Source organism: Erythranthe guttata, chromosome 11 (assembly GCF_056151865.1).
Source record: "Erythranthe guttata isolate IM_541 chromosome 11, IM_541, whole genome shotgun sequence".
Taxonomy (NCBI): Eukaryota; Viridiplantae; Streptophyta; class Magnoliopsida; order Lamiales; family Phrymaceae; genus Erythranthe; species Erythranthe guttata.
The window spans coordinates 19,261,538-19,365,609 of NC_142543.1; the positions used below are offsets into that span (position 1 = coordinate 19,261,538).

General features: G+C 34.2%; 14 protein-coding genes, 1 non-coding gene and 1 pseudogene across 32 annotated transcripts; 7 read left to right on the top strand and 9 right to left on the bottom strand.

The window, feature by feature from the left end:
- Nucleotides 1–14,489: 14,489 nt before the first annotated feature.
- On the bottom strand, nt 14,490–15,530 carry LOC105960869 (uncharacterized). Its single transcript, XM_012985080.2, has one exon. The coding sequence runs from the start codon at nt 15,375–15,377 to the stop codon at nt 14,640–14,642; it is 738 nt and encodes a 245-aa protein (XP_012840534.2). The 5' UTR covers nt 15,378–15,530; the 3' UTR covers nt 14,490–14,639.
- A 2,005-nt stretch (nt 15,531–17,535) lies between these two features.
- Nucleotides 17,536–26,458, top strand: LOC105960989 (serine/threonine-protein kinase BLUS1). 13 transcript variants are annotated; one of them, XM_012985214.2, is made up of 22 exons: nt 18,070–18,421; nt 19,425–19,558; nt 19,662–19,887; nt 20,612–20,866; nt 21,223–21,347; nt 21,462–21,506; nt 21,600–21,681; nt 21,773–21,841; nt 21,912–22,082; nt 22,195–22,260; nt 22,810–22,878; nt 22,964–23,083; nt 23,191–23,264; nt 23,719–23,955; nt 24,257–24,348; nt 24,469–24,545; nt 25,191–25,313; nt 25,394–25,436; nt 25,545–25,591; nt 25,755–25,819; nt 25,915–25,966; nt 26,175–26,458. In XM_012985214.2, exons 3-22 carry the CDS (start codon nt 19,720–19,722, stop codon nt 26,205–26,207), a joined length of 2,013 nt encoding a protein of 670 aa, XP_012840668.1. In that variant the 5' UTR covers nt 18,070–18,421; nt 19,425–19,558; nt 19,662–19,719; the 3' UTR covers nt 26,208–26,458. The 13 variants fall into 13 exon arrangements, with proteins under 13 accessions (XP_012840669.1, XP_012840666.1, XP_012840668.1 ...); XM_088825190.1 differs by having other exon boundaries at nt 18,113–18,421; nt 25,755–25,799; XM_088825187.1 differs by having other exon boundaries at nt 18,119–18,421; nt 19,408–19,558.
- Nucleotides 26,459–27,731: 1,273 nt separating this feature from the next.
- LOC105960870 (uncharacterized) lies at nt 27,732–33,017 on the top strand. Its single transcript, XM_012985081.2, has 2 exons — nt 27,732–28,004; nt 32,149–33,017. The coding sequence occupies exon 2, from the start codon at nt 32,306–32,308 to the stop codon at nt 32,825–32,827; it is 522 nt and encodes a 173-aa protein (XP_012840535.2). The 5' UTR covers nt 27,732–28,004; nt 32,149–32,305; the 3' UTR covers nt 32,828–33,017.
- A 2,979-nt stretch (nt 33,018–35,996) lies between these two features.
- Nucleotides 35,997–38,115, top strand: LOC105960992 (Adenine nucleotide alpha hydrolases-like superfamily protein). Its single transcript, XM_012985219.2, has 4 exons — nt 35,997–36,287; nt 37,226–37,347; nt 37,511–37,629; nt 37,759–38,115. The coding sequence occupies exons 1-4, from the start codon at nt 36,098–36,100 to the stop codon at nt 37,865–37,867; spliced, it is 540 nt and encodes a 179-aa protein (XP_012840673.1). The 5' UTR covers nt 35,997–36,097; the 3' UTR covers nt 37,868–38,115.
- Nucleotides 38,116–38,386: 271 nt separating this feature from the next.
- LOC105960991 (PWWP domain-containing protein 3) lies at nt 38,387–41,012 on the bottom strand. The gene is made up of 2 exons (XM_088825121.1): nt 40,881–41,012; nt 38,387–40,577 (listed from the first exon to the last, which is right to left on the bottom strand). The coding sequence occupies exon 2, from the start codon at nt 40,555–40,557 to the stop codon at nt 38,590–38,592; it is 1,968 nt and encodes a 655-aa protein (XP_088681247.1). The 5' UTR covers nt 40,558–40,577; nt 40,881–41,012; the 3' UTR covers nt 38,387–38,589.
- A 1,781-nt stretch (nt 41,013–42,793) lies between these two features.
- LOC105960993 (large ribosomal subunit protein bL12c) lies at nt 42,794–43,637 on the bottom strand. Its single transcript, XM_012985221.2, has one exon. It carries the CDS (start codon nt 43,547–43,549, stop codon nt 42,995–42,997), a length of 555 nt encoding a protein of 184 aa, XP_012840675.2. The 5' UTR covers nt 43,550–43,637; the 3' UTR covers nt 42,794–42,994.
- A 189-nt stretch (nt 43,638–43,826) lies between these two features.
- Nucleotides 43,827–43,898, bottom strand: TRNAP-UGG (transfer RNA proline (anticodon UGG)). The gene has a single exon. It is a non-coding gene; the product is annotated as a tRNA-Pro (tRNA).
- Nucleotides 43,899–44,103: 205 nt separating this feature from the next.
- LOC105960994 (monodehydroascorbate reductase 4, peroxisomal) lies at nt 44,104–49,029 on the bottom strand. Its single transcript, XM_012985222.2, has 7 exons — nt 48,792–49,029; nt 47,661–47,712; nt 47,285–47,365; nt 46,054–46,172; nt 45,534–45,753; nt 45,265–45,383; nt 44,104–45,089 (listed from the first exon to the last, which is right to left on the bottom strand). The coding sequence occupies exons 1-7, from the start codon at nt 48,909–48,911 to the stop codon at nt 44,325–44,327; spliced, it is 1,476 nt and encodes a 491-aa protein (XP_012840676.1). The 5' UTR covers nt 48,912–49,029; the 3' UTR covers nt 44,104–44,324.
- Nucleotides 49,030–54,350: 5,321 nt separating this feature from the next.
- Nucleotides 54,351–57,009, top strand: PDF1B (peptide deformylase 1B). Its single transcript, XM_012985223.2, has 6 exons — nt 54,351–54,618; nt 54,773–54,911; nt 55,121–55,313; nt 55,535–55,645; nt 56,486–56,548; nt 56,697–57,009. Exons 1-6 carry the CDS (start codon nt 54,408–54,410, stop codon nt 56,796–56,798), a joined length of 819 nt encoding a protein of 272 aa, XP_012840677.2. The 5' UTR covers nt 54,351–54,407; the 3' UTR covers nt 56,799–57,009.
- A 1,767-nt stretch (nt 57,010–58,776) lies between these two features.
- Nucleotides 58,777–63,046, top strand: SK13 (shaggy-like kinase 13). 2 transcript variants are annotated; one of them, XM_012985224.2, is made up of 13 exons: nt 58,777–59,186; nt 59,350–59,543; nt 59,656–59,748; nt 60,162–60,221; nt 60,366–60,638; nt 60,973–61,044; nt 61,117–61,173; nt 61,558–61,698; nt 61,809–61,859; nt 61,954–62,049; nt 62,207–62,290; nt 62,606–62,708; nt 62,803–63,046. In XM_012985224.2, the coding sequence occupies exons 2-13, from the start codon at nt 59,424–59,426 to the stop codon at nt 62,883–62,885; spliced, it is 1,233 nt and encodes a 410-aa protein (XP_012840678.1). In that variant the 5' UTR covers nt 58,777–59,186; nt 59,350–59,423; the 3' UTR covers nt 62,886–63,046. The 2 variants fall into 2 exon arrangements, with proteins under 2 accessions (XP_012840678.1, XP_012840679.1); XM_012985225.2 differs by having other exon boundaries at nt 58,790–59,186; nt 59,350–59,534.
- Nucleotides 63,047–65,988: 2,942 nt separating this feature from the next.
- DRM2 (domains rearranged methyltransferase 2) lies at nt 65,989–74,012 on the top strand. Of its 5 annotated transcripts, none has more exons than XM_088825800.1 (13): nt 65,989–66,135; nt 66,290–66,360; nt 67,541–67,657; nt 67,972–68,045; nt 69,471–69,516; nt 69,628–69,759; nt 70,229–70,328; nt 70,412–70,458; nt 70,774–70,926; nt 71,599–71,722; nt 71,957–72,042; nt 72,165–72,869; nt 73,454–74,012. In XM_088825800.1, exons 5-13 carry the CDS (start codon nt 69,514–69,516, stop codon nt 73,886–73,888), a joined length of 1,785 nt encoding a protein of 594 aa, XP_088681926.1. In that variant the 5' UTR covers nt 65,989–66,135; nt 66,290–66,360; nt 67,541–67,657; nt 67,972–68,045; nt 69,471–69,513; the 3' UTR covers nt 73,889–74,012. The 5 variants fall into 5 exon arrangements, with proteins under 5 accessions (XP_088681926.1, XP_012840681.2, XP_088681927.1 ...); XM_088825801.1 differs by having other exon boundaries at nt 66,010–66,135; nt 66,290–66,355; XM_012985227.2 differs by lacking the exon at nt 67,972–68,045 and having other exon boundaries at nt 66,004–66,135.
- A 395-nt stretch (nt 74,013–74,407) lies between these two features.
- LOC105961000 (ATP-dependent RNA helicase-like protein DB10) lies at nt 74,408–79,513 on the top strand. Its single transcript, XM_012985229.2, has 9 exons — nt 74,408–75,127; nt 75,775–76,132; nt 76,460–76,600; nt 76,919–76,987; nt 77,277–77,546; nt 77,764–78,114; nt 78,188–78,465; nt 78,559–78,933; nt 79,021–79,513. Exons 2-9 carry the CDS (start codon nt 75,785–75,787, stop codon nt 79,142–79,144), a joined length of 1,956 nt encoding a protein of 651 aa, XP_012840683.2. The 5' UTR covers nt 74,408–75,127; nt 75,775–75,784; the 3' UTR covers nt 79,145–79,513.
- A 503-nt stretch (nt 79,514–80,016) lies between these two features.
- On the bottom strand, nt 80,017–82,348 carry LOC105961001 (pentatricopeptide repeat-containing protein At2g13600). The gene has a single exon (XM_012985230.2). It carries the CDS (start codon nt 82,297–82,299, stop codon nt 80,107–80,109), a length of 2,193 nt encoding a protein of 730 aa, XP_012840684.2. The 5' UTR covers nt 82,300–82,348; the 3' UTR covers nt 80,017–80,106.
- A 1,154-nt stretch (nt 82,349–83,502) lies between these two features.
- LOC105961003 (phosphoenolpyruvate/phosphate translocator 2, chloroplastic) lies at nt 83,503–87,826 on the bottom strand. The gene is made up of 8 exons (XM_088825049.1): nt 86,782–87,826; nt 86,539–86,661; nt 86,295–86,447; nt 85,699–85,784; nt 85,406–85,607; nt 85,235–85,312; nt 83,854–83,983; nt 83,503–83,766 (listed from the first exon to the last, which is right to left on the bottom strand). The coding sequence occupies exons 1-8, from the start codon at nt 87,136–87,138 to the stop codon at nt 83,696–83,698; spliced, it is 1,200 nt and encodes a 399-aa protein (XP_088681175.1). The 5' UTR covers nt 87,139–87,826; the 3' UTR covers nt 83,503–83,695.
- Nucleotides 87,827–87,837: 11 nt separating this feature from the next.
- LOC105961002 (Isocitrate/isopropylmalate dehydrogenase family protein) lies at nt 87,838–91,587 on the bottom strand. Its single transcript, XM_012985231.2, has 15 exons — nt 91,220–91,587; nt 91,081–91,124; nt 90,884–90,993; nt 90,318–90,355; nt 90,154–90,231; nt 89,997–90,050; nt 89,819–89,920; nt 89,629–89,717; nt 89,411–89,514; nt 89,194–89,262; nt 88,984–89,099; nt 88,717–88,751; nt 88,480–88,622; nt 88,236–88,358; nt 87,838–88,148 (listed from the first exon to the last, which is right to left on the bottom strand). Exons 1-15 carry the CDS (start codon nt 91,479–91,481, stop codon nt 88,055–88,057), a joined length of 1,461 nt encoding a protein of 486 aa, XP_012840685.2. The 5' UTR covers nt 91,482–91,587; the 3' UTR covers nt 87,838–88,054.
- A 6,357-nt stretch (nt 91,588–97,944) lies between these two features.
- LOC105954058 (uncharacterized) lies at nt 97,945–102,230 on the bottom strand (annotated as a pseudogene).
- Nucleotides 102,231–104,072: the final 1,842 nt, after the last annotated feature.

Sequence of the window (104,072 nt, forward strand, 5' to 3'; positions counted from 1 at the left end):
CCAATATACGCTTTAGGATCCATCTAACGGAGAAGGCACGTGAAGACATGAAGTCACTCCCGTAGAACCATGAATAAGAAACCTTTTTATTTTAATTAACGAAAAATTTGTTATGAATTCTATAAGTTAGTAGATGTTCACCACTACTTACACTATTAAGGGCCATTATTTACAATCATTACAGAGTTGTAATTATGACTTTTGAGTGATCATTCGTGTACTAAATATATGACACCACTGTGTTGAGTTTGGTACACTTGAAGATATGGAATAACATTTACATATTCTCCTTACTTTGTTCTCTACTTTTTGTATATTCTTTATTAGTTTCTCAACACATTATCAGCACGGTTGTTCTATTTCATTTTTCGAATATTTTATTGTTGTTTTGAGTTGATAAAATATTAACCATCTATGGGGATCTTCTCTTCTCTTCTATAGGGATCTTCTGTTCTTCAATCTCACATAAATTCTTATGATAATTTGCCTAGCCGAATATTGGCAAAGTTTAGCAAATGACATTTCATATTTCAACTGCATGTGTGTGTCAACTTTGTTTATTTTGTCCGTAGAAATGGGTGAGATTGATATGGTATTTGTGTGATTGGATGATTATTTTTTACATTTGTTTGTGATATTAAGTGGTTAATATATCTGGTTTATACACACTTCCTATTCACTATGTTACACGTGAGAAGCACGTGAGTTTTAATGTTTTTTGCTTAGTCATCTATCCTAGTCAGCAGTTGAGGTGTTACACTTTTACACTTGAGCTGATTTGATTGGTAGATGAAATGGACGGCTCAAATGAGTTGCTTGGAGAGTAAGTTCTATATAAATAGAACAGAGGCAGCAGAAGCTGGAGTGAGAGACACAATACAGGGGTATACACATTGAGAGTGAGAGAAACACTTGTGAGAGGGTTTTAGGGTTTCTGGCAGATCTCATGCTTGTTCATAGCTGAGATTATCATCACTTGGTGTTGTATCTGTATTGATCGTATTCTATAGTGAATTGGAGCTTGTATTGCTCCCGGGGATGTAGATCTCACATTGAGATTGAACCTCGTAAATTCTCTTGTTCTTCTTTACTGTTTTGCAAGCTGCATGAGTGTGTGTTTGATGTGTGTGTGTGTTTAATCCTAAACAACCGAAATCAAAGCTTCATAAATCATAACAAGTGGTGCGGTGAGCGTGGATCTGAGTGAAGCTGGTTAATTCAATCAACACAAAGTCGGATCAGCAGCTGAAAACTGGAAGAGGTACAATCCTGACTTAGATCTACTGAAGATGAGTAATTCTAAGTTTGAATTTGAAAAATTCAATGGTGATAATGATTTTACTCTCTGGAGAATTAAGATGAAAGCATTATTAGTTCATCAAGGACTTTCTGCTGCCCTAGATACAAAATTATTATCTGAATTAGATGATAAGAAATCAGTGCCAGAGATACAGTCAAAAGCACATAGTGCACTGATCTTAAGTCTAGGTGATGAAGTACTTCGTGAAGTATCTGAAGAAACAACTGCTCTAGCTATATGGGAAAAACTTGAGTCTATATACATGAAGAAATCATTAGCTAACAGGTTGTATCTGAAGAAGAAACTCTACACTCTTCAAATGGAGACAGGGCAGGAAGTCAGAAAGCATCTAGATGAGTATAATAGAATTATACTTGACCTGCATGCTGTTGGAGTCAAAATTGAAGAAGAGGATCAAGCTATTATCCTATTAAGCTCACTTCCAAAGGATTATGAGCACATTGTAGACACTATGCTTTATGGAAAAGATACCCTCACAATGACAGAGGTAAAATATGTGCTAAATTCTAAAGAGCTACAGAAGAAGAATGAATCAAGCTCAAATGGAAGTGGTGAAGGGCTTAATGTAAGGGGAAGGCCTGACAAGAAGGAGTTTAAGAAGAATAGAGGAAAGTCCAGATCTAAGTCAAGACCACCTGGAAAGGACACCAGAAGATGTCACAAGTGCAAGAAGGAAGGACATATTAGGAGATTCTGCCCTGAAAGAACTCAAAAGTATAAGAGTGACTCAAACCAAGGTGATAAGGGAGATGCATCCATTGTATCAGATGGATATGACTCTGCTGAGGTGTTATTTGCCTCATACTCTGATTCACCTGAAGCACTGGTAGCATCACACCTCAATTCTGCTGGAGAATGGGTGTTGGACTCTGGATGTTCATTTCATATGACCCCCAACAAGGAGTGGTTTCAGGAGCTCAAGGAATCTGAGAAAGGTATGGTGCTTTTGGGAGATGATAAAGCATGCAAAATTCTTGGGATTGGGGCTGTTAACCTGAAACTAGCCTCTGGACAGAAGAAACAAGTAAATGGAATGAGATATGTTCCTGCTCTTAAAAGGAACCTCATCTCAATTGGTATGCTTGATCAAGCAGGATATGAGATGAGAGCAAAAAATGGAATCATGAGGATATTGAAGGGGGCTCTAGTGGTCATGAAAGGCTTGCTGAGAAATGGTATTTACATTTTAGATGGAACCACAGCTGTTGAAACAGCAAATGTGGTTGTACAAGACAAAACCTCACTATGGCACAGAAGGCTGGCACACATGAGTGAAAGAGGACTCCAAGAACTGGTGAAACAGAAACTACTTGAAGCAAATGATATTGAAGAACTAAAGTTCTGTGAGAACTGTATTCTTGGAAAAGCAAAGAGAGTAAAATTTGGGAAATCTCAACACTCAACTCATGAAAATCTGAGCTATATACACTCAGATATGTGGGGTCCTGCAAGAACTGAGACCATGGGAGGTTGCAGATACTTCTTGACTTTAATTGATGATAGGTCAAGGAAGCTGTGGGTTCACATCTTAAAGACAAAGGATGAAGCATTTCCAGTGTTTAAGACTTGGAAGCAAAAGGTGGAGACTCAATCAGGGATGAAGATAAAACACTTAAGGACTGATAATGGACTGGAGTTTGTGTCATCAGTATTTAACAAATTCTGTGATGATAATGGAATCACAAGGCACAGAACTGTTAGAGGAACTCCTCAACAGAATGGTTTAGCTGAAAGAATGAATAGAACCATTCTTGAGAAAGTGAGGTGTATGCTTCTTAGCTCTGGTTGCTCTAAGAAATTCTGGGGAGAGGCTGTCAAAACTGCATGTCACATTATTAACAGAAGTCCATCTTCAGCTCTGAACTTCAAGACACCTCAAGAGATATGGACTGGAAAACCACCTTCATATGACCATTTAAAGGTGTTTGGTTGTGCTGCATATGCACACTTGAGACAAGACAAGCTTGAAGCTAGAGCACTGAAGTGCATTTTCTTAGGATATCCTGAAGGAGTAAAGGGCTACAAACTGTGGTGTATTGAAGCTGGTAAACAAAAGTGCATAGTAAGCAGGGATGTCACATTCAATGAAGAAATGATGCCACTAAAAACTATGGAGTTGTCTTCTGGTGAAACCAGTCAGAATAAGACACAGTTTGAGGTGGAGCTTCAAGATGATGTGATAGACTCTGTGGAAGATGATACTATAAACTCAGAAGAACCTTCTGAAGAGATTTCTGAGGAGAGACAAGCAGATGAATCCTCAAATCTGCAAGACTATCAACTAGCCAGAGATAGAACCAGAAGAGAAATGAGAGCTCCAAATAGGCTTGGTTATGCTGATATTATTGCCTATGCTCTGACTGTTGAAAATGAAAACTGTGGAAGAGAACCAGCATCTTTCAAAGAAGCTATTGCATGTGAACAAAGAGACATGTGGATTACAGCTATGGAAGATGAGATGCAATCTTTAAAGAAGAACTCTACCTGGAGTATTGTTTGTAAACCAAAAGATCAAAAACTAGTTGGTTGCAAATGGATTTACAAGTTAAAGACTGGTATACCAGGTGTTGAAAAGCCAAGATTTAAAGCAAGGCTTGTTGCAAAAGGCTTTACTCAGAGGGAGGGGATAGATTTTAATGAAATATTCTCACCAGTTGTTAAACAGACTTCTATAAGGATTGCATTCTCTCTTGCTGCTCAATTTGATCTTGAGCTTGAGCAAATGGATGTGACAACAGCTTTTCTACATGGAGAGCTGGAAGAGACTATATATATGAGACAGCCTGAAGGTTTTCACATTGGAGGTGAAGACATGGTGTGCTTATTAAACAAGTCACTATATGGTCTAAAACAGTCACCAAGACAGTGGTATAAGAGGTTTGACATGTTCATGCACTCCATTAAGTTTGAGAAAAGCAGTTATGACTACTGTGTGTATCAAAATGGAAAGATGGGTGAAGATCAGATTCTGTTGCTTCTTTATGTAGATGATATGCTGATCATTGGTAAGAAGCAAAGTGAAATTACCAGTCTAAAAGCCAAGCTGAAGGGAGAATTTGAAATGAAAGATATGGGAAAGGCTAGTAGAATTCTTGGTATTGATATTCTGAGAAATAGAAAGCTGAATCAGATATTTTTATCTCAGAAAGATTACTTGGAGAAGGTTTTGACCAAGTATGGAATGGCTGAAGCAAAACCTGTATTAACACCTTTAGCTCCTCATTACAAACTGAGCATGAATCAAAAGCCAAACTCTACTGAAGAGAAGGAATACATGAAGGAGATTCCATATGCAAATATTGTTGGAAGTATCATGTACTGTATGGTATCTACTAGGCCTGATTTGGCTTATGCTCTAAGCATCTTAAGTAGATTTATGGCAGAACCAGGCAAAGAACATTGGTTTGCCTTGAAAAGTCTACTGAAGTATCTAAGAGGATCAAAAGAAGTTGGTCTTCTGTATCAGAAGAGAGTAAGTGCTACTCATGTGGTGAATGGATATGTTGACTCTGATTATGCAGGGTGTTTAGACACAAGGAAGTCTTTATCAGGTTACATATATACTTCTTTTGGAGGAGCTATAAGTTGGAAGTCATCACTTCAGAAAGTGGTTGCTCTTTCTACTACAGAAGCAGAATATATTGCTGCAACTGAGGCAGTAAAAGAAGGACTATGGTTCAGAGGTTTTTTTGAAGAATTATCTGGAAAGGTGAAAGAAATCACATTGCACTGTGATAGCCAGAGTGCCTTGTTCCTCATGAGAAATCCCATGTTTCATGAGAGAACTAAGCATATAGAGATAAAGCTGCACTTCATCAGACAGGTGATAGAGGCTGGGAAGATTAAAGCTGTGAAAGTAGCTTCTGAGGAAAATCCAGCGGATTCATTGACTAAACCTTTACCATTCAACAAGTTCCAACATTGCTTGGAACTGGTACAAGTTCAGACTTGGCAGAATTAAGGATGAACAGGAGTGATCTCCTGGCTGCATGTTCACAGATGGAACATGGAGGAGCAGTACAAGTGGTGTGATGATATTTTAACCAAGGTGGAGATTTGATATTAAGTGGTTAATATATCTGGTTTATACACACTTCCTATTCACTATGTTACACGTGAGAAGCACGTGAGTTTTAATGTTTTTTGCTTAGTCATCTATCCTAGTCAGCAGTTGAGGTGTTACACTTTTACACTTGAGCTGATTTGATTGGTAGATGAAATGGACGGCTCAAATGAGTTGCTTGGAGAGTAAGTTCTATATAAATAGAACAGAGGCAGCAGAAGCTGGAGTGAGAGACACAATACAGGGGTATACACATTGAGAGTGAGAGAAACACTTGTGAGAGGGTTTTAGGGTTTCTGGCAGATCTCATGCTTGTTCATAGCTGAGATTATCATCACTTGGTGTTGTATCTGTATTGATCGTATTCTATAGTGAATTGGAGCTTGTATTGCTCCCGGGGATGTAGATCTCACATTGAGATTGAACCTCGTAAATTCTCTTGTTCTTCTTTACTGTTTTGCAAGCTGCATGAGTGTGTGTTTGATGTGTGTGTGTGTTTAATCCTAAACAACCGAAATCAAAGCTTCATAAATCATAACAGTTTGATTTTGTTTGACAAATCTTATGTTTTGATTTATTTTTCCCTGCAGTTTGGACTTGACCATACACTTACAATAGGTGTCATCAGGTATTGTTATATTTGATTCCGCGAGTTGAAACTGTCTGTACTGTTTCACTTTTTGTGGGCGACTACATTACTGAAGATCAGTGGTATATTCCAGTGAACAAGTTTCTCGATTTAGAAAACATGTAGCATGCCACTTACGTTTACAAATTTCATTACCTACAATAGCTTTGTCCGGCTATTACAATACGTCTAATCAATAGAAAGCAACCATCTCTTACTTACCTCATTTTTTTTTTGTTTTGTCGTGTTTTTTAAAATAACGTGAATCAGTGTTTCTCTAGTAGAAAAAATGAGTCAGCACCTTCATTAGGAGAGTTGGTATCTACTCTTGCTCATTAGAATCAAAATCCAGGGCTCGAATCCTGTCCATCCCCTAGTTCTCCATTCGTAACACGACTTGAATATAATTAAAGAAAAAGGATAGAGGAAAATGAGTACATGGTTCTATCAAAATGATGATTTATTAGTTTATTTTTCTTATTTTTGAGTGGGCTTCGGAGAGAAATAAGTTCGGCTGCAACTGGCCGACCAATTCAGGATGTAATCCAGACCGATGCTGCTATTAATCCAGGCAATAGTGGCGGAGCACTTCTTGATAGTTCAGGGAGCCTTATTGGTATAAACACTGCTATATATTCTCCTTCTGGTATGTAAATAGTCCCACTCATTTATTTACCTACCCGAGTTTCTAAGTTACATCATTTAGCATACCCACCCAAAGTCCCCGATTATTAGCCTGAGATACTTGTTTCGTTTATTTTCTTTCTGCTATTGCCCCGAATTCCCTAGAAAAAATTAATTATCCCACCCTATTACGAATTTTTGACTCCGCCACTGCTTCTGGAAAATATTCTCCCAAAGCTTCGGTTGTTTTGGCCGAAAGAGCATATATATACTACGTATGTGTCGATTTACACGTTTACGAAGAGAATCTAATAAACCACAAAGAAGTAAAACGTAAGGAACAACATCCTTAGAAATCTTGAAATTAAGGGAACAATTGATAGCAAAAATCCTTCCTTTGCACACCTAAAATTATGTTGTTGATGTTGGTTCAATTCAATCAAACAAGCGAAAAACCCACTTAATAAACAAAATCATTACATCAACGCTTTTAACAACACCGTGTTTGCCTTGTAATTTTTAAAGAGGAGCCACCACACAACATATTCATCACTCATTTAATGTTGAATGAATGAATAATCACTTTCTAGAAAACTTAAATTACGTGTTGTTATTGTCTGAATAATTAAATGTCACGGTACACGTAGCTAGCGTCCACTTAACTACACAAAATATCCACAACCATTACTCATCATCTATATTGAATATGTGGCAAGGTTACACGTTACCATTAATTAGTTTAAGGTATAACTTACAAGTATTATTTTTTGGGGTCTTAAGATATAGGTCCCTAGTGACAAAACTTATTAGAACTAAATGACAAGTCTAACTAAACTTTTGCTTCACATCCTTTATAAATTTTATTCCAAAAATGCCCTTCACAATAAAAAATGAAATCTACATCAAATAATATTTAAAATGTATTTATCATTATTAATTCCGCATTTAATATTTTCATTTTTGCATCTAGCATTTTTTATTATTTCTTTTTACGTTGAACACATTTTTTTCCCATGTCGTATTGTTTTCATTATTATAAAAATCTAATTATATCATTTTTACACTATTATAAAAAACATAAAAAAAATCTTTTTTTTTCGTACATAATATTAAAAATTATAAAAAAAAAATCGTGTTTTTGTTCAATTTACATATATTTTTTTAAATTTTATCTGCTGTGAATATTATAGTAGACTATGAAATACTATGGTATACTATGCAATACTATGGTGTACTATGGTTATGGTGTACTACAGTGTACTATGGTCTACTACGGTTTACTGTTCCAAACCCTAAAAGAAAAAATAACTTCCGCCGTCGCAAACCCTACATAGCAGCCGCGCGCCGCCACTCGCAGCCACGTAACCCTAGCCACCATATCCGCCTTTATTCACTATGAAACCCTAGATCTGCCACCACATAGCCGCCTTTATTCATTATGAAACCCTAGATCTGCACCACCGCCACCAACGCCATAGCCACCGCCTCCGATAACCATCCCCACATAACCGGCCACCACCATAGACTCATCTCTTCCCAAAAACGATGCCGACTCCGCTACCCACATCGTCGCCGCCTTCAGATCCACCGCCACAATAGATTCACCGTCACTCCGGTACCCACTCCATCATCTCCTCCGCCGCCTCCGGCAGATCCGCATCCACCCCCTGTTGCATCTCCGGCACAATATTCGTGCCTTCACAAAAAAAAAAAAAAAAAGAGAGAATAGCTATATAGAGATCGGCCGAGAGAGAGAGAGAGAGAGAGAGAGAGAGAGAGAGAGAGAGAGAGAGAGAGAGAGAGAGAGAGAGAGAGAGAGAGAGAGAGAGAGAGAGAGAGAGAGAGAGAGATCGACAGAGGAGGGGAGGGGCAGAGAAAACGGCAGAGAAAATGAAAGAGAGAAGAAGAAAAAGAAATAAATCTGCTATAAGAAAAGAAACGTAATATGTAGGTCAAAATATTTAAGGTATAAGGGCAATATAGGGATAAAAAAAAATTAGGGATGTATATCCTATGGGGCAATTTTTTTTTTGGGGTCGTTTTAATATCCAGTTTTTAAAATAGGGTTGTTTTTAGAGGAGTAATTAAATTGGTGTTGGCCGCCACCGGCAACGGCGGCACCGGCCGGAGACGCCACTGCCAATGGCGGCACCGGCTGGAGACGCCGCCACCGGTGGCGTCTTCTACTGGATTTTTAATATTTTAATAATTTAATATTTTAATATTATAATATTTTAATAATTTAATATTTTAATATTATAATATTATAATATTTTAATATTTTAATATTTTATTATTTAAATATTTTATTATTTTAATATTTTCTGACTTTTTAATATTTTCTGATTTTTAATTTTTTTTTTACAAATAAAATAATTCTAACTACATTTTATTAAATTTATTACATTTTATCAATTATATTTATTACATTTTATCAATTAGTGTTAAATTAATCATTGCATATATTTATCTAATTAACACAATAAAATATGTAGACAAAAACAAAAGGAGTTCTAGAAAATAGAAGTTATATAAAATAAATAGGTCCAATAAAAGAGTTATATAAAATAAATAGATCCAAAATGAGTAAAAAGACAAAATGAGTACAAGAAAATAAAATTGGCACTATGAAGTCAGTGCCTATGTGAACCAGTGCCACATGCAGGTGCTCGTCTAGTCCTACGTGGCCTACCATCTCGACGAATGTCAGGATCTGCCGGTACATCATCAACAAACTGGGTGTCATCCGGTGGATATGGAACAGGTGAAACATTATACTGTGGTCGGATCCGCTCTTGGGGACTTGAGTATCCCAAATTGAGCTCCAAATGTGGACCCCATGAAGAGAACCGAGTATCAATAGCAGGAGGATGTGGGGTAGCTAGAGCATCGGACCATGGGATATCTGGAACGTAATCATTCGTAGATGGACCAACTAAATCTGTAAATATGGGTACCTGAGATGTAGACGCACCGAACATATCCATAAATCCCTGTGTAGTAGATAAATCGTCCATACCTCCATGCATATGAACATCTGCATAGAAGGGTGTATGGGAAGCAAATGGACCGGCAACATCACCAGATGGAGGTACCCGAGATGTAGATGCGTAATAGTTCCCCTCTCTTGTCTGTCTCACGTCATCCTCAGTAGCTCTTTCGGTAGCGCTGGACCTTCTTCTGGTACGTCTATCTCGATGCGGAGAAGGTATAGGAGGTATGGCTGGTATCGGAGGTAAGCTGGACGAAGCACCATCTCTACGTAGAAGTTGAGTCCCAGCTGCATACATCCGTGTAGCGTTGTCCTGAAACAGATCATATATCTGATCGTCATCTCGAGAAACTGCCCTAGCAGCAAGACTCATGGATATAAGCTGATTACCCTGAAATAAAAGGCATTACAAGTTTAAGAACTTAAGAAACTGAAAAAACAAATTGAAAAACATCGAAAGTAATGGTTGTTTTGAGAAAAATACTAACCACAAGATCTAGTAAAATCGGGTCTCCAACCTGAAAACCAATATCATCAAGATTGTCAATCGGTGATATCAAACGACGTGTGTGCCTCTCATACCACTCGTAGTATCCTGGATCTGTCTGAGGCCCACTAAACTCAATAAATGAATAGTCAACGGGAGAATCAAGTCGGCCATGCCATCTATCAACATAGATACGGTGAAAACGAGCCCAATCTCTACCTCCTGCGCCTCGACGATCATAAGAATGCAACTTAATCTCAACATCGTGATCAGTAGGATGTGGTGGTATATGCTGTATCCTACCAAACTGACGTAGCACCCTATACGGACGATGCATCTCAACTCTCTCGTAAAATATAAGGGGACAACTCGACAACCAAAGCTGTGGATGCACTATCTCAGGATACTCAAGTAAAGCGCCAAACTCAGGATCTAGTTCACTATAAGGCATCCATGTAAACTAGAAAAAAAAATATTTTTTTAATATATTGTTAAGTAGACCAAAAACATTAACGTAATTGCTGTTAACTTATAAATAACCTGATCCCAGAGCATCCGATCGAGCGTCGTACGATAAACACGTATATTATTTCGCGAGGATCGAGTGTGACGAGTAGGTCTGATCCAACTGTAATATCATATGAAAATTTGTTAAGTCAATATATTAACCTTCATACAAATAAATTATTAGTACTAGTCTCACAATAATTAGGGATGCTTTGTGTCGCCGCCAGAAAATCCGGAGTCACCTCCGGTTGTGAGAAATATGGTTCATTCAAATCAAATGCCTCTACGCTCACTTGTGTTGGGGCACTATCAATGTACTTCGGTTCAATCTCAACAAATACTTCGATTGCCTCATTCCCTTCGTCCGGATCAATATACATTTGTAAATCTTCATCTGTTGTCATCTCGGTAATCATCTCCCTCATTCTTTCTCCATTATAAATGTAAGATTTGCAACACACTCTTAGCCCAAACTGATTAACATCGACATCTAGACGTTGATACAACTTTGACAGAAATTGTGCAAAGGACAAGTCACGTTTAATTCGAAATGCTGTTTTGTGGGCAATACTATATTGCACTACCCAATCATCGGGAATTATGTGACCTCCAAAGTACACGTACACCTTGACATTAGTTTTAGCCGCCATCAATTTTCAAAAGATTAAGGAGTTAATTAACTCATCAATCCAATCCAGATTAATTAATAATGAGGCATATTAGTTAAAAAAATAATAATTTAACTAAGCACACACACCAAAAAATTAATTAGTTAATTTAATTTAATTGCCCGATGTTTTACAAAACAACACCATTTTAGCTATGGTTTTACAAAACAACACTAGTTCAAAAAAATTTGCCCATGCTTATAAAATATATATAGTACTAATACATAATATAATATAAATAAACTACTAACTAACTAACTAACTACCCAAAAACATCCTTAAAAAACACTAATCACATGTATTTACAATAATTAATTAAAAAATTTGGACATAATATAAAATTATAATAATAATTTGTTTTTAATTATTTACAATAATAATAGAAAATTACCTTGTTGGGTGAATAACACCGGCGGCAAGTACCACGGAGCACCGGCGGCGGCGAGAGGAGCACCGCCGGCGAGGCAGGTGACGGTGGCGGAGGCAGCGGCGGGCAGGCGGCGTCGGCAGCGGCACCCAACGGAGAAGGTAAATAATAATTTTTTTTTTTTTTAAATTTAACCGAAGTAAAAAAAAAAAGTAAAAAGAAGAAGAAGAAGAGCTGGGGGAAGGGGAAGAAGAGCTGGGGAAAGAGCTGGGAAAAGAGGGGAGAGAGGTTAAAGACGCCGCTGACACGGGCGTCTTTAGGAGACGCCGTTGTCAGCGGCGTCTTCTGGTCAAAGGCGCGGCTCTCGAGGTCAATGATCCGGCTGTCTTCATCTGGACCGTCGGATCAACTTGAATCTGCACCGTTGAAAAATAATATATTAAAAAATATTAAAATATTAAAATATTAAAATATTAAATTATTAAATTATTAAAATATTAGAAGACGCCACCGGTGGCGGCGTCTCCAGCCGGTGCCGCCGTTGGGCGTGGCGTCTCCGGCCGGTGCCGCCGTTGCCGGTGGCGGCCAACTCCAATTTGAAAACTACCTTCAAAATCACACCATTTTAAAAACTTGATTTTAAAACAACACTAAAAAAAAATTGCCCCTATATCCTATATCCTTTCAAATTAAGGATTTAATTAAAAGATTGGATTTTGACTTGTTATTTAGTCCAAATTAGGTTTGCTTTGAGGGACTTATAGCATATTACCCCTATTTTTTTAGACTATTGTATTATCAATTACTTAAGCTTTATGTTGGGATATATTATTTAATATATTATTTAATTAATTGTTTAGTTAGTATTTAATTATTAATTAATTAGAATAGTATATTTAGGATATATATTTAGCCGTGTGTTTAGTGATTAGGGATTATTAAGTATTTAATTAGTATAGGTAATTATGTTTCTTAGTTAGATTAGGATTCTAGGGTTTTATTCTATTTAAATAGTCGTATTGTGCTAGGGTTTTATAATGAAGAGAAATAATAAAGAACGAGTTTTCTTACGTTTAGTAAAGAAATCTTATGATACACAAGAGATCGCATCACTTTAACTAACTGTGTTGTATATTTAAACTTCCAGTTGTGAATCTTTACTAATTAGATGAAGTGGTAATTTAATGTGATATTATTATTAAATTAATGAAAACGGCGATATATCCAAATTATTAGATATAACTACAGTGTTTAAATTACGAGATTAAATTCTGATATGATAACTTTTAATAAATCACGCTGATTATAATTAGGGTTAGAAGGGTTACGAGTTATGCTGGTTTTTTTTTTTTTCATTTATTAGGATCATAATTATATTTTTATTTAAACTATACACGTGTCAATCATCATATGACATCCGATTTTCCTATTAAAACAGGTCATCCGGTCTAAATTTGCACCCTTAAATTAAGTAGGACTGTAATCTAGCTCAAACTTCAAAAATCAACTACTGTTTGATTAAGCTCGAGCACATCTAGTTTTTTCTTTTTCTTTTTTTTTTTAAAAAAATTAATTTTCTAGTTCCAAAATATTGTTTATTATAATATTTATATGTATATTTCAACTCGAACTTTCGTCGAACCAATTCATCAAAAATCGATTCAATTTGTTTTCCTAAAATTGAGTGCTAATTCTGGATATATTATAACGTTTGAGATAGGTAGCAAATAAATATCCCCCAGCTAACTCAAAAATCAATATGAACAGTTACTTTCAATCATAACAACTGAGACAAACTACCTCATATTCCTCCAGAAAATACTGAGGTTTTAAATTACACTCCAAAAATGGTAGGTATACTTACATCTAACCTGCTTTGGCTTTGTCATTTTCTTTAAATGTTTATGATTTTAAAGGGGGGAAATTACGGTTATCCCTTAGGTAAGATTAAATTACGATTTACGAAAACATCTTCTATATATGTTTGGGTAATTACAACAATTACTCTCAATTATGAATCTTCCTAGTACTTTTGAGGTGTCAAATTTAATAGAATTTTATAGATTACGTGGAATATTATCCAGTTTGTACATGTTTTAACTTATTCCAGCTCCGAATTATGACACAAGATGATCATGAAATGTATATCTTATCTTGTAAGTCTCAAATCGTAGTGCATCATAAACTACCTTTTTGCATAAAACGAGTTTAAATTAGATAAAATTCCACGGAATGTAAAATATTATGTTGAATATGACATGATAAGGGTGGACGTGTAAGAAAATTCATAATCGAGGAATCGCTACAATTATCGAAACATGAGAAAAAAATTTTGTAATTTCATCTTACCTCGAAACTTAGTTTACCCCAATGTTATATGATTAAACAAGCTATACTCAGCTTCTCGCCACAAGAGAGACCAATTTATTTTTTAATTAATAATAAAAATTATAAAATAATAATGCCTCGAAACAATTGTAAATTGCTTGCATTTACAGGGCTTTTGAGATCCTACACCGGGTGAAATACACCGGGTAGATCTTTACCATTCATATACACACAAACACACACACCCACATTGGTATGTGTAGATCAACGGTAAAAAACTACCCGGTGTAACCTTCACCGGGTGTAAGATAGATAAAACCCATTTACAGTTCAATTTACACCGACCATTTTCAGAAGTGAGCCTTAATTGTTGTTTCTTCATCATTGCACATGATCCCGTTTTGTAATTTAATAATTAATAATTATTAATTGTTAATCACCATTAAAGTAAACTGATCTTCCTTAATTGCGGAAAGCACAAGGAAAGGGAGATGCTAATTTCGAAAGTAGCTTCAGTAATAAATATATATATTAGTAATAAATAAATAATCATTATTAATTTGTTACGTTATTTAGGGAAAAATAAATAATAACCAAAATCCAGCTGAGTACCACAATACAAGCTGGTGGTACAATGCTTCCGATGCAGGGGTTTTAGAAGTGCGGTAAAACGTTGACATTGGCGAAAAACCCTACGAGGCCTTGTCTGTACGGTAGATACGATTTCTTCTTCTCCCCTTCCTTCATCGCTCTGTTCCGTACGTAAAACGCCTCGTGCGCCGACGGAGATACCGGCGCGGCGGCGGCGGCGCCGCCGGCTGAGCTGGATCGTTTTGCGTTTGCTTTCTCCGAAGTTAGGTTGGTTGATTTGTACAATTTGTCCTCCTGTTGCTTCGGATGTAGAAAGACGAAACTGTCCTTGCCGTCGCTTTTGCTCCGGCGAAGCAAATCTCGGAATTTCCACCTCTTCGACGCCGATCCGGTGGATTTGCTCTTCCTGCACTGGCTGGGAAGCGGCGGTTCGGCCAATTTCGGCCGCCACACGCAGTACGTGCCCGCCGGAATATTCTCCAGCTCATCCGCTTCGGACGAGGAACACGACGGAGGAGAATCGCGCTCCCGGTCCTCTTCGATAAACAGTCTGCTCAACGGAACTACAACACTCGACTCCGCCGGCGCGTTTTCTCCGCCGCCGCCGCCGTCAAGCAGGAGATTGCGGTTAAATACTGGAAAAACCGTCCTGATCTGGCCGGCGCCGTGGAAAAACTCCTCCGCAAACTCAAAATCTTCATCGCCGCCGGCGACTCTCACAGCGGTTTCCGCCAATCTATCGGAGGAATAGCTGCTGAAGCTTGGGCAAACGTAAACATCGTCCTGGCTGTTATTCATCATATATAGTAGTACTAACTACAATATTCAATTTTATATATGTATATAAGCTCGAGTGGAAAAGTAGAGAGAGAAAATGAAAAGGAAAAAAGAAAAATTGGTTTTAGAGAGAGAAAGAGGCGGAGGAAGGCGAGTAGGTTTCGTTGGAGAGTGGGATACGAGATATATATATATACAGGGAGGGTTCTAGAAGAAAGGGGGGATACAGAGTGCAGCTTTATTTACTTGGTTCACACGACTAATGCGGTTAGCTCACACGTGTGCTTCCAGAATTGAAGCAAAGGCCCCGCGTTTATGCCACTCTGGCTATTCATCACTTCTATGAGTTCTACCTTATTTTTTGATTTCTACATACCTTGTTTTGAAATTTCATTGCAAAAATTGGGGTTCATAGTTAGGGATGACAATATCTCCTATTAAATATGTTACAAAATCTTTAGGTGGCGTTTGCAAAATCTTTTTCCTTATGTATTACGAGTTAAATCGGGCTCGTGATCAGTGTATCGGCTTCATAAATGACCATATTGACCGATCTAAAGCCTAAAGTTTATTTGTTATGTATAATAGTTTATAATTGTAGTTTCATTTAACTTTAAATACACTAATAAGAATCATCTCACCTAGGGGTGTAAATGAGTTGAACTCGAGTCGGGCTCACCAGTTTTTTCGAGCTCGAGCTAGAATCAAATTTGGTGAGCTCGAGCTCAAGCTCATCGAACTTTAATTTGATGAGCTCGAACTCGAGCTCGAGCCCAACTCATCTTATATTTTTTCTATTTTTTTTAATAATTTTTACATAATATTGATTTTAGTTTTTATAATAAATTATTTGTATGAAAAATAAAAAATTACAAAATAAAATATTAATCTGTAACTTTTTTAATATATATGTATATATGTTTATTATTATATATTAGTTATTTTATATCAATAAAAAAAATTAATATATATATATATATATATATATATATATATATATATATATATATATATATATATATATATATATAAGCTCGTGAGCTTATGAATAGCTAAAGATGAGCTCGAGCTCGTCAAAAAGCTCGAGCTCGTCAAAAAGCTCGAGCTCGAAAAGTTCGAGTTTTTGTCGAGCCCATGAGCAGGCTGAGCTCATTTATACCCCTAATCTCACCCTCGGCGTTTTGATGGTTGTTGAGAACCCAATTAATTAATTAATTAATTCTTAATTTACATTATATTTGATATAAGGCCCAATATAAAATAAAATGAAGGCCCAATATATATCTCTTAGAGTCCATCTCCCGGATAAAGCCCGTGAAGATATGAAGTAACTCCCCGAGACCCATGAGTTCTCCACATCATACCATTTTTTGTTTTTTCATAACTAAAAATTCAATTATTTTGTTGCCCAATTTGCTTTATTATTTTACTTTATTTACAAAGGAACCCATGGTGACATAGATGCAACTCGTTAAATTCCGTTTTCGTGCAATACCCACGCATTACGCTTATTCGGGATGTGATAATTGTGGTTCCAGTTTTTAATATTATTGTTTTGACTACAAACACTATCTTGTCCATTTTTTTGATGTTGAATGTAGCAAAACATAAAACACAGAATTTGTAATGTTTAAAGTTAGCTTTATAATTCAATTTAAATAACCAAGATTGAATGTTGAGAGATAAAATATGCATGAAATCAATAAATGTTGTCCGCAACTTTGATACTTTGAATTATATAAAACTACAAAATATAACTCACTAATACGTAACTTTATCGCCCGATATCCAATCGAGCTGATTAACTTTGAATTAGAAACCTATCTCAAAACACTAAAATTTCCTAGAATCGGACTAGAAAATAACTAGAATCGCATTAAAAACCAAATTGAAATTAATAAAATTGAAACGACACGTAACGCTAATTAGACCAACTTTGCATTCATATAAAGTAGATTCTTGAAAGTGCAAAAAGTGGTGATAATTATATGGTAGTAGTATTATTATCCGAATAGAAGTGATAGTTGACTAACATTGGTCCTTCCCTCACATGCAACTCAATCATCTCCCAACATATGTTCCCCCCTACCCCATTGTCGTTATTATCTATATAACTCAAATATTCAAACAAGCAACTTTTTTCGAGCTATTTAAACATGCTTTGTTTCGTACTTATCGAGTCGTTTCAAATCATTTCGAGAGTAACAAATCGTAGGTAGAGTTCTTTATCACCGAATTATTCACTTCATGTATGGTGGAGAAAAGTCAATAATCTAACCGAAATTCTGAACAATATGTCAAATTTTCAATTGAAGTTTAGATGATTCTTTTTATCGATGTCTCAACTATTACATGTTTCTTCTAATGTGTTCATCTAAAAAAACTCGAAATTAGCCGAATGAAATCGGACTATAATAAAACCGCTTATAGCCCTACCGGCTACCACCACTAAAGATAGATAAATTTAATGCGCTAGTATATTTATTTTTCTCTAAAAGACGAGGAAAAAAAATCAAATTCACAAATTTCGTTGGAGTTACAATAAATGTGTAATTAATAGGACCTTGTATCGTATCAAAATTCGTGTTCGATTCGATTAGAACTCGTTCCATTTATATGATGAACTAACCCAAGTCAAATTTTCTTCTTTCCTTTTATTTTTCCTTTATTTTACTTTTTTTTTTTTAAATAAATAAATATTGGGCTTAAATTACTTACATTATTTAAAAAAATATATATACTAACATTTTAATTTATCTGAAATTATTCCATTTCAATTCAACCGTAAAACTATATGGTAAAGATTCCTTCACAGACGGTAGAGCTTATTGTATCTATGATGATTCTCTCGACATCGCCAATGGCGATGTAATCGAAACTAGCTCAGACGACGTCGTTTGTAACTCCTTTCTTTCTTCTTCTCCCTCTTTAATAAGAGCAGATTCAGCTCTTCACCATTTTTTTTTTAAATTCGGAGTTGCTCGACGTGAAACCCTAGTTCCGTTTCTGATAATCCTATGTAAATGAGAATTTCGCCATGAATTGATGGCTGTCCATTGATTTTGCAGGTAATTTTGTTGAATTTCGTTTGATTAAATGGCAAATTATATGTAGTTTTATCTGGTGGTGGTGCTGGAAAGCTTGCATGCTCGTTTTTGTTAGAAATTTATCTGATTTCTTAGTTTAATTAGCAATTTTGCGAAGGAGTAGCTTTCACTCAGTAGTGATTTTTGGAGAGCAAGCTGTTTGTCTGCTGCTCATGGTTTACTACTCATGCCAGTTGTCATTTTTGGCAATTTGAGAAACTTTATTTATTTATTTATTTTTTATATTGGGTGTAATGTGTTTTAATCATGTTGCATGTGAATTATAGTGATTTCGTTGTCGAACTGACATTGCCCGACTTGTATTACCTGTAGTTATGAGTGACACTTGCTAAATACTTTCGACTTAAGCTTTTTGTGGCAATGTCATGGCGGAAAAGATGGAAATCGATGAGATGACGTAGATTAGCGGAATGAAATCTTACTAAACAAATATCTGAAATTGGATACCCCTTTTCGTGTTTAAACAAGTAACGAGAAGATTGAGTTTCAATCATGTTCCATGGTATAAATATTTCTGGTTACAGCACCGGTATCACCTGCTGTTAAAATTAAACAAATGATTTGCTGTTCGTCGTTTTGAATGTCCGATCTGATCTTGTGAGAGAATCAGAAATGGTATACTAATCAAGATTTAGGCGTAAAAACTTGTTTAGTAGGTTGCATTATTGATTTAAAATTTTTGGCAAGCAACCACATTCCTCCATTTACGCACTCGCGAAAAAAGAAACATATCTGGTGTCCTGTTTCACCAACTGCATACTGAGGATTTTGTTTTAACAGTTATTATTTATTTTCACAGATAAGTTGTTGCATCATCTTTTTGGATCATTTGTTCCTTCGATTTTTCTCGAACTTTTATAATTTATTAGTCGAAATGTTTCTGGAAGGTATGGAACATGGATCTGATTAACCTCACTTCATTTATACTACAGTCTAAACAGAAACAGGTTTTTCTTATCTACAGGTATCTGTGGAGGTTGGGTTTGCTGACATGGATAATTTCAGGGGTCGATTTATCTTTTCTATTTGTTCCATTTGAATGTCCATAATTGGAGATTGGTTTTAGATAAACTTTGGAGTTAAATATCTAGTTGTAAGGTTCGTACAGCTGCAGACGTTCTGTAGGAAAAGGGACAATGTTAAATTATTGGAGTGAGACATCACATTATTTTGACACCCACCCTCCTTTGTCTGTATCCAGTTGATGTTAACCGGGACATCATTGTATAGAGGAGTCGACATTGTAGTATAAGGAAAACATGGAATCTGTTTCAGAGAAAAAATATCCGCTTACTGCCGAAGATTATAAGTTGTTAGAGGAAGTCGGGGACGGTGTCAGTGCTACTGTTTATAAAGCTCTTTGTGTTCCACTTAACGAGACCGTTGCAATCAAGGTTCTGGATCTTGAGAAGTGTAATAATGACTTAGTATGTCTTCTTCTTCTTCCAATGTATTATAACGAGTGCTCTTTTGAATATATTCTCGTTTGGATTTGGATAGTTATCTAAATTTGCCGTTAGCCGTTGTATCATGTGAGCCATTTTGAATTCATCAACATTTTTATGCTCACCTCCCTTTAATGTTTTGAGTTTATCAATGCTTTGTTGCTTTCTTGCATCTGCTTGACTTTGAAATATGTGATTATTCATATTCGGATTGGTCTTGTTTTGGGTTTTCTATTTAGTCTCGGAAAATATATTTGGTGCATGCAGAACTAATTTATGAAAGAATGATTGTCAAGTTTTGAAGAAATGTGTTGTAGAATTAAATGTTTATCACAGAAGCTCGTATTCAAGATGTTCTAGACGTAGCAACGTTATGTTGTCTGCAGTAGACTGTTGCTTTTAGGAGATATGTCTTGGGAGTGAAGATATCAAACGAGAGCACTAGATTTGAAAAGAATCTACCTTGCAAACAACAATTAATTTTAGGAGATTTCGAATGATAAAAATTGGGAGGCATAACACTACATGACGATTTGATGAATTTCCTGTTTACTCTTGTATGTGTCCATGAGTTATCTGTAAGGCTACTGAATATTGTCTTAAATGTGACACTCTTGTTAGCGATATGGTACTCTGAATTGAGGTTTTATTCCTGTCTTCTCCGTCTCTCTTTAATTTTGTTTTTGTTGGGCCGTCAAATGAATAGGACAACATTAGGCGAGAGGTTCAAACAATGATCTTGATTGATCATCCAAATCTCTTGCGGGCACACTGCTCCTTCACCGCTGGTCAGAGTCTATGGGTTGTAATGCCTTACATGGCTGGTGGTTCTTGCCTACACATTATGAAATCGGCTTTTCCGGAAGGTTTTGAGGAGCCTGTTATTGCTACATTATTACGTGAGGTCCTCAAAGCTCTTGCGTATCTTCATGTACATGGACATATCCACAGAGACGTAAAGGTATGCCTATTTTACGTCGCTTGCTTACTTGATGTAACTGCTCTTTTAGATTCTTCATTCTGCGTTATTTCATCTTTAATTTACTAATTTGAGTTGAAACCATGATGGAGAATTATCTTGTAGTTTAGGTATTTTGTCGGGACCGCTGAATATGTAAATTTGCTTCTATATTTTTTTGTATTCATCATTGGGCTTTGGCTGTTATTTGGTTTATGGTGTATGTGGTGTCGGTAAATGTGTTTCGTGTGGTATATGGTTTATTTGCAGAACTTGCCCCAAACAATAATTTCTTCATGTTTTAGTTTTACCAACTCTTATCGTTTTATTTACTTCTCTCGATTCATTTAATCTCACAGGCCGGGAACATACTGGTTGATTCTAATGGAACCGTTGCATTAGCAGACTTTGGAGTAGCTGCATGCATGTACGATACTGGTGATCGGCAGCGGTCGAGAAATACTTTTGTCGGAACCCCATGCTGGTAAGATATCTGCATTTATGGCAATTTTATATTTTAAGATATTTTTGGAAGGGATTAATTAAATGTTTCTGAAAACCTCTTGTTTTGCTTGAATATACACGTATATTATTATAGGATGGCCCCTGAAGTCATGCAGCAGTTACATGGATATGATTTTAAGTGAGTATTTGATGAAGATGTTTTTTATTCTATCTATTTCTTAAATTGCCTTTATCTTTCTCAGTTGATTTCTAATTTGTTTTGCATCTACAGGGCAGATATCTGGTCGTTTGGAATCACGGCACTCGAACTTGCTCATGGTCATGCACCATTTTCCAAGTACCCTCCAATGAAGGTTGTTAACGACACTACGCGTATCGTTTATTTGCATCTTAAAACACGCAGAAATAAGTGGTCTAAACATGTTTTTCTTATACTAAATGCAGGTTCTACTAATGACGCTACAAAATGCACCGCCAGGGTTGGACTATGAAAGAGACAGAAGATTCTCCAAGGTTTATCCTATTTTACTGGAACTTCGATACTAAATATCATGTCTTGATTCTAACAAACTACTTTTCTCAGTCTTTCAAAGAAATGGTTGCTGCTTGCTTGGTGAAGGATCCTAAAAAACGACCGACCGCAGAAAAGCTTTTGAAGCACGCTTTCTTTAAACATGCACGGACAAATGAATACCTGGGCCGTGCTATCCTTCATGGATTGTCCCCTCTGGAAGAACGCTATAGGGTTCTTAAGGTCCCATCCTTGTCCAATTCTCTTATTTGTTTGCGATTTCTTTGACAAAGTTATTGTTTTGTTTGATTACTCTTTTAACATTGTGAATTTTTCTAAAACCAAATCATTTCAGGCAAAAGAAGCTGACATGCTTGTACAAAATAAGGCATCGTATGAGGACAAGGAACAGCTATCACAGGTTGGAAGTCAACCTTCAAAAATATAATTATGCATATAGAGAATATTTTTTTTTGCTTACAACCCCACTTGTTGAAGTGTTGTGCCTGTAATTAAGTTATTCCAGCTGCTACTTCACTAATGATGGACTAAATTTTTGTTTCTATTAAGTTAACTCTTTAAGGAAGTTTAGTAATTATTCAAAAACACGACTAGGACTTAACTATCTGAACTTTTAAATTAAGGAAATTAATCATGGAGAGTAGGTCAATGCAATTGTCACGCGGGAATTGGATGATTCGGCAACAATCCTGAGACGAATCAGCTAAAACTTGACAAATGTATAGAAACAGGATCGTGAAGATCGATATATTAATTTCTTTATGCATATATTAATGTAGTTTCAGTTGTGGTTGATTTTATTATTGTTTCATGCTTTCTTATTCATTGCGTCTTTGTGTGACAACGTAATGTCAGTAATAATTAATTAAAATAAAAAAAAAATTCCAGCATTCTCATGCACATATTAAAGATTCTAGCCAGACTTACCTCGAGTTGTTGCTATGTGCAGCAAGAGTACATTCGAGGAATCAGTGCGTGGAATTTCAATTTGGAGGATCTGAAGAATCAAGCTGCCCTTGTATGCCATAGGCGATTGATTAGTTGGTTAAATTGGTTGAATTCTTATAAATGCCAGCTTCGATAAGGTCTTTTGTTGCTTGCAGATTCAAGAAGATCTTATGTTGAATCCAGAAGATTCAAGTGTGACCGAGAAGCATTTGGATGGTCTGGAGATGTCATACCCTGAGGTGGCTCGTCATTCTAAAGATGAATTTCAGTTGGAGGTAATAGTTATACCTAGATCTGAACTATGTCTCTTACTATGTGTTTTTTTCTCTTGGTTTTTGATTCTTTTTCTCTGATTTCTATAGTTTGTTTCTTATTTTATTAGGATGAACTCAGTGAATTACCTAACTTAGAGGATTCGCTTGCTGCATTTCCCATGAAACCTCTTCAGGCTCTAAAGTAAGCCATCATAATCTATATTATTGTGTCTGTTCTTGTTTCCATTCTATGACAATAATACTTGGTAATATGTACATAACTTTTAAATGAATAATTGGAGTGGTACACTACTTTGTTTGTGGTAGCAAAAGCGCTTTCTCAAAAACGATGTCAGAAGGGAGAAAGTGGGAAATTGAATCTTATTTGTTTCAATTGAAACTTTTCTTAGTTCCCTTCTTAACAAAGTGGAATGATATAAATAATATTTCTCAAGTCTAACGACTCTTGATTCTCATCTAGAGAGCTTAACAAAGCCTTGCCTTTCGTATTAGTTATCATGTACTGTGGAGATAATGACGGCCATAGTTTTGATCAATTTATTTAATCAATTGCTGTATTAACACGGCCATAACTTTGATCGTTTTAACAGCATATCTCGACGCCTTATTCCTTTCCTAAATTCTATGTAATGCAGAGGTTGTTTCGATGTTTATGAAGATGATGTTCCTTCTGGTAGTCCAAGTTTGAGAGATCCTGTCAATTCGGATTCAGAACAACTTAATCAACAGCAGGCATTGGGGGCTGTGGATCGAGAAGCAGAAAGTGGTTCCTTGTCACATTCTGTCATTACGGGGCCTAGAAAGTTTCTGAGTGGCTCTCTGCTTCAGGATAATGTTCTCTCCCCAAAAAAAATTATCGGTGATGGAGATAGGTATAAGTTTGTTTACATGTTGATTGAATTTGCAAGTTCCAAGTATCAACATCTATTAGTCAGTTCATATATTCCTATGGGTGATGGCGCAGCAATATACCTTAATTTATTTTTAATAATTGAGTAAAAAATATGTATATTGGAAACTAATGGTATTCTGCATTGTGTTTTCTTAATTATAACGAGATTGGCATCCTAGATTGTCATTGTTTTGTTCGTTGCCTATACTAAATATTCTTTTTTGATTGCATGCATTATTAGCAAATATGTCTTGAGTAATATGATTTTTCTTTATGTTTAGGGAATATCTACTACCAAGAAATCAAACAGAACGCAATTATAGTGGACCGCTACAGCCTCGTCAAAAGAAAGATTTTGGTAATTCTAATGCTGGTAAATGAATTTACAGAAACTGCCATGTTATTTCTCATCTAAATGGGCCTCGGGTTTTCTTTTGGTGTTTTTATTTGATTATATTTGTATGTCCTAAAACACTTTGAGACGTGAATTTAGGGGAGGACACATCAGATGGTGCCGTGGTTGAGCGTAGAGGTCGTTTTAAAGTCACTTCAGCAGATATGAGTCCCAAGGTATAATTTCAATAGTGACGCAATTTTTCGTTTGTTTGTTTTTTTATTTAATCGTTTTTTGTTGTTTTTCTCTTAACGTAAAAAGTAAAAAGTAATCAGTAAACATCGACGTAATGATGTAATAAAAAATAGTTGCCTAGTGTGTTTCTGATGCACTCTGGATTTGACTATTGCGCTAGATGTTTGCTTTGTCGCTGCAATGTGTTTACAGTTTGCTACTTTTCGTGCATTACCAAATGAATGTTGCATGCTTCCAAATGTATTCTGCTTACATAAACGGAGTAGAGATGATTTTTCCTGCTTCTTTGGGATACGGACCACATTATTATATTAATATAGAAACCCACATAAACGATTGCATATTTAAGTATCGACTTTCCAGATACATTTGATTATGTTGTGGGTTGGCGTTTATAGACACTAACTAATTAATTGATTTGAAATAGCTGCACACTTTAAATTAGCAAAAAAAGAAAAAATCTCAATATCTCTTTTCATATACGTTTCAGCTCGAAGTCGAATATTTTGTTCATTGATTTCATTTACACGAGCACTATATATATATATATATATATATATATATATATATATATATATATATCAGTCAAGATTAAGATTAATGAAACTTAGTTATCTCTTATTCAGAGTCCAGTAAACGTCAGTAACCCGATATCCGGTGGTTCAACAAGCCCAACATCACCAAGTCTATCTGCTGCTTCACTTCTGCCGTCGTTGCATATCATTCTGCAGCAGAACACTGCACTAAGAGTAACCACTGCTTTTCTCAAAACTTACGTAATTCTTTTATCAGTCATTGCTCACTCATCCCTGCCTATTGATATTGTCAGGAAGAGTTACTTAAATTGCTCAAGTATGCCGAGCAAACTTCTGGTAATGCCATTAATTTATACTTCGTGAGAACATTTTTCTCGCCTGATTCGTGAAAAAATAAATTTTGCTCGACTTCTTATCTCAATTGTTGATTTTTCCGTTGTCCAGGCCATGCTACTGAGTTAACAGATGCAGGGACAAATGGATTTTTGCAGGTATTTTTTTTTTATTATATTTATTTATATATTTGAAAAAAAAGATGTGGTGGTGTTCACGGGTTTTGAAGAAGTTTTGCGGACGCTCTTCTACGCAAATTTCTTACGGTTTATGAGAAAAGAAAAACAGTGGTAATTACGTATTGGTTTTTACTTATTGCAGGTAACCACCCCGACTTCTGTCAGGGAGCGAGAACTGCAATCTCAGGTGATTCAGTTGCAACAAATGTATGAAATTTAACCCTTCTATACATAAGCTTTTTTTTTTTTATATATATTATTATTATAAATCTACTATCTAAAAACGAGTTTCGAAATGTCAGCACTGGAAGTCTGGTTGAAGAACTTCAGAGACTGAAGGCTAAAAATTCTCAGGTTTGTCCTTTTTGTTGCCACATTGAAATATAGCTAATTCTTTCATCTTCTCTAGCTTTATTCATTATATCGTATCGAACATCGGCAAAAGATTTTATTACCAGAATTCTCACTAATTTCACGTTGTAACTGTTAAGTTATATATATCAAAATAACACACACACACACACACAGTACATTATCCATCTTCCTCTTTCGGTTTTTACAGTTGGAAAGAAAGTTAAACGCAATAAGGGAGTGACGAGGTTCCTACGGAGAAGAAAAAAAGGTGACGTGGCGCAATATCGAAAGATACTTCTCTCCTGTATAAAAATCCAGGGACATATAGGTAAATTATTTCTGTAGCATATTATGAACATATTAAGCAGGTGCCCTTTTTAGTTACAGTTCCTAATTTCGGTGGCATGTGTTGTGTATTTTTTAACTCTATTTCTCCATTATTAAAATACAAAAATAAATAAATTAAGTGGAATAAATAAATAATTTAGCCAAGAGAAGCCTGCAAGAGTCAAGACCTATTAATTTTTATTTTTATTTTAATAATTAGCCAGAAAAATCCACAAGAGCCATCGTGATTAGTGGGTTCTAAATATTTTTTTATTAATTTATTTCATAAATTACATTAGGGGTGCAAATAAATTGAGTCAAATCGATCGCCTGGTTGTGCAAGTTATTTTTTATTTTCTATCGAGCTTTTAGCTTTGTGTTTTAATTTAGTTTAATTAGCAATCGAGTCGAGCTCGAACAAGCTTTAATCAAGACGTACATGAATTGAGCTAGTATAGCTTAATTTTTTGTACATATTTTATTATTATCTTCAAGTATGAGTGGAGCCCTTACAACTTATTAATATAAAAATGTATGTTCAAATTTGGCTCATTGCAACAGCAAATCGAGCTTTTAACGACTCGTCTTGAATCGAATATTGAGTAGTTTTTATTAATTCAATCTTAAGGTATATATAAATATAACATTATCTTTTTTTCTTTCTAATTTTTACATAACATTAAATCTAATTTTTATTATAAATTATTTATATGAAGAATAAAAAGTTATTGAATAAAACATAACTATGTAAAGATGGGCTCATGAACAACTAAAGATGGGCTCAAGCTCGAGTTCGTCGGAAAGCTAGAGCTCGAGTTTTTATCGAGCCGGATCAGCTTATTTTCACTTTTGACCATTCACAAGAAAATGGATTACTTCGTAATGAGTAAAACATAAATGCTGTCAAATATTATATAAACTTCAAATCTTCCATCCCAAATCCCTATTTCACTATCTATTTAGCTGTTTTGGATTTGTGATAATAACATCTGATTATCAGATAAACCCAAAATAATTTCAGGAACACGTGTCACAAATCTAAAATGTAATTAAAATAAAATAAAAAAATAAATTGCTGGGTCGACCAGAGACAATTTCCTTCAATAGCTGACAGTGGAAACGTGTAATAAATTAATATTCTATTACAGTTGAAGCTTGCATGTAGAGAGCCTTTAGTTATGGTCTTCAATTATATTACATTTTGTTCCTCTCTCTGGATAATATATATATATATATATATATATATATATATATATATATATATATATATATATATATATATATATATATATATATATATATTCATATATTACATTAAATTAATCACAAATAATTGCTTTGCTGTAGTCAAGATTTACAAATCAATATTATAATAATATGATTCCAAACCCTCACTCCACATAAGTATATATATACATACATACATACAAATGTATACGTATATATATGTATGTATACACACACACACACTGGGGACTGGGCACAAACAAATTCTAACACAGACCAGATCCAGTGGTACTCAAATTATGAGATCAAAACTTTCTCTATTTAGAGTTGATCATATCTATCATTGAATTTCTTCGATATTAACTCGTTGCGTTTTAATTTCTTTTTTGTCGAAATCAAGAGATTTTTACTGCATTTGTAAGAGGCAAGGCGAGATTGTATCGGAGCGAAATATCTGCGGTTATCCTCGACATTATATTCTAAGGTACGTCTCATTAATTAATCCCGTTTTTCGGTTTTCAATTTTCGTGCATTTAAAGTAGTTTTATGTAATGTTTTTCACATTTTTTTTTCGATTTTTTTCGTTATTACCATATTTAGGAACGAGTCGGAAAGATTGAGGAATAGAATTACCCGATTTAATTCGTTCAAAATAGTAAAAAAAAAAAAGTGATCAATTTATTTGCCATGATCACTTTCACTTTTGTAGAAGTTTGAATATTTCTGCAGCAACTACTTCTATCAACACTAGTTTGAACAATTAATTGTTTGCACGTTATGGAATTTTCTCACTCTAAATTAAACAAAATAACAAAATATATATATGTATATCACATTAAAAAATAATATTTGTATTTTTATTGCAATTAATTTATTATTATTTTTATATGGGATTTTAGATATCCTTAAATGAATAACCTCATGAAATTGCATATTCATCGTACCATATTATATATATTCCCGTTGCCCATATCATGGTTTTTACTTTTCTTAATAATGTTAGAATAGTTTATTTAATGTTACACCCGATAAATTTTATCGAATTGTAACGTAATTAACTATGAGTTGGTTAATACCTCAAAGGAAATTACTTCATCGAGAATTTATTCAATTCAATTAAGTGATTGATTGAGGCCCTTAGACGACTAAAACGAATAATTATTTCCAAATGACTAGGCTATAAAGTTTGAATATACAACAATTGAAGTGAAATTCAGTTCACTTATTAAATTGTCCCGTAAGAGATAGCCTAGCAGTTGGTGCAATTAAACTTGTGTCAATTGACTCAGGTTCGAATTCCCTTGCTACGCGGTTCGCTAGGTCAAACTTGTCGCATATGGTCAACCCAGTGCGATTTACGTCTCTAGTATGGTTTGCAGTATAGTGTGGTTACGTCTCTAATCTCTAGTAAGATTTACAGGTTATTATACGAAAGTGTAGCCAATTTAATCAAATTAAAAGCTCCTTTATCAATTTGACTTTAAAAAAAATAGTAAAAAAACAAATCTCGAATGAGTCACTTGAAAATCTTTTCACTTTTTCAGTAAATAAACTTAAATAAAAATATTAATTTGCCATTGTCAAACAAAAACAATGTGGTTAATTACATGAATCAGAGCCACCCAATAGTACCTTTCGGCTAAAAAAAACAGAATAGAAAAAAGTTATTACTAAAGTTCAAATTATAATAAAAATATACATAACTAGACAAAAATAGCTACCCTAATCTTCTTTTAAGCTTTGCATCATCCTATTTATTTAATTAATTATTTATTTCAGGTGCCATGGTAATCTAAAGAATTATATAAATAGAAAAAATAAATTAATAAATTAAAAAAATAAAAATAAATAAACTGGCCAGCCAGCATGGACCATAAAACAACAAGCCAAGATTAAATCTAAGGTAACACCCCATGTGGAATCTCCATCATTTCTTTGGAACTTGTTTTAATTAATTTATTTATTTTAATTAATTATTTTATTTTTTTTCTTTTGGGTAAAACACCAGTTAAAATTAAAAAAATAATTAATCATAATAAAAATTAAATAAAAAAGGACAGATCATTAGGTATTTATTGAAATTTGGAGCTGGTTAATTAATGTTGATAATTAATATGTGTACTTTATATAGAGTAAATAATGTAGCTACAGTACAAAGTAATTAATGTTTGATCTCCCAGTTTCCTATATATTAATAAATAAATATTAATAATAAATAATTAATTAAAATGATTAACCTTATGTAGCATCGAGAAGTCAATATGTGATTCATTTGCTGAAAGGTTGGGGGAATAATTATTATAATAAAATGGAGTATTATTTCATTAACTCAGATCTTATAGATTTCTGTGTGATTTTCAATATAATAATAATAATACTTGTAGTTTTGGCTTTGAAGAAAGATGTAGTAGTTATTTTTAAGATTTGACATTTGCTATGACAAAGTTTATAATAACTGAAATGATAAATGCAGGACGACTTTTTCAACTAGAAAAGCTTATAAATTTAAAAGAAAAAACAAGCGTATATTGTAAACACTAGTCATATTATACTTAAAATTTGATAAACTCGTGTTTTGATGATTAGTGGTGCGATATTACGGAAAAATAAACGTTTGAAAGAAAAAATGGTGGTGTTAGTGTCAAGTTTTTAATTTGTTAAATAACGTACCATATGTTTACTAAATGTGTCATGTATTTATCGAGTCTCATTATATAATCATTAAAATCATGGGTATGAATTAAAACGAAATATCTAAATTCTGCCGATTTGGATATGAATTTTCTTAATATTGAATATCTCTTTCATGTTGATTACTCGTTTTTTAGATTTTTTTTCTGGACCCAAGTTGGAATTAATGTTACACTAAAAAAAATACCAAATATGATTCAAATCTTTTCAATTTCCATCATTATATTAATTACTAAATAAATCTTGCATCCTCATTCTCATTATGTTATTCCTATTAGCAAAATCACCCTATAATGGAAAAAATTAAGCCAAATATACCCCTAATAAAAAGCACCAATAAGAGAATTTCTTTTAAGTTACAACAATTCAAAATTAAAAAAACATAGTGGGGTTTTGCAATTAAGTCTATTTGACACATAAATAGAAAGTTACACCTGTAAATAACAATATAGTGGGAGTACAATATTGTTTCATAACTAATGAATACATATTTTCATTAATGCAATAAACAAATATTTTTTTTTTTTTTTTTTAATGCAATAAATAGTTATTTATTTAATTTTCTTTTAAGGCAAGACAAAGGAGGAACATATAGAAAAGCTTGTATTGACAGAACACATGAATGGGATGACAAAATGTTTTTATTTAATTTAATTAAATTATTAATTGTTTTGAAATAAACATTCTAAATGGATGAAATGATTTTCACAAATTAGGGTTCTGTCTGAATTGTCTCTGTCTCTCTCTCACATCTCTCTACATTCCCCTTTTAGCAAACTTTCTTTCATATTTTAGTCCATAACATAATTACTTCGCCATTCAATCACCCCCTGAACCATATCACATTTAGACAATCACCCTCCTCTTTTCTTTTTTTTGATCAATTTCACCCACGTTCTTTGATTTGACATTATTCAATCCCTCCTTTTTCTTTTTTTTTTCCTTTTCCAATTTATTAAATTCATTATGATAAATAAATATTAATTAAAAAGATTTTTTTTAGATACCCTTTTTTTTATAATATTATTAAGGGTTACGGCCAACCCCTCAGGTAAGATCTAATTACGAAACCCCCCCTCATATTTTGGTAATTACAATCACCCTTCAATAATGAATCTTCTTACACGTCCACCATTGATGTCAAATTTAGTGAAATAAACTGTGCTCGAGAGATGGTTGTCTATACACTGATAAGAGATGTATGGATTCTTGAATTTTCTAGATTATATGGAATATTCTCAATTTTGTACTAATTTTATCTCATTCAAGCTCTACATTTTGAATCAAGATGATCATAAGTTGTGTTTGTTGGCTTCTAAATATCAGATTTGTGGTGCATCAGAAACTGCATTTTTGCACAAAACGAGTACAAACTAGAGAACATTCCGCGGTACGTTGAATTTGACTTCATAAGGGTGTACGTGTAAAAATATTCATAGTTGAGGGTGCAGTTGTAATTATCAGAACATGAAGGACTTTTTCATAATTTATCCTATTATTAATAAATTAGAAAAAAAATTCATTCAAATGAAATATAATAAAATATAATAAAAAGCTAAAAAAGCAGAAGTGAGTCTAAGATTTCTCAGGTAAGGCTACTAATAATTAGTGACTAGTAGTCTAGTTAGGCGGTGGTTCATACGCGCCTGAGAGTGCGAGTGGGGGTTACAGTCGACCTTTTCTTTTTCCAGTAAGAATTTCAACTCTCACAACACTAAATACATGGCCCTCTGCACCTCTTTGGAATTACAAGATTAAATTATTGCATGGAGTAAAACCCACCCCCCACCCCCGCCCCCCCACCCCCCCAGTCTTTGTACTTATTATATCTGCACACATCTGTATGTATGTATATATATATTCATGTCGAAAGATGAAGATTTTTTTTTCTCTGTCGTGTAAAACTTGTTGATCTGATATCTTCTCTCTCTCTACAGCCGGAGAAAGAAATTGTATGATCTGTTTGCAGAGGAGAGAGAAAGTTTGATTGAGGAGAGAGAAAGTGGGGCGGCGGCGATGGTGTAATTGTTTGGAGGGAATTTAATTTGTGGAATTAATCAATCCGATTTTCTGAAATTGTAAAAGGTAATTTTAATGGAGGATCATCAGAGCAACAGCCACCCATCTCCGGCGTCGTCCTCGTCGAGCTCGGCGGTGGTGAAGAGCTGCCGCCGCGGGGGGAGGCGGCACGCGGCGGAGGAGGAGGAGGCCGGAGATCCGGTGGCGTGCACGGGGAAGTCGTGCCAGTCGTGCACGGCGGGGGTGATCGCCGACTGCGTGGCGGTGTGCTGCTGCCCGTGCGCGGTGGTGAACATCCTGGCGCTGGCGTTCGTGAAGCTGCCGTGGGCGGTGGCGCGTAAGTTCATCGGGCGGCGGAGGGAGGAGAGGAAGAAGAAGAAGAAGAAGAGGAGGGACACGGGCGGAATTTCGGAAAAGACGAGGGCAGAAGCGGGAACGGCGGATATTGTAATGGCGTGCAGAGGGGCTGTGACGGTGGAAGAGGTAAATGACCATTTTAGTGCTGAGGAAGTCTGGTTTGAGCTGTACGAGGTTGGCCATTTGGGTTTTGGTAGGGTTTCTTTCACCGGAATTCCTTTCCAGAATAAGGGCAATTGAGTCATTTCACTTTTACTCTTACTTTTTACTTTTTTTACATTTTCTTCCTCGGCGAAACTTTTTTTACCCTTTTTTGGCTTCAAAACGAAGGGTGAGTATTTAATGCCCATTTTACCCTTTGGTTTTGTGAAGTTGGATTGTGAAAAGAATGTATTTATTGGTCATTCATTAGTGAAGAAAGTTTGAAATATTTCTTTTATTTTTCTTCATTATTATTACTTCTAATTATTATTATCATTGTTATTACATTTTGCATTTGGACTTAGGATTTAGTGAGAAAAATAAAGAAAAAAGACACTAAAAATTCGAATTTCATATGTTATGATCAAAATAATTTTTCTCATGTGGATTAAGTGGTAAAAATCGTTAAGTAATAATTAATATACTAATTAAGTTCCGATTAGATTCTAAGTAGAGTGTGTTTATGTCCAAAACGAAAAATTCATTTGAAATTCATTAGCGTCTCGAAAGATTAAATTTATTTTGGAATGGAACCTCGAAAGAAAAGTCGATATAAATTTCTTTGACGTCTTGAAAGAGAAATTTTATTTTGGAACGCAAGCTCTTATACGAAAATCAATTACATAAGTGCATTTTAAGTCAAATGAGAGAGCATAACTGAATCTTTCATCCTTAAATTTAATCGACGATGCACGAACATTTGAATCAACAAAAATTAGATTGCGGAATCGGTATTATAATCGTAAGATTAAATTATGTTATTTTTTAGGAAAATGAATTCAAAACTTGCTCACACGTTATAATTCGCCCGTTCCTAGTTTTTTTAGTTTCCAAATATCTTAAAATTCTTTGAATTGGTAGAGAAATTATTTATCATATTATCAAATTTTTATTTACTTATTTATTTATTTATTTTTATTAATTACAAATGGCTTCTCTGTTTTTATTTTTTGGTCAACGGGACAAGTGTGAATTGTTTAAGGTTGTTTTTATTAATTTATTCACTATACTACGTGGAATTGTCTTATTTGTTATTGTTATTTTATTTTTCTACAAAAGGAATTGTTTGAATTTGATTCGCATATTTTACAATCCTTCACATTTTTTGTTCCAAAACCCATACAATATTACAATTTACAAATTGCTCCATTAACTCATTTGGTTTTCTCATTAAAACTAGGGTAAATACCACTTTTACCCCTATGGTTTAAACTTTGTGCACTTAACTCCCTTATATTTTCAATAAAGCACAAGACCCCCTTGTAAGGGGGTTATATGCACAAAATTTAAACTACAAGGGTCATATGCTTATATTAAAAGTACAGGAGGATCATGTGCGCACAGCTCAAACCGCACGGGTTTAAGTGTTATTTATTACACTTAAAACTAACTTATGTTTTGGTGAAGCTTAGTTGTCTAACTTCTAGAATTTTTTCATGTTTGTGTCGGCCAATCATTAAATGGATAATATTTCTTTAGTGGATATGGATTAGATATGTTGTTTTGGCAACTTCAAATATATTTATTTCCTATTTTAATTTTTTTTTATTACAATAATTGATATCTAATCTTGTTCATAAATACAAGGTCAAATATTTAAATCTTGCTCATTTATTGCTTCTCTTTCTAGGTTATGTGAATTTGAATAAATAAATAAAACTAGATTTTGTAAAATCAAAATCATATTTTCAGAAATTGAAATGAAAAAAAGTGTCCCAAAATCATATTTTTCGGATTACATTCGGTTGAAAAAAAGCTCCATTTTTATTCGCCTATAATATAATTAAATTACATAATAATTATTTATTTACAAATTTTTTTAATTTTAAATTTTATAGAATTATTTTGCAGAAATTGAAATCGGATTGTTAAATCGGAATCTTTATAAATTTTAATTGCAATCCATATAATTTTTATTAAAAATAAATAAATCGGATTTTAATGAATTAGGATTAAAAAATATAGTTCCAAAATTTAAAATTTTCTGATTAGAACGACAAAATTCGAAAGAATTGGGCCCGAACTAACAACAAAAAGCCCACTGGGCTAAATTCGTTAAAGCCTGCTGGGCTATATTTGGGGAAATTACATTTTGACCCCTCATGTTTACATGAATTACACATTTGGTCCCTATTTTCACAAAAGACACATTTGCTCCCTCATGTTCCAATAATATAAGGCTTAGTTCCACTTTGCACCCTTGAAATATACTATTTTGGCACTTTGCACCCTTGAAAAATAATAATAGCACTTTGCACCCTCAAAACGCATTAAATCATTCACAATGCACCCTCAATTGAATAATAAAGGCAATTTTATTTTTCATTAGTGTTTTTCTTTTCGGGGTACAAAATTAAAAAAAAAAAAAATTGTTATTTTCTTGAACCTCAAAAAAACCTAATTTCGAGCGGACAAAGTGCGAAAAAATAAAAATTACACCAGATTATTTAAAAAAACTACATTATCTTACAAAAGAAAAATAAAAAATAAGCTTTTATCACTAAATTATTCGACGGTGGATCTTTTATGTAACTGTTTGAAAATATTCGGTGAAAATATTTGGAAGAAAATATTAGGTGAAAATATTTGATAACCGAATAGCTGAATGATATTTTTTCGTAAAATATTTTATTTTCATAAAAAAAATATAATTTTTAAATATGTTGATGGAATGTATTTTTACTTTTGAACTTTATAGTTTCAAAATGATTGATGAATAAAAAAATATTTGACATTTGGCATCCTAAAAAAATATCACTAAAAATATTAAATTTATATTTTTTAGCTTTAAAAATTCATTTGGGGTGCATTATGCATAATTTATTGTATTTCAAGGGTGCAAAGTGCTATTAATTTATTTCGAGGGTGCAAAGTGCCAAAATGGTATATTTCAAGGGTACAAAGTGGAATTAAGCCATAATATAAACACTTTGGTCATTTCCGTCAAATTTACCGTTAGTCCGTTAGTTAAGGCAGTCATGGAATACGCTTGATTTCGGTAGTTTTAACGTAAAATTAACAGAAATGACTAAAAGTGTTGAGTTTTTGAAACATAAGGGACTAAACGTATTTTTTGTGAACATAGTGGACCAAATGTGAAATTAGTGCAAACTTAAGGGACAAAAACTGTATATTTCCCAATTATGTATATCCAAAATAAATATCTAAAACATATTAATATAAAATAAATAAAAATGGAGAATATATCGAGCTTATTATACAGTATACGCACAGTTGAGACCTTTGTTAAAAAAACAGCTGCAAACAGAAAGAAGACCGAGTTGGAAATTGACTCAGCGAGTCGTGGAGATGGCAGCGTCGGCGAGCGGCGAGGCGACTCGGATAATGCTGGCGGTGAACGAGTCAACAATCAAGGGCTACCCACACGCGTCTATAAGCTGCCGAGGAGCATTTGAATGGATTCTGAAGAAAATCATCCGCTCCAACACTTGTGATTTCAAGCTCCTCTTCATTCACGTTCAAGTACCCGATGAAGACGGTATAAAAAACACTAATTATTCCTTTTTTTTTTTTTTTTGTTTAAAATCATACTAGCGATTGCAGCTGTTCCGATTTTGTGATTTGTGTGGTTTTTTTTTTTTTAATTTTGTACGATATTTAGTGTCTGGTTTGATTATTTCGTAATTAGGGTTTCTGGATTTGATTATTTTCTCGGCATATGTTCATCGTTGAGCTTAATTTGTGGAGGAGATTGTAGAATTGGATATTGATTTGTTTAGTGCGTGGAAATGCAAGCGTTTGAAAAAAACAAATTCTCTGTGGGTTTTTTTTTCGTGAGGGGAATTAAATATGTTGTATGATGGTTCAATTTCTGTTTTTTTTTTCTAGCTTCGGAATTATTTCCGGAGAATTTCACAAATGCGTGCAATTCGTTTCGGATCATAGATGTTTGCGGCTTCTGATTACTTGTATATAGTCATGTATCTATATAATATGTGGTATGATCTTCTTGCTGTGTTTAAATCACTGTTTTTTGAGGTGCTTATGTTTATTGATTTCCCACTGTCACATGCTCACAACTACGCAATTATTTCCGGAGAATTGAGTACAAATTTGCGTTTGTGATCATATACAGTGCTGAATCCTGATTGCTCGTATTGAGATATATATCTAATGTTTTTTAACTTCTGGAACTTTGTTTCTGCTTCAACTATTGGTAGTTTGTAGTTTCCAAATCCGAAAAAACGATTGGTTGATTGCAATTCATTCACGCTCTTGCTCAAATTGTCTGAGTTGGCTATTTACCGAAGGCTCTAGTTAGCTCATAAAGCGATATTTCATGCAACTCATTATTTACGTTCATCTGAATGTTTGTTTGATGCTCATTTCAAGCAAAAAAAAAATTTCATATATAGGTGCGGATTTTTAGTTTCTATCATATAAGTAAGAAATGCTAAATTTACCTAAATTGTCCAGGTTTCGACGATATGGATAGTAAATTCGCCTCTCCTGATGATTTCAAGAAAATGAAGCACAGAGACAAAATAAGGGGACTCCATCTTTTGGAGTACTTTGTGAATCAATGTCATGAAATCGGGGTATAAAAATGACTTATCTGTATTTCGGCACACATGCACAAAGACGAGCACATAAAACTTCATCTATGTAGCAAATATAATCTGCATAGTCGTTACGAAGAAAAGAAAACCGTATTTTTCTATCTACTTTTACTTTCAACAACATTCTTATATGTTTTTGTAGGTTGCTTGTGAAGCTTGGGTCAAGAAAGGTGATGCTAAAGAAATCATCTGCCTCGAGGCGAAACGTGTCCAGCCAGATTTTCTTGTTCTTGGAAGCAGAGGTCTCGGTCCTTTCCAAAAGTATGTGTTCTTTTCACACTTCCACTACATAACGTTTTTTTCTCGTTGTGAAATTTAATTTTGTACGCAAATCGTATTAATGTTTTGATCAAGACGCAGCATTGAAAATTTCCGATTAATTGTTTGTAGGGTATTTGTGGGAACTGTGAGTGAGTTCTGTGTAAAGCATGCTGATTGCCCCGTTATCTCGATCAAGAGAAATGCAGATCAGATCCCTCAGGACCCTGTTGATGACTGATCAGAAATGCTACCGATTTGATTGCCTGTGGGAATTTCCTCTTCTGTTTGATGTAAATGGATCGACATTGTTCTCGTTTTTTTTTTCTGCTTTCTTGAATCTTGTGAAGTTTGAAACAAGGTTTTGCTGATTTTAAAACTACTGTAGCTATTTTCCCACGTATCGGGACTGCCATTGCATTGTAAGTAGTAGTGGTTTACAAGTTCGATTTGCCGATGAACCATTTTATGGAATGTGATTTTACTCTCTCTCTCTCTCTCTCTCTCTAAATTTGACACCGCAAAGGTGAACATGTAAGAAAATTCATAGTTGAGGGGGATCGATGTAATTACCCAAACGAAAGGGATTTTTTCGTAATTTGACCTTACCTCAGGGGTGGCCGTGATAAACCCTAATTTCAATTTGATTATAACCTTTGCATTTTAGCATATACTAACTAGGACACCTGAATTGGTAGTACCCATTTTTCTTTGCCCACCAAAATCCTTGTCCGAAACAAAGTGCAAGAAGTAATAACCATTTGAAGAAAAACAACAATGTACCATAAAGACTCATCTTATTACTACAGTATACATAAAGACTGCTATTAAAAAAAAAAAAAAAAAAAAGGAAATATTACTTATCCTCTTAAACATAAACTAGAAAAAAACAAATCCAACAAATTCAAAGACCACTCAACAGACAAACACACACACGCCTCATACCGGTACACGAAACGTTATTCAAGACGAGGTATTCTCAGCCATAACTCTTACCTTCTCGCTAACTGTCTCGACTTTCTCCATCAGTTCTTTCACTTCACTCTTCAAGCTACCTTTGTCCTCTGCCGAAAACTTCGAATAATAATTCTCCATAATAGCCGTCATTATTTCCAGCTTCTGCCTCACCAAACCGACATCCGAAATCAGACAGTCTTCTTCTTGTTCTTGTCCGTCATCACCCAAATCATCCACTTTCGTTTCGTCCGATGATTTCGCCTTCTTCTCGATGACGTCATCTTTTACATCGCCTAGCTGAGACAGTCTTGACTTCCTCTTCCCACGAGTTTTGCACTTTCGGTACATTTTATAGTCGGACCCTTGTAAATAAGTCGAGCTTCTAAGTGCAGAAACAAAAGCCCACACCATATCGAGCGAGCCCTCTTTGCTCAAGTGAAGATGGTCAACCGCAGCCAATTGTATCTCCGATAATAACTCACTAACCGAAGCACCGACATCCGATACATTAAAAGTCAATTTTTTCTCGTCATTCTTGATTATTGTCTTTGGGGTTGTCTCAACAGGAATTCCGGGCTCTTCAAGCTTCCCATTGGTTAGATTCTTCTCCGATGCCTTATCCACTATAGCAACGTCTTCGACACTCGGGGGTATTTTCGTAATTTTCTCGTTGCTCTCAGCTGCCGGCTCAGTTGTCTTGAAGCTCGAATTTCCGACTCTCCATGTGGGATTTGTGTACGGGGGAGATAAGTATTTACTCTTCTTCCTTTCCCTAGGGGTGGTCACCCCCTCAGATTCCACCTCCTTGCCTTCACCACCTTCGATTTCCTTCGGCTTTATTCCTACCAACAAAGCGCCGCCGTTTTCCGCATCGGTTTTCTTCTTCCTTTTGTGAGAGGATGTCTTCTTCGTTTCTTCGGGAATGGAAATATTCTTGTTCTCTCCCATAAGCTCAGCTACACTTTTCTGCTTCCTTTTATGAGCAGTCTTGTTCGGCGACGAAGAAAAAATAATCCCGTCATCTTCACGTGGGCCCATGAGAGGAACCTCGATCGGGACACTAAAATCATCCGCCACGTCATCGCCATTCTTATTCTTGTCTTCGAGACCTTCGATATAAAGAGGTTCTTGATATTCGGCCAAATGATAATCGTAACCGCCTTTGTAACAATAATACGAAGACAACCAACTTTTCAAGACTCTATTTTCAAGGGCATTTTCGACACGAGATGATTTCGCCAAATGCTTCACTTTTTCGAGAATTTTTTTGGATTCAAATTTAGGGATCGAAAGTCTATTAAAATCCACTTTCGGCATTAAAACCCCTTCTTTCAATCCGGAATTTTCCACCACCGGGCAACAAGCAAGACGGGTTTTTTTCTCCTCCGTCGCACAATTACAAGTCATCTCCAATTCCACGAGCCTAGAAACTTCTTCGACGGCACTTTCTACGGCGGCGCGGAAGCTTCTAGAAGACGTGCTACTATAATTAATCGCCATCTCGGAAAAATTCTCCACAAAGGGTATCAATTGCGAGGGCGAGCACCACGAACAAGAACCATCGCCGAAAAACGCCACCAAGAAACGCCCCTCTTGCTTAATTTCCAACGCGAACTCCGAAGCATCTTTAGGATCGTAAATTTGCGCGGGCCACCACGGGTGGCTTCTAATCTTACCCCAAACTAAATCACCCACACGAAATACATAATCTTGATTATTCGAATTTTTGCTACCTCCATTGATTCCGTTAGACGCCACCTCATCATTAGTACCATCACTCAACATTTGGAGGTCATTATCGTCTTTTTCTACAACTTTGGTTTCGAAAACCAGTTCACCGCCGTTGTCTTTTCCGATATCGGAAGATCCAAACCCGTTTTCTTTCGGTTTAGAACCCGACCCGCCCATTTCGGTTGCAGGATCTTCGGATAGGGTTTTTGTTGCAGCTGCTGCAGTATCTTCCAGAGATGCCATTTATGTGTATATTATCTTTGCTTTAATTATATAACCCAAAGTTTTCGGATATTTAAAAAAAAAAAAAAAAAAAAAAAAAGGAAAGTCGGTAAGCAAACAATCACTACAATCACTGTAAGAAACAATTATGAACTAAACATTAAATAGCAAGATTATATAACAAAAATGAACGAACGAAACATCGATTGCAAATATTTTTTTCTTTTTAATTAATTATAATAACAACTCAGAAATGAAGCGAAAAGGAAATTAATTAAAAATGAAATCGAAAAATTGAATACAAAAGATATGAAAAACGGAGAGAGCGGCAAGAAAATATTTACCGGTGTTTGTTTCCTCTCCGGCGGATTATCTGTTCGGAGTTCAGTTGCTGAAGAATTCTAGGGTTAGAGAGGACTGAGTTTCGGACAAGTGAGCTGAAACGCGACTACTTTCTCTCTCTTGTGTCCGAAAAATAATAAAATGGACAAAATGTACTTTGCCCCCTATAAATATTTATTTTTGTACTTTCCCCCCTACAAATTTGAAAAAGAGACACTTTGCCCCAAGTCACAGTATCCAATGTATTTTTGTAAGAATTGTTGTTTATCCGTCCACTTCAATGGCATTTTAGTCATTTTATTTTTCTCATCCAATCTTAATATTTTTATATTTTTTAATAGACGAAAAACAAATTTTATTTCACTAATTTAATTAAAATAGAGGTTTTTTCTTCCAAAATGAATTATGCAATTGTGGTCCCAAAATTACGAGAATCTTTAATTTCTTCTTCAGCTAGCAGATTCTGTCATAGAAGTGACGATTTACGTGAAAAATACGACGAAAATTGTAAATTGGGGCAAAGTACTGCTGGAAGAAAATTTTAAAGGAGTGGAATTTCCTTTCTAAATTTATAGGGGGTAACATGCAAAAAATTAAAATTTATAGAGGATGAAGTGCTTTTTGTCCTAACAAAATTAATAATTACAGAAAAATGAATGTTGCGTAGCACCTGAAATTCGTGTGTATCTGGTGCAGAGCACCCCCGGTCATCTTAGACCAAAGAAAAATAGTAAATTGTCTATAATATGTACTCTGTGCAGTAAACAAAATACACAATACATTTATTTATATATAAAAGTAAAAAACATTTTTGTAATTTTTAAAATAAATTGTTATTATTATTATTATTATTATTTTCTTCATCTTCTATTGTTCAACATTTTTTGGCTTTCGTAGCAAATCAAATTTGCAAATCCGCAAGCAAAACTCAAAATTTTTAATATCATTTTGGTAATTTAAATTTCACAATCAATTATTTTAATTTAGTGTAATATAATTTTTTTAGTTAATTTAAGTATCATATATTTAAATTTTCTTTAATACTACTCCGTGCATGGCATACGGAGAATTGCTAGTTTATTTATTATATTTGAGCTAATTGCACAAAAACCTCAAAGTAATTTTGAATGGCTAAAAAACCCTTGTATTAAAATAATTAACAAGAATTCATTACTGACTAATTAATTATTTAGTTATTTATATGTAATATATTCGATTATTTAGATCAAAAATTAGTGTCAAATCTATTAAATTTGGATATTATATATGATTTGTGTATAAACCTCTTATTTAAGAAAGTTAACATGTAGTTTAAAGAGAAAATAGTTTTTCTTTTTTTCCTTATTCAATGACCCCTACAAAAGTAATCGTTTGGGTAGGAATGGTACTAATTTAAATGAAATAGACTTTTAACTTTTGCATCGGTGTTCAATTAGTACGAATTTTGTCGATCAAACGTCTTGCTAGCAGTAACTGAACGAGTTATTAATAATTTTAGTCAATAGCAGTAACTGAACGAGCGTTTATCGAGTTATTAATAATTTAAGATCCATTACCCTCAAACAAAATCAAACGATTATCAAAACGAAATAAGATGTATAGCTCCAAATACTTTCGTCCAAATGGTTCTAAGAGTTCGTAGCTAAGGCCGACAATTATACCAAAATACTCGATACTCAATACTGAATCGTTCATTAAAAACTCGTTTCAGCGCTCGAGTTGTTAACATAATGAACCAAGCTTGCACGCACATTTTCGTTCAATAAGCTATACAGCTCAGCTCGAGCTCAAACTTGATTCGTGTTCGCCTCGATTATAGCTCGTTTAAGATAGACTTGAAAGCTTATCAAACTCATAACACGATATTTAAACTACCAAACGTTCGGATCGACTCGACTCGACTCGACTCAACTCGTTTGCAGTGAAAAGATAACTGGATTGTAGGAACATAAAATCTTAGGGTCTAAATTGATTACAGATTCATAAATATGACTGCCTCTACAACTACCAAATAAACTAAAAACAAAAACAAATCAACCACAGAATAACGAAAAAAATACTCAGATTTGTAATTTTTGTTTACCGCGAAAATTGAGTAAAGCTGCAGAGCAATTGTTTAAACAATGGCGATTTTGGCGCCGGCTTCTTCGAGCTGCTTCTTCGCTTCCTCGGCTTCTTCCTTCGACACCGCCTCCTTGAATTTCTTCGGTAGTCCTTCAATCAGCTCCTTCGCCTCTTTCAGAGCCAAGCTGGTCAAAGCCCTAACCACTTTAATGGTGGCGATTCTCGAGCTGGTCGGCACATCCTCGATGATGACGTCGAACTCCGTCTTCTCCTCCACGACGGCGGGCGCCTCCGCCGCGGCGGGGGCGGCAGCGGCGGCGGGTGCGAAGGACGCGGCGGTTACGCCGAGCTTGTCCTGGAGGTACTCGACGAGCTTCTGCGCGTCGGCTAGGGTTAGGGTTGAGATCTCGTCGCCGAGTTGGACGACCTTTTCCGGGGCGTCTACGGCCGCGAGTGGGCGGACTGCGGTGGCGCGTCGGCGGATGAGTTTGGGGGCGGATTCGAGGGGGAATTTGGGGAATGTGGCGGAGGGGAGCGGAGGAAAGGCGGCGGAGGGCGGGGAGTAAGAGGGGGAGCGTAGGATAGCAGAGGATAGAGTGGAAGCCATTGCGAATTTCAAAGATAAGAGTGATTTTCTTTTTTTTTTTCTTTTTTTGAGTGGGAGTAGTGAAGAAGAAGAAGAAGGGGGAATAAGATAGATAAGATAAGGGATGAAAGAAAATATATATAAATATTTAGAAATTGTTTATTGTGTAATGACTTAAATGCCCTTCATTTATTTTTGAATATAAATCAGGTTGGGTTGGAGTATTTGCTGAGGCCCAAAAGAATATATGGAGCCCAAAGCTTTATATATATGTGCGAAAACATTAAAAAATTAAAAAGGGGCATTCCGAGAATCGAACTCGGGACCTCTCGCACCCAAAGCGAGAATCATACCACTAGACCAAATGCCCAGGTTGAGATGATTCTTTGCTCCTATAAATACAATATCTATAAATGATTTGATCTACACACACCCATATGTATGTTATTGATCTGTACACCTGCATGGAAAAGTAAAAAATTATTACCTGATGAACTTCACCGAATATAGCATAAAACGAACTGTTTAGTAACAAGATAATTTGCTTCATTTTTCATTTAATTCAACAGTCATGGTTTTCAACATAAAAGCCCTTATTATAACTTAGGAGACATCCGAGCAACACCATTATTCAGTTACAACTTTTTGACACCTCATTTCACAACAAGATTCAATACATATGCAAGAACTCAGAAATAAGATCCATTTACAAATTCTAATCAGATAAAACAATTCTTAAATCCCTTGTTTTCTACCACAAAATAAATTACGTGTCGTGTGTAGAGTAGTAGATTCTTCACCACCTTCTACGCCTCCTTCCGTACCAGTAAGCAAACGCAGCTATAGAAGCAGCAACAATAACTCCAGCAGCAGCATGCCAACCATACAATGGCTTCTCCACCACAACACCGACCCCTCCACCCCCACTCGCACCCCCACCCCCACCCCCACCCACAACGATAATCTCCCCTGCAGCAGGTGACGGTTTCTCCTTCACAGACAAAGCGAACTCCAAACCCAACCTCTCAAGCTCACCTAAATCCTCCACTCTCGGCTTCACCCTACTCACCAAAGCCATCGCCTCGTACTGCTCTTTAGTCCCTCCCTCAAGAAACGACCCCACAAGAACCCCGTTATTCACCCAGTACGCACCGAAGGTAGTTTTATCGAACTCCCCAAAATGAACAGCCTCGCCTGAATTGTCACCGTAGAACTGCCAGGAGAGAGTGAACACCCTGGAGTAGAAAAACGGGAGGTAGTCGAACTCTCCCGTGTTTGTGGGGTCCACTATGGCGGAGACAGCGTGGCGGGCGGACTTCCGGGCAGAGTCCACGTGCTCAAGGCGGCGTGTGTCGGAGACGATTCTGACCGGAAATGCCGCCACGTCTCCAACTGCATAGACGGAGGCGTTGCTTGACTGCATCTTGCCGTTGACTTTGATTCCTCCCTTTTCCATTGTGAGTTGACCCTCGAAGAGGCTTGTGTTTGGGCGGATCCCGATTCCGATCACGACTAGGTCTGCGGGGAGCTTGGTCCCGTCTCGGAGATTAACTGCAGTCACCTGTGAGAAAAATTAGTCACTTAACTGCCATAAAGAAGTCGATATCAGCTCCAATTCGTTTCTTATTTTTGTTATTTGAAATACTTGTGCTATAGGGAAAATAATCACCTTTCGCGTATGTGAGAAGTTACAGAGCAATATATTTCAAAATGATCGAAAGGATGAGTAGTATTACCTTCCCATCAGAGTTGAAATCAAATGATGTCAACACAGTTCCTTTGATGAACTTAATCCCTTTAGACTGATAAAATTCTTCGTAGTAATTAGCGATCTTGGGGGTAAATAAACGGGCCACTGCATAAACCAAAATGTCAAAAAGATTGGATAGAAGGATTAACGAACACAGATTTCCAATTAGTTACTAAGCTGATATTTCTGACTTGAAAAAAATTATAAAATCCCAATGGAAAGTATAAGTAGAATAAATATAAGAAATTTACTTACTACATTGTGCCTCTGGAAAAACCATTGTCACATTTAATTTGTTAATGACTAAAGAAGCAGCACATTCCATCCCTATATAGCCTCCTCCGATAACAACGGCATTTCCACCACTAGAAGATTGGATCACATCAACAAGCCTGTCCGCATCAGCCAAGTCTCTTAAATAACACACATTTGTTGCGTCTAACGCATTTACTCCAAACTCTTCAAGCTTCAAAGCCTGTAAATTACGTGCCACCAAATCAGAGTCATTATTATCTATCTTTTTCTTTTTTTAATTTCTCACTAATTCCTACAGGCTACAACGTAAAAGAACTAGAATACACCTCCCTCTTGGTCAAATTAAGGCGTTCTTATAAAACAGCACGATGCTCAAAAAGGAAAATAGGTGGAAAATCCTTACATTTCTTTCAGTTTCAGAGGGAAAATCACCCTCGCAGACATTATTCATCAAGACAAAACAAAATAAAACACAATAGTACAAAAATACCAAAAAAAAAAAAAAGATTAGCTTCAATACCCGAGCACCTGTTGCAATGATGAGATATTTGTAGCTTATGGTTTCTCCTGTTGCAGTTAGCAGTGTCTTCCGTCTAACATCAGCAGACTTGACTCGAGTTCCAAGAATCAATTCAATACCTGAACAATCACATCAGAAGAAGGTAAACTTAACATATAATTAGTTATAGTATGTTGTCCAGTTAGGAGAAACTCAAAGCAACATATGAAATAGTAGCATTACAGCTAAAATCCAACTTTAGACTTAATTACAAAACCAAACTTCTATGAATCCTCTTCCCCACCTTCCCTCGAGATATTTCAGAAAATTGTAATAATTAAACTATATATAAAAATATATATGTGCATTATATATCTTTATCAATATTTCGGTAGTTGAATGAATCTGAAAATATACGTATTTATATTATCTAATCATTAAATTAGTATAGAAGAACTGATGTGACACTGACATCACTAATTTTACAGAGATACAGTTATAGAGGAAGATGTCTCCCCCGCCAAAAAACAAAACCATGTGCACTTTAATTATCCAGAAATGCCAGAAAATTTGAAATCAAAACCAAACAAAACATCATTTTTCTACCATTTCAAGTAAAATACTGCCTCAAGACTAGCGCTGTGCACTAGTCAATTCCAGACAAAACTAAGTAAAATTGTGTTACCTGGGAAGGTAAGACGACCTGGTTCATTTAGTTGGGAAGCATTTTCTTTTATTAATAAATAAACAAATAAAACAAACCCTGAAGATGAAAAAAAAGGGGAGGGTTTGAACCCCTTGGTGAGTCACAAACAACAATTGTCCTCGTGTTAATATGATCAGATCTTAGTGTATCGTATTTACAATAAGGATTGAGGAGCAAGGAATGGATTTTAATCAACGTACTTTGAGATTATCCCCATATTCAAGCATCGGAAAATGAATGAAATTTTCAAATAACATGCAGTTGATAGAAAATCCTTACTAAAATATCAAGCAAAAGTAGTAGTATACTTAATATCTCCTCCAATAGATGCTTATTTTTCAGCTAACTTAAAAAATGATTTTGTACAAACAGCCACTCGATTTATTTATATAACATAGAAGGATATCATTTCCAGCAAGACTTACAACCAACAAATAAAAGATACACGTTACATCGTGTAAATAACTCGTGAGCCTTGTGTAACTACCAGGTAGTAGAGCAAATGAAAGTTAAAAAATAAATGCGATATTGCTTATATAAAATTACCATTTTCCTTGTACCATTTTGGAGCCAATCTTTCCTCGTTGGAACCTACACAACAGTGAAATGAAGGGAGGCGTGCAGGATCTGTATGTATACCAAACACATAGACGGTTAAATCACATAAAACATCAAAGCCTCATTCTCACACAGATTAACGCCAACGAAGCACATTAATAATTTCTGAACCATCTTTAAAAGGAATCAACCCAACATGCTTAGAAGTTGTTAATCTGAATATGATTGCATAAGTGTCTTTCCCACAAACTTAAGACACATAAAAGTTTCGTAAGTCGTGTACACTCGAACAGCAGTTATATCAATTTCCCATTGTTTTGTTCGCAGATACAACTGCTACACAAGCGTTAGGAGAATTAACTACCTTCCGGAAGTAAGTAACCTTTGCTCAATGCAGGCCTTTCATAGGGTGCAACCTGCAAAGGTGCATCAGCATCAATTTCATATATATAAGTATATTATATACAGAACCTAGTCCAACATCAAAATAATAGCATTAAATTATCTCCAAAAAAAATTATCATTAAACCATCCTACTATGTCTTACCACATAAAATTATCATTATATATATAGCTATTTAAATAGCATACTACTATGTCTAAAGCCCAAATTAAGTTTGAACAAGCAATTAGTAAACGTGCAATCGTATACGTCATAATTAATGACTGCAGAACCTATAATTCAACATAGATTTTTTCCACAATTCAAGAACGGTCTAGTTTCTGAAATTATTGAATACCAAAAAAAGAGCAGAACCTATCTGGTTAAACTTTTACTCATTCATTAGACTTGGCAGTTCAAATCCAACGGATGCTTTTGAAGAAAATACGAGATAGGACAACTAATATCGGCTAGCTTTAGAGGAGTACTACTTAATATTTGGAACTTTCTAGCTGGATTGGTGCACGTTTTAGAGCAAGTTTACCTAAAGAGATCGCTAAATAACTATCAGATTCAAATGGATATTCCAAATAACAGAGTAATATGTACAAAATTACTTACTAAAGGGAATTGGAAATTTAACCACAGAGAACTAGCTTACAGGGAAAAATTTAAAATTAACTGTATTTTCGCACACAATTAAGGATGCAGGACTGGAATTAAATGACAAACACAATCAATTACAGATGAAATCCTCCAAATTCCAGCTGAAAGCTTTTAAACTTCTAAATCGAAGAAAATATATTAAACCATGGAAGAAAACCCTACGCACAAATTGCTTTAACCATCAGTGAGTAAACATAGAACCAATTGCGATTAATTAAATGCAGGCGACAATTAATGATATTGGTCGAGAGTCATGCACACGGATACATATACATACATATATATATATATATATATATATATATATATATATATATATATATATATATATATATATATATATATATATATATAGAGAGAGAGAGAGAGAGAGGGAGAGAAAGTGAACGAGTGAGTTTGTGAGGAGAGAGAAAGAGATAGAGAGAGAGAGAGAGAGAGAGAGATTACAGTCTCTTCGGAGATGATGCAGAGTTCACCCTGAGAGACGCCTCTCTTGACGAATTCATGGGCGGCGTAGCCACCAGCCACCCCGCCTCCGATTATCACATACACAAACGCTCTCCCCATTTGCTGCTGCACCCCCGCCCACCTCTATCTCTCTCTCTCTCTCTCTCTCTCTCTTCCAATATATATATATATATTTACAAAATATATAATCTACAGTAAACAGACTATAATTTCATCTTCCTTGAAAGTTGAGCCACCTCCTCATACCAAAATAACTACCAATTTTGACTTTTCTTTTTTCTTTTTTCTTTTTATTTCCCCTCTTCAAACTTTTTAATAGAATAAATAAATTAATTAATAAATAATAATAATAATAATAATAATAATAAATTATTAATAATAGTAATAGAAAAACAATGGATAATTGGATATTACATAACTGAAAATTGGGATCATCAATTTTCAATCAATATTCAATCCGTCTAAAATTATTAAAGTCGATGCGCACGTATTAAAAAAAAATTAATAACGTACACGTACTATTATAATTAAAAAAAGTAATTCCATAGATTCACTAAAATGTCATAATATTAATTGTTTGTTGCGTCCAATTAAAAATAACGAGGGCAAAATTGAGGAAAATACAATTCATTGCTATAATACTAAAATAACAAATAATTTGTAACGAAATAAAAGGGAAAATATTGTGGCATAGATGGAGTATATATTAATAAGATAGGTATAATTTTTTTATATATAGATTTACGGTGCAAAGCTAACGATATACTTCACTATGTGTATAATATTTAAATAAATAAATAAAACAATAAATATTCCATGCAAATTACTAATAGTTATTATATGAATTTTATAATTTATTTGTGTTGCTTAGGACCATGTAATTCCTGGCCTATCATATGACAATAAATTCAAAAATTTATGATCATTTATATATAGACCTCATTACATTTATAGTTGCATTCTGGTAAAAAAAAAAACAATTAAATAAATAAATAAATAAAAAAAAAACAAAATGTTGAGACCCATAAATCAAAACCCATGTATTGTAGGCCCATAAAATTGAAGTGCAGACAAAACCTTTATGGGTTGAAATTGGTTTATCTGGATTAGGCTTTGCGTCTCTACCACCCGTATTTTATTATTATTATTATTATTATATTATTATTATTATTATTATTATTATTATTAATTTTTATTATTATTATTATTATTATTATTATTATTATTTTAGATATTTATTTAGTAATTCTATGTATTGTTTTAATTATGTTTATGTATATAGTATTCATATTTACACTATAATTTATTTATTTTATACTTAAAATTATAACTAAGACAAAAATTCAACTTTCAGTTATATATCTTTTATATATATTTTTTGAAAATTTGGTAATTTACCAAACAAACCTGTATATTTCAGTCCGGTAAGCAGAATGAAATCTTGTCCTGCCCAAATTTCGGTACGGCTACTTTGCCCCCTCCACTCTCAATTGCATCGATTTGCATCTATACTTGAAAAATTGTCTCAATGTAGCTCTCGTCGTTAGTTTTCACACATTTGACCTTAACACCATTTGATCTAAGTTTGAAAATTACAAAAAAGTCCCCCTCCCCGTTTAAATAATTATTAAAAAAATTAAAAATAAATTGTGGCTGGCACCGTGGACTATGTTTTCTCGTTGTCTTAAGTTTTTATTACTTTGTTTTTTGTTTTTTAGTTTTTTTATTTTTTTTAATTTTTTTAATAATTGTTTACGGTTCCAGAGTTACAGACTTACAAAGATGCTTTTAAAATGGCAGGAAATATGGAAACACTTCCGGATGAACTTAAGCTGAAATTTTTTGGGTTGTTGTCGGACGAATCGAAGGCGAGAATGATGATGACTACGCATGCAAATTATGACATGCGTGAAACACGAAATGCGAGATATCATCAACGATCGAACGACTGCTGCTAGAAGAGAAGAGATAAGGAAAGTAACTGCTGCTAGAAGAGAAGAGATACCCTTTTAATTTCAAAAAACCTTTTTGAGGAAAATAATTTGTGAGTAGGTCATCGTGTAGCCGTACCGAAATTTGGGCATGACAATATTTCATTCTGCTTACCAAGTTTGGTTTGGTAAATTACCAAATTTTCAAAAATAATATATAAAAGATATATAACTAAAAGTTTATTTTATTTTCATAATCACTTTATGTAATTCCTATTATCGAAGTCAATCAGAATTTTAATCTTAAAAAACAAAGACTAATGTAAGGAAAAGAGAACCAGTAATTAACTTAAGACTTATATAGTAAGACTTATATTTATATAGTAATTAAGATGGGAACTACCAAATGGATGAACGGTAACTATGTAACAATATTTTTCAATGTTTTTTTTTAATTAATTAGTGCTTACACCAAATATTATCTAAAAACTTAAATATTCAATAGGACATTCTAAGTATTCTCTAAAATTTGTTTTACTACTTACTAATGGCTTCGCCGATTTTAAACCTATTTTTGGAAGGCCATTGGTTGTACATTTCGGTTTCGTTTTCTCGTGGTACAACCCAACTCGCTCTATCGCTAACTTCAAACTCTGAGTGATGATGCTAAAGGTAGATCACATTAAGTAATTGAGGTAAGATGAGCTGGAAGAGCAAAGTGGTTCACTGGCTCACGAGCTAGATGGTCCTGAGATACCTGCGATTCGAGAACATGTGAACTACGTCGGAGTTGATCCGGTGGAAACCCCTCCAACGCTCAAGTCAGAAGTGCTGATAGTAGAAATAGTTAAGAGAATACAAATTGTAGTATTACTCATATAATAAAATTGTACCTTAACAAATGAGTTAGAACATTTATTATACCTCGATAATTGGGCTAAGTTGGTTAATTGAAATTATCGGGCTCTAATCTTATCTAAAGGTGATTGAGTCTTCATTACAATGGACTTCAAACTTGGGCTCATGGCCCAGTAAGTTAAGAAATATTTTTTTGGTAAATGCCGCCAGTGTGTACCCTCCGAAAGCAACTATGCCGTTTTGCCGTAGGAATCGTCGCTGAAACAGTCGTTTAGGACATTGGAGTAGGAGTTTTGCAAGGATTGGGTTCGCGAGAATTTGAGAATGTCTGAAGATCTGACTGTATCGTTGCTTACAAAAGGCTAATTTGGAAATGACAAAAAATAGTAAATTTCCTACTAATATTAAAAATAGAAATGGATCACTCTAATTAAAAAAAATCACTAAAAGGAGTTCCTACTAATACACCTTAAAATTAAAGTGTAGTTTAAAAAAGTTAAATTGTAGGAAATTATTTTATATTCCAATTCCGTTAGAAAAGATTGAAATGTTATTCCAAAAATCAGATTTAAAAAAAAAAATCAAAATCCACATCATTATTAAAATATTTCAATCAAGTTTCCAATTTGTACATGGACCAATGATGATTTTTGACGAATAATTCATATATCAAGAGGGTGTTTGGCTAAGCTTATTTTAAACAGTTGATAAGCTCTTACATCTGATTTACAACTCCGAATATGACTATAGTTGAATATGACTATTATGTGACTACGCTGTGTGTAACAGTGTAATTAATATATTTTAGAAGCATAATTATTAAGATAACAGTAAGAATATGACTATTATGTGAATGTGATTGTGCTTTATAAAACATTATAATTAACAGACAGTAGAAGCATGATTCTTAACAAAAACAGCGAGAATATGACTATTATGTGACTACGGTTTGTATAACAGTGACTGAACAGGACAGTGGGAATATGACTATTATGTGACTAAGTTCTGCGTAATGTGACTACATGTAATCAGCACTTGAAAAAACTTGCAATATTAATAGCAAAATACATTGCAAAAAGAAAAAAAAATGACTAAAAAAAACAAAAATAACTAATGTGATCCCCCATCGAACATTTTTTTTGTTGCGGTATCCAACTCGGTTGCACCGACTGCACTTAATCTTCCGTTTGATCTTCTCTGTTAAATATGACTACAGTGTTGAACATATGCAGCACTACAAAAAAAAAGAGGAGGCAGCGGCAACGAGCGGCGACGGTAATAGTTGTGTACAAATCTAACCCGAAACCCAAACAACATGAAACACGAAAAAAAATATAAATCACAACTCTTATCATGCCAATCCACAACTGTCAATGCATACAAATGCATAGAAACATGCTATAGGATACGAAAAAACAAAAACTCACAAAAATTAATAAAATGCATGATAATTGAAATCTACGCATTCATAACAAACCAAATAATATAACTATTGTAAAACATTGTAGAAAAGAAAACATTGTTGTAGAAAAAAAAAACGAAAGTAACTATTAAAACGGACTTTTGGCTTAGGAACAACACTGACCATCAACCAAACAACTCGTTTTTTTTTTGGCGTTAGGATTATAATTTGTGGGAATACCGATTTACTCATTTAGTTCATCCTTGTATTAGGTACTCGAGAATCTAATGTTAATTTTTTTTTTCTAATTTTCATGCTATTATAACCATTTTACTAAAGAAAAATTAAAATAAAATAAAATAATATAACTGAAAATTTAGATCCATAGCAAGTTTTACAGCTAATTAATTCGAGAAAAAATAAAAATAAATTATACCGATTAATTTGTAGATATTCAGCAGTTGCGGTTTTGGCAAAGGACGGCGGCAGCGATTTCGACGGAGGGTGGCGGCTGTGGTGAGAACATGGGCGGCGTGGGGTAATTTCTAGATCTCCATCGGTGTCCTGCTACTAGTCCTTTGAATCTTTTACCATATGTGATTGTCGATTCCTGCCGCCGGAATCTTATGTTGCCTCCTCGATTTTTTAGTGGTGGAAATATTAGATCTAAGATTTGGGAGGTTGAAGAACAGAGAAAAGAGAAAAAAAATCAGTTGAGAAACGAGAATGACGACTGAGAGCGGAAGAAAAAAAAATTAGGATTTAGGGTTATTGTGGTTGAGGGTACTTTTGTCTTATCACATAGGTCTAGGGAGGTCTCACAAATTAAAACTAAGATTTGGGTGTAGACAAAAGTCTTTAAAGTTAATTGGGTTTAATTCAATATATTTTCCATATGAGGGGCTATTGCATATTTCCCCTAATTATTATTCACATATACGTTTCCATGTATAATTGTTATTAATAAAATAAAGAGTGTTTAGGGTTTTTTTTTTTTTTTTTTTTTTAATATATGTATATATAACATTAAATTATCCTTTGCAATATATTTTAATTCCAAACAACTTTATGAGTAAAAAACTGAAACAAGATATATGTACGTATGTGAAATTAAAATTATAGTTGTTAAAATTAATTCAAAATTAATTTTTTTTATAATAATAAAATATGATAATTGTGTAAAATATAAATAATGTTGTTGGAGTGTGATGTTAAAAGTGGTGTTGCATAATACTGTTCGTCTCTTAAATTATAGATATAGACAACCGATTTTCAAACAACTGTTGGTGATGGCTAAACGAATAATGTAAACAAAGGCAAAATGATAAAAATAAATAAAAATGAGAATTCAAAACAAAAATCAAATGCGCTCTCACACAATTCGTGCCGGTAATACGTGTGGTAATGGCTTCTGCGACTGGCCTCCACTCCACCGCCGCCCTCAGTCGCACAATTCTCCCACTTCTCCACCACCGCCGAACTCTTCTCCACCCTCACTTCCGCCGTCTCAGTAACTCGGCCGGTTTGATTGCTTCATCCTCCCGCCGTTGTAAGCGTGAATTTCAGCCGGTTTTTGCACAGGCTCGCCGAAGCTTTTCATCCGCAGTAGCCTCTCGTAAGTGTCTTAGAATCCATTAAAAAACCAGAACTAAGAAGTAATTCATTCCGCCGTATTGTTAATTTTTATGATAGATTAGTTCTATGCAGAATTGTAGAAATGAGATTGACTGCTATTTAATTTTTTTTTTTTTTTTTTTTTTTGTGGATAGCGTCTGATTTGCAATTTGAGGGGCCTCTTAAGATAATAGAGTATCCAGACCCGAAATTGAGAGCCAAGAACAAGCGAGTTGACACGTTTGATGAGACATTGAAAAAGCTTGTAGATGAGATGTTTGATGTAATGTACAAGTGAGTTTTTTCTCTTCATTTTTGCATCCATCAGTCAGATTATTTGAGTTCATTTATGACTGAAGCCTCAAAATTAATTCGTCTCAATAAATTTTCAAAAGTTGTATATCCTGTTAGCGCCAGATGCTCGGCGAGCATCGTATTTGAGATACGAAGCAATCACATTTGAGGGATTATGAACAATATTTGTTGAATTATTCTTATCGCAGAGATGAAGGTGTTGGGCTCTCGGCACCCCAAGTTGGGATGAATGTTCAGGTTATGGTGTTCAATCCAGCTGGCGAACGCGGCGAAGGAGAGGAGACTGTTCTTGTAAATCCACGCATCAATAGATATTCAAGACAAATAGTACCGTTTGACGAGGGTTGTTTATCCTTCCCTGGAGTTTACGCAGATGTCGAGGTACACATTATCATGATTATTGTACTGAATTCCGATAAATTTCATGTCTTTTGTATTTTGTGATGTAATTAACATATCACATCCATCCACCATATAATTGATCGTGGCTTTTAAAGTAGCAACTTAGATTTATCATTTAATTTGAAAAGTTCGTTTCTAGTTTGGTTTGATCTTCGATTAATTTAGGTTCCTTTTTTTTTCCTTTTTTTTTGACTTTACAGAGACCAAATTCATTAGTGGTTGAAGCACAAGATATTAACGGTGCAAAGTTTGAAGTTAACTTGACTGGATTCCCTGCGCGGATCTTTCAGCACGAATTTGATCATCTACAGGTTCTTATTATACAAATGCCATACTTCGGTTGTTACTTGCGCGGGTATGGGTTGCAAATAATTATATATGGGGTTTGCATTCTTTATCTATTCTATACTAATATTCACTTTTCTTGAGAAACGTAAGGCATCAAATTTGCAATTAAAGACACTAAAATTCATCAACTCACACCAAATCTTGTCTCGATGAGCATTGTTGTGTATATGTTAAAGGCCAAATTCAGGTGTTAACGGGGTTTCGGGTGAAACTTCCAGAATGTTTGTTCGAAATCTCGAATATAGTTAGGCCTTGTTTCGGAATCATGATTAGGTAATACACAATGTAATCAAGCTTTATCAAATGTTTGGGTTTTAGGTTTTGAAGCCCATGATAAAAAAAAAGAAAGAAAAAAAGGGGGCCATGATAAATAAGCTCCCGAATTCTGACCTTGTGTATGCGAAGGCCCCGTTTGATGCCAAGATAAGCCATGATTAACTAAATAGTTGGACTTAATTTGATGTTTGGTATCTCCAATAAATTGCCGGGTCGACCCGCCAAAATTATATAATCATGGCTTATCTTGCCTTCTAATGAGCTTTTTTTGTTGGACGTCGCGAGCTCCAATAAAATAGTTGGGTTTCATTAGATTATTTAATCTTATCTTAGCTAATCTTATCTTGCCAACCAAACGGGGCCGAAGGATATTACCTAATACAAGGATTGTATAATCACAAAACTCAAATATAAGATACCTAATCAATCTTATCAATCTCATCTACTCTCCCAAACGACGCCTTGGTGAATCGACTCTCTCTTGTTCACCTTATTACAATCATTCTAACTTGTCTATTCATTTGCAGGGAATCCTTTTCTTTGATAAGATGAGTGATGAAATACTCGACACTATTCGTGCAGAGTTACAGGCAAGTGATCTTTATCCTTTTGTTATCTGAGAAAATACACAGTGATGGTGTTACGTGTATGTTATTGATGTACGTATAGAATCTTTGTTGCTACTATTTGTGGGACTTCATTGAGTATATACATTGACGAACCCTCTTTTTCCGGCAGGCATTGGAAAAGAAATACGAGGAGAGAACTGGATTGCCAAGTCCTGAAAGGATTGATGTACGCCGAAAAATTAAAAAAGCGGTTGGATTTGGAAAATCGTGATTTTTATACACGAAAACGGGAAGTATACGAGTTCGTAGAGTCGCTTATTTTACGAAATGTGTTGTATCTAACTAATTATGTTTTGAGCATTTTACCCTTGCAATGTTTGGACTGCTTTTTCCCAATAATTGTTTTTAATTATATTAATTGTTGGGAAATAGGGAGAAGAAAAAAAAAGAATTATGAAAGTGTTGAACATAATTACTTACCAGCCCTTTTACCTTTTGCAAAAACAATAACATAATAATGTTTCACTATAACCATTATATATCTTCAATTTTCATCTACAATATATTCGAAAAATATTTACATCTTCGATAATTCTCAATACAATATATTAGGATAAATTACGGTCACCCTTCTGAGGTAAGGTCAAATTAGGAAAATATCCTCTTGTTTGGGTAATTACAACAATCCGTCAACTATGAGTCTTCTTATACGTCCACTCTTATGGTGTCAAATTCAACATAATCTTATAGATTTCGTGGAATGTTCTCTAGTTTGTATTCATTTTGTGTAAAAATGCAATTCCTGATGCACCATAATATGATATTTACAAGTCAAGAGACATCTTATTATCATCTTGTTTCAAAATATGAAGTTCGAATGTGGTAAAATGGGTACAAACTGAAGAAATATTTTCAAATAACCTAGAAGATTCCACTAAATTTGACACCGCAATGGTGGACGTGTAATTTGACCTCACCGCAGGATGACCGTGATTTACACTATAATATGTTACTCATTATATACTTTTGGGTAAATTACAACCACCCCTAAGGTATGGTCAATTTATAAAAAACCCCTCTTGTTTGGATAATTACATCTACCCCTCAATTATGATTTTTTCTTACACTTCCACTCTTATGATGTCAAATTCAACATAATCATCTAGATTTCGTGGAATGTGCTATAGTTTATACTCGTTTTGTGTAAAAATACAGTTTCTGATGCACCACAATCTGATATATACAAGCAAAAAAACACATAATATGATCATCTTGCTTCAAAATGTGGAGTTCGAATGAGATAAAACGGGTACAAACGTGATAATATTTCATATAATCTCGAAGATTCCACGAAATTTGGAACCGCAAGGGTGGACGTGTAAGAAGATTTATAGTTGAGGGGTAGTTGTAATTACCCAAACAGGAGGTGGGTTTTCGTAATTTGACCATAACTCGGGGTGGTCGTAATTTACCCTATACAGTAGAACCTCGATAAATTAATACCCGATAAATTAATAACCTCATTTAAATAATAAATTGTTCTAGTCCCGACTCGGGACAACGTGCTAAATTAATAATTCGCTAAATTTATAAGATAATACACATTCGGAAAATTTTAAGAAGCCCCATATAATATATAAATTAATAATGAATAAAAATAATTAGTAAATTACGTGGTACAGTACATATTTTATAGATCTATTAACGCTTAATACAATATAATTTAATTGTTGCTTGTTTTTTGTTGAAGTTCACATTACCATCAATCTCGTTCCTCACTTTTCTTAACATGGTTAGAACATTCGGTATAGTTTCTCATAACTCAACATAAAATCGTTCCATACCATTGCTGCTTTAAGAGCTTCCGTTTGTGAAACGGACTCTATAGTGCATTGAACTAATGGTACAATGAATAATACACACGTAAAAAAATTAAAAATAAATGTATTTATTGAAAATAATAATAAAAGTAATTTCATAAATTAATAAGTTATTAATTAATGTATAAATTAATAATTATTAATTTATCGATAAGTTAATATTCCGATAAATTAATGAAATTTTGATGGTCCCATATGTATTAATTTATTGAGGTTTAACTTTATTTTTCGTAAATAATTAATTTTCCAATTCAATTATTGGGTCCGGGTTCACTGTTCACCATGGGGCCCACATTGGCCCATCTGAAAGACCTAACATGAAACCCAAAACAGGGCCCATAAATCAACGTTGGCATCAGATTCCCAAATAGAGTCAAAGACCATGACGTACGGTCCCCTTACTTCCAACCAGGAGCCAACACGTGGCACCTCATTCCAGCTTCCCGAACTCGGAAACTCTGTCTGAACTGGATTTGATGAAATCCTTTGGGGTCCGCCATAATTTTTATTTTTCTTTTTTGCTTCACATGAGAAACAGAGAGGATCACATTTAATTTAAGCGAGGAGGTACACATTCTAGAGTGAGAGAGAGAGAGAGAGAGTATCCACTAGTCAAAGCTTCGTCTCCGGAAAACCAGACCGAGAGAGAGAAAGAGAGAGAGCTAGAGAGAGAGAGTATCCTCCAGTCAAAGCTTGTCGAAATTTTGATAGTACGAATTGTGTTAAAAATTGAAGCAAACTACGAGGTTTTGCAGAAGATGATTGATCCCTAGCAGCAGGTATGTTTGCCCTAATTTTAATTTTCTTCGTGAAATTATACTTTGTTATGTGGTTTTAGGGGTAAATGTTTTGGAAATTAGTCTGCGGGGGTTGTTTTTTGTGATCTGTTCGTCTTTTTCTTCCCCTTGATTTTTTTTTTTTTTTTTTTGGTTTGTTGGTTAGGGTTTGAAAGCGGACAGAGTGTTCTAATTTTTAGCTCATTCCCAAGTGTTTCTATTATATTTGAGTTTTCGGTTATGGCGTCGGGTGGTGGAGCGAATGAAGAGCCTAAATGTGACTTGATGCTTGTGAGCAAACTTCCGGAAGAAATCAATGAGATGAAAATCAAGGATGAAAAAGTGGAGAAGGTTGAAATTGTACGGAATATTTTTCTATTTCGTGTTTTTTTCCGATTTGCTGGTCCGGTGTAATGTTGATTGCTAACGAATTTAATCTTTTTTTTTATTTAATTTTCAATTTTGGTTGTAGGAAATGGAAGCAGCTGTAGTAGATGGAAACGGTACCGAGACAGGGCACATAATTGTGACAACTATTGGCGGTAAAAATGGTCAGCCTAAGCAGGTATTAACGTTCGAAATATCGTCTGTTCCTGTTTATGTTTTCGATGTAATGATGAATCGCTCCATTCGACTAGAAGAAGCTGTACATTAATTAGGCATCTGTATATGACTTTTTGATTGCGTTGGCGAACTATGAAGTTTGAAGGATTTCTTGATTTGTTTAAGGGATAATATCCATTATAGTGAAGCAGCTTTAGATGTTTCTCCCATGATATGTTTGTAATAGATTTTCTACCTTTTTTGTCATTAAAACGAAAATTTGTCGTATTGTAATTACTTCTCTATTCGGAGAATGCTAGTAAAAGAATTTCCTAATTATGAGTCTTAATACGTGCTCATGTTTAACCACGTGTCCTAAACTTTTTGGCCATTTGATTTGCCTCACTGATTTGCTGTTTGTCTCTATTTTACCAGACTATAAGTTATATGGCAGAGCGCATTGTAGGACAGGGATCGTTCGGGATTGTGTTTCAGGTGAGTGCCATTTTCTTTATATATTTCCTTGACATTGATATTCTGTTACTGATGACCGTCAACTTTTACTTTTTTAAAATTAAAGAAAATGCACCGATATGTACGTTGTTTTATTCAAATTGGACTATGCTTGTTATATTGCAGGCCAAGTGTCTTGAAACGGGTGAAACGGTCGCTATCAAAAAAGTTTTGCAGGATAAGAGATATAAAAACCGTGAATTGCAGACAATGCGCCTCCTTGATCACCCAAACGTCGTTTCTCTTAAGCACTGCTTCTTCTCGACCACTGACAAGGATGAGCTGTACCTCAATTTGGTTCTCGAATATGTGCCGGAGACAGTCTACCGTGTGGCCAGACACTACAGCAAAGCAAACCAGCGAATGCCTATGATATACGTCAAGCTCTACACGTATCAGGTCTAATTCTTATGTACTTATGCCTTATTAACATTTATATTTGTGGTGTTATTTGTTAAGGCTGAATGCTTTTGCTCATTTAGTAACTTGAACTCTATGGTAACTTTTTCATCTGAACCATAGGTCATTAGCAATTGGTTTTTGCTTTCAAATGTTTTTTCTCAAATTCCTTTATATGGAGATATATGTCGATTAGCGATGTCATTTATACCTCTTAAACATGACCAGGTTTTGTGAAAGTTACGGTATATTTGTTATTCGTGAGTGTAATGTTCTGAAATATTAGTTGTAGTCTCTTGATAGTGTCTTATCTCATGTTTTTTTGGGTATGCAGATTTTTAGAGCTTTGGCATATATTCATGGCATAGGAGTCTGTCACAGGGACATCAAACCTCAAAATCTTTTGGTATGAACTGAACGAATAAGTGGTTAAGCATTTTCTAGTTCTACAATTGACTAATACAGTCTATTATTGCAGGTCAATCCCCATACTCATCAGCTAAAACTCTGTGATTTTGGAAGTGCAAAAGTTTTGGTAATTTTTATTTTATGCTCGGCATTTTCAGACTGTGATTTTTTGCTGTTAATCCTCGCTTGCATCAGCTCATGGTTTCCGTTGGCGAGTGAGTAATTGAGGGAGAATGCTTGTCGGGTCAAACAAAAAAATCTTGAACCGAGAAGTAAAAATATCAGATTTTTGTAGATTTAATCAATAATATTGGGTACTTTTGTTGTCCATTCAATAAGAAATTTTCAATTATTTTATCCACCAACCATCTTTTAGTGATTTTAAATTTCAATTTTTTCTCTGTTTGCTTTTCCTTTTAGACACCTAAATTAGTGTGCCTCCCATCTCATTAATATTGGTATCAGCTATATCCAATGGAATCAAGTTAATATATTCAATCACATGTAACAGGTCAAGGGCGAGCCGAACATATCATACATCTGTTCTCGATACTACCGTGCACCAGAACTGATATTTGGGGCAACCGAATACACAAGTGCAATCGACATCTGGTCTGTCGGTTGCGTCCTAGCAGAGCTTCTTCTTGGACAGGTTCTTAATTTAACAACCCTAAAACATTTTCATTCAGGAAATAGAAAATAAAGAAAATTTGATAGTTTCTGACTCTTTATATATTGACCATTTTGACCTTGATGATGTAGCCTCTCTTCCCTGGTGAGAGTGGGGTTGACCAGCTTGTGGAAATTATCAAGGTACTTAATTAGAAGAATATCTTAACTCTTATTTTTTCCCCATGTGATCTCCAAACGACAAAGTCAATATGTTCTGACATTTTGTTCCGCCTAGGTTCTTGGAACACCAACTCGTGAGGAAATAAAATGTATGAATCCAAACTACACAGAGTTCAAGTTCCCTCAAATTAAGGCCCATCCGTGGCACAAGGTTAAGATTCATTTCTTCCACTAATGCCCAATGCTTGCAATCATATACTCATATGACGATGGGGGGAATCGGCCCCCCACTATTTTTTAAGAATCATTTTTTCAAATAATTTAGTATTATTGGTTCTGATTATGTTTCATGTTTGCTGTTTTTGCAGATTTTTCACAAACGGACCCCACCTGAAGCCGTAGATCTTGTATCGAGACTTCTTCAGTACTCTCCAAACTTAAGATATTCTGCTGTGAGTATTCCATCTTGTTATGATGCATCATTTATTGCTTTGTTTTGATCTCTTACTATAAAAAAAAGATGACTCAGTGCTTAAAGCCAGAGCGAAATGAAATTTAGACTCAGTCCTCTCACTATTATAATGTTGCTACTGTAGTTCAAGTATAATACATCGTTTGGGGATTACGATGGGATTGATAAGATTGATCGAATTTGTTAGGAACTAGGACCAACGTGTCCATGATAATGTAATATGTGATTAAATAACTAATATATGTTTTAGTTGGATTAATTTTTTTTAATTAATTTATTTATGTAATTATCTCAGCTGGAAGCTTGTGTACACCCGTTTTTCGATGAGCTCCGTGATCCTAATACTCGGCTTCCTAATAGTCGGCCATTGCCACCTCTTTTCAACTTCAAACCTCCAGGTATTTTCGTTTTCTCGATTTATTGATTTTATTTGTCATTATATATTTATTTATTTAATCCCGATTTGAGTTCTGTGCATACATAAAATTTCAGAGATAAAGGGAGCATCTTTGGAACTACTTTCGAAACTGGTACCGGAGCATGCTAGGAAGCAGTTTCCGTCACTTGGTTCCTAAATTGCTGGAATTTCTAATTTCTGATATTGCACCATTTCGGGATTGAGAGACTTATTTGTTTTGCTGCATTAATTGTTTATGTCGACAAAAAATAACCTGGACCATATTCTATGATGATGACTTGTATTATTTGTCTATCTAATTGATGAACCTTTAATGAATTATCTGAATGATCTTGAAGCTGCTCGTTATTACGAAAATTACGAGCAACTGGAAAATATGTTATTCTGAGATAGGAACACCATATTTATAAATCAGCAGAAAATTATGGTGATCATCGTATTTTTTGGGGCTTGCTATTTGCAACGGGGTTTTTTTAATCGTAAATTCTTATACTCTACAGCGAGTCTCATACTAAAATTAAATGACCGTTGTAATTAGATAAATCATCAAGCCCACCAGTATTACGAAACTCGTGTAAAGAGCAATTCCAGTGGAATCGCCAAACAGTTCAATTACTTTGATGTTCCGTAACGTAAATGTCGAAGTAATTTCTGTTTTGAACGAGATAAACATAATTTGAAATGAGTATTAAGTTTCCGCTAGTAATAAGCTTTAAAAAATGACGATTCGTTTTTATGTATGCGGTTCGAGTAGATTGAGTTATATGCAGATATCACAAACACGTACCGAACATCAGTTGAACCGAACATCAATTGAATTATTGATGATCTATTTTGATGTTTGCTCTTTGGAGTTGCTCTAAGAAAAAAAATAATGAAGTCTCATATGAAAAGGACAAGTGAGTTGGAACTCGTGGTAAAGAAAAATAGTAGAGCCTGACATAGAAAAGACCAATGAAGAGATGCACTAATATATATTACTGCAAATTAAGGTCAAGTCCATGAGATAAGGTCAAATTATAAAAAAAAAAAAAAATTGTCTGGAAAATTACAACTATTCCTTTAATTATGTATTTTCTTACGAAAAAAACCTTTCATTTAGTAGGTAAATATGACATTGTAAGGGTAAAGTGTTAGATAAGTACACAGTTGAACTCGGTGGTTGTAATTATCCAAACATGAGAGAGATTTTTGTAATGTGACCTTACTTTACGTGGTTGAGCGTAATTTTCTTTTAGATTGTTAATAAATAAATAGGTGGCGAATGTATTCAGAAGGTGAAAAAAATAATTTATTAAATTCTCTATTTGACCAATGTTTAGTAAAATAATCAGCTATAAAAAAAAGTTGAATCTTCATTACTTTTATGATTTTGTCTAACACAAATGCTCCCCAGCCAGAATCTAGATAAGGAATAAATATGGCCATTGATATCCTATAATACCATATTATATACATCGATGAATTTTTAACTATTGATGTGGTTAAAAACCACTCACCAAGCGTACATATATATAAGTGCGTGTTATTTATATACTGATCAACGGTTAATAATCACTCGATAGATCTCACCAACTGTGACATCAAATAAACCGAATATATGCAACTATTTTATAAAATAGTTTTTTTTCTCTAGTTGATACTCCCATCCTATTAAAATATAATTTATAAACCCCCAACTCTAAGAGGTGATAATGCTTCATGATCACAGTGACATTATTATTGCATAATAATTACAATAAAAGATGAAGATAGAGAATCTTATATATTAAATTCAAAATATTCTAAAAATTGATCTATCTTGTAGAGGGCCCTACGCAATTTTGTATATAATAAAATTTTGGGCATTCAAATTATAGTAGCAATATTATTAACTAAAGGTTATCTTTTGTAGTAGCGACCCGTAAACCGATTGAACTGAACTGAATCAAATTGAAAGTTTGGCACATGCCAAATAGCGAATCGGTAAACATATTTTGGTACAGTACGCAGTATTGATGTCCGGTATACCGTACTGTACTGAATACCGAAATATTTAATAAATAAATATTTTTTTTCTTTTATTTTAATTTTTTAAGGTTATAACATATTATATAATACTTTTAGATTCGATATTTTTTCAGTATTTACAAATTAGTCTCTATTGACAATCACATTTTCTTTTACGTCCAATTATTGAAATTTAAATGTCAATTCAAGAAATAATTAGTTTAAATATATTTTTTACATTTTTTAAATATTAAAATATATTTTCAATTTTCTCAGTACCGAACCAAAAAAATCGAAACAATTCGGTAAAACTCCGTATCGAATAATTTAGTTCGATAAACGATACAAATTTTCGAAGGACCAATAATTTCAATAAATCAAAATTATTGTACGATTCGATATTACCGAATCAACACCCCTATTTTATAGGCCTTTTCCAAAGTTGCCTAGGGCAAAGGGTGGGCCTTATAATAAAATATCAGTCCTCTATACTTTTTCATCAATTTCGAAAAAATAACTTGTCTACACGCGAGTGTACAAAATTCATGCTACTTGCTTTCAATTACTCCCACTACCACTGCCCACCAATAATTTCTTCTCGTCAAACCAAAGTCAAACACAATAAATGTCGATTTAAAAATTAACAATCACTTACCAAATGATATCCAAAAAAAACTTTACCAATTAAAATAATTATAGATTAAATAAAATCAATTAATTATTATTTGATTTACCCATCAATAATTTCTTATGGTCAAATTAGTGTCGGCCTAAGATTATAAATTGTTAAAAAGAGTTAATAAGATATTTAAAAGTTTACAAACTCTTTTAGAGTGTTTGATTTTCTTTTAAATTTTTTAAAAATTATAAAAATAAACTGCTGAAGGATAAATAAAATATTTTCTAAAAAGAACCTCTACACCACTTTTTTATTTAATATCTTATAATAAGTAAAAAGTAATTTATAAAATTATTATTTAAATACTTTAATTTTAATTCTAAAAATAAAACGTTGCAACTTATCAACTTTTAAAACAATTTATCATACGTAGAAACTTATCGAAACTTATCGACTGTTTAAAATAAGATTAATCAAACAAGCCCTAAGTCAAATACAATAAACGGTGATTTAAGAATTAACAATCACTTACATAAATGATACTCAATTTTACCGATTAAAATAATTATAAATAAATAAAACCAATTAAATATTTATTTGATTTACTTTCCTTCATTGGCGCGTAGGTTTTAATTTTCAGTAAATTTTCGTAATTGTTTTTTTTACTAGTGCTGAAAATAGTAAATACTAAAACGTATGCATAGTGAGTTTTTTCATTCTGCTGAGTGCTGTGCGAGGAATCTCTTCTTCCGCACTCAGTTTTCTCGCCCAATTTTAATTCTCTCCTTCGAATTTTTAGGTGAATGCATCGTTTCGCATGTCGATGGGCTGCTTAATTTTAATTTTAATTTATTCGATTTATTTCCGTTCCGATTATCGACTGTTTCATCCTTGTTGAATTAATCGCTTCTGATTTTTTTTTTGTTAACATGTTTTTGGGCTTAATTTTGCAGGAGATTGTGCATTTCTGGTTTTGTTTGAAGATAGGTTAAAGGAGGACTTGGCGTTGAACGCAGCAGGTGAGGTAATTTTCTGAGATCATCTGATTTTTTTTTATTTTTAATTTTGTTTCTCAATGAGAAATTGCTTGCTTTTCTTAATTTTATTTTGAGGCATTTTGATTTAGTTATAATTGAATTGTAGCAACGATCAGTCGACCATGCAAGTGTGAGAGTGTTGAATTTGACTTGTTTCTGATAATTGGAGTGAAAATCCATGGGAGAAAGATTTAGGGTTCTGCATTCGATTCCATGGAATTACAGGGTGTTTTTTTTAGGGAAAATCGTGGGTTTAATGTAGCGTTATTGGTTCGAATTATGGTCAAATTAGGTGTGGGTGCAAAATGCTAACCAGTAAACTATCTTCTTTTGCAGTGGAGTTAAATGAAAGTTCATATATATAAGTATCTAATTAAGGATTTGATGGTGATTATAGTTTTTGCTATCCCTTTTTTTCGACTGTGCTGTGTGAGCTTTGTCATTTTGCCTAAATGCTTCTCAATCTGGAGACCCTTTTTCTAAATCAAAAGGGAAAATGTGTTTGATTTTATGAGGATAATAGCAAATTTTGTGTTGTTCGCATGGCCTCTTTGATATGTGTATGTGTGTGTGTGTATATAATAAGATTCAATGCTTATCTTTTTATAAGATTTATGTTAACTAGTTATGTGGATCTATCAATGGATGCGCATGTTAGGACCTGTTCCTATGTTTATGTGGGTAATGTATTAATTATCAGAAACATGATGTAGAAAGACGAAAAAATAAATTATTTTTTATTCTAACCTTAAGTTCCATCCGTGTATAGAAAGGATCATACATGTTAAAACAATAACTCATGCCATCGTTTACAAAATTAACAAATATCAAAACTCTATCCATGTATTATGTGAATTTAACATGTTGTTTACTAATCTGTTCAAACCTTATCTTCCATAAAAACTGAAAAAAGAAATCGTTTAAAACAATTATCTTAACCTTGTATGTGATTATAGAAACGTGTTTGAGAGTAGTGCACATAAATTAATCCTCAACGCATAAGTACCTCTTCCCTCGTTTTTCTTCTCCACGTCTTACTCTGTTTTCCTTCACTTAACACGTCCCTTTGCAGAACGAAATGCAAGTTCTTTCTATCATATTGTTGTATCAATAATAATTGCATCGAAACTATGCTTGATTGTTGCTCTGTTTATTGATGTTTTACAGTTGTCTCTAATCTGCTGCACTGTTGTTCTATATCTCGATGGAAGCTTCTCATTTGTAACCGAAGTAGCTTCCCTGTTGCTGGTGGTGTCTATTCCGCAAACATAATCATGAATACTGGTATGTTTCAAAAGCTTCAGATCATTTAGAACACTGGTATGGTGCAAAAACATTTTGTGTATCTAAAAAATATTTTGTCATGGAGGGAGTTTTTTTAGCATAACGATGAACAGTGGCATTTTCTGGGATCAGTCGATAAAATTTTCATGCAATACTGCATTATAGGAGATTTCATCTTCATATATTTTATTTAACTTACCGAAGACCTTAAATGTATATAATGTTTTAGGTGAGGTGAGGAGTGATCTGGAGTCAGGATACCTCTTAATATTCAATTACGTCATTTTATCTCAAAATTTTCTTTGTCGCTGTAGGCCTTGCAAGCTTATAGACATCATTACAAAACAAATCGAGTTCCTTGCTTGTGTCATCTTTGAGGATTTTTGAGGTAAGAAAATTATCTCCATTAAACAGCAAGTTTAAACCCCATCAGATTTTTTATATGTCTGATCACCTTTTTCACTTTAACTGAAAAAAATGATGGTGCGGTGTTTAATGTTATCTTTTGTGGTTGTTTCCTCAATTTTCCCCACTTCTTATTCCTAGCTCAACGACTTCATTGTCTCATCAGAAAATGAAAAAGAACTAAAATTTTCAGAATAAATAGGAGTGGCAGTTTTGATCATCACCATGATCGGCTGCTCATTTCTGTCAAATCGTGTTCGTATGTTTATATATAAAAGCAAGTTTTGGTGTGTAGCACTAGAAATAGTTTTGCACAATTTTCGTAGTCCTAGGCCTATTTTTGGACAAATAAAATCGCGCACTTTAATTCCAATTATTAACCGTCCGAAAAAAAAAATCCCACACTAATCGTTTGACATCTCCACTTTCATATCGACATTTATTCTTGCTAGGGATAAATATTCATATTCCCACACTAACCGTTGGACAATCTATATATGCTTATTTGTCCAAATTATATCTCTCAATTCATGTTTTCGGAAGAAGGAACAGTCTTAGATTATTTACTGTTCTGTTTGGTTTTCTCACATTTCTGATCGTGAGGAATATTGAGGTTCTTTAGGGAAAGTGGTGGAAGTTTTTAACAAACATGAATAAGCTTGACCGCAACACGTGAGGATCATTCTGATTTTATTTTTCCTGTCTTTGTTTCTCCATGAGAATTGCTCGTTTTTTTCATTTTATTTTGAGGCATTTTGTTTCAGTAATTGATATATAGTAACAACTAATCGACCGTGCAATTGTGAGAGTGTTGAATTTAACTTGTTCTGATAACTTGAGTAAGATCCATGGAAGAAATATATAGGGTTTCTGCTTATGATTCCATCGAATTAACAATTAACGGGTGTTTTAGAAAAAAAATGTTGTTTTAGTATAACGTTTCTATTTTTATTGCTAGTTTTTCCCCGACCGCTCTCCTGGTTGGCTCGAAATGTGTCTGATTAGGTTGTAGGTGTCTTCACTTGTAGTGGAGTTAAATGAAAGTTGATATGTATATGTATGTGTGTGCGTGTATGTGTGTATAAGTATCTAATTAAGGATTTGATGGTCATTGTAGTTTTTGTTAACCCTTTTTTTTCGACTGTGCTGTATGAGATTAGTCATTTTGTCTAAATACTTTTCCATTTGGAGACCCTTCTTCTAAATCTAAAGGGAAAATATGCTATTTATGAGGATACCAGCAATTTTTGTGTTGTTCGCATGGCCTTTTTGAGATTTTTTTTATAATTCTAGTGCAGAAGATTGAATGCCTAATCTTTTTATAAAATTTATGTTAACTATAACGTATGATTCAACGTTTATCTTTTCAAGAAATGATGTTAACTATAATATATGCTGTATTGTACAGGTTGAGTTGAGATTCTCTGCTTGGTAAAAAAAATTGGAAAGACATGGTATATATTTCCGTTCTTTTATTCTTTAGATAAATTGATGAGTTAATGTTCAGCATCTATTATATTCATATTAATGTGATACTATTGTACTTGCCTAATGTCCACATGCAGGATGGGAATGGCTCTGGAAGCGAAAGTCTTGATTGGAATACCGATGATGAAGTGGATATTCGTTCAGAAATTGAAACATCTTCTCATCCAACTCTACCAACTCTTAGTGGAGCTATAATTGGCAATGGGGAGGTAAAAAATTTAGCCTATAGGCTTGTTTTGATAGCTCTAAATGTTCGATGAATTTAAATACTAAATGTTAATTACTTTCTGTTCATTTACCTTCTCCGCTGACTTGGCATTTACGTAAAATTGACCATTCATTTTGTTTCTCAATGTAAAGCATTTCTTTCAAGCAGTTATGACACATCTTCAAAATGTTTCTGTAGTTGTGTTGCATCTTTGCTGGGAAGGTACTTAAAATAGAACATTAATGAAAAAATCTATCTTTTGAGTCCTAGTAATGTGAGGCTAATCCTAGAGCATCTTTACTGGGAATGAACTTAAAATCGAACATTAATAAAAGAAATCCATCTTTTCTTTCCTAGTAATGTGAGGCTAATCCTAAACCATATGATAAGATCAACTAATTGTTTCTAGCTTAGCTGCGCATATCCTCGGATATTATGAGTGATTAATTTAAAATCCTTTATTTTTGAAGGCAAGCACATCTAATTGTGCATCTCGTACTATGTTGATTGCTCATTTCGTCGGAATGGGCTTTTCGGATAAGTTGGTGTCGAAAGCCATTGACGAAAATGGTACTGATGCTTTACTTTTGACGATTATTTTTTCTTTAGTTGGGATATAATAATTGATGCCTAAATATCTGATTATCGTACAGGAGAAGGAGACACAGAGTCAATTTTGAACACTCTTTTAACATATTCGGTGAGTAATGTCTTTCTTAATTTATGGCCTTTGTTTGCACATTTCAGATAACAGCAAATGACAGTCTCATTTGTCACTGTTAAGACTTTGAGATACTTTTGGTGATTTCTGTTTCAACAATACTATGTCAATTTTTCCTAAATGTTTTCGCACTAGGGTAAGCATATCTACTAATGTTTCAGTTTCAAGGATGCTAAAAAATAAGCTCTTGTCCCGGGATTTCATTTTTCACTCACAATTCTGCATTTTCTTGTTTTCTGAAATTTCATTTTAGGAGTCCAATAAGCATTAATAATCTACATTTTGTTTTCACAGAGTCTTGAAAACTCTCCTGAAGATGAAGAACAATGTAACGTCAATTCTGACCCGAGCTCTTCGGATTTCAATGAAACATTCGTTGATGATTACAATGACAACTTTCTGGATGATGACTCAGATGCGGACAGTTGGGGCGAAAATGAAGTTGAAGTACGTAAAGCTTTACAAACTCCCTTATTTTCCCATATAATATCCTTATGTTTTCTGGTGCATGCATGAGAGAATATTTCATTACATTAAAGCTTCTTGCATCCTTTTTTGTTGTATGCTTTACTTTGGAAACCCTGACCACGAAAAGTGTCATTTTTAAGTTCTCTTCCTTTTCATATGGACATAATTTGCCATTGCAACACTCTCTTCAGTTTACGAGACACATTTGATATCATGACTTCACTTTGTCCCCCCACCTTTTGCTTGTTTTAAATTCCTTAGCTCTCAACTTAAACTAGTTTCGAGACATTGTGCGGGATTTGAATACACTTCGTAATAGAGTCATTTAAAACCATCTTCCCAAATGCTCTCACCTAATCCAAATCCTTCAATCCAAATGCAACCACAATATTTAATAGAACTAAATGGCCGAAACCATCTTTTAGTTTTATTTACAACACAATGCTGATTTGTTTAAAGCTTTCAATAAATACTTGTTGTGCTCTTTGTTTCATTTTTAAATCTGTTGTTTCGTAGGTTCCTTATGTCACTTGAGACTTCGGCTTTTTATTCATGGATAATCATTCTGGTCATCTAGTGTAGCTTACATGATGGGTTTAGTGAATTTTTTACCTTGGCATGTAGAAAATTGAACAAGAAACTCCCTTGCAGGTCAAAATCAAAACTGAGCCTGATTCTGCGCCTGCAACTTTGTCTGAAAAAGATAACAAATTGCTGGCTTTAGCAAGTATGGGATACACTCGAGAAGAGGCTTCAACGGCTATGGAAAGATGTGGTATGTATATAAAATGCGTATTTCTTTTTGCTTCATGACAAGTTTGAAATTGTCTTTCTCGTTTTTCTGAACTTTATTTGTTCATTATGAAGTCATGTTTTAATCCTTTTCTTTAGAAAAAAAATTGGGCTTATAAATGTCTTCGGTCTTCGAATTATTTTTGAACCCTTTCTAGATAAACATGCATATATTCACATAAATCATAATGCTAAGCAGCGTATGTTATTGTTTCAGGCCAGGAAGCTTCCATTCTCGTTTTGACTGATTTCATATGCGCCGCTCAAGTGGCTAGAGAGCAGGACTGTTACTTGCCCGAAGAGGTATAACTTTCTCCTTCTCTTATTAATCTATTTTAGAAACTTCATTAACTTATTCTAGTCATGTTATTTCATCATCAATTAATTCTTCACACCTAACCACCTTTCTACCACGTTTGTCACAGACGAAGCGCATCTACAACGGGAGCAACCCAATGAAGAAGAGGAAGTTAATTGAGATGTGCAAGAAAAAAGTTGGAGCCGAAGACACCATACGCTTGCCTAATCCGATGATAGGATTTGGTGTCCCTTCTCAGCCTCTCGATGATTTTCGACGTTCTTTGCCAGAAGCAGCAAAAGGGCCCCCATACTTCTACTATGAGAACGTGGCACTTGCACCTAAGGGAGTGTGGGACACCATATCCAGATTCTTGTACGAGATCGAGCCGGAGTTTGTGGACTCGAAGTACTTCTCAGCCACTGCCAGAAAGCGAGGATATGTCCACAACCTCCCGATCAAGAACCGGTTTCCTCTCATTCCACTGCCGCCTCTTACTATCCACCAAGCCTTCCCTTTGACGAGGAAGTGGTGGCCTGCGTGGGACCCACGAGACAAGCTGAACTGCATACAGACTGCTATTGGCAGTGCCAAGCTGACCGAGAGGATTCGGAGCGCTTTGGAGAGGTACGACAATGACCCCCCCGAATCAGTCCAGAAATTCGTGATCGAGCAGTGCCGGAAGTGGAATTTGGTTTGGGTGGGGAGGAACAAGGTGGCCCCACTTGAGCCCGACGAGGTGGAGATGTTGTTGGGGTTCCCGAAGAACCACACCAGAGGAGGCGGCATAAGCAGGACTGACAGATACAAATCACTCGGAAACTCTTTTCAGGTCAGTAAATTACTTTTCAGCTATTTTAGTTTATCATGTTTGAAAGTAATATTTTTCACAAAAAAAAAAAAAAAAAAAAAAAAGTTATTTCATTGATAGGAATATTATTGAATGGTCAGAACTACTTTGATATCTCTTTTTTCATCATTTGGATATCTTTTTCGGAAAAAAAAAAAAGAAAGAAAAACTTCCATTTTTTATCCACTTGAAAATTTTCAAAAAAGCTTTGTCGAGATTGCAAATTCACTCATTTAAATGACAGGTTTGTGTATGCATGCATGCATTGTTGACAGAGAAGATATGCGTGTGTCTTTTGTGCATCATCATCGTTTAAAATTTATGGTGAAAGAATGAGGTCAAAGTTGTTAAAGATTCTACCTTACTGTTAGATTTGAGTGACTACAGCAGCACCATCTTTTTAGGATTCTGACAAAAGAATTTACCTTAAAACCTGCTATATATGATTTGGATTATCTGCATTGTGTATGAATTATGCACATTGCGACTTCTGGATTATTTTCGTACTCTAGAAAAGATTCGTAACTATGACACGTTTGCCTTGGGCTTTTGGAAAAAAAAAACAGGTTGACACTGTTGCTTACCATCTATCTGTCTTGAAAGACATTTTCCCAAACGGCATAAACATGCTTTCCCTCTTCTCGGGAATTGGTGGGGCCGAGGTCGCCCTTCATCGCCTCGGAATCAAGCTGAAGAATGTGGTCTCGATCGAGAAGTCAAAGGTCAACCGAGACATTGTGAGGAGTTGGTGGGAGCAGACTAACCAGACAGGTAACCTCATCGACTTTGACGATGTTCAGCAGTTTGATGTAGACAGAGTTGTACAGATTATCAACAATATAGGTGGATTCGATCTGGTAGTCGGTGGAAGCCCTTGTAATAATTTGGCTGGTAGTAATAGGGTTAGTCGGGATGGTTTGGAGGGAAAAGAGTCTGCACTCTTTTACGATTATTTTCGAATATTAGATTTGGTTAAGTGTGTGATGCGTAGTAGGGAGTAGTAGAAGCTTCAATTTTGAAGCAGATTTTATTGGTTAAACTTTTGGGCTAAATGTTATTTATTTATGGATTTTGTTGTTACACTGCTAATTATTGCCTAATTTGAGATGGCTCCATTTTAGTGAATGCTACTACTCTTGTTTAATGTATAAATATCTGATGGATCGGATTTGGAACTAGCATTTTCGAAAAAAAAATCATTTTTTTTTTAAAGTGGATAAGTAATTCCAATTCGGTTCCAAAAGAATATGTAAGAATCATAAATCGGATTTCAAAAGTTGGAACGAAAAAACTTGTTATAAATCGATTTTTTTTTGGATTTGGAATTCGGAAATTTCAATTTTCGCTCACCTATAATACAAAATACATAAAATATTATTGGTATTACAAGTGTAATTTTGATTCTTTTTATAGAATTTTCGATTTTTTTTTTTTGAGATTTGGATCGTAATTTGGAATCTAATATGTATTCCTGTTTAAAACAAAAACAAAATGTCGGAAATTGAAACTTTCGAGACTCGGCCTGAAACTTTTTGTTCCAAAACTGGAAATTTTCTGATTCGGACGGAATTGGAAATGTGTCCGTTTCAATTTTCACCCCTAATTAAGAAAAAAGCATAGAGGGAGTTTGATTAATTGTCCCTACTATGTATGTATCCATGTTATATACTAATTTTCCAATACAATTCTACATAATTTGACAAGTACATTACAAAACAGTCAATTATACATAGGCTGAATTTCGAGTCTCATCAAATCATTTTTTTAGTAGTAGAAAATTCACATTTTTATCGTATATATATAAATAAAATAATAGATTATTTTATACATTTGTTTACCTAGAATATTTTATAATAATTTATAATAAACAAATGTTGCTTTTTCGAATTGTACTAGACACAGTGGACACGATTCTAGAACGCGCCATCTAACATTTAACCATGGTTAAATATTAATTACCATACACCATACATGGGTTAACTTTTCATTTTCCCCTGATACTAAAAACTAAAAAGTACTTGTCAGCCATCTCTCTCTCTCTCTCACTTCACTTGCTTCTGGTTTCTGGGAAGCGTGGCTCTCTCTCTCTCTTTCTCTCTCTAACACTATATACATTATACAATTTTAACTTCTGATCACTAATCGGAGAAGGAAAGAGGAGTCAGCCGTCGGAAAACCGCACCGGAAAAGGAAGCATTTCTGCTCCGTCCTTTTTGTGTCTCGGCAAACGACGTCGTACGGTACGGCCACCGCTCCTTGCCGTCAGTTTCTCTATTATTTCGACATTTTTCTGTTGTAGAAAGTAGTTTACTCTAGATCTGCACGTAATGCTTGAGATATGAATGTGCATTTGTACCAACATTCGTGATACTATTTCTAGGGTTTAAAATGTAAATCATCTACGCGATTTTGCTTCTGTTTGTGGCTGCTTGGGTTCTAGATTTTTATGTATTTGCAGTTTTCCCCCTTTTATTTAGGTTTTCACTGTTACTCAGACGAAAATATATAATACTCATTTGGTCTGTAAGCAGTTCGTGCATGCAGGGTTGAGGTGTTAGTTTTTATGTTTGTGTTTTGTATATTTAGGTAAAAGTATTATTTTAGTAAGTTAGCTTTTAGGAATGTCAAGATGATTTGTATTTTCATGTTTTTTGTCCCGATGAACCTCCGGCATTTCATCTTTTTGTCCTGTTTTGCATATTCTAATTTGATTGTGGTATTATCCGCCTTGTATGGATTATCTGTTTGATTCAATTTGTGTTTCTTCAGAAAATGAATCTGTTAACCAGATAGTATATTTAAGTTTTGGTATGATAACTGATTTTTGTTTGAGTTCTGATCTTTGTTGTACTTTTCTTCGCCTCGTTTGTGTATTTAATGGTTACAGAATAGAAAATATGGCTGCTGCTAGTGTACGGTATGCGCCAGAGGATCCCACCCTCCCAAAACCATGGAAAGGACTGGTTGATGGTAAAACTGGATATCTTTACTTCTGGAATCCAGTGACCAATATAACCCAATATGAGAAGCCTGTTGCCCCGTCAGATGCAATCTCTGTACCGTCAAGCAAATCTTTGGATTCGTCGGTTCAGAATTCCCAGGAACAGAGCAGCAAAAATGAAGATGGAGATGCATGTAAGCAAGGAAGTGATGGTGGCGCAGCGAATGTTTATTCTGGAGCAGGAACTAAGCAAGAAAGTGATGGTGGTTCAGCGAATGTTTATTCTGGAGCTGGAACTCAACAGGTTTTCATGTTGTTCTTTCATACATATTCTTCATTTTTATGAATTCTGTTTATGCAGAGTTTGCGTAAAAAACAGAATAGCTTTAATCGAATATTTTACCAATTTTTTATATTGAGTTGAGATAAATTGATCTGCATTTTTATATCTCAATTGTACTCTTTAAAGTGAACTGTTAGGTAAATCTTGCTTTCTTGAATTCAACTTACATTTGGAGGTCTAATGTAGTTTTAGAAGTTTATATATTACAAACATTTTTGTTTGTACAAGAATGTCTTTAAATTTACGAAGACTCACTATTATATTGTCATTTTGTCTGCATTGTGTTAGAGTGCCAAAAACAGCTCAGATTATGCACCGAATCATCAAGAAGTGAAAGCCAGTGCTGGGCCTGGACCAAATGCATCCAACGGTGCAGAAGCTGCTTCGGCTGCTGAGTCTTATCGTCGTCGTCATGAAATTACTGTTTCTGTAAGCATCTGTATATTATCTCTCGCTCTGTATATATATATATATATATATATATATATATATATATATATATATATATATATGTGTGTGTGTGTGTGTGTGTGTGTGTGTGTGTAGCTGTAGTTGACTAAGAGTCCAATGTGTGATTCATGTCAATTTTTTATGGAGAAGTGAAATACCTGGAGTTTAAACTTCAAACACTCTGATCCGAGAGTTCTGTATGATAAGGATTTCCTGTTTAATAATGCATATTCTTTAATTATCTTCCTGAAATATTTTTAATAAATTTTAATTGGTTGGCTTTACTCAATTGGCTAGGGAGAAAATGTTCCCCATCCTTTCACCTCATTCGGAGCTACTGGTTTTCCTTCAGAAATTCTAAGGGAGGTATGATTCCGATTTATATTTTGATAATATCTTTGCAGCTCAATACATTTACGAGTCTGAATTCCGATCAAATAAACTATATGCAATTTTTGTAAGACTGGAGGTATAGTGTGGATTTAAGAGGCATCCTCCTACTCTTCTTTCCATCAGCAAGTAATGCTGACTTTATTGAATGATGATGCTTCTTATTTCTTCGGCCCCTTGCTTAAGTTCAAAACAAATTAGTCAGATTTTGAAGCACCAACTCTCCTCGTAGGAATTTCTGAGTTTTTTCTTTCACATATTTCAGGCACAGCGTGCTGGATTTTCTGCCCCATCTCCAATCCAGGCACAATCATGGCCAGTTGCTCTTCAAGGCCGTGATATAGTAGCCATTGCCAAGACAGGATCTGGAAAGACTTTGGGTTACTTGATTCCTGGATTTATTCATCTGAAACAAAAGCATAATAATCCCCGATTAGGTCCAACGGTTTTGGTGCTCTCACCCACAAGAGAGTTGGCAACTCAGATACAAGATGAAGCTGTGAAGTTTGGACAATCGTCTAGGATATCTTGTACAGTATGATTTTAACACTGTCTTCCTTGTAATATCCTGCTAATTTCATTTTGTCGTTGCATGGAGTTGCTCTGACTTTTCAGATTGAGTATTGTCTTTGTGCTTGTCAACTGTCTTCATCAACATTATTTCTTTTTGTATAATTATTGATTTTTTTTATCTTTCTTATGTTTCTCCGAGTTTCTCATTGATATTCAATTTTATCTTGGCTTTAATGAAGTGTTTATATGGAGGTGCTCCTAAAGGTCCTCAGTTGAAAGAAATAGAAAGAGGTGTGGATGTTGTGGTGGCTACTCCTGGTCGATTGAACGACATTCTCGAGATGAAGAGAGTTAGCCTCCATCAAGTGTCGTATTTCGTATTAGACGAGGCAGACAGAATGTTGGACATGGGTTTCGAACCCCAGATAAGAAAGATTATGAAAGAGGTGCCTTCTCGTAAGCAAACCCTGATGTACACAGCAACATGGCCAAAAGAGGTGCGGAGAATCGCAGCTGATTTACTGGTCAACCCTGTTCAGGTCAACATTGGGAATGCCGATGAGCTTGCTGCAAACAAATCTATAACCCAGGTATATATGTTGAGATTTCTCCTTTTTCGGCTACATTATTGGAGGTTAACTCGATTTATCTATTATGTTGCAGCATGTTGAAGTTTTATCACAATCGGACAAGCGTAGGCGCCTGGAGCAGATATTGAGATCTCAAGAACCAGGATCAAAGATTATCATTTTCTGCTCTACAAAGAGAATGTGCGATCAACTTGCAGATAACTTAAGCCATCCATTTGGAGCTGCTGCAATTCACGGAGACAAATCTCAGGGCGAGAGGGAACATATTTTGAGTCAATTTCGCACAGGAAGATCTCCAGTCCTTGTAGCCACTGATGTTGCTGCTCGTGGTCTCGACGTTAAGGATATACGGTTCGTAGCTGTTTAAAGTAATCTCGTCTATGTTGTACAATATTTACGTATATGTATATTTTTCCGGTTTCTAATGTATCAATCTTATGACAGGGTGGTGGTAAATTATGACTTCCCAACCGGAGTAGAAGACTATGTCCACAGAATCGGAAGAACTGGGAGAGCTGGTGCCACTGGAGTGGCTTATACTTTCTTCGGCGACCAGAACTCAAAACATGCCTCCGAACTTGTCAAAATTCTCGAAGGAGCAAATCAAAATGTTCCCGCCGAACTCCGTAATATGGTCTCATATGGCGGCGGTGGTGGTGGAAGGCGGCAGTGGGCCCCTTACGGACAAGATTCAGATTCCGGTGGAAATTACAATTCTTCCTACAGTGGAAGTGGTGGAGGAAATGGTGGTTGGGGTAACTCATCATCCTCAGATAAGGGTTTCACCGGAGGTTATAACAGTGAGCAGCAGCAAAATAGGTTCGTTTTTTCTCACCCCCACCCCCACCCCCACCCGCCTCTTGTTAGTACAGTTAAGATTGACTATTTTTTATTATGATTGCACAGATATGATTCTGGATCCTTTGGAAATGACACAAGTACCACTGGGCGGAGTTTTCACGAGCGTATGATGGCTGCTCCGGAGAACTCTGGCAGATCTCGTAGTCGCAGCCCCGAGAGATTTGGTTGAGCGGGCCCCACCTAGCTAGCCCAGTTTCCATGAACTTGGTGCATTTTGTTCTTCGCCATGCTTTTGACATTCTAACCAACTTTTTTGCTTTCTAGTGTTGTCATTGCTTGTAGGGGGGATTCATCTTTTTGTTTGCAAGACCTTAAATACTTTTCGGTCGGAAAAATCCCCCCACAAAATGATGAAAAAGCTAAACTCTTATCTAAAGTTGCTACACTTTTTGCTAGACGTGTTTCGTAGGATGTAGACAGAAATGCTTACTACCATGGATTTCTGTTGTAAATCTCTAATTATATGGTTGGTAGATAAACTCATCACTCTTTTGTTGCTTCAAATTATCCTAAGTTATGGAGATTCATTCATGTGAAAGTGAGATGGGACACTTGCTTCTTTTTATTTCTTTAATTCCCTGCGCATATTCATGTTTACCGTATAAAAGCTTATATATTTGGCAAAGTGAGGCTATCTACGTGTACGAAAAAGCCTAGTTGAAGCGTTACTGCTACGAGTTGAAATCGAGGCTGTAATGATATCTTGAATTTAAGAACCGGTTTTGCTCTTGAATCCAAGAAAATGAAAATTTCAACAAGAGCCAAAACGGTTCTTTAACTAATACTTGGCTTGTAAATGTATGCAAAAATAAAATAAATCGAGAAATAAGTTATCGAAAAATATCGGAGGTTTTCAGTATACTTGTTAAATTATTGGCGAAACAGGCGTTTCGAAAGAAGCAACCAAGCATACAATGATACGAGTACGACTGTAGGGGTGTAAATTATTATTGAATTTCACGTTCGAAAATTTCAAATTTTGGACCTTCTTTTTCCAATTTTTTATTTTTAATTTTGATTACTAAACTTAATTTTAAAAAATAGTCTCAAAAATTAGATTTTTAATATTAATATTTTATTATACAGTAATCACATACTCACAGTAACAAACAAATCAACAACAGAGTTATTTCAAGCAAAAGCAGATTGTATTTCACAATTAAACAGTTGCAAAACCGAATAAATCTCCATCGATCTAGTACGATTTTCATCCTGCGAATAAAACACATGCACTCGATCTCTCAGCTCAATCCAGCTACACCCACCGTTTTTCTTAATCCCTCTCTCATTCATCAACTCCCTTGTATTCATCACGTCGACCCACTTCCCTCCTAAAGCATAAACATTCGACAAAAGAATATACCCTCCAACTTTCGTCTCTGCAACTTTTAAGAGCTTTTCCGCTATCTTCTCACCCAAACTTTCATTCCCGTACGTTTTACAACCACTCAATAGAGCCGCCCACGCATTCGCCTCCGGCTCAAAGGGCATATTCGCCATAAACTTTTCCGCCTCAAGAAGCCGCCCCGACCGAGAAAGCATGTCCACTACGCTCGTATAATGCCTCTCGTTTGGCTTTACGCCGTAAAATTTCTCCATCGAATTGAAATAACTCAACCCTTCATCTACTAAACCACAATGAGAGCAAGCGAATAAAACCGATGAAAGAATAAGCTCGTTCGGTGCAATTGATGACGTTTTTTCCATTTCTTGAAATAGGCTCAACGATTCCTCTGCGAATCCGTTTTCAGCGAGCCCTTGAATCATAGCTGTCCAAACGATCTCATTTTTTGCAGGCATTCTATGAAAGATCTTTTTAGAACTTTCTATGCTTCCGGATTTCGCATACATATCCACTAGTGCAGTGCCCACGAATATATCATGCTGAAAACCGAGTTTTAGAGCTTTTGTGTGCGCGTATTTGCCCTTCTCTAGAGAAGCCATACTTGCACAAGCTTTTAAAACACTCGAAAACGTGGATTTATTTGGCAATTCTCCACACAAAATCATCTCATTGAACACTTCAAATGCCTCACTGAAATTCTCCACACATAAATGACCGGTAATCAAAGAGTTCCATGATATGTTGTTTTTATGAGGTATCCGATTAAAGAGCTCCATAGCTTCTGCGAGTTGTCCATTCAAACTATAACCAGAAACCATAGTATTCCAACAAACGATATTCTTGTACGGAAGAGAGTCGAAAAGCAAGAATCCATCTTTAGTATTCCCACATTTGCAATAAAAGTCAACAAGCGAGCTACCGACAAATACATTCATCTCCATACCAACCTTCGTAACATGAGCATGAATATTTCTTCCAGCTTGCAAAGCCTCCAAACTGGCTAATGCACTTATTACACTAGAATAGCACGATATATTCGGTTTGAATTTCTCGATAACCATTTGTCGGAACAATTTTGCTGCATCTTCTGCATTGCCACTCTGACTAAATCTTGATATCATTGCACTCCAAGTGATTTCGTTTCTTTCCGGCATTTGATCGAATATTCTGCGTGCTTCTCTCAAGTCGCCCATTTCGACGTACATGTCTAATATTGTGGTCCAAGAAACCACATCCTTTTCCTCCATCCTATCAAATGTTTTTCTTGCAGAATCAATCTCACCGAATCTCAAAAATAACTTAACCAGTGAATTCGAAACGCATAAATTATCCTCAAAACTAGTCTTAACAATCAACCCCAATACACTATTTCCTAATCGAAAATCGCCTAACTCAATACAAGCCTTTATGACAGAAGTAAAAGTAATATGATTCGGCAAAACTCCCGATTGAAGCATTTTCTTGTACAACATCATTGCTCGAAAACTCATGCTATTTTGGACAAGCCCGCTGATTGTTGCAGTCCACGTGAAAACAGTCGAGAAAGGGTTCCTCTCAAAATAATGCATTGCTCTATCCACATTACCATGTCTCAGCAAACCGGAAATCAGTGCAGTCCAAGAAACCTCATTTCTCTCAGGCATTTCGTCGAACAGCCGGCAAGCATCGAACGCATTCCCCCACTGAAGATTTGCGTTGATCAAACAGTTATGAACAACCAAATTGAACCCATTAAATTCCTTCAGCATCCGATCAATTTCGAAAGTTTTCCTGGAATCCAAATACATGACGAGTAGTTTAACGGCTATATATTTCTGGGATGAGAGACCCATTTTGATTAAATTGCAGTGGGGTACATTTCCATGATTGAGGGGGATTGACAATATATGGTTACTCCTCACGGCAAGGAAATACGGCGAGGGTAGAGTGGCGGCGCCGCCGATCATTGCCGTGGGAAGCTGGCGGAATAGCATTTTCATCAAAAGCTGTACATTGAATTGAACTGCAAGTATAACTCTGATAATTATCAAGTTGATAATTATTTAAATTTGTATAATTAGCCCTTTTAACTTACACTACTAAAACTCGATAAATTAATAACTTCGCATAAATAATAGGCGGCGGATATATGCAAGTCCATTTTTTTATTAGTTCAAGACCTCCAACATAAAAATACTAATTTACCCTTAATGAAATTCAAAACCAAATAAAAAACATAAATCATAAAAAAAAAAAGAAAATCGGCGTTACAACGCCGATTTTGACTTGTAAAGTCGGCGTTATGTCGCCGATTTGGTTAACAAAAATCGACATTGTAACGCCGGTTTTCGTGTACAAAATTGATATGGATAAACCGATTTGGGAAACCAACGAAAACACAAAAAAAAAAATCAATTTCAATCTCAATTTTTTTTCTAAAATGGGCTAAAGCATTGCAACCCAACAAGAAGTAAGCATAGATTAATGTCCATCCACGCATATTTATCAAGAATCGATGCTCAATTAATGTGTTTGAATTGACGAACAAAAGTTTAGTAAAAATGACTTGTTGGTGGTGGCGGGGTGGTGGTAATGGTGCGGTGGAGGTGGTGCGGTGGGTGGGTCGCTGGTCGTCGCCGGCGCGGTGGAAGTCTCACTGGTCAGTGTCTCGGCGGTTTGGTGGCGGCAATTATGAGTTTTTTTCTATTTTTTTTCTCTATTTTTTTGTTTTTTTCTTTTACTTTTTCTTTTGGTCTTGAACAAATAAAAAATAGAGTTTGTTTGTATTTGAGCATTATTTATTGATAAGGGTATATTCGTCATATTTGGTCTTGATGTAATAAAATTTAATTAATTTACGAGCTTGAATTAATAAACTCCTCTATATGGGTTTGAACTAGTAAAAAATAGGCTTGCATATATCCGTCGCCTAAATAATAAATAATAGTTTCTTGTGGTCCTAACTCGGTAAAAACCTACTAAATTATTAATTCGATAATTTAATATTTCACTAAATTAAAAAAAAAAATTGTTGGTCCCCGGCCCCCGCTATATTAATTTATAGAGGTTGTACATACTTCAAAAACAAATATTTAATTAGAAATATAAAATTAACTCTGTTAATTTCAGGTTACTCAATAATTAATTCGTTTTAAATGTTTATTTGAGCTCGGTTTGTTAATACAAACAAAATCAAACACAACTTTGGAAATTCTAACAAGAATTCAAATTAATTCGAACAAAATATGTGTTCGACTCGACTCAGATTCGTCTAATCCCTAATTAATTACATCCAAAAACGAACAAAATAAAAACTCGAATTATTTCGTTTTACTCTTTTCTTAATGTAAAGTGTACATAATAAATGCCTACATACTACATAATGAGATATTGCAGTTAAGCATCTTTTGGTTTGATCCTCTTTGCTCTTGAATACAAGAAAACTCCAGCAAGAGCCAATGCAGTTCCTGATATATATAAATATCATTAGCTCGTAAATATAAAAAAATAAAAAAAAGTGAAATATCGAGAAAAATCGGAGTTTTTTTAGTTACCTAATGAATTAATAGGTGAAACGGGCGTTTGGAAGAAGATGACAGACGATACGATGACCACCACTCTCTTCACACTGTTACCGACTGCGTGTGTCACCGGTGATACCATTTGTAGTATCATGTATGAAACCTGCCCCCATTTATATGTATCAAACAAACAAACAAACAAACAAACAAATCAAGTTAGTTCGGCAAATGGAGCTTTGATAATTTTTCGATTTTTCGAATTTTGATTTATGATACGATTTTAATTTTCGAAAATAATCTCGTGATTATTGGTATGTTCAAATGACATTTCTATTATATTATGATGATGTGTTTATACTAGGGTGAAAACTGAATCAAGATTTATGGTTTTGTTCCAATTTTTCCTTTTTTTTTTTCTTTTTTTCGGGAACGACTTTTTCATTTTCATTATGGTTTCTGAAATTCTAATTTTTTCTCGAAAAATTCGAAACAGAGTCGGAATTAGTTAAATTACAGTAGAACCTCGATAAATTAATATTCGATAAATAATTAATAACCTCGCTTAACTAATAGTTTCTTCTACTCCCGACTCGGTAAAAACTAACTAAATTATTAGTCGATACTTTAATATTTCGCTAAATTAATAGAATTTTGCTAGTCCCGACTAGGGGTGTGAACGAGCCGAGCTCGCCTCTTTTGGCTGGCTCGAGCTCGTCGAGTTCTTCTTTTTGCTCGAGCTCGAGCCCAATCTCCCTTTTTTTTTTTTTTTTTTTTTTTTTTTCTTTATAAATATTTTTTAATTATTATTTTAATATTAAAAATTATTTTAAAAAAAATACAAAATAAAAACTAAATTGTGATTATATATTTTTTAATATTTGTATTTATTTCTATAATATTTTATATTATTATACATTATTTAAATAAAAATAACATATAAAAAATAAAAAAAATAAAAAAATAATAATAAATAAGGCTCGCGAGCTGACGAACAACTAAAATCCGGCTCGAGCTCGGCTCGTCAGAAAGCTCGAGCTCGCGAGCTCGAGCTCGAGCTCGAAAACCTCGAGTCCGAGTTCGAGCTTTTTACGAGCCGGCTCGTCGAGCTCACGAGTTGGCTCGGCTCGTTTACCACCCCTAGTCCCGACTGTATTAATTTATAGAGGTTTAACTCTAATTGATTTTTTTTTTCAAATGACTAATTTCGGTTCGATCCATCCGGTTTTTGCCCCTAGTTGTTTAGGCTTATTATAGTATGCAGTATGCAGTATTAATCAAATTTATATTGGGGTGTAAATAATGCTAGTAAAATGATACCTGTTGACAATTTTTTTTTTAAAATAATGCTCCAACATTTCAATTGACAAAAATAAAAATTAAAAACATAATAATAATAAAGGTAGTAAAATGATACCTGTTGATAAGTGTGGAAGCAAAAACCAGATAAAAGAGCTTTTACACACAATTCTCTAACATCCAAACCTTGACTTGCCTGAATCAAATCAGCATGCACCACATTAATAATTTATTTCATAAAAAAAAAAAACACCTTTAAAAACTTCGGTTTTTCGGTAATAATACTTACAGCAGATTGCAAATACGAAGGACTAAACTTGACACCTTCCAATAAAACAGCAGTAGGAGCAAGCAGTAAAAACGATATCACTGTTATAATCGAGAATAAATTGATATTATCCAAGCTTTCCTTTTTAACCATTATTTTTTTACTGAACACGTTTCGAGTTTGGTTCGTCACGTTCGAAGCCATCGCACTGCTGAAACCTATCCTGTTTAAAATGTACAAAACAAAAAAAAAAATCATTATAAGGCTAACCAATTATTTCCTAAAAATGAAAATATATTAAAAAATACTCGTACCAGTTGAATGAGACTTCGGTAAATGACGCTAATGCCACTCCGGCGACAATAGGTACAAGGGAAGAAACAACCCATAGTGTAGGCCTCTGTTTTTATCACACTCAAAAATTTCAAAATTACTTCACATAGTAAATTGTGGCAAATTTATTCAATTTTTTTCTTTTTACTTATTTATTTATTTATTTCATTTTTCCAATTTTTGCCTGATAATTTTTTAATGAAATTTATCTTGTGCCTAATGACAAGATGCATTTTAGCTTGTAGTGATATTTACCTTGTGCCTAATGATAAGATGCAATTTATAATAATTAAAAACATAACTTAAAACGAATTGAAATAAAAAAAAAATTTCTGTAAAATCGAATGGTTCTGTATTTTTCAAGATTCAATAGGTTCACCTTAATTTCAAAAATTGCTTCATTTTGAAGTTATATATACACATACATATACATATACATATAGGTAGAAACCATATGCACTACACTCCTTTTATTTTTTTATGGCAATTTGGATGTAATAATACACAAAAATACACATATTGGATTATTCCCAAAAATGTGTATGTATTATTAAAGGCGAAGATTATTTTATTATACCTCGGCGAAGAAGAGGAGAGAGAGCAAGACAGTGAAGAAAGGTTCCATAGCTTTGATTGTGTGCGTGAACGAAACCGCAACTTTTCCGAGGCTAATGTTTGTTAAAAGATTTCCTGCTGTGTGCCCAATTGCCAGCAGAAGTATTGCTCTCAACTGATCAACAACAATAGTATTAATCTCCATAATAAACATCTAATCCATAATTAAAAGAAAATATATATATTTAAAAAGAAAAAAAGATTACTTGGGAAGTATTAATTTTGGGTAATGGATGCAAATTAAGAGCCCACATTAGAATTATTAGAAGTGTTCCACACCCGGACTGAAAGGCTGTTACTGTTGCTGGGAATGGATAAACCTTCAAAACCTGTCATTACATTTATACATGAGAGAGAGAGAGAGAGAGAGAGAGAGAGAGAGAGAGAGAGAGAGAGAGAGAGAGAGAGAGAGAGAGAGAGAGAGAGAGAGAGAGAGAGAGTGTGGAAACCTGTTTGTTGAAGATGTTGAAGTAAATGTTCAACAGATACCATATTGCAAACATGGATCCGAGCTGCAAGATCCTGACCCGCTCGTTGGCATCCGTCGACCCGTTTACGCTTTCGGGAACATCTGCTGCTGCTGATGATGATGACCTCAGCTTGAAGTCACATGATGATCTCTTATTGGCTGATTTATTTGAACTGATGTTAAGACTTGGAGGCGAAGAAAAAGAACGGCGGCCATTGTTATGGGATGATTTATTACAAGGTTGCAGAGAATGGTATTGCTTAATGGGACAGAATCTATTGTTGAAGGTTTGGAATAATGGATTGCAGGTGGAGATAGCTAATGTATAGAATGACATTTCTTGATTATGCCTGCTCAATAGAGGTTTCGAGGGGATTAAGGATACATCATTTGTTCTTGAATATGAATTTTTAGTATTTTTGATAAGGAAAAAAAGAAAATAAACAATAAACACGTGGTTTTGAACTCATGATATGCACTTATTTACAGGAGAGCATATAATTAGAAAATCAAGATTGATTATCTGACAAGGGATGATCTCGCTGTCGGAATAAGTGAACTTGTTTAAATTGACCCAAGTTTGACTTCTCTTGTTAACGGTCGTCAGGTCGAGTTTGTCAAACAAGAACTATCTATGCAAGACTTCTAGTATCTTTTTTTAAAATCTATCAAGGGTATCGTTCAATACAAAATTACTTGGTTGAGAAACAAAAAACAACCATAAAAAATAATCATACAATAAAAATAAATAAAAAATGGATTTTGCATTGAGTGGTGGTGATGAATCATGAGGTACATTAAAAAAAATGTATGGATGTAGGGGTTTGTGCTCTGTCAGTCAAAGGAAAATGTGGCAATCAAAATTCCTAAAGATGGAAGATTTTTTGAAAATTCGAAAAAAATTGTTAAACCGATGGGTCAACCCATCCGAGAGAACCCAACCCGTCAGGATCCGAATCCGGGTCGGGCCGAGACCGTTATAATGATTCATGACCAATTCAAACCAACTCGAAGAATAAAGGCATCTACACAAAAATCAGGAACAATAAATCTAATCACGAGTGGCCAAATATCAGTCATCTTCAACAAAGTATATAAATCCCATTATAGTTCAAAATGGATTATATATATATAAGTTTAAAATGCATTGCACCGGAGGAAAAAAGCGGGCCCTGTACAATATCCAACTTCCTCGTTTCTTTAAGACTCTATACTTACTTTCTCAATGGCGTCAAAACGGGTTCTCAGAAGGTTTAAACGAGTGCCGGAGCAACAAGTTTTGACTCGAGATTGCTTGCAACTGCATCGATGAATTCTTCAGTGTTCAAGTAAAACTCTCTCGAAACCCTGCCATAAAAATTGAATCTTAGAAAACAGTAAAGTTATTCATTTGAGAAGTTTAGTAGAATTACGGGGTTGAAGAAAAGCACTTACTTTGGGCCGTGAATAAGAATAGCAAGATCTTTAGTCATTTTCCCGGACTCGACAGTCTCCATGCAAGCTGCTTCTAGCTTGTGAGCAAATTCTAACAGCTTTTCATTTCCGTCAAGCTTCGCCCTGACACAGAGATGTCGACATGCATTTGCATTATTTCGAGACGGAAAAAAAAGAGAGAGAGATTCGAGCATGATGAGTCTGGGTTCTAGGACTTATGAAGGAACAAAAGCAAAGAACTAACCGATGTTCTAATCCACGAGTCCAGGCAAATATGGAAGCAATACTGTTTGTGCTGGTTTCTTGTCCCTTCTGATGCTGCCTAAAATGACGTGTGACAGTCCCGTGAGCCGCCTCGGCTTCCAGTGTCTTACCATCACCAGACAACTGCAAGTCAGACAATGACAGGTGCACAATTTGTCAGAAAAACGACAAATGTTCATGAACTAGATATAGTAGATATGCACAAAACCGGACTAACCAAAACAGAAGTCATGAGTCCAAGAGAACCAAATCCTGGAAAGACCAAACAAAATATCAGCTAATATTCCAACATTTCATCGGAGTTTGCAAAGCAAGAGAAGACGACTATTAATTAGACCAAACCTCAGAGGGTGTAACCGTAATTTACCCAAAAACCGATCTCTAGAAATCAATAGAACTTCTTTTGCTAATCGAGAGTTTCCTCCAATACTATAAAAATTTCCGCGAAATTTGTATATTTAATTGCCAAAGATGAAATCATCACCTTGAGCAAGTAAATCACTCTGAACGTCTCCGTCGTAGTTTTTACAAGCCCAAACGTATCCACCTTCACTCTTCACCGCATAGGCCACCATGTCGTCAATCAACCGATGCTCATACCTACAAAATACGCAAAAGAATATTCAGTAAATATTCCAGGCAAAAACAAAGATATGCATATGGAGCTTTTGTACATGACCGATATAAAAATTACCATATCGAATGTTCTTCAAACTTTGCCTTCCAATTTTCTTCATACACCTCCTGAAATATGTCCTTGAACCTGAAAATAGTAAAACATACGTAACCACACTATTACGAGACATATGTCCTTGGTCAAAATGATTAAGAAAAAAAACTCCACGGCATACAAGAAAAAAAAATATATATATATATATATATATATATATACATATATATAAATATATTACCTGCCATCATATTTCTTAAGAATGGTATTTTTTGTGCTCAAGTAGAGTGGCCACCTTTTTGTTAACGCCATTGCCATCGATGATTCAGCAAATGCTCGAATAGACTATATAAATTAATAAAATAAGCACAAGAAACAAGATAAGGGAGACAGATATAGTTGAATATGCACATAACGAGAAGATTGTGAATTCGACGGTGGATCACTAAATGGACAAACCTGATCAATGTTATACATAGCAAGGGCAACACCGGGACCCTTAAAATCATACACATCCAGCTCTACGGGTTCACCCCCGTTTTCTGGCGCTGAGAAACACAGAGAAATAATTTCCTCGTAAGCATGCATTTATTCCAGAAGTAAATATTTGCGTTACGACACATTTCATTAAAAGAACTAATCAGCTAACCAAAAATCATTTTTAGCTTTCCAGGTCCTGGTATTATTGTGTCAGTGGCACGATACTGATCACCGAAGGCATGTCTGCCAATACAAATGGGTTTTTTCCAGCCTGCAAAATCAGGTCGCAATAGATAAATAGTTTTTCAAAATGTTTCCCTTTCGTAAAAGAAGAATCGGAATATTACCAGGAACTAGTCTGGGAATATTCCGGCACAAGATAGGCTCGCGGAATACAGTTCCTATAAAAAGAAAAAAATCAAAACTCAAAGAGTAAGATACATATCCTGCAATAACACGAGTAAAGTGGAAATTATGATTTCTTGAGCATATATAGTTACAGACCATTTAATATATTTCTGATTGTGCCGTTGGGACTCCTCCACATATTTTTTAGTCCAAATTCCTTGACTCGGGCCTCATCTGAAACAACAAGATCAAACTTCATTACGTTTTCTAATGATAAATAGGTAACGAATGTAGGATTAAACCTCAAGTAGAATATTAACCTGGGGTAATTGTAGCACATTTTATGGCAACATTGTACCTGAAACGATAACAGAATAGAGAGATTAAATTTTCTGATGACAATAACGATATATTTTTTAATGAATCTTATTTTGTGTCATTTTGCAACGAGAATTTAAATCTTCATCTCTGATGATTTTCATGATGGAGAATGGTAATTTTCACCATTTTTAAAATTCGCAACCAACGTATTTGCCTCTCATTCACAGTCAAAATGATGTTAAAAAACAGTTTTTCCTAAAAAATGCCTCTCAGAATTAAATTGTTGCATGTGTAGAAGAAAAAAAACAGCTAGAATTTATCTTTTGACTTCAACCATAGTTCACAAGAGCATTCTAATATTTAGCATCCCGAATGCAGCTTACAGAAAATGCAACATCAGAAGCGTAACGAGCTGAACTTTTATTTTCATGAGCTCCTTCAAATTACAGATCAGCCATTAAAGTAACAACGAAGATAAAATTTACATTAATCAACTAAATTTCAAAGCCACCTGATACATACAAAATAATTAAGTACTTTACAAAATGTAAATCCGCATACTTACTCGAGAGCCGCTTCTGCACTCTCTACCGTGACTTTATCATCGGTCGCGTCACGGTTCAATACCCCTAGGTCAAAATACTTTATATCCAATTCCAGATGTGGAAATATCAACTGCAGTCATATACAACAAATTGTAGGACTTAATCACCCAAAACAAAAAAACCAACAATAAAACAATTAAAACATCGTAATTCAAACCTTATCTTTGATCATTTTCCATATAACTCGGGTCATTTCATCGCCTAAACATCACAAAAAACACGAACAACAAAAATATCAATATATCATTATCTAACTACAGAGTATTATCTGATTATCTGATTATTAATCATTTTACCGTCCATTTCTACGATGGGGCTCTGCACTCGAACCTTCTCGGGAGCGGCGGCCACCGCCGCGAAGCAGCGAACGGAACCATTGGGGAAGCTAGTGGAGAGAGAAAGACGATTCGAGCAAAATATGTCATTGGAGAGTTTCGGATTGTGAGGAATCGACAATCTAGGGTTACTCCTCGCCGCAAGGAAAGCCGGCGGCGACGATAGAGCTGCGGTGGAGCCGATCATCATGGTGGGAAGCAGGCGGAGGCGGAGTGCGAGCATTTGTTTGACGGCGTTTGATTTTTATAAACACGTCGTTACAGCTGCAGCTGGGTTTTGGCAATTGGGCTGGGGTTTTATGGGCGGCGTTGTATTTCGATTTTGTCTAATTGCGGTATTATAATGAATATATAAAATTGTAATTATATATTTTTTTAATTGATTTTAATAGTAAATAATAAGAATAAAACGAAGTGTTTGAAATTTGCATTTTCACATCATGGTTGAATTAAAATTCGATTATTAAAATATTACAAATAGTTTAGTTATGAGATAATGGCAAGAGAAAATAAAAAGTTTGTTTTGAACTTGCTTTGTTAATATAACAACTTCAATTTTAACACATTTTCGTTTTATAAGTTATGAAACTCCGCTACAATTCGATTATAAAAAAATAGAATTAAAAAAAAAAAAAAAAAAACCGACTCGGTAAAAAAGTAAAAAATTATATTTCACTAAATTAATAGAATTTTATTAGTCATAATTGTATTAATTTTGAGAGGTTAAATTAAACTGTACACAATTTCTTAATTTTGAGATTTTTCGTAGAAATTTTTTGAACTTGATCTTTTAATATAACAAGTCATTTTTTTTCCGGAGACCCTTATTATTTTTTTGGGGTCACTTAATTTTAACATATGAAAGTATACAGTTAAAAAAATAATACAATTAGGACTAGCAAAATTCTATTAATTTAGCAAAATATTAAATTGTCGAACTAATAATTTACTAGGTTTTTACCCAATCTGTACCATAATAAACTGCTAATTAAACCAAATTATTAATTTATTAAGGCTCAACTGTATTAAAAGTTTATTCGTCGTGCATATTAAAAAATGTGTGATACGGTCCAATCGAATCGAATTAAAACAAGATCAATATGCATACGTAAGTTGGGCCCCTGAATAAATAATTAGGTCCGTGAGAATTTTTCATCGTATTATAAATAGTAAATACAGGGGCAAATTTAGGGTTGTTTATTTTATGTGAATAATGTTAGTAGTATTCTGTGGTTTTATTTTCTTATGACTCTTTTCTTTGGGATTTTTTTAATGGCGTTGGTGTGTTGTATTTTTTTTTTTTCCTTTCAATTTTATATAAAATCAATTTCAAAATTCATGTCGTTTAAGAAGGATAAATATATAATTCTCCATGTTCTCATTTTTTTTTTCAAAACTCAGTTAGTTATTTAATTGTTGTTTACTGTTTATGTCTAAATGTTAAGAGTATTTGATGATTGCTGTTCTGGATTTTTTCTTCAAGGGGGCCGAATATACACTAAAATAATTAAATTTCGATGGTTCGGGACAGCAACGCCTCGAAAAAAATAAATTGTTTACTTCAATTACAAATACTTTTTTTCTACTTTTTATATAAAACTGAATTGTTAAAAATTATAGGAGTACAATACAAATGCAATAAATTATATATACATACATAGTAGTAACAAAATTAAAATTTGAGGGGGCCATTACTCCGACTCTACACTGACTTTCCCACTGGTTTTTACTTTCGTGAATAAATGAAGGTGATGCGATCTCTTGTGTATCATAAGAATTCTTTACGAAACGTAAGAACACTCTTCTTTATTATTTCTCTTCATTCTAAAACCCTAGCACAAAACGACTATTTAAAGATAATAAAATCCTAGAATCCTAATCTAACTAGGAAACACAATTACCTACACTAAATAAATACTAACTATTCTACCACTAACACACGGCAAACATAAACACTAACCTATACTTTTCTAATTAATTAATAACTAAATACTAAATAAATCAATAACTAAACTATTAATTGAAATAATAATTAAATAATAATTATAATCGCAACAGAAGGCGTGTCGATATTAGTTGTATTTTGTATTTTAAATAACACAATTTTGAATTGCTTGTTGATTGACCGGTTAATTTGAGTCGTCGTCGATTTTTTTTTTATTTTTTATTTTTCTTCTTGATTTGATGACTTGTTTTCGGTTTTGTAGATGTCTCAAGAACTTAATGATGAAGATCTTCATGGTCTCTCGGAGCCTTCTCAAAACCTTCATGATGAAGATCAAGACTCGGGAAAAAATTGGTATTCCGTAGCCCGTGAGATTGATCCATTTTTTATGTCCATATAAAACAAAATGTGTAAATTTCTAAATTGAAGTCTTTTAAGAATGTGTTGTGGTAAAGTGTATTTTTGTTCAACTTTAAACGCAAATTTTAAGAATCTAGTTGAAATAGAATTTTGTGCTATGTAGAATTTTTTTAAATTGAAGTAGCATTCTTAACTTTGCACTCTAAATAAATTTCAGGTATTTCAGGCAAACTTCTGCCGGAATGCAGCGGATTTATCGGTTTATTGATAAAGAACTTGATGCTCGTAAATGTAAAATTAAAATTGAAATCCCAAAAACATGAAGGCAGAGGCAGTAGAACATCAATTTGATCATGATGATTGAAAAAATTGGTATTCCGTAGCCCATTAGATGATCCATATGAAACATAATATGTAAATTTCTAAATTAAAGTTTTTTAAGAGTGTGTTATGGCAAAGCGTATTTGTTTTCAAACTTTGAATGCAAATTTTAAGAATCTAGTTGAAATAGAATTTCTGCCATGTAGAAAAATTCTAAATTGAAGTAGCATTCTTAACTTTGCACTTTAAAAAAATTTCAGGTATTTCAAGCAAACTTCTGCTGGAATGCAGCGGATTTGTCGGTTTACCGATGAAGAACTTGATGCACGTAAACGTAAAATTAAAGCTGGAATCATTGAAGAAATGAAGATCGACGCACTACTACATCAACTTAGTAATGATGATGACGGTGATCAATACTCGGGGAAAAGTTGGTATTCCGTAGTCCATTAGACGATCCATATAAAACAAAAATGTATTGATTGCTAAATTAAAGTCTTTTAAGAATGTGTTGTTGATTTCTTAACTTTGTACATAAATTTTTTTTTTCTTAAATGATGTTAAGAAACAAATGTTCCTAAAAAATGCCTCTCGGAATTAAATCTTTTTCTTCAAGTCGCTCAATTCAGTTGGTTCGAACAGATGTTGTTGGGCCTCGGTAGACACGGCCATGGGCCGGTTCGGGCCGGTTCATACCGGTTCACGGTTCACTTTTTCCTGAACTGGAACCGGCCCGTAATATGCACGGTTTGGCGGGCCGGGTTGGCCCGCCGGTTCAATCCGGTTCAGGGCCTATCCGGACCGGTTCCGGGTCGGCCCGAAACCTTATATTTATATATATATTTAAAAAAAAAATACTTAATGGATAAATAAATTAAAATAATTACTTTTAAATTAAAATAATTACTTTTAAATTAAAATAATCTATATAATATATAAAGGGAGAATACACAATTGAAGTTTTGACATCTTCAATTTTGATCCCAAATCTTTTCATCCTTTTTATTTGTGGACTTCTTTCCTTAATTAGTCTTTATTACATTTTATCTTATTTATTATATAACTTATTTCAAAAAAATGATTTCTTTATTACATTTATGTTAATTATAAAATAAATTTTATATTGATATTTAATAAGGAAATTTCGAATTTCCTTTGATTTGGCCAATCATATCTTTTATTTTTTCTTACAAATTTGAATATCAACATTTATGTTAATTATATAATAAATGGTTATTTCCTTATTTGTACATATTTAACTTAATTATCATACTCGATACAAGTATAAAACCACATTTCCCATCCAACACCAAAGCAAAATTGTTCACCTGTTTTTATCTTCATCTTCACCTCACTCCGACGCCAGAAGCAAGAAGTGAAAGAAGAAAAAAGTTGGATGATATTTTGTTAGTGTTGTTTTTTCCATTTTTATTATTATAATTTTTATACAATTTTATTTCAATGATGCTTTATCATTTTTATTTGCTTATTTATTTCTATTGCTTTCAAAAGATATTTTAAATTACCATTCTATTTTATTTCATTTTTTTAATATATCTATTCAAATCTTTATACCGTTTTTTTAATAAGTTTGAATTATTCTTTTTGTATATTATGTTCTTTTAGTTTTGGTTTTATTTTCATATTTTAAACAACTCCCAATGTTAATGCTATTTATTTTCATATAATTTTATTTCAATAATTTGGTAGCATTTTATTATTGTTTCCCATCATTTTCAATATAAAATTCGATTCACTATTCATTTTTATTTCTATTTTTTAATAATTACATTCAAAAGTTTGTTCAAATGTTTAACGACATTGAATCATATTTAAGAAAAGTATTTTACCTGTTTTTCAATATTTTCATGAAATTAGATATTAAAATTCAAAAACAATGATATTAATAATTTATTTGATTAATTGTCTTACATTTTTGCACACCCTGCACATATATAAAACCTCCTTATATATATATATATATATATATATATATATATATATATATATATATATATATATATATATATATATATATATATATATATATATATATTTTACTAATTGATTTTCATAAATATTCTTTGAAACAAACTACAGTTAAACCTCTATAAATTAATACTGTTGGGACCATCAAAATTTCATTAATTTAGCGAAATATTAACTTATCGATAAATTAATAATTATTAATTTATACATTAATTAATAAATTATTAATTTATGAAATTACTTTAATTACTATTTTCAATAAATACATTTTTTTTAATTTTTTTACGTGTATATTATTCATTGTATCATTAGTTCAATGCATTATAGAGCCCGTTTCGAGAACGGAAGCTCTTAAAGCAGCAATGGTATAGAACGATTTTTTGTTGAGTTATGACAAAACGATACCGAAAGTTCTAACCATGTTAAGAAAAGTGAGGGACGAGATTGATAGTAATGTGAACTTCAACAAGAAACAAGCAACAATTAAATTATATTGTATTAAGCTTTCATAGATCTAAAAAAATATGTACTATACCATGTAATTTAAGAATGATTTTTATGCATTATTAATCTATATATTATATGGGGCTTCTTAAATTTTTCGAATGTGTATTATCTTATAAATTTAGCGAATTATTAATTTAGCACGTTGTCCCCGAGTCGGGACCGGAAAATTTTATTATTTAAGCGAGGTTATTAATTTATCGGGTAGTAATTTATCGAGGTTCTACTGTACATACTAAAAATTGAAATTGAAATTGCAATTGATTTTCATACATCCAGAAATGGAAATTTCTCGAAAAGGATAATTCTAATGCATTCGATCCGACTTTCACCTCTGAATGTGACATTCAATTACATATCTACATATTTTTAATTAACCATTTATTCATAACAAATAATAAATAAATTATTTATTTATTAATTTGTTCCACTTGAAATATTCAAAATAGTTTAACTATTGCTTAATTTGGATACAACCACCATTTAGCTTAGGTTAATCTTTAATATTTTATTTTGAGTTTTCTAAACGGATAAATATATATTTATTATCTCCTAGTAATTGTACCCGTGCGATGCACGGGACAACAAATTGCATGTTTTTATGTTGTAAGTATATACACAAACATTTGATGTATCGTATGATTAAAATTTTATTACAATCATTCATTAATAATTCATAGGTGGAACATAGTAAACTAAGTATATTTACTACACAAAACGAAAAATAAAAATAAGCAAATAACTTTATTATTGAATAATTTTCCAAATGCATTGAATCAGATAGTACCGGTAGATTTTGAAAAATTAACCAAGAACAAAATCATCAACTACGTCTTTCATGTCGAGCTTAAACTTAATTAGATTTATTAACTTAGTTAACATAATCAAAAATAAATAAAAAATTACAAAAAATATGATAGAGATAAAATAATATTAAAAATGTGATAAAACTCGGAAAAAAAATTGAGATCGGAAATAAATAAAAAATTACAAATAATATGCTGGAGAGAAAATAAAATTAAAAATATGATAAAAATCGGAAAAAAAAAATTGAGATCGAAAAGAAATAAAAAATTACAAATAATATTCAGGAGATAAAAATGAAAAAAAAAAATTACAAAAAACAAAAAATTACAAATATGCCATTAGGGTTTCTTAGGGTTTCTTTCTTTTATATATAACTAGTAACCGAACCCGTGCGTTGCACGGGGTTACATATTTCAATTGAATTATACCACCATAGCACAATTATTAAATCAGAGTAATAAACTACAAATTGTCATAAATAGAATGCACATTTGCTTCTTTTTACACTTAAAAATATCTAATTAAAAAAAATAAAAAAACAAATTAACCGTTCAGAAAATGTCTGCACTTCACTGGTACCGAAGACATTAACTGTAGGTTAACAATTCCCAATAGCAACATATATGAGTACAAATAATAATAAAAATATTGAACGGAAAAATACGAACAAATTTAAAAAAAAAAAAAAAACAATTACCTTTGATATTGTATGACAATTCGAATTGAGAGTCAATACATTCATTTTAATGATATTGCATCTTCACACTCTGCAAAACAATACGAACGCATTATATATAGTTGAATATAAGACTTACGCAAGAAGAAATGTGAAAAAATGTAAAACAAAATTACCTTAAATTTTGAAATACTTCTTTATAAACAACGTTTGTTGTATTTTTTGAAGTATTTCCTTCTTTGTCAACTATAAGTATCTTCAAACCTTTTCGACTGGTAACCCTCGAAATAGCTACGTACAGTTGTCCGTGAGAAAAAATAGGCTTTTCAAGATATAGACCAACATTTTGAAGGGATTGACCTTGGCTTTTATTTATTGTCATAGCGAAGGAAAGAACGATGGGAAACTGCCTCCTCTGAAAGTGAAATGGAATTCTACTGTCTGACGGTGTTAACGACAATCTTGGAATGAAGACCTTTTGTCCGACATTAGAGCCTGATATTATTTTTGCTTCCAGAACGCGATTTCCCAACCGAGTAATGGTCAATCTTGTACCATTACACAACCCATTGGACTGATCTATATTCCTCAACAACATAACAGGAACACCTTTCTTCAACTTTAATTCATGGTTTGGCAGACCCGAAGATGTAATAGTATTCAAAAACTCTGGAGTATGAATGTCATGATGTGAGTCGACACTTTCATTCGCCGTACATGGACTATCGAAACTAAAATAGACTTTTTCATCTTCCGGAACCAAAGACAACATGTAATCGTTAACCTTGTCAACAATTTCATTTGTAGTTGCCAATATAGCTCGTTGTTGTAAGTATTCAGAATCCATTATATTAGCGAGCAAATTTGGGTAAGTTTCTTCAACAATAGAAGCTAAATGGTTACCTAATGGTTTTATAAGCAAATCATCAGGTATTTCAATGTCCATAACTCCATCATTGTCGTCACCATTAGTACCATCGCCTATACTTAACACCCAATCTGAGAAATTCTTCAATTCCTCGCAATTAGAACTTGTTGAAGAAAGCCGCATATTTTTTGTTAATGTTAACACTTCACAATGCTGCCACAAATGTGAGGAATTTATGCTCGCCGACACAACTTGTTGTCCTGTTCCCTTTGGCACAACAGGCAAAATTTGTCTGAAATCACCTCCACAAACAACTATTTTGCCACCAAAGGGTTTATTCTCATTTTCAGGATCTGACTTGCTTAGGATATCCTTCAAAGATTGATGTACGGCCTCAAAACAATGCTTGTGAATCATCGGAGCTTCATCCCAAATGATGAGTTTTGCTTTCATTATCAACTCCGCCAAAGGGGAATCACATGCAATGTTGCAAGTAGATTCTTCATGAACCTTAAAAGGAATTGCAAACCTTGAGTGTGTTGTTCTTCCACCAGGGATGAGTAAAGATGATATTCCACTTGAAGCGACTGTCAGTACTATTTCACCTTTTGACCTTAAAGCAGCCGAAAGCGTTCTCCAAATATATGTCTTGCCAGTACCTCCGTAACCATAAACGAAAAATAAACCACCACAATTCTCATTTACTCGTGCAATTATTTTGTCATAGATAACTCTTTGTTCGTCATTGAGACTTGACAATAACTCCAAATGTTCCGCAACCAATGCACTTCTGTCATAATTGAGTTCATCATAGATAAGTCTATTTTGAATTTGTGGAAGAAGCGCCATGTTTGGGAACGGCATTGTTGGAAAATCAGCTAGACTCTTATTACTACTCCGCAACTTATTTTCAATTTCCACAAGTGCAAAATTTTTCAAATCATCTTCATCAAGCTGCAAATCTAAGATATAAAAATTTTATTTCTCAATTAGCCGCAATAGATGCAGAATAAATGAAAGAAAAAATAAAAATTATGTTAATAAATTAATATATAAAATAATTCAAAATATATGAATAATTACCTTCACGTTGGAGTAAAGTTCTTTGCATGCGCAGGATATCATCACTCAGAAAATGCCATGTTTTATCCCAAACATTTTCAGGCCGTGCCATTTGATTCGACAATAATAAAGTTGTGAACATATTTCGTAGGAACTTAGCAAAACCCCATTGGCTTGCTTCTTCAATACCATCTATGTACTCCTTATCATCATCTAACATACCAATTGCATAGCAAGCATCTCTAAACGTAGGATAAACCATATTATTGATGGTTTTTAACTCGGTATAAGAAGAAGGTCCTTTAATTATGTTGAGCAAGATTCTCAAATAATATAATTCACCACTTCCTGGGGCTACGTAATGAATTCTTCCCACCGAAAATCCTTTCTTTCGAGGAGTCCACGCACGTAAAGGCTGTTTCCAGACAAATTTCGTCGGAAATTCTGCATAAGTAAGACCCTTTGCCTCATTATATGTAGAGTTTGCCTCCATCTATGCTAGAAACTTTGATCTTTGTACATGTGGTCTTTCAACAACCGATTCAAGAGGCTCATCACCATCAAAAAATACAATTTGTTCATTGGGCAGGTGAATAGGCAAACGTTCAACTGCCGGTTCTCTGAAATGAACATCGAACATAAATATTCGCCACACTGCTTCACATGGTGATAAGTATCTACAGTCATAGTACATCTTAATCTCATCGTAATTTTCTGCTTCTGCTCCATAAAAACTTGCAGTAACACGATCATGACCTTTGTTGATGTACTTGAAAAGATACTTGATTGATCTTGATTGGTTGCACCACTCAACATTTATATGCGCCTTGTACATTTTCATCAGATATGGATTATAAGGAACCACAAATCTATTATCAACATCATTTTTTCCTTTTCTGACTACCCTGCCATTATCCCTTCTCTTGTAGAGTGGATAGCCGTCTTTATCGTTAGATGTTCGATCATTGAATTTTTTAGGGAAGTGCCTCGTACACTTCCCATTCTCCATGCATGAAGCAGTTGGATTAAATACACCACATGGACCATGGATCATAAGAGAACTAACATAACTATAAAGCACGGGATCTTCATTTTCATCAGGGATTTCAGCAGATATTATTTTGTCAATATCTTCTGGATTTGGATATTTGTAGTCAGGATGTAAAAAGATTAGTATATGAGCATGTGACAGTCCTCGCTTCTGAAATTCTATTGTGTACATGACTACATACAAAATAGAAAATTCAAAATAATTAAGTAAATGCATAAAATCTTGCTCGTGTAATGATTTGAGATATAATATTTACGTATAGTAGTTTGTAAAGGAATCATAATTTGAAAATGTGCACAATTAGGCATTCTTATAATAAGTGTAGGTAATAATAGTAATATTATGTTAATATATTGTTTTTGAGGAAAATATTATTTTAATATTATTTAAATTATTAAGTATATAATTTAAAATAAATTTTATATTTAACATAAGTTGTTATTATGTTTAGCATAATTGAAATAAGTTATGGCAAATAATTTTTAAGATTAAAATTTTATGATCAAAATATTATGTAAATGCTATCCTAAGTTTTAGAAAACTTTTATGTAGTACATGATTTCACTTTACCGAACACTTTGCCTTGTTTTATCTCCTTGATGAACTGATCGATTTTGATTTTAAAAACTCGACAAACAATATCCGGTCTATCTTCAGGTTTCAAACCTTGACCCCTGAGAAATCTTGTTATCTCGATCCAATTCTGATTGCATGTGAATGTAACAAACAAATCCGGATATCCAGCCCATCGACATATAGCCATCGCATCTTGATAAATTTGTATCATATAGCGAGCTCCATTGATAAATGTTGCTGGTAATATGACACGTTTCCCCTTTCTTGATGAATTATTTTCTCCTCTCAAATATGCTTCTGAAAGGCCCTTGTATATGTCAGCCCTTAACTCTTTCTGATGCATCCGAATATATGCTAAACGGGCAGATTCAAGTGTGCTAAAAAAATCAACCACAAGTTGTAGGAACAGACGTTTGGAACCTAAAATTGTTCCGCTCTCAACGGTTCGTTGTTGAATTCGAAATGCCATGAATTCTCTCATTGACACTTTATGTCTCTTATTAGATACTGAATTGCTCCTATCATTTAGTGCAATATCGTCTCTATAACCATCTTCTCCACGTGGAAACAATAAAGGATATTGTAGTGGAAGATAAGCTGGAGATACAACAGAGACACGACGTAGTAGTCCAGATTGTGTCTCCACAATAATGTCTCGCTCAGCGTCGGCAGAATCAAAGTCACCAACTATAAGAGCTGCTACTTCAGATGCAGAAGGAAGATTGTATCTTCTAGCATCGTGACCTCTCTTTCCTAAAAGTCGTAATTTGACTTCATGGAATGCTGAACTTTCAATTTTATCTCTAACCATTCTATAAGCCTGTGCATATGGATTGTACTGATCGAGCATGTCCTTTAGATCATTAACAATAGAATTCGATAACTCATTCGAACTTGGTTCCATCCTATAACGAATACAACATTAAATTTTGTTAAGATCCCATATAAACAGATAATTTGTAATTTAAATTAACTCTTTTAATAACGTGGATAAGATTAATAGTATACCTTACGACATGCATTCTGTTTGATACTTCATTTTCGGTATCGTAAATATACAACTGCGCAAATTTCGGCGTTGATCCTTCAGATGGAATTAAGCTTCCGATGCGGTGGTAGTTCTCCCCGCACATGATGAAAGTGGGTGGTGCATTTCCTTGATTTATTGTTGCATCAATTTTTCCTCCCAAAGACGTGAATGAAAACATCATATTGAAAGATCGAATGTTCTCCAAAAAAAATTTACTTCTTGCATCATGCTTGAAGTAAAGATTTTGTAGAATCTGTGGACAATCCGTAAGAAATGGGAGTTGGATCTTTCCTTGATTACAGCATAGAGAGAATTTTGGCTGTGTTGTATTCATCACTTGCTTCTTTAATCGCTCATCATACCACATCATTGCCCCACAGTGATTGCATTCATAAATTGGATCACCAATGTCCCAATATTCGATACCTTGTAAGACATGGTTAATATTAATTAATATATTTACATGAAAGATAATAAGTGATTAAAAAATAATAAATTATTGTTTTCATAATTAAGTAGGGTACAATACTTATAAATATACCTGAATTTGAAAGAGTTGTGTTTTCATCTACCTCATGATCAGATGCATATTTCTCAATTTCTCCGACATCAACTGGTCAAAATAGTAAGAAAGTTTAGAATACAAATTCGTTACGATGTACATACATAAAGGCATAAAAATATCGTAATATAACAAAATGAAATACCTAGTGGAATATTTTGATCACTTGTGTTGTTTGCTTTGGATTGTGAATGTTCAGCCAATTCCAAATCTTTAAATACAGAGGTGGTTGATCAATATATATAACCAAAAAAAGATGAATGAAAGAAAATAAATAAAAAAAGGACCTTCTAATTATAAATATTTAAGTTAAATTTAAATATGATTTCATTTACTATGTGCCACGTTGAGCTTTTTTTTCACTACTTTTATATACTTAAAAAATATACAATATTGCATATATCGAATTCATCAAGCCACAGGAAAAAACACTCCACTAAACTAACTTACAGAGGATAATGAAAATTTAAAAAAAAAAAAATTAAACCCATAAAATAATAAAATATATCTTTCAGTCACCTTTTTAAAATAATAAATTTAAACTCATAAAAATGATAGTTTTTTTTTATAATTAGACAAAATGTACGATATCTATACAATCAAAAGATATATTGTTAATAGATATGTGCGAATGATCGCCCGTAATTAAATTCAGTGGAAGAATTACCTAAAATATCATATTGTTGATTAAGTGTGCACCCATTAAATGTACTATCTTCAATTGTGGTCAATGTTGAATAACTTCTCTTTTTTCCACGGCTTGGTCTCGGAGGTAGTGAGTTATCCATTAGCTATGAAAATATGAAATGGAAATCAACAGAAAAACAATTAGTTATATTAAATCACAGTTACATTTACACAACATTCAAAGTTTAATACCGTGTAACCCTTAAAAAGGCATTTACAGGATAAATGTATAGAAAAAATGAATTAATCAATGAGACATTCGTAAATGACCTTTAATTAAATTCGGCAGAAGCTCGATCCAACAACGGATTGGTGAAACGTTATTTTGACTCACCAGGGGAAAAAAAGATTTGGTAGTAGACTACTTATAGTGCAA

Coding starts and splice junctions, on each gene's coding strand:
- LOC105960869 (XM_012985080.2), bottom strand. CDS start 15,377: ATGATGAATAACAGCCAGGACGATGTTTACGTTTGCCCAAGCTTCAGC.
- LOC105960989 (XM_012985212.2), top strand. CDS start 19,720: ATGGAATCTGTTTCAGAGAAAAAATATCCGCTTACTGCCGAAGATTAT. Junction 25,437..25,544: donor GTATGCCGAGCAAACTTCTG/GTAATGCCATTA, acceptor TCCGTTGTCCAG/GCCATGCTACTGAGTTAACA. Junction 25,967..26,174: donor TGAAGGCTAAAAATTCTCAG/GTTTGTCCTTTT, acceptor CGGTTTTTACAG/TTGGAAAGAAAGTTAAACGC.
- LOC105960870 (XM_012985081.2), top strand. CDS start 32,306: ATGGAGGATCATCAGAGCAACAGCCACCCATCTCCGGCGTCGTCCTCG.
- LOC105960992 (XM_012985219.2), top strand. CDS start 36,098: ATGGCAGCGTCGGCGAGCGGCGAGGCGACTCGGATAATGCTGGCGGTG. Junction 37,348..37,510: donor ATCAATGTCATGAAATCGGG/GTATAAAAATGA, acceptor ATGTTTTTGTAG/GTTGCTTGTGAAGCTTGGGT. Junction 37,630..37,758: donor GGTCTCGGTCCTTTCCAAAA/GTATGTGTTCTT, acceptor AATTGTTTGTAG/GGTATTTGTGGGAACTGTGA.
- LOC105960991 (XM_088825121.1), bottom strand. CDS start 40,557: ATGGCATCTCTGGAAGATACTGCAGCAGCTGCAACAAAAACCCTATCC.
- LOC105960993 (XM_012985221.2), bottom strand. CDS start 43,549: ATGGCTTCCACTCTATCCTCTGCTATCCTACGCTCCCCCTCTTACTCC.
- LOC105960994 (XM_012985222.2), bottom strand. CDS start 48,911: ATGGGGAGAGCGTTTGTGTATGTGATAATCGGAGGCGGGGTGGCTGGT. Junction 46,173..47,284: donor AAAATGGTACAAGGAAAATG/GTAATTTTATAT, acceptor GTGATTGTTCAG/GTATTGAATTGATTCTTGGA. Junction 45,754..46,053: donor TCATTGCAACAGGTGCTCGG/GTATTGAAGCTA, acceptor CGTAATTTACAG/GCTTTGAAGCTTGAAGAGTT.
- PDF1B (XM_012985223.2), top strand. CDS start 54,408: ATGGCTTCTGCGACTGGCCTCCACTCCACCGCCGCCCTCAGTCGCACA. Junction 54,619..54,772: donor TTCATCCGCAGTAGCCTCTC/GTAAGTGTCTTA, acceptor TTTTGTGGATAG/CGTCTGATTTGCAATTTGAG. Junction 54,912..55,120: donor ATGTTTGATGTAATGTACAA/GTGAGTTTTTTC, acceptor TTCTTATCGCAG/AGATGAAGGTGTTGGGCTCT.
- SK13 (XM_012985224.2), top strand. CDS start 59,424: ATGGCGTCGGGTGGTGGAGCGAATGAAGAGCCTAAATGTGACTTGATG. Junction 60,222..60,365: donor CGTTCGGGATTGTGTTTCAG/GTGAGTGCCATT, acceptor GTTATATTGCAG/GCCAAGTGTCTTGAAACGGG. Junction 62,709..62,802: donor TTTCAACTTCAAACCTCCAG/GTATTTTCGTTT, acceptor ATAAAATTTCAG/AGATAAAGGGAGCATCTTTG.
- DRM2 (XM_012985226.2), top strand. CDS start 69,622: ATGCAGGATGGGAATGGCTCTGGAAGCGAAAGTCTTGATTGGAATACC. Junction 69,760..70,228: donor CTATAATTGGCAATGGGGAG/GTAAAAAATTTA, acceptor TTATTTTTGAAG/GCAAGCACATCTAATTGTGC. Junction 72,870..73,453: donor CACTCGGAAACTCTTTTCAG/GTCAGTAAATTA, acceptor AAAAAAAAACAG/GTTGACACTGTTGCTTACCA.
- LOC105961000 (XM_012985229.2), top strand. CDS start 75,785: ATGGCTGCTGCTAGTGTACGGTATGCGCCAGAGGATCCCACCCTCCCA. Junction 78,115..78,187: donor CAAACAAATCTATAACCCAG/GTATATATGTTG, acceptor ATTATGTTGCAG/CATGTTGAAGTTTTATCACA. Junction 78,934..79,020: donor AGTGAGCAGCAGCAAAATAG/GTTCGTTTTTTC, acceptor ATGATTGCACAG/ATATGATTCTGGATCCTTTG.
- LOC105961001 (XM_012985230.2), bottom strand. CDS start 82,299: ATGAAAATGCTATTCCGCCAGCTTCCCACGGCAATGATCGGCGGCGCC.
- LOC105961003 (XM_088825049.1), bottom strand. CDS start 87,138: ATGTCATTCTATACATTAGCTATCTCCACCTGCAATCCATTATTCCAA. Junction 86,662..86,781: donor TCAACATCTTCAACAAACAG/GTTTCCACACTC, acceptor ATGTAATGACAG/GTTTTGAAGGTTTATCCATT. Junction 85,785..86,294: donor CTCTCCTCTTCTTCGCCGAG/GTATAATAAAAT, acceptor TGATAAAAACAG/AGGCCTACACTATGGGTTGT.
- LOC105961002 (XM_012985231.2), bottom strand. CDS start 91,481: ATGCTCGCACTCCGCCTCCGCCTGCTTCCCACCATGATGATCGGCTCC. Junction 90,051..90,153: donor AATCAGAAATATATTAAATG/GTCTGTAACTAT, acceptor TTCTTTTTATAG/GAACTGTATTCCGCGAGCCT. Junction 88,623..88,716: donor GACTCATGACTTCTGTTTTG/GTTAGTCCGGTT, acceptor TCTGACTTGCAG/TTGTCTGGTGATGGTAAGAC.